We start from the raw sequence: 123,337 nt of genomic DNA on the forward strand, positions 1-123,337 counted from the left end.
CTGTAAGATCGGAATACGCGCTAGAGGGGAGGGTGAATAGCGCGTATGACCTTTTCGAATTCGTTTATTTTTCTGTCAAAATACTAAGCAGCGGATATTAAAACCAAAACACAAGGACACGCAGATTTTACTTGGTTCCTAACCCCCCAGGGTTAGTACGTCCAAGGCCTAATCACGAGAGGCGTCCGTCCACTAGTGATCTCCTTTCCGAACGGTGTTCGGAGGCAGAGGAACTCGTCTTACAGTCCGTAAATAAACAAAAATTAAAGACTGTATGTAAATACAATTAATAAATAACATCAAACACTTTTTTGCCGATCTGGAAGTCCTGAGCGCCGCGCACTCCTTCTGGATCTTCCCTGGTTGCAAGCGTCTGATCTCTTTTACGTTCCAAAGCTCTACAGAATGATTAGGGAGGTTTCTGGCTTGAATCATCTCATTTCTGGGCGTTCACCTCCTTTTATACTGCCCCTGAGTCGACTCCAGCAAGCCCTGAGTCGACTCCAGCTTATGTGGTGAGATAAATCTTCATTCTGGACGTTATCCCTTGCCTGGGTCGACTCAAATGGCTTCTGGGTCGACTCCAGCCCCTTGGAGTCGACTCCAGCCTGAATCTAGGTCGACTCAAAAACCTTTTTTTGTAGATCTCTGAAAGAGCTTTCCAACGCATCCGACCGTGCCTCGTTTCGAGTCCCGAGTCAAAAGTTATGACCGTTTGAAGTTGACCCTGCATTATGGTTCCTACAAAACAAGCATTAATACAACCAAGCCAATCTAGTTTTACCTTGTGGGTCTAACTTCGGATTTCTACCGAAATCCTGGGTTAGTCTGACGCCTCCTGTCCCACTCCAGAAATGCGCCCTTATCCACTCCACTCAGGAGAATTTTATGTCAACCAAGTCCTCCAGACTTGTTGAATTTGTGCTCGGCTCTGTCTTTGCCCCCAGGACTTGGAATGCAACTGATCCTCCTGATCAGTCCATTCTTCTGCTGCAACTTGGTCCTCCTGACCAAGTCCAGCCTTCTGCAACTTGGTCCTCCTAACCAAGATGTTATGATGTCATTTGAATGTTCACTATGAATGAAAGGAAAATGTTATGGAACATTCATACTATGATGGAAAAAGGAAAGTATAAAAAGTATTTTACTTTGAATGAATGGCTTGTACCGGAACCCGAAAGGGATTCCACTGATGGGCTCCAAAAGTTGCCCCTAGGTCGAAGGACATCTGAGAAGACCTAGTAAACCGTGTAGTCGGGATTAGCTACCTCGTACTACTTGGTATGTGCGCGCAAAAGAAATGAATGGGTACAAGCCAGGGATCCCCAAAGATGTTGATGATTATGTTTAAATGTTTTCAAAAAGGAAATGAATTTCATGTTCATGATATGATGTGATTAACCAATGATTGAAGATGCATGTTTAGGAAATATGCTTTTATGCTTTAATGTTATGTTGTTATGTAACGATGGATTTTGTGAGTAGGAAAGGAACTTACTAAGCTTTATGCTTATAGATGCTTTCCTTATATTGCAGATCCAGTTAACAGGTACTGAGCAAATGGGAGGCAGCAGGACAGGGCTGTGGAGATGTGTGTGGTGGTGACGTGATTATGCCTTGGCCATGAAATCAATGTTTATTTCATGTTGAACGATGTTTTAATATTAGGTGTTAATTATCCTGTTTAGAACTGTATAACCTAGTATTTGCCATGCAACCTAGGTTAGTTATTTATTTCTTATCTAGTTGGTATTGTTTATTATTACACTGCTATCATATATGAATCTGTTTTATATTAGTAGTATGTTCCGCTGCATGTTTACTCTAGTTTAGTTTTTGTATATGATGGTAGTTGTAAGAAAGAATGAATGTAAAGTAAGAACTGTAGCGTCCGTCAAGGGCCCACGTAAGGGCGGACTTCCCTTGCGTGCCTAGCCTAACCGATCTTGGACGAGTGGGTGGAGGCTACAAGGTCATTGTCAGGTATTGCTTTACCATTTTTTTCTTTCTTTCCTGCTATTGATCATTGCAATGTGTCCATAAAGCTTTTTCTTTTTGAATATATGTGCTGAGGTATTTAGTAGTCAATGCAATCTTCATATTTCTCAGGCATTTTGTTTACCTCAATGCAATTACAAGGGTTGCAATCTTGTGCAAAATGCAATTAAATGAATGAATGAATGAATCATAACTTCCATTATATTATTTAATGCTACTAAGGTTGTGCTTGTTAAATTATGCATAAATGCACCAAAAATATTGGTTGTGTTATAGAATAACTTGGATGACAGGTTTTGTACTGATTCATTAATTGTGGCTTAGGGAAGCTAAAGATCTTATCTAAATACTAGCAACAAGTTCATGGCTGCACATGAAAACTCTCAAATTGCTTATTGTGCCATCAGTTGCATTGTAGTGGAGTGATACAAACTAAGCTAACTGTATCCATGGGAATGATTTATGTCGTGAAAAAAATTCACATCATTTGTCATCTTAACAGAAGCAATAGGCGATTATTTCTAATTTGCATATCTCATATTTGCAAATCTGTATAGGAATCGGGCATATCCAAGGCCTGCTGCACTTGTAGCAGCTCAAATTTTGATGTTGCTTGGCCATCTCTACTTCATGACCAATTGGCCAGGTGCAATGCACATTGGAACTCTGCTGATTGGGCTCGGATATGGTGCTCATTGGTCTATCATACCAGCTGCTGCCTCTGAACTATTTGGCTTGAAGAACTTTGGAGCATTGTACAATTTTTTCATCGTAGCAAATCCAACAGGTTCATTAATCTTCTCTGGTATTATCGCATGCAGTATGTACTACTATGAAGTGGAAAAACAAGCTCACATGCACATTAACTCACCTTCCTTATTTGGCACAATTCTGGGTGTTGCAAATTTGAGTGAAGAGAAAGCACTCAAGTGTGAGGGAACTATATGCTTCTTCCTGTCTTCCTTGTTGATGTTAGGGTTCTATGTCGTCGCGACTATCTTGAGCTTGCTTCTCCTCTACAGGACTAAGGTCGTATATGCCAACGTCTATGGGAATCGGGTATGAAGAAGTTTAACGAGAAGCAATTGTAATGCCAAAAATGTGTTATGCTTTCATTGGTTATAGTATGTAGGTTTGTTTAGACCAGAAATGTACTACTGCAGTGTCCAATGCTTGAAATTGAGAGGAAGATAAGCAGTTATGCTGAGGAGGATGGACGGAGGAGGATGGATAGAGGAGCCGGAGGAAGATAAGCAGTTATTTCTGTTTTAAATACATGATTGATATTTATGTTGTGCTCATGTTGTGCATAGCTTGAAACTCAATAATCCTTTGAGCCATTTGACTACCAATTTATGCATTTATACCAATTTCTTTTGTATTAGACTAACAATAACTAATTTGTTTATCAAATTAGGTTACTAGTGGTGGCATTGGTAGCAGTATTGGAAATTATATCTCTAGCGATAGCAATGTTGTAGCTCAGGTAACTATCTTAACACAATATTATACTTTTGTTTATTATTTATAGCATGCTCTATTATAAATTTATTTAATCATTAATTACTTTTTATTGTTATATAGTCAAAACTAAAGAAGGTGAGTGCTGGAGATATCAGTGTTAATACTAAATGTAAGCTGCTTCATTAGTCTGTTGATGGAGCTGTTCCAGAAGGTCGAATTGCATCCATGGATCTAAAAGCAAAAATACATCATGTTCCTCTTGGTGGATTTTATTAGAAAGTTTAGATTGATAGAGTTTTCGTGGAGAAGGTGGAGCTAATTCGACCAAACGAAGAGATGCTTTTTCTTGAGGATGCAATAGGAAGCACAGTCGCTTGGGCATCAATGTTTATAGTTTTGTCTGATTGATATAGATTTGACCATATACTTTTTATAATAACGATGAATTTTTGTTTGGATTGTTTTATCTAACTAAATATAGATTGTTATCTTTGATGTGATTTTATTTAATATTTGTATGTAGTATTTGTATATTGGATTATAAATATTACAGCTTTGAGTAGGTTATAATTATTTATATTTGTATTATATATTTGTGTATATAGGTCTATTGTATCTTAAGAATATAATTATCCGCAGCACGCGGGTTGCGCGCTGCGAAAAATTACATCCGCAGCGCGTGACCTGTGTGCTGTAGATGTAATTTTCCGCAGCGCGCACCCCGCGTGCTGCGGATGCCCTTTTTCGCAGCGCGCGCCTCGAGCGCTGCGAATGTATTATAACTTTCAACAGCTTAGGGTTATGCAGCATACAATGTGCGCTGCAGATAGCTTAATTGCGGGCTGTGGAAAGTCAAATTTGTTGTAGTGACTATTTGCATGAAGAAAGATCATCCGGATTGCTGTCGTCACACCAAGGAGCTACATCAAAGTCTACGCATTCACTCTGTCGGTATAACATATGCTTTACATTTTTGTTCTTAATTTCTAAATCGATATCCGTGTTATTATTAGTAGTAACGCTAAAGCTAATTGTGATGATTGACTAGGAACTTTTGTATCATATTCTATTATTAATAAAGATAAAGTTTGATTATTATATTTACTTCATGTTTGTGCCAAATGACTAAATATAATAATGTCCTTGAGTAGTAGGTTCTAATCTACATCATATCAATTAATTGAATTGATAGTGAGATGATGTAGAGAATACTACTTTTAACTATTCCTAATCAAGTATTAATATTCAAGGATAATATTAATGTATTGAGACTAGCATGCAAGTCAATTGAGAACTTTATCTCACAAGTCATGGATATGTGATATCATGTTGACATATAGGTATATATTAAAGAATATATACTGAATTGATCCACCATGAGAAAGTTTCATGATTCGTTATATGAGTGTCATAAATTTTCTCATGTGACTATTAGTATAAATAGTCCTTAGACCTGAAGTCACTACGATTCCCTACATAAGGAGTTGTGTACTTTAGTATCGTCAAATTTCACCCGTAACAGAATAGATTATAAAGGCGATCACTGGGTATACAATGAATTATGCGGAGGGATGTGAGTGATGTAGATGAAATCTATCCCTCCCATATGATGGGAATGATATATGTGGGTCCCTTGATTGAGTAGGACTACTAAATACATGACCATGCTCAAATGAGACAATATGATATATTGAGCTCATTTACTTGAGTGAGTTTATTCAAGGATCAAGAAACATAAAGATTGATATCGAGGATGATATGGTCCATGCCTCATTGATCAATCTAGATATCGAACAAAGAAGAGTGTGACTAAGGCATGGGTGCCTAAGTCTTTCATTGTTGATGCATTGGGTCCCAAGGTTTGGGTACCTAAATCATCCATCTTTCGTGTTGTGTAGGCTTTGGTTGAGGGGGAGCATCTATCAACATGGTTTGTTGATAGTGGTTGCTCCAAACACATGACCGGGGACAATTTGCTATTCACAACCCTACAAAAGAAAAGTAGAGGTAATGTTTCTTTTGGTAATAATGGAAGTCTCAAAGTTATAGGGATAGGTGACATTCAAATATTTGAGTGTCTTAGGATCAAGAATGTCCTTCTAGTCAAGGGGATGACCTTTAATCTCCTAAGTGTCAGTCAATTGTGTGATGCGGGTTACACAATTGAGTTTCATCCAAGTCAGTGTCTAGTTAGACACAATGACACACTTGACACAGTACTAGTAGGCACAAGAGTAGATAACATTTATCAAGTATCATTTAAAAGTGCTACTAATGGTTCTGTTAAGTGTTTCATGTCACGAGAAGAAGAGTCACAACTTTGGCGTAGGAGATTGGCCCATGTGAACATGAAGAACATTCAAAAATTGGCCATAAAGGGACTTGTACGAGGCTTACCAAACATCAAGTATGAAAAGGAAAGACTTTGTGATGCATGTCAAATGGGTAAGCAAACAAAAGTGGTTCATAAAGGTATATCATCACAACGAAAAATCCAGAGCAGCTACCTGCCCGGATACCAAAATTGGTATCAGATAGACTAAAAAATACGACAAATCCGAAAGTATCTAACCTGCTCTGATACCAAAAATTGTCACGACCCAGAAGATAGCTGTCTGAAAATTTTGGCAGCACCTCTCCAGTATCACTGACAATTCCCTGTATACAAACACACATAATAATGGCCAACACGGCCTATCCATACTACAAAATATGGAATAGATGCTATATAAAAGTAAAAGGTGACCCACACATCCTACACAATACTAACGAGAAAACTCGTCAAAACGCAAACCACGAAATCATAGAAACGGTGACACAAGTCAAATAAAGTCCAGTACAATGGAAATGAAATCATAAAGTCTGATAAGACAGAAAATGACCAACGATATAGATATATCATCACAAGCCACAAATACATCCAAACACACAAAGTGTCGTAGTCGTGAGATGGCGTAGCTGGCAGATCTCTGGTATCCTCTGTAAGCCACTGATATCTGGGAAGACAGAAAAATCCCAGGGTCTAAAAGGTGTGAGTACAGATACTCAGTGGGTAAATAAAGAAAGATAGTGCATGAAAGTAAAGAAGTAGCAAAAGAATAGGTACATACCAATGTCATCAAAGTATCAATAAGGTAGCTGCATGTAATAAACATCTAACATGGATCTCATGTAATGCAACATATGAATGACATGTCAAACATAGTGCAACAATCCAGAGTCAAACAGGTAGACAATCAAAATACAGTATCAGTGCGGTCCAATACATATATATCATGCACATGATGCACATATGCATGATGCAACTGCCCCACTCACTACAGCACTCGTGCAAGCATCTGAGGCTGGGATGGCCGACATCGGGGATCAGTACTCCGCGCCCTACAATCAAGTAGTCCGGTGATCCAAATCAGAGATCAGAGTCCCGCGTCCGGGTGATCTCGTAGCTATGATAAGCTACAAATCCTATGGCCGATATCTGTACTCTAGTACTCGTCACGGACTGCGTACTGCCATACAGTCTATGAGTACTCGGCTGCGTACTGCCATACAACCGTTGAGGTAGATCATCGACTCGGCTGCGTACTGCCTATACAGCCGTCGACTGCGTACTGCCATACAGTCGCCATCATCAAGATGGAAAATAGGGTATGATAACCACCTATGTAGATATTAGCATATAAAGTAGCATGGCATAACATATCAAATAGCATAAAAGCAATAAGGCAATAAATATGAAAAATAAATTTTTAACTATTATGGCCTCTTCAATTATCTACCGTTCTTCAATATGTCGTCCACTGATGATGTAGTTGAGTCTATCATGCTTCCTTCTCTGCTGCGCCTCTGGTTAACACCACGCGTAGCAAGGATACAAACCGCAACAATATAAAATATAATTTACATCCATCGATCTTATACTCCACGAAGGAGTTTATATGTAATCTAGATCGAATAGTAAATAAAGTAATTTACATCTATCGATCCTATACTTCACGAAGGAGTTTTGTTGGTAACTTGGAATTCCGTTCCGTTCAATTCTTGCCAGATAAAAATTTTTCGGAGACAGATTCTTTTCAAGCAACCCTCATATTCAATCAACCATGTGCTTGATCGATGCATAAGATCATTGGGCTCTTGTGTTGGTATTCAAGGATCCATACAAAAGAAAACAATAACAACTATGCAGTGGAATGAAATAGTTGTACCTTTCTTCTTTGTAGGTTGTGTAGATGATTGTACATACCCGAAGACCTCTTGATCTTCTGCTGTATTCCTCTCCTCTTCTTGGACGTTGTGTGGGCAACGATCTACCAAGATGACTCCACCCAATTCCTTCTAATCCTTTCTTCCAATCCGATGGCAACAAGAGAAGGGAGAACCTATGGTAGAGGCACCACCTTCTCCTCTTCTTCTCTTCTTCTCTTCTCTCTTCCTCTCTTCTCCAAGCCGCCACCTTCCTTTCCTTTTCTTCCTTCTTTGGGCGTCGGCCCTAGGGAGAACCAAGGGGCACCAGCCCTAAGGAAGAATCAAGGAGAAACCATGAAGGGGCGCCGGCTCTAAGAAGGAAAGAGGAAGAAACCTTGGCCACCTAGCTTTCCTCTTTTCCTCTCCTTTTTCCTCTTCTTTGGGCGCCGGCCCTAAGGGATATGAAGAGGGAAGAAAAGCCATGGGAGCCGGCCTTAACAAGGAGGAGAAAGAGGTTTGGCCGGCCCTTGGAAGAGGGAAGCTCTAGAGGAGCTGGCCCTAGCATATCAAGGAGGAAATAGATGAGAAGGGGTGCCGGCCACAACAAGATAAATTATGTTATGTGTTGTCTCTAAGCCTCCCCTTCTCCTCTCCTTATATAGCTTTGCCATCATAGAAAATTTAGAAAGAATCTAACAAACTTTCTTAATTCAGATTTAGTTAGAAAAAATCTAATAAAATCTCTTGATAAGATTTTGTTAGTTTCTTAATAAATTTTCTTAACTAAATTTTGTTATTATCTTAACAAAATCTCTTAATTAAATTTCATTAATTTCTTAACAAAATTTCTTAATTAAGTTTTGTTATTTTATTAACAAAATTTCTATGAAAAAATCATAACAAAATTTTATTTAGGGAAGAAATAGAATTCTTAACAGAATTTCATAACGGAAATTCTTAACAGAATTTCTTTAACAGAATTTTCTTCACAGAAAAAATTCTTAACAGAATTTCAGAAATTCTTAACAGAATTCTCTCAGGTGGATATGAGACTTTATCCAGAGGCTACAACAGGGACCTAGAGGAGGAATTGGTTTGGCCTCCTGATGGGCTTGGGCTTCCTGTGTTCTCCCTGAACACCCAACTCAAGTCCATCAATAATAACTCATACCACTAAAATGTTATTATTGAACTACTGCACCAATCCCATATTACAATATAGGCTCCTTCTTATCATGAGTGTATTAATCAAGATAAACTAATACCAATTACACTACAACCACTCTAATGGTTTGTCCCTATCCATCTTGGTTGTGAGCTACTATTTATAATTTATAAGGAACTGATAAGTTGATCTTCTGTGTGCGACACCACACACCATGTTATCTACAATATAAATTAAGTGGACAACTGCATTATATAAAATGCAGACATTTGACCAATGTGATTCTCATTTCAAAATATTACAAAATAGATGTTCATACAAAAGCTAGACTTATAGTATACATCCCAACACCTATAAAGGGTAACTGTTAGCTAAAGACTTCAAAAAAATTCATGGTATTGACTATGATTATGAGATTTGGCAGATGGATGTCAAAACTATATTTCTGAATGAAAACCTACTCGAGGATGTGTACATGACACAACCTGAGGGTTTTGTAGATCCAAAGAATGCTGAAAAGGTATGTAAGTTGCAAATGTCCATTTATGGGCAAAAGCAAGCTTCTCAAAGCTGGAATCTTTGATTAGATGATGCGATCAAAGAGTTTGGTTTCATCAAGAATCAAGATGAATCTTGTGTTTACAAAAGGGTTAGTGGAAGCACAGTTATTTTCTTGATCTTGTATGCAGATGTCATACTCCTCATTGGAGATGATATCCCTTCACTACAGTCTATGAAGACATGGTTGAGAAATTATTTCTTAATAAACAACTTAGGTAAAACAACCTACATTCTAGGCATTAAGATCTGGATATGTAGAGTACCGACAGATGTTAACATCGCAGATCCTTTGACTAAGGCCTTAGCACAGAGGAAGCATAATGGTCACACTAGGTCACTGGTATTAGATATTATAGTGATTGATACTAGTGCTAGTAGGAGATTATTAGTAGTAGCTTTAGAGCCAATTATGTGATAATTTGTAGGATCTGTGTGGCACGCAAGAGGGGGGAGGTGAATAGCGCGTTCGTCTCATTTTTTGTTCGTTCATTCTATCAAAAATACTTGTAGCAGAATTAGTAAAATATGTAGGGATACGTAGATTTACTTGGTTCCTAACCTCCAGAGTTAGTACGTCCAAGGCCTATGTATGGGAGGTGTCCGTCCACTAGTGGTCTCCTTTCTGAACCTTGTTCGGAGATGGAGAAGCTCGTCTTACAGTCCAGAACAAATATATAAATGAAGTGCAGAAAGTAAGACTAGAAAGAAAACCAAACAATTGTGTCGAAGCCGATCCGAAAGTTCTGAGTGTCGCGCAGTCCTCTTGGAACTTCTCCGGTTGCATGAGCTTGGCCCCGTTCATGTCCAGCAGTAGCACTAGAGGATGAGGATGGCGTAGAGAAGTTGTGTTCTTATGGTGCACACTTAGCCTCCTTATGTTGGTGCAATAGTTGCCCCAAGTGCATTGAGTTTCAATGTTTGGCTAAACCATGTTTAAAGTTAGGCAATTCTTATTGATCTAACATGTGTGATGCGAGTTTGCAGGAAAGTCCAAGCGTAGTCTTGGCATATCTATAATTGTATTTATTAAATTATCACAAATATTATTCTCAAAATGTATTACATCGAGATTATGATGAATCAAATGACTCTTCTAATATGGTAAATCTCAAAATATACTTTGTTTAGTCCATTTATACGTACTTTCATATTTATATATTGTACCATATGACTCTTTAATAATAGATGAAAAGTTAAGTATTCTATATCAAATTTGTTCATCTGTTAATCTCAATGGCGGAGGTGTTTTTTCAATTCTATTCTTAGTGAATTCTTATTTATTCTTTATCGATTTATGATTTAGTGGTAAAAATTATTTATGACAATCAAAATAACTTGTCTTTTTTCTATGTTTCAATCTGATTGAATTTGATCTCTTCATACATATTGGGCATCCTAAAATCCGAACAGTACTTCATCCTGATAACATACTATAAGTCGAAAAGTCATTTATGATCCAAAGAAGAACAACTTTTATTGTAAATATCTGATTAGTATGAACATCATATGTAGGAAAATATTCATCTCATAGTTATTTCAGCTCTACAATAAGTGGTTGAATATAAATATCTATTAACATTTTGGATTTTACGGGTCAAACACGACCAATGTTAAAAATATATATGGTGTTTTTATGCACATACTAGATGAAAGATTATACAAAGTTAAGATAACTTGACAACAAAAATAAGATCTTCCTGATTTACCAAATGAAGCAAATCCATCAACACAGAAACCTAATCTAATGTTTTGACTCTCTTTCACAAACACACGATGTATTCTATGAAAATATTTCTACGCCTTTGCATCTAATGGATAACACATTAATCCCTCTTTTGTTTCATGATTTGTATGTCAAGTCATGTGTTCAGTAGAGGTCTTTGATGCATAAAGTCTTTGTAACCTAAGTGTTAAAGGCTAATAAAATAGTTGGTTGTATGATTGTCATCGTTGATTATGACTCGACCTCTTGATACTCTTGTATCTACATTGATTATAGAATTTACAAACATCTGTATCTATATCATCTCTCCAATATAGCATACAACCATCTTTGCAAACATCAATTATTTTCACTGGAAGATGTAATTCTTTCACAAGTTTTTTTATATTATTTAATCATTCGGCATTATGTGATCATGCGACAATACCTCTCTAATAACTTAAATAAAATTATTAAAATAATCTTCAGACATATTATGCTCTGTCTTTCATTCAACAATCTTGCAGTTAAATATAATTTAGCATGACGGTCGCAACCAACCCACACATGTTCATCTGTAGCACTCAATACATCCTAAAACCTAAAATATTATTCATTTTTGCATTTATATCAACACCTGGTGGCATTATCTCCTCTAACGATGATGTATAACTAGTAAACATTTGTTCACACATTTAAGGAAAACTAGAATTTGCATTGCTCAGTTCGGGAATAAAATTCTGATCCGCTATATTAATTATCATTCTCTGATATGGATTTAATTGATCATAATAACTCTGACTTGTATGATAACTCAATTATCATCCTCATTAACTAAGACTTGTATGTTCTGTCCATACTCCTCGTTAGATATAAATGATTTACCATAACGTTTCCAATTATAGTAATTTAGAATAAAATTAAATCTACAAAGATGTTCTCGAACTGTATCACACCGAAAAAATTTTCCATTATGACACTTTTTGCATGAACATTTTAACTTATTTTCATCCATAAACTCAACATTACTAGAAGCAAAATCTAAAAATTATTTTAACCCAATAATAAACTTATTAGTTAAATCCCAACGTTCAGGTAAGTCCTTTTTATACATTCAACTTCTTTTTTCTATATTTTTTCTATTTCTAAATTTAAACTTTTTAAAATATTAACTTTAATCTCCTACAAATAAAAGATAGTTAAACTCTGACGTTCAAGTAAGTTCTTTTCATGCATCCAACTTTTTTCTTTCTACATTTTTTCTATTTTTAAATTTAAAAATTATAAAATATTAACTTTGATCTACTACAAATAAAAGCTAATATATACCTCATCAACAACAGAAACATAATTAATTACTACTAAATTGATATAATAATAATGAATATTAAAGTAACCACTATTGTAAATAAATAACATACATTAGGAGTTAAATAATTAATATTGTAGATATATACCAAAAGTAGATGAACAAAGATGAGTGTCTTCAACTACTTTAAATCAACGCTAAATATAGACTTGCACAAACAACACTACGAAATCAATACTCAAATATAATGGTGTACAAACAAATATTTGACATAAATATAAGATATGGCAAAGACAATGGAATTTATCTTATCAATACAAGCACACTACATTTTATAAAATAATGCTCTCTCATTTGTCATATTGTAATAACCATTGACATACTTGTCATTGACATCATCTTGCAAAATCGAGCATGAAACAAAAAAAATAGAGCTCACGGCCAGCCAAGCTTGCAGCTGGGACTGAGCTTACGCTTGGCTGAGTTCGCGGTTGGGGTTGAGCTCATGGTCGGATGAGCTTGCGATGGGGGTTGAGATTGCAGTCGAGCAAGCTCACGGCCATAGTTAAGCATGCGGCCAACCTCGCTTGTAGGCTATGGCGGCGCTCGCGACTCACGACTCTCGACTCGCGGTCGGCTATGATAGGTGCTCTGTTAGATTTGAGAGGTGTCCTAAGGCAATCGCCTTAAGGTTATACTATTTATTGGATAAATAACAATTCACTATTTGAGTGCACATTCCATATATATTTGATTGGATCTTAAACTCAAATATTGAATGCCCACAATATGATTCATAGTATGAGAGAATTTGTGATTGGATCACAACTCATGAGCATCTCTACATGTGCAATTATGAATGTATTGAAATTATCCCTAGTCAAAGAATTAATGAGCACAGACGTCTCGATTCTGTCGAGACCAGCACATTTAGACTCCTTGGTTAGCCAAGCAGCTGATCTCACTACTAGAGACATTAGATGTTGAGAGTTAAACATGGATGCTAGTTAAAGGTAACCAGTTCATTGGAGTGACCTACTTGAGACTTTATACAGTTCGATATAAATGTCAATGAAGATCTCAGTGCAGCTTAAGTGCGAGTTTTCTTTGACTTGCAGTATTCAAGTCACCTTAGTCACAAAGGCTTATACTTTGACATCTTAAGTAAGCATCTCCGAGGAGGTGTGGACCTGAGATGATTGGGTATAAGTCAAAGAGTCTGAAGGTGTTTGAATATCCCATAGAGGATTCACCGCTCCTTAGAAAAGGAGACATATACCCTGCGATCGCTTGTGAGGATTATTACTAAAAGTCTTTGGCCAAAGCATTACATGTTAAGAGTACGATACTCTTGAATACATGTATAAGTAACTTGAATCCACAGGACAAGAAAGCAGCTTGGGCTAGGTATGACGTAGTCAGCCTAGTGGGGACTGACACATAGACCATGTCCTGAACCAAGCGGGTATAAGATGGTGAAAGAAACGAGACGTTTAATTGGAGATGCTGAAGGGTTTAGAATTGTTCTGGAATCAATCGTTGATTTTTCGATCAATTGAAGATCATGATGTACTACTAGGTATCACTCATGATCGTTCTGTAATTAATGGTTAATTACGGACGACCAACATAATCGGAAACCTATTGGGTCCCATGCACTATAAGTTCTCCGAATGATTTAAAATGAGTTTAAAAATTGAATTCTCAAAATGAAAGAGATAAAGCCTGGTTAGACCAGACAAAGGATAATATGATGGAATTCGTCTTATGAAGACGAAATGAACGAAATTGATTTCATTCAAATAAGAGGTCGTTTGGTTACTGAACTAAATGATTATGTTTTAAATCAAAATTGAACCAACTTGGTTTGGTTCATGATGGAAGAGATTTTGATAGAATGGATGAGATGAGAAGTTTCATCTTGTGAAGACAAAGTGAACAAAATTGGTTTGAATCAAATCAGAGGTGGTTTGGTTGTTGAACCAAGCAAACCAAACTCAAATTGATTCACTACAGTAGTGGTTCGGTTCAAACTGGTTTAGGTTTAGGGTTTTGGTTTTTCTTTTCTGTTTTTCTTGTGGCTGCCGCGAAAAACAAAAGAGGTAAAAAACCCAACAAAAACTCTAATCACCATCTAAAGTACTGTAGCTTTCACCTTAAAGAAGGAATCGCAAGCATACGCCTTTGTTCTTCCTCTTTACTTCTTCTAACTCCTCTCGCCGCCCGCTCGCCGAGTGTCGCCGCCCGTGCGAGTGTCATCGCTCGCTGTGCCGCGAGCTCCTCCTCCGTGAGATCTTCTCCCCGCGTCTCCTTTCTCCCCTTGTCACGCTGCCACTCTTGTCTGCGCGAAGATGTCGTCATACCAGAGAGCAACGCCGGCGATCCCGATCGCGATGCTAGGGCTACAGGTTGTGCTCCCCTGCTCTGTCGCAGTTCCGTCGACCGCACGTGTGGGAGAGGCTGCCGGAGCTTCTTCTTACTTGCGGCGCAACACTACTCTTCGTTGGTCGTGTCTGTCGGCTGGCTGTTCGTTGGAGATGCGACTGAAGGCTGAGTTTCCCATCCGCGAGACGGTCGAAGGAGACTGCCACCGTCGCCATCCTCTTTCACGATCGGAGCCTTGCCGCTGTAGCCGGCGTAGGACGCCGCCGTTGCCTACTCCTTCGCGATCTCATCCTCGCGCTACCAACCAACAGAGGCTTCTCTGTTTTCCCGATTGCCATCGATTGGAGCCGGAGCTGTGTTTACCCGGATGTGTGGGAGAATAGGAGAAATCCTTATTTTAGCTGTGTAGAAGAGGAGGAGGATATGTTGTTCATGTTTGGTTGTGTGGAAAAGAGGGACAAGGTTGTCTGTTTGTATTAGGGTTTTGATGTCGAAATTCGTTGTCCGATCGTTGGAAATTGTTTTCAGTCATCGGATAGGTTTTTCGACAGTTGCCGATCAAATCCTGGTCGTCAGACGACTGTTTGTTAATTTTGCGAAAGCTTACGAAGCTTTCAAAGATTTTTCCATCAACGTTGGAAAGGTTCCGACCAATTTATCCTAAATTAGCGGTCAATAGTTAACCACCTAAAACTACATCAGGAATACAATTTCTGATGATAGTTAGAAAGCTCCGGAACGATCGCGACAAACGTTGTTGCGTGATTTCTGGAATAAGGCTTCTCTCGATTCGATCGTCATCGATCATCGGCTAGTATCGAAGACAATGACACGACTCATGGCTTCTGAAGCCGTCTAGAGGAGAGCTTGGCGTGGATCACCAATAGAGGCGGGACTTCAACGAACACCGCTCGATTGATACCAACACCGCTCAACGTCATCGCAAGGTACGCGTTTAGAATAATTTATTATTTTATAAAATTTTAATTTCCTGTCATGCCTTGTACGTTGCTAATTCTTGTTTATGCATGCGTGTGTGATGATAATTAGTCTTAATTATTTGTTTATTTTCGCTACGCACGTTTTCGAAATGTGAGAACACACGCGTTGCACCGGGACGATCCCAACAGCGGTATCAGAGCCTGATAATGCAAGGTCTACGCGTAAAATAGTTTTATGTATAGTAGTTAGTCGTAAATTTAATTTAAATTTTTTTTGAGATTTTAATTTTGAATTTCTAATTATAGAAATTTCCTAATTGGTTAGAAAATTTCATATTAGGAAATTTGTTTCCTAATTAATTAGATTTTCTTAATTAAAATTTTATTTCCTAAAATAGAGGAATTTTATAATTTAATTCAAAATTTCTAATTATAGAAAATTTTTAATTGGTTAGGAAATTTCATATTAGGAAATTTATTTCCTAATTAATTAGATTTTCATAATTAAAAATTTTATTCCTAAAAAGAAAATTTTGAGATTAATTTAAAATGTCTAATTGTAGAATTTTCTAATTTGTTAGAAAATTTAGATTAGAAAATTTGTTTCCTAATTAATTACATTTTCTTAATTAAAGATTGTATTTTCTAAAAATAAAATATATGATTATATACGGAGATTTATTTCCTAATCTAATTAAAGAATCTTGATTTGTGAAATCAGATTATTTATCATATTTTATTAAATTAGATTTACGACAACTATGGGGCTGAAAATAATCCTAATTAGTTGCATTAATTATGCCATGTCATATAATTTGCCATGATTAGTTGCATTAATTATGTCATGTCATTTATTGTCATGTCATGTAGATAATTTGTTATTTGCATGAAAAGAGGATGAGACTTGAAAATCTCTTATAAATAATTAAAACTAACACCTTCCGCTAATATGGTTAGAACCGGAGTTTAATTTCTTATTTGGGTTGTTGGACTCTCTCTAAGCCCAGCCTGAACTTAAACATGTTAGAACCATCGAGATATGATCTCACGATTATCGAGCTGGTTTTAACTTGAAGTGTTGATTTGTTGAACTCTCTCCAAGGTCAATGCGGATAGAGGTGAAGTTGGGTGTTATACATATGATGTATATGTGTTAATGTGTTAACAACCCGATGTTTATGCGAACATTCAATTAGTTGATAGCATAATGTGATAGTTATGTATACGTGATACATAATCGGTATATGATACCTACCGTTGTAGCTAAGAATGGCTTGTTGGACTCTCTCCATGGTTATTCTTATCTATATATGGATATCAACCCATTTGGAGAATACCTACAATCTTTAGAATTCAAAGTAAGGGCTTTTGAATTCGTAAAATAAATGAGATTAATTAATGTATGTAAATACATTGCAAATCATCTCTCTTATTTACTTTATTATATTTCTAGATTTAATTGATTACGCATGTTGTCTTTTATTGCATATAATTTAGGAAACCAACAATTTGACTGACCCTTAACCTTTAGGAATGGTATCAGAATTTAAGAATTATTCTTGAAATTCAAAATTACAAATTTGATCTAGAGTCCATAAAAATAAAGTAGGCATGTGATGTCTCTTCCGCTTGAGGTAGTTTCGTAATTGAATGTTATACTGTTTCCTTGTCCACTCGGGTATTGGATACTGAGTGTGGCTTTTATATGTGTGATAATATAGAGCCTAAGGAACAGTAAAAGACTTATTTGGAAATTATTACTATGTTTGATTTTAATAAAGAATATTCTTTCTATTTCTTGTTTAAATGGAAAAAGGTCCTATTTGATTTTAGGCAACAATTGTTGTTACCTAATTTTGAATGGAGTTCTTTATGAGACCGGAATATTAAGTAATAGTATCTACGTGTTAGATATTTTCAACAAGGCATTCAATATCGAAACAAACAACAAGTGTGCTCGAAAAGATAATAAATTAACTTCCTATTCGCTGTATTATTGTCTTGACCATATAAGCAAGAAACGTATCACCGAACTCCAAATAGTTGGTAGTTTGGAATCATTTGAATTACATTCATTTGATACATGCGAATCATGCTTTAATGGCATGATAATTAAGTTACCTTTTACCGGAAAGGGGAACTAGTGGGAGAGTTACTTGGCCTTACACATACCGATGTGTCTGGTCCAATGTCAACTCAAACATGAGGAGGTTATAACTATTTTATTACCCTTTATCAATGATCGTTCATGATTCGGGTATATGTATTTATTGAAATACAAATATAAGAACTTTGAATGGTTCAAAGAATTCATAATTGAAGTAGAGAAACAATTTGACAAGAGTATTAAAACACTTCGATGCGATCGAAGTGGTGAATGCTTAAGTCAAAAGTTTCAGATTATCTAAGAGACAATAGAATATTGTTTCAATAGACTCCGCCGTATACACCCGTGCGTAACGGGGCATTGAGAGGCGAAACCGAACCTTGTTGGACATGATAAGGTTAAAGATAAATCATGTAATTCTTCAAAGAACATTTTAGGCAACGCACTTGAGACAATTGTTTACTTGTTAAACAGAGTCTCGACCAAGGCAGTCTCTGCTATTCCATACGAGATATGGAATAGTAAAACCTAACTTATCTTACTTGAAGATATGATGTTGTCCACTTACGTGAAGAGGACTGTATCAGATTAGCTGGAAACTAAATCTGATAAATGTCTATTGGATACCCTAAGGAAACGAGGGGTTACCAATTTTATTCTTCCGTGAAACAAAAGCATTTATTTCACGTCATACCGTATTTCTGGAAGAGCTTCTCTTGCAGGAAACAGTGGGAGCAGAGTTAGAACTTCGTAAAGTTTAAGAGACTCAAATAGACATTAACGAGATACCTAGTCAAGAACCACAATCGATTACTCATAGTGATGAGCCATCGGCTGAACCTTTAGAGACACAACCTCTTTGTAGATCCAATAAGACACGTAATATTCCAGAGAAATATAGAGTTCTTGTAAGTGAATCAGATGACGTGTTACTCAACAAGGACGAGTAAACTATTGATCATGAAGAAGTTCTTAAAAGTTCAGAAAGGGATAAATGGTTAACAACCATGAAGTCAGAAATGGATTTCATTAAAGATAAATTTGAAACTTGGTGGAATATCCGTTTTAATGAGGCAATCAAAGAGTTTGATTTCTCACAAAATCTGACGAATCCTTTGTGTATAAAGAGGTTAGTGGGAGTACGATCGAATTCCTGACATTATATGTTGGTAATATATTAATGATAGAAAATTATTTGTCTATTCTGCAGTTAGTCAAATTACGGTTAGTCAAATGTTCTCCATGAAAGACATGAGAGAAGCGACCTAAATCCGTAAGATTAAGATCTACAGAGATAGATCAAAGAGGTTGCTTGGTATTTCGTAGTCTACACATATAGATAAGGTGCTAAAGCGGTTTAACATGCTTGAGTCCAAGAAAGGTTACACCGTTCGAAGTCTACGAGTCCACGGACAAAAGACAAGAGGATTTACATGAGTTAGATTCCTTATGCTTTAGTAATAGGACGGAAGTGATATCTTAAGGCTTCTTGATAGAGTAGGACCACGAAATGCATGATCATGCTCAAATGAGTCAATATGAGATATTGAGTTCATTTGCTTAAGTGAGTCTACTTGGGATCAAGAAATATAAAGATTGATAAGAATGACACGGTCTATGCTTCATTGGTCAATCTAGATATCGAGGATAGAAGGACATAGTTATACATTATCATAGTCACGAAGATTATGTCGGATCTCGACATTCTTGTCAATTTGGTAGCAATGATACATTGCTAGATGTCGCTCATTTCTTATATTTCTAAAATGAGTTTTAGAAACATTGCCAACGTTATAAGAACCTATTGGGTCACACACAAATAACACTCTATTTAGAGATGAGTTCATTTTCGTTTGATTAAAGGAACAACTAAGCTCATTGGATGGTCTAGACTTGAGTTAGATTTAAGTTGGTTGAATTTGAGTTAGACTCAAATTAAACCAAGTTGGATTTTGTTTCATCATGCATGATTAATGTGGATTAATCATGCAATGAAGAAGAGGAAGTTACATGCATGGAAGTTATCATGCATGGAAGTTATCATGCATGATTAATAAGATTAATCATGCATTGATGAAAGAATACCAAAAGCCTAAAAACCTTTGGTATTCATGGCATGAGTATAAAAGAATTTTTCTTGCAAAAACTCTTAGGTGGTTCATTTTCTTCCTTCTTCCTTCTCTTGGCCGAAATCCACAAAGGTTGCTAGCACAACCACCTTTCTCTAAAAGTGAGTGTTCGTGTGGATAGGTATAGAGGCACGGGCACTTAAACGTGCTAGAGATTCGACAACCTTTAGACGAGCAGGCTAAGCGAAAGCATGCATCAAAGGTGAATTTTATTAGATAGGATTTTGTAGTTTTAACTTGTACGAGTTTTTTGCATGGAACAAGAAAGGGATCCTACTTTCTGCTGTAAAATTTTTTTATTTTATCGCATAGGATTTCCAACAGCCTCGTAGTCACCACTCGCGAGCGGCTCTCGTAGGTGGCCTTACAGCCGGCTTCGCCTTAAAATTGAGGGAAAGGAGACAACGCTAATGGTCGATTGTCGCACCTGGCGCTCGTAAGTTGCCTTGCGGTTGCCGCTCACAAGCGGCCTCGCGGTCACCACTCACAGGTGACCTTAGGTCACGGCTCACGATGACTCTCGTAGTCACCGCTCGTGAGCGGCTCTCATAGATGGCCTTGCGGCCAGCTTCACCTTAAAGTTGAGGGAAAGGAGTAGGAGAAAAATCAAAGATTAACGGTGGCCGATCACGTGGTTTGTGAATTGGAGAAAATCATGGGGGCGACGTGCGTGAAAGAGAGGTACAACGACCGAACACAATTTAGGGTTGGTAATCCCTAAATCATGATTTTAGCTATGAATGGCTATTCATTGCTAAATATGTCGCTAATAAGCGACGAAACGTTGATTCGTCGCTAAATCAGCAATTCATTGTTGATTCATCGATGAATCATCGATTTAGCTACCAATCCTAGGTTTTGTTGCAGAATCAGCGACTAATTTGTAATTCATCATTGATTTAGCGACGAACTCAAGATTCTTCACTAATTTACAATGAATTTTTGACAATAATTGTAAAATACCAGAAATTTAGGGGTTTATTTGCAAATAAATTACCCTAATTAGTGGAGTTTAAAGGAGGATTAGGGAAGTCATTTAAGAGGGTAATTAAATTAACCCTAAAAGTTAATTTGGTTTAATTAAATCCTAATTCATTTATTAGGGTTAAAGGGGTATTGGATTAATAGCTTATTAGATGAGGTTATTAGTTAATGGCTTAAAGGGATTATTGGGTTAATAGTTTGTTGGATCCGAACCCGTTAAGGAGGTAAAATCGGTTATTATTAAACCCTCGATCGTGAGTTTCTTCTTTCTCCCTGTTTCGGTCGATCGCGTGTCTTCCTCCTTCGCCCGATCTCGCGCTCCGGCTACAGCCAAAGAGGAAAGGACGAAGGGGGGTTGCCGGCGACTAGGAACTTCGGCCATCGGGTGTGGGTTTCGCCGGGAGTGGCTGAGGATTGTCGGGTGGCGGCGGCGATTGGCGCGAAGCAACGCGAGAACGGAGGGGAAACAATCGGTAAGTAGATGTTGAGATTGAATTCATGGTTGTGTGTGTGGTTTCTAGTGGTGGATTTCATTGAAATTTCTTTGGATTTCATCCAATTTGTAATCGATCTAATCTGATCAGATCGGTGGAGGCGGCAGGATGGATCGGTGAGTTGCGACCGCGAGGGAAGAGGAACCGAAGCATGTCCTAGGGCATATCTGATCTATCTGAGGTGAGATTTTCTTTCTTGGCTTGGTTAGATTCTGAATTTGCTAGGGATCAGTTTGGATGTTGAATTCTTGTAAACCATCAGGATTTTCGGTTATGTTCTGTCCGGGATTTCTTGGAGCTGTTTAATAAGGTTCTATTGATTGGGTTCAGGGTGAGATTTTTAGATGTTTGATTGGTTGTTGTTTGATTAGGTTACCTGTTGATTAACTATTTTAGATCTTGATTAGCCACCGATTAATGTTGAAGTTGGTTACTGTTGATGGAGTTATGGAACCTGTTATTGAATTAACCGGATGAGTAGTGAGGTTAAGGTTGCCTAGTTTACCTTGATTGATGGTTTGGTGGATCGAATTTGCCTTATGGGAAGGGGCGGGTGTGCTATATTAGATACCAAGAATTTATTCAATTATTGATTTGTTTTTAGGGTGATTGTGGAATTTATATGTTGGTTGTTGGGTGGATAGTTGTTTAACTACTATTGGATTAGTTAATGAGGTTGTTTGTTGTTAGGATTGTTAGAGTTAGGTTTGAGCTATTTTAGGGTTTCGGTTGATTTTGGTGGTGTTGAATCCGGTTGTAAACTAAGGGAATTAGTTGGATTAAAGTAGAGAATTTAATTATTGTGATTTGATACAGTATCATCGTAGTAAGTGTTGTGTTGTTGTTTATTGCAGGACCTTGATTTGATTGATCCAATTACACTCGGAGTGTTACATTTTTGGGGGTTTTATTGTCGACGATCGTCTGATTCAGATGGGTACCTTGTACTTGGTCACTATAGGTGTTCTTTCAGTGCATGATTTATTATTGGTATTATCTACTCTGTTGATACTCTTGTTACTTGTACCATTCATCTAGTTGATACTTTATGATATTCGTTGGTTGATACCTTCTAGTTGACCTTTGATACTATCCTGTTGTTACACCTGTTACTCAGGTTATTTATCTAGTTGATATCTTATGATATTCATGGGTTGATATCTTCTAGTTGACTTTGGATATGATTTGATATTATCCTGTTGATACTCTTGTTACCTCTGTGTGTTATCTCGTTGATACTTATGATACTCGTTGATTGATATATGCTTGTTGGCCTTGATTGACCTATCTATTGATAGTACAGTCTTCAGTTGATATCATTGATCTATGATGGCCCCTCTTGATTCATGTTGATTTTACTGATTAGTGGTAACCATTACATGATGAGATGATTATCATAATTGGGGCAATTTTGCCCCAAGTGATTTGGATTTAGCATGTTTGGCTGAATCAGTTTAAGTTAGGCAATGATTGGTGATTTAATGTTTGGCTGAATTGAGTTCAAGGTTAGGCAATGTTGGTGATCTAACGTGTGTGAATTGAGTTCACAGGAAAGTCCCGGAATGAAGTCTTGGCAAAAGGTGAAGTCCCGGAGGCGAGGCCTCTTGGCAAAGGATGAAGTCCCGGAGGCGCGGCCTCTTGGCAAAGGAAGACTTAGCACGACGAAGCTGAGGGAAACGTCTCAAGCTAGTGCAAGGAAGGGCACGAGGCTTGTGGAAGGCGTTTGAAGGCTTGTGTCAAGGCTAAGGGCTGAAGAAGAAGCTGAAAAGGGAGTTTCAGCTTTATCAGTCGACTGACCAATTTCACCAGTCGACTGTCGACTGACATTTCATCAGTCGACTGACTGACCAGTCGACTGACATTTCACCAGTCGACTGATGATTGATCAGAAGCACACCGAAGTGGACAGAAAGATCAGTCGAGTGAGCAGTTGATTGGGCAGTCGACTGGTCGAGTGAGCAGTCGACTGATACTGACCGTTGGAGTGACAACTGACAATTAAATGCAGATTAAATAGCCGTTGAAGCCCATCAGTCGACTGGCCCTTGGAGCAGTCGACTGATGCACAAAAACTTATAAAAATGCAGTTTGACGATTGGAGAAGTAGCAATTCATTCTTCTATATTCTTGCACGAACTCCAATCACTGTAAACCTGATTCCTCTTCCTCTAAACTTCACTTCCAATCTTGTACAAGGAAGAGATCGATTTGTAAAGGTTTCTCCGCCTTCAAAGTGCTCTTTGAAAAGGAGAAGTTTCATAGTGGAAAGGTGCTCGTGTGTGTGGATCCTTGGATTAGTCACCTCGTTGAGGTGGATACCAAGTAAATCGAACCGGGTTAGCGTTTGTTCTTTTCTTTTATTATTATTATTTTGCTTCCGCTAACTATCTTGCAGAGAAAGATCGAAAATCGCTATTCACCCCCCTCTAGCGAACGCCTCGATCCCAACAAGTGGTATCAGAGCCAGGTCCCTTTCGCGCGAAGTAACATTCAACCGAAAGAATTTAATGGCGTTTCAAGAGGGATACAGCACCGCACGACCACCCTACTTCGACGGCAACGATTTCGCATATTGGAAAGGTAGGATGGAATACTATCTAATGAACGATATTGAAAATTGGTTTAGTGTTGTAGTTGGCTTCGAAAAGCCCAAGGATACAACCGGAGCGCCTCTACCTATCGAAGATTGGTCGAAGGGGATATGTAAGAAAGCACAAGTAAATGCGAAAGCCACAACTATTCTGCAATGTGGACTTTCCAAAGAACAATTGAGCAAGGTCGGTCCATTCAACTCGGCCAAGGAATTGTGGGAGAAACTCATTGAACTCAACGAGGGTTCAAGCGAATCAAGGCGAGCCAAGAGAGATCTCTTGGTGGGTCAACTACAATCCTTCGCCATGAAGCTTAACGAAAATGTGAGCCAAATGCATGGACGATTCAAGGAAATTGTGAATGGGCTCCACGTCATAGGTGAGAAAATCGACAACCGCGATTTAGTGAGGTATGTACTTCAAGCATTTCCCCGAACTACTTTATGGGCATCAATGGTAGATGCTTATAAAGTATCTAGGGATCTTTCAGTCATTAAACTAGATGAACTATTTTGTGAATTTGAACTACATGAACAAGCTAATGGGTCTTCCAAAGAGAAAGGTATAGCGTTGGTTGCAGAAAAGAAGAAGAAGAGGGAAAAGAAGGAGAAGTCCTCATCCGAGTCTGATCAGGAGTCTTCGGATAGCGACGAGGAGATGTCGGCCAAAGAAATAGGTCACTATGTCAAAAGGATGATGGGGAAGTCAAGGAGGTTCACAAGAAGAAATGTCAAGAAAGATGTTCACACCACCTCAAGGTAAATCTCAAAGTTTCAACTATAACCCTAACGTAACTTGTTATGAATGCAATAAGAAGGGGCACGTCAAGACAAACTGTCCGGAGTGGAAGAAGAAAGAAGAGAAGGAAAGGAAAAAGAAGGAGAAAAAGAAGAAGGAAGTCATGGTGGCCCAAGCCACATGGGATACATCGAGTAGCGACTCATCGGATGATGAAGAGCTATGCCACATCACTAGACACATGGCACTGATGGGATATGTAAGTGACCAAGAGACCTCAAGTGAGGAGGAAGAATCAAGTAGAAGATGAATCTTCCTCAAGTGAGGATGAGGTAATGGATAGTGCTAAACAAAAGCTTATCTTTCGTACAATGGCTTATCTTAGGAATGCTTTAGTTAAATCAAAATCTAAGGTTAAGGCATTAAAGGAAGAACTTAGAACTATTAGGAACAATGCATGTGAATCTAGTGACTCTAGTGAAATTATGTGAGGAAAATGCTAAATTGAAGGGTGAAGTCATTGATTTAAGAAAATGCTTAGAAAAATTTTCAAATGGATCAAAAACCCTTGATATGATCTTAAATAGTCAAAGAGCGGTTTACAACAAGGCCGGAATAGGATACAAGCCTAAAGAGTTTGCATATATTTCTCTAGTAGAAAGACAAGGGTCACTTAGTAAACAAATCACTAAGGGTAAGGTAAGACAAGCATGGGTTCCTAAGAAGTACCTAGAAAATGTTAGTGAATCTAGTTTTTGGGTACCAAAGAGTGATGTGTTTCATGTAGTTTAGGTAAGAACTCATGTTTACCAAACCAAATATGTTAAAGAAATTATCAAGAAAGTTGGTTTGGAAAATACTAAGGTAGCTTCAAATACTATTGGACAAATGTGAACTTAGACAATGATGTGGAGGGAATTTGATATGTATTTTGAAAGATTATGAACTTAGCATTGCATGATCCCATAGCAAAATGTTATTTCACAAGACCCTAGGAAGGATTGCTATGTATATGAACTTAATAATTATATGATATGTCTTTCTCTCTTATCCACTTTATTTTAATATATGTGTTGCATTCTTGTTTGTTTTAATTAAGGATGGTGTATGGATTTAGGGGGAGTTCTTGTAGTTTAACATATCATTTTGAAACATACTTCAATCATGACCCAAATCTACAATTTAGACACATTTCATAAACCCATATGAAAGCTTTAGTGATGTCTACCTATAGACAATCTTAACCATCAAGAATGTTGATACAAAGCTTTTGTGCCATTAAGAGTTTCACAATTTTTGAAACTTGGTATCAAACTTATAAAATACAATCATTTTTCATAAATTTATATTTTTCCTTGATAATATATGTGAAAACAAACTTGCTCGCAAAATTTCAGATTTTTCTGAATTTTATAGAATTTTTAAGGATTTTCTGAAGTTCGCTACATAGAGCTATTTTCAGAGTATCAGTCGACTGGTGCAGAATCCAGTCGACTGGAGCAGTCGACTGCGGCCAGAATTCACTCGACCAATAAATCTGTGAGTTTTTAAATTGATATCAGTCGACTGGACCACCCATCAGTCGACTGATGTGACTGAAATTTTCTATTTTTGACCCGATTCTTGACATTTGACCATCCTTAGACCTCTAACTTTTGGGTTATACTCTAGGATAATATTTTTGATCAATTATACTGTCTAAAACCTAAAACTATGATAGTATGGTACTTATGATGATCATGGATTCTAGAAGCTTCACTACTTGTTTTATGATGATATATCATGTGATTGTTTATGCTTTTGCTTTTGTATTGTTTAATCATACTTGTGTTAGGTAATCTCTAAGAGAATGTGATGAAAGGAGTATTTAAACTGAAAATGAAACTCTTGCATGGGTAAAGGGGGAGTTTTAGATTGAAAATGAAAATTTGAAAAACTTACATGTTTTAGGGGGAGTTTGTGTCAAAAGTGGATCATTTTGAAAAGCTAGGCTTCCTCTTGAATTCTTATTTCGTATGTTCTATAGTTCCCATGTTTTTGATGATTGAAAGGGAGAGAATGAATTGAATGAACTAGGTAAAGTTAGGTGTTATTGCTATTCATGACATTTCTTGTTGGTTATTATACATTCTAGCTCTATCATATTGGTAGAAAGATTTATTCATCCTCACTGATGATACATTGCTCATAATAAATTTGGAGTTTCAAATTTTTGATATATAGCATCAAAACAGCATTTTAGTGATGCAAACTTTATGAAATTATTTTCACTAATGACAAATGGGTTAAGAAATTACAATGTCAAATTTTATAATTTTACGACGAAAATTGAATTAGTTGTAAATTTCTGAAGTTGGGCTGAAAAATCATGCTTTACAGTCATCAGTCGACTGATGCAGATACCAGTCGACTGATGTCTCTGTGTTACTGTGTTTTTGACCTGTTTCTTGAAAATTGACCATTCTTTGACATCAAACTCTTGATGTATGCCCTAGAATTACATTCCTGGTCAATTGGACTGGTCTAAACATAACACTTCAATGCCCAAAACACTTTAATATTGATACATTGTTTTAAAATTTAAATTTATTGGTACATGGTATCAAAATGGTATTTTAATATTGAAAATTACCTTGAAACTATTTTTCCCAAAATGCTTATGGGTCAATAAATCATAGTGTCAAATTTCATATTTTTTCGAATTAAACTGAATTAGTTATGGATTTTTTCAAAGTTGGCACTGAAAATCAGATTATCAGACATCAGTCGACTGATGCAGATAGCAGTCGACTGATGCCCCTGTTTTCAGATTCATGTTGAATTTTCAATGGATTTTGATTCCATCTTGCCACTTATTAGTAGATATTTACTCTGTTCTTTGTTCAACAATATGCTCAAACTTATAATCTTTATTGTTGGTGCTTGAACAAAGGAGAAGTAAGGGTTAAGGGGGAGAAAGTAACAACACTTATCATGATAATTGTTCCCTTCTTGAAAATTTGTTTACTTACTCATATTTACTCTGTTAATTTTTACTGCTTTTTGATGTATGTCAAAAAGGGGGAGAATGAAATGGTAAAGTTAGGCTTTCATGATTATTCATGGTTATTCATTCATGCTTAGCATTTATGTTGCTCATTAATGCTTGATTAACTCTGATTAGAGCATGATTATTGAAGGTATCTATTGTGATATTATACATGTTGTATTAAAGACCTAACTTAAATGATTTTTGCCAAACATCAAAAAGGGGGAGATTGTTGGGGCAATTTTACCCCAAGTGATTTGGATTTTGATGTTTGGCTGAATCAGTTTAAGTTAGGCAATGTTGGTGATCTAACGTGTGTGAATTGAGTTCACAGGAAAGTCCAGGAATGAAGTCTTGGCAAAAGGTGAAGTCCCGGAGGCGGAAGGCCTCTTGGCAAAGGATGAAGTCCCGGAGGCGCGGCCTCTTGGCAAAGGAAGACTTAGCACGACGAAGCTGAGGGAAACGTCTCAAGCTAGTGCAAGGAAGGGCACGAGGCTTGTGGAAGGCGTTTGAAGGCTTGTGTCAAGGCTAAGGGTTGAAGAAGAAGCTGAAAAGGGAGTTTCAGCTTTATCAGTCGACTGACCAGTTCACCAGTCGACTGACTGATCAGTCGGCTGACATTTCACAGTCGACTGACTGACATTTCACCAGTCGACTGATGATTGATCAGAAGCACACCGAAGTGGACAGAAAGATCAGTCGAGTGAGCAGTCGACTGGGCAGTCGACTGGTCGAGTGGGCAGTCGACTGATACTTGACCGTTGGAGTGACAACTGGACTGATTAAATGCAGATTACATAGCCGTTGAAGCCCATCAGTCGACTGGCCCTTGGAGCAGTCGACTGATGTCCAAAACTTATAAAAACGCAGTTTGACGATTGGAGAAGTAGCAATTCATTCTTCTATATTCTTGCACGAACTCCAATCACTGTAAACCTGATTCCTCTTCCTCTAAACTTCACTTCCAATCTTGTACAAGGAAGAGATCGATTTGTAAAGGTTTCTCCGCCTTCAAAGTGCTCTTTGAAAAGGAGAAGTTTCATAGTGGAAAGGTGCTCGTGGTGTGTGGATCCTTGGATTAGTCACCTCGTTGAGGTGGATACCAAGTAAATCGAACCGGGTTAGCGTTTGTTCTTTGTTTTTATTATTATTATTTTGCTTCCGCTAACAATCTTCGCAGAGAAAGAGGTTGTTCGAAAAACTGCTATTCACCCCCCTCTAGCGAACGCCTCGATCCCAACAAATACGATATCTTAAATACAGGGTGATAAATGCACTCATGATAAGAAGGAGCCCATATTATAATATGAGATTGGTGTGGATAATTCAATAATAACCCTTTAGTGGTATGAGTTATTATTGATGGACTTGAGTTGGGTGTTCAGGGAGAACACAAGAAGCCCAAGCCCATCAGGAGGTCAAAATCAATTCCACCTCTAGGTTCCTATTGTAGCCTCTGGATTATGCCTTGTATTCACCCATGAGATTCTGTTAGAATTATGTTAGAATTCTATTAAGAATTCTGTTAGAAATTCAGTTGGAATTTGGTTAGAATTCGCTTAGAATTCTGTAGAATTCCATTAAGAATTCCGTTAAGAATTCAGTTAATAGAATTTGGATTAATTCTAAATAGAATTATGTTAATTTTATTATCCAACAAAATTATATAAATTTTGTTATGCAACATAATTTTATTAAGTTTTGTTATCCAACAAAATTTAGTAAAGAAATTTTGTTATCCAACAAAATTATATAAATTTTGTTATACAACAAAATTATATTAATTCGGTTATTTTTTTCCTAAAAATTCTATGATGACAAAGCTATAAAAGGGGAGGATAGGGAGAGGGAAAATAACACAATTCTCTTCTCCTTGAATTGCTAGGGCTGGTGGCAACACATAGGATCTCCTTTTGTTTTGCTAGGGTCGGTGCCCCTTTCCCCCTCTTCCTTCCTCCTTTGTTTGCCCAAGCCTTCCCTTCCTTTCCTTGCTAGGACCGGCACACAAGGGGCTTCCCTCCTTGCTGGGCCGGCGGCCAAGAGAGGAAAACGAAGAAGAGAAAGAAGGAGAAGAAAAGGTAGAAGAAGAAGCCTTGCTTCCATATTCTTGCCATCGGATTAAAAGAGAGAAAAAGAAGGAATTTGGGTGGAGTTATCTTAGAAGATCATTGGCCACACAACGTCCAAGAAGAGGAGAGGAATATAGCAGAAGATCAAGAGGGGTAAAAAACATCTCTTGATGTGCGTAGGATGTATATCTGTTTTCATGCTTTATTTGCACATCTTTTTGAGCTCATTGCTTCATTCTTATGTATATCGCATCCCATATTCATGCATTTAGGCATATATTTTACATTTCCTAGTTCGGAGATCTGCTCGTGTTTTTACATGTTTCAGGATGGAAAATGGAGCAAAAACGGCGCAACGGAGAATTATTGAAGATCAGGCAAGACAGGGCCGTGCCTCAAAGGCACGGCCATGTCTATTCAAGCTTCTGGCCGTGTGACAAAGGGCACGGGCGTGTGCCAAATCCCCTCAACATCAGCCAGAGGCCGTGCCTCAAAAGCACACCCGTGCTTCAAAACAGAACCAAGCCAGTTCATGGCCGTGCCTCACAAGCACGGCCGTGTCTTCATCCTGGAGCAAGCCTCAGCTGAAGGCCGTGCCTCACAGGCACGGCCGTGTGCAAGAACAGAAGCGCCCAAGCAGCTGGCCGTGCCTCAGAAGCACGGCCGTGTCCAGCAACTCAACTTCAGCCAGTGCATGGCCGTGCCTCCCAGGCACGGCCGTGTGTGCAAACAGACGAGGGACAAGACTGGACCGTGCCTAAGAGGCACGGCCGTGCGCCAGACCAGAGGCTTCACAGTATCAGGCCGTGCCCCAAAGGCACGGCCGTGCCTTACCTTGTGACAGAAGCCAACACAAGGCCGTGCCTTCCAGGCACGGCCGTGTGCACGGAGGCGAGCTGCTACCGAACCCTGCACTATAAATAGGCCTCTTTAGAGACCTAGCAAAGGGGGGGAGCCTTTAGGAGAGCCACCGGAGTTGTTCTTGAGCCGCCGACGCCTATTTCGGAGGAGATTCGACGATCCATCACCGATCCGACTGCTCCAGACCATTTCCATCTCATCTACGCAGAGATTGTACTCCGAGGAAGAAGATAAGTCTAGATTCCTGCACTTATTTGTTTATCTTTGGAAGCAAGATGTATTTCTTCATTCCTTTGGCTTGTACTCTCCTCGATATGGAGTAGATTTCCCTAGATTCTAGGATGTAGGATAAATCAGATGTAATGGATGGTTGTACTTGGATTTGATAATCTACCGTTTTCTATGATGTAAATGTGCATTGTTTTGTGGATTTGTGCTTGTGCATTGATGATAACTTGTGTATGTGTGAATCCATGAGGGTAGGAATTTGCTATGTATTGGGGAATCATTAGGCCGTATACCGGGGCGCTCTGTAATGGGGAATGCCTTGAACCGGGCGAGATTCCGAGGGGTTTCCTACTGCGTAGTGAATTCTTATGAGGAATAGTTAGCGGTCATTCATTATTTCCAGTGACAGTGGATAAGGTTCTTTTAGTATTTCCGGGGCGCCTGAGTGACACGGGAATGCCTTGAACCGGGCTTCTAGAACCGTTTCAAACCAATAGTGAGTGACGTAAGAAACCTAATGATTTAATTCGAGGATACCTGACGAGGTTGAATTGGATAATTTGGTTGACATTCCTACAATTGAACATTTATTGAGGAAAGGTAGAGGATCCAAGTCGATTAATCCATTCTCTGAGGAGTCCGAAATCCTAGGATCGCTTCACCCATAAGTGTCACAGTCGATCCCCTTCTCTGCTTTTAGGATTAAGCACTCTAGAACACTCCGATCTCCCCCACTCAACTCATGAACAGTTTTCTCTCCACCTTTTTGTGCTAGGTATAGTAAGTAATTCCACGGTCCCTGTGGATTCGATCTTTTTATTACTTATTATTTTATTTTAATTTTAAAATATGAATAAAAATACACTTCAAATAAAAAAAATATTATATGACTAATTTTGATATATACCATTTTGAATTTATAACTTTTAAAATAATTTTTTATTTTTAAATTTATGTTGCATATTTTAAAATTCATATCATAATTTATATGTTTTACTTTCTTTATTTTTTAAAAAAATTATATATATATATATATATTTAAAAAAATATTTATAACTCAGGAAATAGTTTTTTTTTAAAAATATATTTTGAATTTGATTAAGTGCCTACATGAGATTAAGTGATTAGTTATTTTTTAAAAATATTTATTAAATGAGTAGTATAATTTTAAAAGTATAAATTTAATAAAAAACTATTAATATAACCTTTTAATGAGATTATAAAAAAGAATATCTTAAATAATTTAAAAAAGTATTAAAATGTTGTTGTATTATATTTTTTTTCATTTTTTTTTAAATTCTAAAATAAACTTGGAATATCTTCGGTTCTCATAACACCGTCCAACTTAATAGTATAAAATATTAATTTCTATTTATCATATTTGAAGTTAAAAAATAATTTTAATTGGAGTTCATTTCAAAATATTAATTTCTATATATCATATTTGAAGTTAAAAAAATAATTTTAATTGGAGTTCATTTCAAAATAAAATTTAAGCTTCCCTTCATTTGAGAATTAAATTATAACTCAAAATAATTAAAAGCATTGTTATATTAGATTGTTATTTAAATATATTTAAAATTAAAAAGCATATTTTATCATAAAATAAAATAAATATAGAAAAATATTAAATAAAAAAATAATGAACTTATTCTTAAATAAATTAAATAAAATATTATAAACTTAAATTCGATTGAATATAAAGTTCGGACCGTTAAATGAATGAAGCAAGTTCGGACCGTTAGCTTCCTCGCCGCATCAATCGCCATTTGGTTCCGCCCTCCGGCCTTTTTCATCCTCCGCATTAGCAAAATATCCCCGCTTCTCCCCATTTCTTCTCCTGTGAAAGCTTCGGGGCGAAGGAAGCAGTTGCCTTCTCCTACTCAGATCCCGTCCCCTTCTCGCTACCAGATCTGTTTCTTTGTAAGGCTCGTCGCTCTGCTGCACTGAACATCCCCTATCATTCTCAGCAGCAAAATCTCCTTTTCTAGGGTTTTTCCAAACATTCGTAATCTTCCTTCAAGATCCCTCGCTCCCCCCTTTTCCGCGTAAGATTCTTTTTTTTTCTTCTTCTGTAGAGTTTGTTTCTTTCGTGGTTCTTCTTTTGCGTAGCATTCTTACCCTTATATGTTGTCATTCTAGGTTCGCCAGGGAAATGAGGACGCCGGAGACCAAATGGGGGAGGCTGGTCAGGGAAGCGTTGTGCTGGGAGCGGTTGGGCGTAGTCGTTAGCGAGCAGCAGCCCGTCAGTGGCGGTACAGGAAATGTCCCGTCCTCCCTGACAAACAACACCAATATCGACTAGTGGACGAGAGGAAGACGAGATTGATGATGAGGACCATAACATTGCGAGAATTTGTAAGTTCGATCTTTTTGATCTTGGTGTTTGTGAGTGTGCGGTTTCCTTACTGCTGCTTAGTACTTTAGTTGCAAGGCCCAACAGTTTATTTGGAATCCTTTACCTGTTTATACTTCCCATTTCACATTTGATTCTCTAATTTATTGAAGTTTCTTGAACTCATTCTGAGATCCTTTAAAATTATTTTCATTGTTGCTGTCATTACTGCTCAATGTTATACACTTTTCCTGTGACAGTAGTCTGATCTAGCAAACATAATCAATACTTTGTTGAAAATATTTGATGATGTTAAATGATTTTTATGCAATTATGACTTGGTTGAGCTATTGATATGTTCATGATGAATTCTATGGGTATCCTCTTCCCTTCTTTAGAACAACTCCCTTAGCCTTCTTGATTGTTTTTTCATCTACTAATATTTCTTTGACTAAATATCCTCTGTATATCAACTTGTTCAAGCCCTACTTTTTTCTGAGGTGTTATACCCCAACCATTACTAAGTAATCTTGACATTCTGGACTGTTAACCCAGTACCAAATCATACTGACACACGATATTGGCATCACCAGTTCTGGTCATCATTTAACCCATCTCCCCTTCCCCTGCCTTGCCTTTCTTCTATTCTCCAATATTTCAGATTGATTAACTAATGAAGATGCATGTTCCAATGGTGAAATATATGCTGATCAATCATCCATTTCGCTAATTCATATCTTACTCAAATGGTTGTAACCTTTTGTAATAAACTTTTGAACAATATAGTATTTTCATTGTTTAGGAATTGAAAAAGTTTATCATAGAGATTTTTTTTACTTGTTCGTATCTTAGTAACATGACAGAGATAACATTGCCTATTTGACTTTGGTGTGCGTCTGCTGTAGTATGTGAGCATGCATATTCCTTGGCACAAAACTTGGATCCTAACAGTGAGGGTAGAGATGTGCTACAGTTCAAATTGGCTTGATGTTAGTCATAAAGGTACAACTTTTAACATGCTATTTTTTCTGCAACTCGTTAGAATTTCCTCACAATAGGTTTGACCTACCTTGTAGTACATCTAGACCAGCTATCACTTGTTGGAGTGGGCAGGGCTTTTTCATACGTTTATTAGAGAAACTTCAGACTAAACTGAAAATTTTCAAACTGAACTTTATATATACATGCTTGTATAAATTATGTATTTATATATACATGTATGCATAAATATCTAGATTTGTATATCTAATTTATTTATGAATATACATACATATCCTTTATATTTGCTTTGATCGTATCAGTCTACCATCACTCCGAACTGAAATCGAAATATTTCATAGTTTCCAAACTAGACTTGAATATAATAAATTGATAAATTGAGTTTTTTCAGTTTGGTTTCAATTGGCCTGTGCTTTTCTTTTTTAGTTTTCAATTTTGGATGCTTAGCCAATTTCATCTTCACTTCCCCATGTCCAATTGTCATGTTGTTGTGACTCCGAAATTGACTTCTTGTACTAGTTATTGTATGTTGATTGTCTACTTGCGAACAATTAGATATTTGATTCCCTTTAACATATTTTGGTCTAAAATTTTACAACAAAAACTTGCCTAGAGGGATGGTCGAACAATAGATCATAGCTAAGACATTGTTCGTTTGCAGGAATTCTATAAACATTACAGGGAGAAGAACAAAGTTGATGAATTGTGTGAAGATGAGATGAAGAGGAGGGAGTCAGGTGTTTTTAGTGGCAATCTTGGAGAGTATGTGTTTTCTGTTAGTTGTATGTCAATGGTTCTTACAATTAGACACATTTTATTTATTTATTTTTAGTTTTGTCATTAACGGTTGATATTCATATCTATGCATGGAGACATTTGAACTTGATATTGATTTATGTTGTAAGATAAAAAAATTGCCTTAAATCTTTCCTTAATACACTTCTCTCTACATTTCATCATCCTTTAGCCTAAGCGTCCCTTGTCTGTAATACAAATCAACAATGCAAAAAAGTCTCTAAAATAATTCTCTTTCACGTGAAAAATATCTAAAATGTCTATATTCACATAATCCTTTTGGTTTACTAGCTGGATGGACAAGGCTAATATGTTAACAAAAAAATGATATCTTATGTGCTCAAGGTATGCTGAATCATATAACATTAGTTGTTTACTTGATTCTTGTGTTCTTGCCTGTTTGAACATTAAGATTTCTCATGTATGCATGATTGTCAGATGTCAAACACATGTTGACTTTTGCAACTTCATTCAGTGAATTAGAGAAATAGGAGGAAAGTTGGTTTTCAACTGAATATATAAGCAGAAAGGCAACTCAATTTGTTCATATTTGGAGACATGGAACTAAGAACCTCACAAAGAGACGGATGTTAGGCAATTTGTTAAAGGCTCTTGAAAAGAGTGGATTATCAAGCATAGACACATATCTAATGAGGTAACCTTTATGCCTTGTCTTTCCATGCTTTTGACAAGTTAGCTGAACTTATATTTGGTGAAAATATATGCACGAACTATTCCTTGAAAGAACGCTTTGCGATCTTTACTTTTCTTGTTTAACCAAATAAGTGTGCTTGCTTATTATTGATCTTTTTGCATACGTTCAGCTTGGGATTAGCATGTACTCTCATCCTTCCTACAATGTGCTGCATTTACTCTTGCTTGGGGACTTGCATAAATCTTCTAGAAATGTCAGCACCAGTAACCAGATTCAGTCTGACAATCGGGGAGATGATATTTTTGGTTTTATGTGGAAGTCTACAAACATCACTTCTCAGGACAATAAAGGAGATGACATAATTGGTTCGAAGTGGAAGTTTGCAAACTAACTTTACTTTAAAAACTAGCTATTATGAATTAGCTTCAAGAAGTTTGTCTTAATTTTAGCAAGGATTTCAGTAAGGAGCAAGTAAGTCAAAGGATCAATTCCAAACTTCTATTGATTTTTGTATTGTAATGTTTTGCTTTTTTCGCAGTCTCCTTTTGCAGGTTGATCAAACAAACTCTTTTCTTTGTCATCTAGTTTTCATCCAGCAAGACCAGAGAGATGTTATGTATAGTGTAAATGAGCAACTGAAGAAACTACAACTGAAATTTCAGTGGATGAATGGAGGAGGTAAGATGTTGTTGGATGCTTGATTTTGCACTATATATGCCTATTACCTAATCTAACTTTGGATTCTTATAGAACAAAGTGAAGATCTCACTATAGTTATGAACCAATCTGCTCTCCTTATGTTAATGTGGAAGTGAAAGGTAAATATTTTCTTTCCCTTTGCTGTGACTTGAATGATTTCTACTCCTTAATAATGGAATGTTAATTTGATCATGTTTGTGTAGAATGTATTTGACAACTTACTTGCCATGTCAAGAGAGACAAATATGTTGCTTGGATCTTTCAAAAGTTGTCACATGGATACCTACAAGGTTATCAAGGATGAACTTGATAGAATTTATTCTATGATCGGTATGTTCATTCCTAGATTTTCAAAATCAAAGGTAAAAGAAATAAGTTTTGGAGACCTTATTGTTTATGATTAAAAACTGCACATGCTGACTTAGACTAGCACTTGTTACAGGAATCACTGGATATGTACCTACTCTGCAATGATAATATTGTTTCAGCAGCTATTGAGCTCCCCTTCCTTGTTACCAAGAAAATGGAGGACCTGGTGATATCCAATTCTGAAATAATTGATGCTTTTGAAGAATCTATTCTTTGTTTTTAGTTTTGATCAGGCTTTCCCAAGGTCCATTGGAGGCACCTTGCCGAGTCGCTTTGAAGAGATCATTAATAAGGTACTCATATGGTTTCAAATATCCTTTTCTCTTTATTACGTAAATTGGTTTTCAAAATTTAGTATATTTGCACATTTTTTACTCTTAATGTCTTTATCACAATTATCTAATGTTCTCAGCTCATTCTCATTTTTTGAACTGTTGCTTAATTGTCTCTTTGTACCAGTATAGTCTTTGTACCTTCTATTTTGTATAGTGAGTAATTTACATTTTATTTTAATTTTTTGCTTTTGGTATTAGCCCTATTGCTCAGATATGATTGCTTGAATTATGAGTGACTTGGCAAAAAGTTACAAACTATGAAGATATGGCATTGTGGATGAGCCTTTATTTTTAGTATTTGTAATTTTTTTTGCGAATGAAGTCAGATTTTTTGGTATTTTGGGGATTGGAATCTGCTTCAGATGTTGCTGAATTCTTGTTGAAGACTTGATAAGCTGTTGAAATTATGAAGCTGCCTTGGTTCTTGTCTGGGCCTCAATATGGTTTTCTTCATTATAGTCATCAAATAGAGATACTTGATTTCTAATTACTAAACTTTTCACTTTCTATTTTTGTAAATATACTTTTATAGTATTTTTGTTTTGCGATATGGCGAAAGATATCTTGATACCGATTACATATCCTCACGATCGAGGGATCGCTCTTCTCACCGGTCGGGGCGAGATTTGTCCCATCAAACTCATATCTTGGCCGCGAGATCGAACTACTCTCTGGTTCAAACGAAATAGATATTCTGGTATTCTTTTTATTATTCATGGCCGTGAGATTGAGCTCTTCTCTCCGATCGGATTATAATGAATATTCAGGTATTTCGGGCATTCTTATGTTTATTATCTTCATGGCTGTGGGATTGACCTCCTCTTCCCGATCGGATTATAATCAGTATTTAGGTATTCCGAACATTTTTATTCTTAGCCATGGGATCGAGGTTCTTTCTCTGGCCAGATTATAGCTCATACTTAGACATTCTGGACATTCTTCTTATTATCTTTATGGTCGTGGGGTCGAACTACTCTCTCCGATCGGATTATAATCTATATTTAAGTATTCTAGGCATTTTTATGCTTCTTATCTTCATGGCCGTGGGATTGAGTTCTTTCTCTTCGGTCGGATTACAATTGTTATTTATGTATTATGAGCATTCTTATTCTTGGCCGTGGGATCGAGCTACTCTCTTTGGTCGGATTATAATCGGTATTTAGGTATTTCGGACATTCTTATATTTATTATCTTCATGGCCGTGAGATCGAACTCTTATTCCCGATCGGATTATAATTTATATTCAGGTATTCTAGACATTCTTATTCTTAACCGTAAGATCAAGCTTCTCGACACTCAGACATTCATGACATTCTTCTTCTTATTATCTTCATAGTCGTGAGATTGAGCTTCTGTTCTTGGCCGGGTTATAATAGGTATTCTGGGCTAGGGGTATCAATTCGGGCGGGTCGGATGGGTTCGAGTCAGGTTGAAACAAAAATATTATTAAAAAATCTCAACTCGAAACCGACTTAAACCCGAAATCAACTTAAAATCCGAAACCTGAACCCATATAATCCGCCTAACTTGAAAAAATATTTTTTTGGTATTTTCCCCAATAATTCTTCACTTTTATCTCAATTTTTTTATCATTGTCATACTAATATTACATAAAACATCTTAATTTTCAAAATAAAATTTGATTTAACCCTTAAAAAATCCCCTAAACCCTAAATCTGAATCAACCCGGGTCGACTCGAACTCGATCTTAATTTAAACCAATCCAAAATCCCCAACCCGAACTCGAAAAGTCTTAATCCTAACTTGTTTTTTTTCGGATTGGGTCGGGTTGGCGGGTCGGGTCAATTTTTGACACCCTTGTTCTAGGCATTCTTATGCATTATATCTTCATAGCTGTGGGATCGAGCTCCTCTTCCTGATCGGATTATAATCGATATTCAAGTATTTCGGGCATTCTTATGCTTAGCTGTGGGATCGAGCTATAATTATGAAACTACATTGGTTCTCATTTGTGCATCAAAATGATTTTCTTCATCAGAGTCATGAAATAGAGATACATGCTTTTTTATTACTATACTTTCCCTTTAAAGTTTCTAGTGTCTAATTATTTTAAATAATTTCCACCATGCTTAAAATAATTGGAACCCTTTTTATTTAGTGCCTTACGAACTGAAGCCCTCTTCATCGCGCGAGGGACTCTTCTTCCCCGATCCCTGATCGCGACCTGATCCAGAGCACGCGCAACAATCTCTACCTCCAGGAGGGTGAGCACGCCCTCCCCTTCTTCTCCTTCCTCGGCTTCTGCTCAACAGGAGCCATCACCGAGGCCTTCTCTGAAGCAGATCGATGCAGAGGAAGTTTCGGCACCTCCAGTTTCAGCATCAAACAGAGTTGAACTATTTCTCCGGAACAGATCTTCATCCGGATCCTCTTCCTCTTCGACCTCCTGATCTGAAGAGATCAAGCCAATCATCTGCGCGAGGCGTGTTTGTGGGCGAGTAGGAACAGAGTGTACAGTGCACCTCCTCCTCTCTTCACATCTAACAGCAACAACATCATTCCAAGTTACAGCCGTCGGCAGCCGTAAGAGTGCTCAACAACAGCAACAGCAGCAGTACCTTTCCGAAAGCAGGTGCTGATGGAAAGAAGATTGATTATGTCACCTCCTCTCAATCCACCACCTTTTACATAAGAGGTCTATTTATATACAAACTAGGAATCTTTCTAAGGAAAGAATCCAACTAAGGAAACCATAATTAGACAAATTGACAACTACCTAATTAAAAATATATTATAACTAATATAACCAGATAATATATTAACTAATATAACCAGATAATATAGATGAACTTATGCCTACAATACGTACAACTCTATGCGATAGGTTTGATTTTCTGTTTTCTATTTGCACATTTTTTTGTATGATGTTGAAAATTTGTTCAAGTTGTATGATCACTCTTCAACTTGTTCCAGCATGCAAGAGGTTCGTGAATCAGCTAGCTTGGTAGCACTCTTTACACTATATATTCTATTTGATGTTCTTTAATTGCCAATTGTATACAAGCTGCTTATAACGAGAATGTCATGTTGCAGATTGTTGGAATGCAAGCAATTAATGAAATTGTTCCCACACTCCTTTATGCATTAGAGGATGATGAAACTTCTGATAGCACTTGATGGACTCAAACAAATATTGAGGTTATTTAATTATTTGGTGTCTTATACTTCTTAAGTGAAGGCAAACAAGCTTGTTTAATTACCCTTGAATCCTCATTTCTTGCCTATTTCAGTGTCAGGATTGTGACCGTTGTGCCTCACATCTTGCCTAAATTAGTCCAACTTTCTCTTTCATGAGTGAACCTTTATGCAGTCTCTCTCACTCGATATTATTAGAGATTGACATGGTAGTTCTTACTTAACCTGTTCATCTTATCTAGTGCCTTCAATGCTCATGCTTTGGCTGAAGTTGCTGCCACTTGTCTTAATTCACATATTGGAATGATCCTTCCACCATTAATTATGGCAATGAGTGATGATGTTGTGGTAAAACAATTTATGACTTATTAGAAGTTTTGTATTATTTTTCTTAAATATGACCATTTGACTCTCACAATAGGTGATCAACCTTTTTCCTCTTAAAACTTTTTTATATGACTTTTAGTGAACAATTATTGTTGGATAAAGTTCAAATTCAATAATTATCTGTTTGGCTTAGGACACTGCCAACATTATTTTTTGAATTCCTATTGCATATTTCTGCATGGATTTCTTAAATTGAATTTATCTTTGCTCTTTCAAATATCATAATATTTCATCTTAGTATAGTAATGATTAAGGATTGAAATTTCGTGCCGTATTGGACGATACGGGTGAAAAATTTCATTCCGCCGCGGCGCCGGCACAGGAATTCCGATCGAGGAACGCCTCTCGAGGCGTCGCCCGAGCTCGGCGACGCCTCCGGAGGCGTCGCGCGGCTTCGGCGACGCCTCCACAGGCGTCGCTCGAGCCCGGCGTTAATTAGGTTTTAATAATCAATTCCTAACTGTTCAAAGTTATAATTCAGGATAATTTAAATAGGCTTTATTAAAACCTATAAAATTATCAAAAAATTTTATTTTTTATTTTAAAATATTTATATTAAAATTTTTATTTTAATTAATATATTTTATATTTTAAAAATACCAAAACTATACCGGCACGATACGATACGGTACCGAAACTGTATCGTTCTGGTCTGGAACTGAAACTCCGATACGGCTCAATATTTTAAACTTTGGTAATGATAACCATTATTCATTAATTGATGAAAAAAGCAGGATATGTTTTTCAGATTAACAAGTGAGGAACACCAAATGCTTGTATATCTTTTCTAACAATGAATTTTCAAACAATGAAGCATTCCTTTTCTTCTCTTGATTCCTTTGCATGAGTTTTTTCTCAGCAGACATATTAGTCATGCACTAATTAATCCATTAAATGTATTTGGAAAAGCTATTAGAGTCTCTTTTTAAAAGCATTTGCTTTTTTATTTTAACTTATAAAATGTTTTTAGGGCAATATTCTCTGTTGCATGACTTACGTAAGCAAATCTGCTTCCTTTATTATCCGAGTATTTGTAATCACTTTTTAGTTGATTTATGGATAACTAAGGGGGCGTTTGGTTTGGAAAATTTTTTCTATTTTTCGTTTTTCATTTTCTATTTCTGTTTTTCTATTTTCTGATCTAATTTTTAGAAAATAGAAAATGTGTTTAGTATGATATACTGTTTTCTATTTTCTAGAAAAGAAAATTGAAAAATATGTTTGGTTTGTTAATATAAAAAATTATAAATAAAATAATTTTTTTAATAAAAGATATTTTTAAAATAGTTTGGAACGTTCAATATAATTAGATTAATTAACCACATCTATACGAGTACGACCGAACTAATTTATTATTTAGTTGGTCTAATTAAATTATTAAAACAATCGATTATGTTATAGGAAGGAATATGAAATAGATAAATAAAGTTAGTTTCGAAATAGATTAATAAATAATTATTTCGTTTTGAATTTAAAATAATTATTTCATATGAATAGATATTTCATGATAAATTTTTCTATCAAATAATTAGATATAAAGTAATAAAGTTCAGAGTTGCCTGAAGTGTTTGATCAAGATCGAGCCTTCGGGTGCAAGATCCAATTTTTGCGAAGATGGGGCTTTTTCTTCCTGGATTTCTCTCTAACCAGACAAATGAGATCTTTCTTGGAAGTTTTGTTTCTGAAAGAGAACTTTTTCCTGGGCAAAAGCTCGGAGTTGGCGGCATCCAAGGTCTCCTTTAGAAGGGAGATCGCCTTCAAGGAGGAGCGAACCTCGTAGGATGGCGAGAAGTAGGAATTCTCAGCGACGAGGTCTGCGATGGATGTAGCTACCTTCTCGAGGCCGGGCTTCAGGGATGCCGTCGAGGTCGGGTCGGCAGAAAGGGCGCTGCAACGATGGATTTGGACGTCAACGACGCGTCTAGATTCGTCGAAACGGGTGAGGAAGGCGGTGAAGGCAGGTGAGGCGGCGGAAGCGACGCTCCGGGCAGCGGACTGTTGGAGGCGGGACTGGTGGAGGTTAGAGAGGCGGTTGTGCCTTCGGCTGGGCCTCCTAATTAAAGCTCAATTTCGTTGCGTCGTTCCGAATACTCGTGGATTGACAAGGAATCCATCATTCGTCCTCCCGACGACCAGCGAGACATCAGTGACAATTTCCGGATCTTCATTAGTCGGCGGCGCCATGAGCCGTGGTCCTCTGCCTGGTCAGCAATGATGCCAGTAAGCAAGGACCTGCCTTCCTCTCGCTAAGGTGTGGCGGCGCATCGGTTAACTTGAATTCAGTAGCCTTGAGGATGTGCTTCGTGACGACGGAGAAGGGGGAAAATGCCGCGTTTTTATATTTTCCTGTAGTTTTTATTTTCCACGGAAAATGATATTTTATCATTTTCTGTTTTCTTAGAGAATGTCTTCTCATTTTCCAGAGAATGAAATTGGAAAACACAAAGCAAACAATAATTTCTAAAAAATAAAAAAATGAAAATAGAAAATGATCAAACCAAATGCCCCCTAAGCTTCTTACATTGTGAAGTATTACTCATTTATGTCGATCAATTTTAGAGATTTTTTTCGCCTTCCTTGCAAAGTTAATATGATAAATTTTGTTGACTGAATTAATTGTCAAATGCTTAGGATGTTCAGACTTCTGCAAAGAAGGCTGCAGAAACAGTGGTTCTAGTCATTGATGAGAAAGACATTGACTCCTTGATATTAGAGCTTCTTAAAGGAGTGGTTGATAACCAGGTTTTGTTACGACAGCTTATTTTAACTTATATTGATTGTTTACCTCCTTCAATGATCCTCTGTGCAGGCTTTGATGAGAAGAAGTTCTTCATACTTGATAGGCTATTTTTTCAAAAATAGCAAGTTATATTTGGAGGATGAAGCATTCAATATTATATACACACTTGTTGCTTTGCTAAGTGATTTTGATTCAGCTACTGTTATGGTAAATCGGGGGAAAGAATATTACATTTGTGGTTACTGTAATTCTTAATGTCATATACTCATGCTCTATCTGACAGGCTGCTTGGGAAGCTTTAGAAAGGGTTGTCGGATCACTCCAAAAGAATGTCCTTTCTTCATTCATTAAAGCTGTCCCAGATGCTCTCTCTACTGCTCTAGATAAAGAGTGAAGAAAAAGAAAGGTATCTCTTTTTTCGTACGAAGGAGACCAGAGTGGTGGTATTTTGTCTGAGTCTTGTATGGTAACACTATCATACAATTGTGATTCTGTTGCAGGGAGGACCAATTCTTATTCTTGGACTTCGCACTCCTAAAGCACTTCACCCTCTGTTGCCTATATTCCTTCAGGTGCCTTCTTCTGTTGTCAGACTTTCCACATTGGGATATGTTGATAATTAAATTATGTAATTGAATTCTTATACAGTAATTCTAAAGTGTATGGATGTCTGTTGTAGTTAAGTTTGATTTTCTTTGAGATTTTTAGCCTCTTGTGATTCAAAATCACCCAACTATGGTTCTGTATGACTTTCAGGGGCTAATTAATGGATCAGTTGAAATGCGAGAACAAGCTACTTTGGGGTTAGACGAGTTAATTGCTCTCACAAGGGAGCAGACACTGAAGGAGTTCGTTGTTCCTGTAATTGGGTATGCATTATTAACAAAAAATATATATATTTCAAAGTGAGTTTGTAAAACAAAATTCATGGCTTTAAATACCCGAGTATAAATTTCAAACCCTGACCATATGCCCATAATCTATCTAAAATAACTTGCCTAAGTAGTTTAGAACCAATTTGCCTAAACGATTCTATAATTGTTTATGGTGGACTTATTAAATTGAATTTCCATCCATACTATTATTTTTTTGCTATTTTTCTTCTACCATATACTTGTTTGGAAGGATCCCAATTAAACTGGAAAAGGCTTTCTTGTCCCCATGTTTTACTTTTGATTCTTTTGATCATTGTTTCGTGTTCACTTATGTTGGGCCTGAAATTTTGTTGGTCTTCCTATATGAAGCACATGCTCAAGTCCTGTTATCATATTGGAAGAAATGAAATAGTCAATAATTGTACATTGCACGGACAGTCGATCTATGAATTGGTATTCATCGGACCTGCAAAATCATAATATAAATAATTGTTAGCTATTGATAACAAAGCACATGATAAATGAATCATATAGCTCTAGTAGGTGCACTTAACATAATACAACTTCTAGTGAAGCAACTTGATCATTGCACTTGAGGCAAGAGCAATGAATGAGAGTGAACTTGTTCCCACACACTCCTATCATCAGTGAAAGACTGATGAGCGCAACTGGGTAGCTGAAATGATGCCACATGTATGTAATCATGAACACCTATTAGCTATTATGCATTACAACTAACATAATGCCAATGTTTTAACATTGTCTAATTTATTAACATATCATCAATAAGCATCACACGTATCAAAAAATATATATGTGAAAACTAAACATGATGATAGCAACCATGTTTCTTGTGCAATAACAAAAAAGATTCAGAAAGAGAAATGGATCAAGTGTACCGAGGAACAATAAGATATCTGCATATTGGTCCTAGGCATTTGCAAATTCTGAGTAATTTGTGGCCTATTCACTACCCATGACAACATTGCTTAGTCAACTATCTTAACAATTGATCAACAAACTCCAATAATCAACCTCCAACCAAACTAATTTCATCATAAATCATTTTCTATTTTCGCCATACAATAATTGTAGAAAGGAAAAACAAATTTAAGAGCACATAACTGTGAATCAACCATAAGAACCATTACTCCATACAAAGAGTGATAATCTGTCAAAATTTCCAATGGTGATATTACTCCAACCCTTGATCTACCAACATGTTTCCTCATCAAGCAGATCCTTGATCCAACCAACCAATGCACAAAATCAACAAACTGATTGACAACCTCTCCCTATGCCTGAGTTGGTGTTTGGACTTGATCCTTACATAAAGAAACAACGATATGTTTTTGTCAACTACCTAAATTGTAAAATTAACTTTTCCGTTATTGCGATAGTGAAACTAGACCCTTGAACTTGGTATATCATTGAATAGATGTAAGATTAATAACAACTAGACTAAGAAGATACAAAAATTTGCTTTGGGTTTTAGGGTTTTCGATAAATTTATAAATTCTAATTTACAACCCTACTCGTGACACATAGCAATCTAGGGTTGTCAAATTTTTACGCCGTTGCCGGGGAATAACATGTAGAAATTGTTTGATTTGATGCTTATGAATAATCTCTTTTATTGTTGCTTTGATCATTGTTGGTTTCTAAAATATATGGAAATTCATTTTATCAACAACCATCTTTTCAACAATTTGAACAGCAGAATTTTTATTTGCAGGAATCATATCAAGGCTTTCAGCAACATTTTCAAGGTGGACAACCTCAACATCAATTCAACAGCCTTATCATGGTTTTCAACAAGTTGATCCACAATTTCAACCCCAATTTCAGAATTTTCAGCACCCTTATCAACCCCCACAACAATTTCAACATCAAAACCAGAATTTTCAGCAATTTTCAGCAGCCCCAAAATCAGAGTTTTCAAGGAAATAATTTTCAGCAACATTCATGGAATTTTCAAGGGAATTTTCAGCTTCAAAACCAACCATTTCAATCCCCAAATCAATTCAAACAACAACCATTTCAAAGTGGATAGATTTCAAGCAATTTTCTGCAGCCCACCTATTTTCAAGATCAACAAAATTCGTATGCAAACCAAGAAAGCTATAGGAGTTCTAGTGGGCTAATTCAACAACTACAAAAGCTTGAGGAGAGATTGCAACAAAGCTCACAACAACAAGAAACAAATCAAAAATTGCAATAAAATTTTGAAAGACAGATGAGTCACATGACTACTATTATCAGTCAGCTTCAATTCCAAGGGTCCAATCAGCCACCATCGCCACCATCTCAGTCATTTCTGAATCCATTAGAGGATGAGAGCGTTATGGTATTCCGACGTGATAAAACTATTCCAGGACCGAGACTTCAGACACCTATCTCAGTTTCTGATCAAGACATGGAGCATAAACCACAAAAAGAATCAAATCCTTCAGAGCCAGTGTCAGTCTTCATTGCTGAGAACCTGGAGGAAGCTGATATGGAGCCTGATCAAATGAGTGTAGGGAATTGCACTGAGCCCCAGGGATCACCATTATTGACTGAGGTATCAGAGGATTTAGAGGACAAATGTATGAGTGTATGGGATTGCATGGAGGCAATACCCCAAGAATCACTTCCTGTTGGTATACATTCACTTGAGTTAGAGCAGGAAACCTCATCTGAGGAGGATAAAGTTTTGGAGCCACAAAGTCAGCAATTAGGGCTTATTTGTGATCACTCCAGTATTTGTCATGCTTCAGGTACCTCCTATTCATCCATGGATATTTTTCATGCCCATCAGTCAGAAAATGACATAGAGGTACCGGTATTTTGATTTTGTTGGATGTGAGTCATTTCTTTATGCATGCCCTAAACATTTTGATATTGTTATTTCTGCTCTTTCTTACTCCACATGCGTGTGGAAGATGAGTTCTATCTTTGGCCTTGCAGATTTATTTGAAAAATCAGATTGTGTACTTCCACGGTTGATAAAGTCTCCCTTAATGCCGAACAAGGACCCAACATTTCAAGCAACAGTCGAGCTACCAATGTGGGTGCTCCATCTGAATCTTCTCCGACCACCAGAAAGAATATTTGAAGAGATTATATCAGAAGGAGTTCTATTTTCATCACCCACTACAGTTCCACCTCCATGGTGGAAGATGTTACTAAGTCGACTCCGACCACCTGAGATACCATCCAAGGAGGTGAAGAATTTTAAGGAAGTAACTCAGCACATTCATTGCCATATTATGAAGATGCTTACCTCTCCCCGATCCATTCCATTACCGGCATGGATTTTATTGCTGAATCTTCTACAACCGCCAGGATTCAGGGGAGTTTGTTCCAACTTTGCACTTTCTTTTCATTGTTAATACCATTTCCTATTTTTCTTTTTAATTCTCAGTTTTAGATCAGTAGCAATGTTCCATTTTCATGAGCATTTTGGTTTAAAATAAACTCTTGAAGTTCACTTCATGTATGGTAGGGTAGGGAATAAGTGTATCCCCCTAGGACTTCTTCACATCTTGTTAGAAACTCTTGAAAGAGAGTTAAATTTGATTGATTATTCTAGAAATTTAAATCCATGGATGTACACTTTTTAACGCTTAAATGACCCTTAGTAATGGAACCTAGAATGATGAAATTGAGAAAATGTGATTTTTATACCTAGTGAGGTTAGCCATTTTGTGTGATGCACTTAGGTGATTGCCACACTAGAACTTGTTTGTTTTCTTTCAAGGCTACAATATCTATGATGGGTCACATTTATCTAGGTTTTTTAAAATTTTCCCCATAAACCATAAAATTTCATGTTTCACCATTTTTCTTTAACACTTTTCATCCCCATTTTTGGCTTAATTTTTATGCTCTCTTGGACATGGGTATTTTTTAATGTGGTTAATGTTCCTTTGCCCGAGACGGACAAAGATTTAAGTGTGGGGGAGGAGGTGTTCTTTATCATGAAAAATTTTGAAAATTTTTAAAATTGGAGCAAAATTGGAGCTAGTTTTGGATTTAATGCTACAAGATTTTGGATCTTCAAATTTTTGGTGATTGAACCTACTACTGGGACTGAAATTGAAATGTGAAGATTTCATTTGATATTGTTGATAAGGAAATGAAAAACAAAGAAAGAAGAAAAGAAAGAAAACCAATGTGTCAAACTAGAGTTCTTTGTGCCAATTTTGAAAAGCAAGGAGTTAATGAGAATTCCAAAGAAAGCACTTAGTATATTCATCATTATTTGATGCTATGATGAAGTGGTGATGTGTGATGAGGTTGATGTTTGGAAACTAGTTGAAAATCAAGCATGCCCATATTGTGCCAAAAGGGGATGGTTTGTACCAATTTTGATCTTGGAAACTTCTTATGGATCGGTTTCAAGGGAAATTGATTGAGCTAAATTTGTAGAAATGCATTGAGTTGAGAAAGCAAAGAATTCAGCAGCTAATAGTCGGATTGAATTCAAACAAATCAGAAAAAAAAACAGTGAAGGAAAGAAATGAGAAAAAGAAAATGATTTTGCTTGGATTTCCTTCAACAAATCAATTGCAAAGCAATCAAAGAAGTATGATTGGAATACAAGATACCATGGATCAAATGGCATCAGAACAGATTAAATCAGAAAGATCAGAGAGAAAAAAAAACAAATCAGAAAACAGAAAAAGCAGAAAAAAAATAAATGTATCAAGTTGAGTTTCAAAAATCTGATCAGTGATTGGGCCACAGCAAAAACCTACTTCATTTCAGTAACTTTATAAACAACAAATTCAGATGTCAAGTTGTCCAAAGTAGAGCTGCAACAGAGAAAGAATCAAAATCAAAACAGAGAAGAAAAAAAAATCAGAAAAAGCAGAAAATTGCAGCTTTATTTTTCAGCAGTGTTCTACAATTTTTATGGGACTGGTCTGAGCTCGAATTGCACAGAACATTGCATGGTTATTAGCATTATCAATCAAGCTTCATTATGGAAAAAGAATGGAGGAAAAACAGCAAGAAACAAGAGAGAACAAGCCAATTTTCAGATTCAATTTCAGTAATTTTCAGAATTAAACGTGCCAATGATACATTGAATTTTCGGATTCGTGTTAACTGAATTTTGATTTCTAATGATTGGATGCTATTTGTTAGCTCTTGTGAAATCTAAATGTGAAAGGATTGAGCTTGATTCCAAAGGAAATCAAAAGATGGCAAATATATGGCAACATTTGAAGCAAAATGAAGGAGGAAGAAAACCATGTATCAAGGGAGTTTCAAGAATTTGATCAGTTGATGAACCACGGTAGAACCTACCCCATTTCAATTGCTTTATAAACAACAAATTCAGATTCTAAACCTTCAAGATTGTTGCTGCAACAGAAAAGAAAAATCAGAAACAAAATAGAAAAAAACAGGAAATCAGAAATTGCAGTTTTGTTTTTCAGCCAGTTTTGCTACAATTTTTGAGGGGCTGATACGAAATGAAATTGCACAGAACTTTGCATGGTCATTAGCATTATCAATCAAGCTTCATGATGCAAAAAGAATGGAGGCAAAACAGTGAGAAAATAGAGAGAAAAAGGAAAGTTTCACTTTGATTTTGAATTATTTTTGGAATTCAATGTGCCAATGATACATTGAAATTGTGGTTTCATGTGAAGTGAATTTTAGGTTCTGATGATTGGATGCTATTTCTTATCTCTTGTGAAACCTAAATGTGAAGAAAAGTTTAAATTTCAAAGGAAAAACAAAAATGGCACATGTGGTGAATCTTGAAGCAAAAGGGAGAAAAGAAAAGGAGTTTGTATCAATAAGGAACTTCATGGGTTTGACTTATCCTTGGTTCATGAATCTGAAAAACACATTGAAACAAATGGAATACAAGAGAAAGAAATCAGAAAAAGGGCAAGGGTTCATTGATTGGCATTTAACTATACCCATGTTTACCACTTGCATTTATTCTCTTTTCTTGAATTCTTTTCTCTTGAATTTTCATTTCTAAATTCTTATTTCATTTGTCTAAGTTCATAATCTCTTTATGTCTTCAATAAGCCTAGTATATGTGGATTCCAAATCAAGAATGGTAGTGGAGAGTAGAAAACAAGCAAGCCTATGGTAATGCATGAACTTGGGTTGCTTGAGTGAGCTCCATTTCACTTTGATCTTGAATTAGAATGTAGGATGAGAGCCACTGATTTTATTCACTGAAAAAAACCTCGTGAGATTTAGTGTGATGCATTTATCTCAATTAATCATGAAGAGTGAAACTTGCTATGTGGTTAACCAAATACAAGGACTAGTCCATGGATTTAAGCTTTTGAGACTCTACAACTTAGATAATTCCCTTTTAATTGTTTCTAATCATGATTAAGAATGACCTAGGTGGGGGTACGATCTTAGTTTATTTTGTTGGCTTGAGCGAGACGCTCAAGGGTAAGTGTGGGGGAATTTGATGAGCTAGGGTTTCTTGCATTTTAATTGATTCAATTTTTGAGTTTTTGCATGAAAATAATTATTTATTGAATCGATTTGATCATAATTGTCTATATTGCATAATCTGAAGCTTGATTATAATTTTCATGATTTAATGGCAATTTTTGTATTAATTGAGCTTTAATTAATTTTAGGGTTCAAATCGGATCAAATTCGAGCTCAATCGTGGTCAAATCGAGCCAATTTGCCTAAATTGATCAAGCCAACTTGGAGGACATGACCTAGCCCAAGCCCGATCAAGATCCATGAATTTTTCATAAACCCTAGGCTGCCCTAAACCCCAGATCAGAGCTGCATCGTCAGATCAAGATTGGACGGCTGAGATTCTTCAATTAATCGGCGGTATAAATCAAAAGCTTTAATCGGGTGAACAGTGGTTGCGCCACTGTTCACCTTCGTCCCCGACGCCACACCCCTGTTCACCGACGTACGTGCACGGCCAGCCCCATCCTCCCAAACTTCGTCAATTGCATTCCTTGATTTGTGAATAGTCCAACGTCGGCCGATTGGGTATAATCCGGCGATCGGACGGCACGCGATGACGAGGGTTTCGCCACCGTCGTTCACCCCTGTTTTCTCATTTTTCGGCGTTCTGCTGCACAATCCGAGCTCGCGCTTCGTGGAGGGGTTCTCCTAGGATCGTGGAGTTTCCTTGTATCAACAGCAGCATCATCAGAGCAGAGAGGAAGCAAGGAATCCAGTTTGCCATCTGAAAAGTCACTGCACAACCTGATTTTAATGGCGGAGAGGGTTTTTTCGGCGTTTTTCTGGGTTTGGGCAGCTAGAAAACACACAAGAGACCGACGTGAAGACTCCTAATTGATCAATGAAGCTGGTTTGACACCCAGCTGAGGAGAACAATCGGAGAAGGGAGAAGAGGATGATTTATCAGTTTCTGCACAATTCGAATACTGCATTTTCTGTTTTCATTACTGATAGTTTCTGATTTCTTGCTTTAGGGTTGTTTGAATTTAAATGGTTTGATTAATTCATTAGTTTGTGTAATCTAATTTCCTTAGCTTTAGTTTCTTGTTTGATTTCAGTCTAATAACCCCGTGCCAAGTTACTGTTCCGTGCCATATTCCCTCTCGCGTGCCAAATTGTTCTTGAATGCATCAACTTAGGATAGCTTAGTTTAAACTCTTTCATTCCATTTAAAGAACTGGTTTGTTGATTTCAGTAACTTGCAATTGGTTCTGTCTATTTCATAGAGTCACTGTTCCGTGTCATTTGAGTGCTGAGTATCGGTTTGCTAGGTTGTTTCTGATGAAGTTCTTTAGTTTTTAGATTGATCTATGATTTCCTACCATTTGAGAAAGCTGAACTTTGAATTTAATAAATGCTTTAGAGCACAATTAGAATAGATTTCATTGTTTAGATTTGAATTGAACTGTATCTTTAGGTTTGTCTGATACCTTGGTTCATTAGTTTCAGCTTTAGGTTAGGGAATTGCATTTTTCATTAATTTTTAATTTTGTATTACATTGCATTCCAAAACACCAAACCGCATTTATATTGAAAACCCCAAAAAGAACGACTCGAAAGCTCAATTCACGCAACTTTCTACTAGCCTTGGAAAAACACGACTCGAGACCCCTATACTTGATTTGTTTGAATTAATTGTGGGTTTTCGATAAATTTATAAATTCTAATTTACAACCCTACTCGTGACACATTGCAATCTAGGGTTGTCAAGGTACCTGTGGCTTCTGGAAGTGTTGCCCAGGTACACCGCGCTTCTTTAAAGATACAATATCCTGGACAATGGGCAAAATGCCTAGATGTTACTGTAAAGGTTAGACATCCTGGTGTTGGAGAGTCCATTAAGAGGGATTTTATGATAATTAAATTAGTTGCCAGAATTTCCAACTTCATTCCTACTCTGAAGTGGTTGCGCTTGGATGAAAGTGTACAACAGTTTGCTATTTTTATGATGTCTCAAGTAGATCTTGCAAGGGAGGCGGCACATTTAAGCCGCTTTATATATAATTTCCGTAGGTGGAAGGATGTATCTTTTCCAAAACCTGTTTACCCTCTTGTCCATCCTGCTGTTTTAGTGGAGACTTATGAGCATGGAGAAAGTGTCTCTCGCTATGTTGATGAGCTTGAAGGACATGATCGACTCAAAAGTGCTCTTGCCCATATTGGTACTAATGCACTCTTGAAGATGATCTCTATTTGTCTCTGAGTTTATTTAATTATCATGATCATGCATCCCAAATAAGTTGCCTAAGTCTGATGTTGGCAAACTTATTATCCTATAGCTATTTCCTAATATATGCAATTTTTGTTGTGTTGTACAAGTGGTCATTTTTTTTAAGAAAGCTTATTTATGTTTAATCTTTTGCCTTTCTACTAGTAAATTTAGGAAAAGGGTGAGCTGAAACAATGGTAAGTTGCCCCATTGCTATTGGGATAAGAAGGTTTTCAAATAGAAAAACCTATATGGAAAGCGTGTCTTATAAGCCTGCATGTATCTAGCCATCTCAAATCTTGTATTAAAATAAAATCCATGATTTCTTCCACATTTATTATCAATTACTTTTTTGATTGTTACATTTATTATCTCGAGGAAATTCATAATTCCTGGATATGCCATTATAACTTTTTTGTGATGCAGTTTATTTTCTTTACTATGATTTTAATTTTAGTTCCTGGAAATTCATAATTCCTGGATATGCCACCAAATGTTGTTAATTAGAGTTGCATCGCAATCCCTTATTTGCTTTAAAAACAATTGGTAGTTCCTTTGTCCACGGAAGTGTGACCATGTTTCTAAGCTGAGTTGACTTGCTTGCTCCAAAAGTTCATTGAAAATTGCCCCTTTAGTTGCAAATACTTGTCCTATTTTTGTTAAGCCAACCTAATGCACATATAACATTGCAGGAAGTTGATAAATTCCTTCACTTTCTGGGGCTCTCGGGAAGGTGATGCTGTCCATCCAGCTGAATGTATGCATCAATTACTAGATCAAGTACGCCGTCACAAAGTCAACATTGATGGAAATGTTTGCACTGCGATGGTGACAACTTTAGTTCTGGAGGTAAATTTATTTGGCAAGTTGCCTATCTTATGCATCAAAACTGGTGTTCCTTGTGCATGTCTCGTATGTTTTCATCACAAATACAAAGTTTCCTTGTGCCTTATCGCATGTGAATACTTCAGAATTTTCAAACTTTAATCATTTCATCCCAGCCCCCAATCATGTATACTATTACACTTCATGTAAAAGTGTTACTGTACACGTGGCATTTCTGATGCATCATTAATTAATTCGTTAGATGCATTAATGGTTCTGATGACAAGAGAGTTTAAAGACTTAGATATTTTGATGATTTTGAAACTCTGCATATAGAAAATGGTCACCCTTGGAGTAACAAAATCATCAAAATAGCTCTCAGACTTTTCGAGCTTGTCACTTCACTCCTTTCTTAACCAATAATAGTGTTACTTTATTTTGTGAAAATGACTCGGCGCACACGTAGTACACCCACCATGCCATTATTTCATCAGATGAAATTAATCATGTTAATGGTTAGGCTGTAAAATGATAAAAGTTTAGATACTTCAAAGGATATTGACGATTTTGAGAATCCGGAGGACATATTGTAAAAGGGACTCCTAAAGTTTCAAAATCATCAAAATAATACCTCCTAGACTTTTCAAGCTCTTATCATTTCACTGCTTAATAGTTATGGGTCAAATGACATGAGTTAATTTCGATGAGTGCCTTGATGATTCTGAAACTCTGGGAAGGCATATTGAAAAAAATGATAATTTTCCTTAAATATTATTACATCAATTATTTACTAAATAACTTCTAAAATTTTCATTTATTTCTTTGTAGGGTTGGCAGCGTAAACTGGATCCAGATTATGATATCATGAAGACACTACAGAAATTATTGTTCAGATCTGACTGGTCTCAGTCACTCCAATATACAATCGAAGGGATCATGGTCGCTTGGCCGAAGGCCATCCTTTACATTTTTAATTCTTTGAAAGAGAGAGAAAAAGGTTTTGACAGCTTTAAACTTGGAATGCAAATCCCAATGTGAGGACTCTTTCAGCCATTTTCGATTTGGTCAAAATGGTATCAAATTCGCTGAAAGGGGCGACTCCATTAAATTTGTATTCGAAAATTTGACATTAATTCACGGCTAGTGTTGTCTGCTGTCACTTCAATTTTGTAGTTACCATCTACAAAATGTTTTGTTGCAGAGTTGTGATCTGCATTTTCATTAATGGTAAGGGAAGTGAACCCTGTCAAATTGTTTTGTTGCAGATTTACCATCTGTGTTTTTTGTTAAGGTGGAAATGAGGCTTACTGATTACATGGGAAGTAAAATGGAAATAAACAAAATGTTCTTTGTTTCATGTTTCAATGCGCTGATATGTTCTTTTGATTTGTCCGTTCTTTTGATTTGTCCGTTTAGATCAAAGGCTTAGGAAACAGATTCATTACGCTACTATCTTCTATGTTATATTGATGACTATTATGGCTCCCTTCCTTTTCAGTAAAGTTATAGAAAAAATTAAAACGATTTCCTATGAATTAGTTAAATACATAAACAATTTGAAATGTTTTCTTTTAAAAAATTGGTTTAAAATTTTTAATGAGAATAATTCGGTAAAATAGTTAGAATGACCTCCTTTTCTCAAGGATCATGGTCATGATCTCTAATAAGTTTTTCTTTCCTCATATACTTATAAAATTCTCAGGTATGAATACAGCTAACATGTTCAAAATCTCTTCTTAGTTCATATAATATTTTTTTTTACCCTTTGCTCTTGCTGCCCCCTCAAACTCACCATCAAGGAGCTTTGCTAGAAATAACTCCAGCATCCTATGACACATGCCTTCGTATGTGCAAGTCAAATTTAGTCTCCACCATGGCACGTGACCCATTGGCACTTGACCCATTGCCATATCTCTCCGGGCAGAAAGAAGCGACGTGACCATTTCATCTATGAAATTATTTCTCTTCAAAGACGTAAAGAATGATAACGTACATCTTAGAATATGTGGATAACGGAAGTGCATATTCTAGAACACGTAGATAACGAAAGCGCATATTTTAGAACATGTGAGTAATGAAAATATATATTTTGAAATATGTGATAAACAGATGCATATGTCTTGGGAAATAAGGGCATTTATAACTCTTTAAAAAGATTGTCCACTCCCGCAAGCGTACTTATGTGCGCTCAAAAAGCCCTAATTTTTCATAAGCAATTCTCTTTTTCCATAAAAATTCTAATTTGACATTCGGAGTGACTTATCGAGAACCGTCTCTGGTACCATTCTAACCTTCTTGAGGAGTACTTTTCGGATTTGTTTATCCTCCTTGGTAACGATCTCCGAAGAATGTGCACATCAACCCATTCATTGGTTAGTAGCTTGACCATTCATGATATTTCGGCGAAATAGTTAGGCTAGTGGGGGGAAAATAACAATGTTAATAAGCTAGGTCTTTACGTGGTTTAGACCTCCCATCCTATATTTCATGATTTAATGATCCATTTAGTAAATCAAATCCGAAATACTCTCTAATAAAAGTCTCATTTAGAGGTGGAAAAACCTCGGATAATATTAATATATTCTCTATAAAGATTTACATGAGAGGTAAAGAGAGAAGAGTATCATATTCTATAGAAATGGCCTTTTAGTAATCCTTGGTCACATTTCTCTTGGCTTAATTTAGCAACAAGATGTCTAGACATTGTGCATGGTTGTCAAGAATGAATCAATGGTGATGCTTATATAGATGAGCCTCACTTTTTAAAATACTTTAGTGGATAGAAATCGACTTGAGTGACTGTGTCAACTAACTTTGATTGACTGTGTCATCCAATGTTAGGCCTACACTCTAGGACTTCTAATGTTTAAATGCTCAGTCTTTGGGAATTTATCCATTGCCTTAAATAGTTGAAAGTTTAGTTGGTTTCAAAGGCCTTGTATAATACATCTATGTTGGTGCGAAAAGTATCAGATGATCGACTTTAATTTTGATAATTGCACGAGGTTTAAGTTAAATATGTTGTTGGACTAATAAGTTGATCTAGTGTGCAGGGAGCACAGGTAAAATCCTAGTTGACTAGGTAAAAAACAAAAGTCCTAGTTGTAGGCTAGATAAGGACAAGTCCTGGTCTGGAGGATCAGGCAGAAGACTTGGCAGGTCAGGTGCACCAGGTGCAAGTTCATGCAGTGTCAGAGGACCGGGAAGCATGATCAAAGTCCAAACGGGTACGATCAGGAGGACCAGAGGTTTGGTGAAGTCTAGGTGGTCAGGAGGACCGAGTTCTAACAGAAAAGTTCTGAGGGCCAAGGACCACAACTGAGCAGAAAGTCCAACAAGTCTGGAGGACTTGGTTGACAAATAAGGTAATTTCTTCCGAGAGGAGTGGGTCAGGATACGTTGCCAAAGTGGAACTATAGGCGTCGGTCTAACCCAAGATTTCACTGGAAATCTGAAGTTAAGACCAAGAAACAATTTGTAGAACTTATAATGCAGATTGGAGAGGTGAAGTCTTTGACTTCGGACGACTTTATCCGAAGTTCAAGTCGACCGGAAGTTCCTGTCGATCGGAATGTGTATTCCAGGCGACTTAAAATTGGATTAACGTAGCGGAAGTCAAAGTCTATCAAGACCTTCCATGTCAGCACAAAGTTGACCAGAATGGAAGTTTCAGTTGATCGAAAAGCTGAGTCAGCTGCGAGAATAGTGGATCAGTGGTCTACGTGGAGTCAACCAGAACAAGGTTCTAGTCGATCGAATGTCTAATAAAAGCACTTCAAACAGAGGCTTCTCGACAGCAATTACACAATAATTCAAGATCAAGTCATGTCGAGCCGACGACATTCTGAGCGAGCAACCACATTAGCATTTTAGTGTCTTATATTTAGAACTATTTTATGTTCTATGCATGGTAAGAACCAATTGGTCTCTTATATTTAGTCATATATGTTATATGCCAAGTAGAATTTGGATTAATTTTGGTTTCAGTTAAGGATGTTGATTTTGAAATTCTTATGCCAATCTCCTATTTGTTTATTTTAGTTTTAAATGTTTCTTATCTAGGAAGAGATATAATCTTATTTTAGGTGAGCTTTGCTAGCTTATCTACACTCATTACTAGGCCTAACTATGAGTTTGTAATATTCCAAATCATTCATTATTATATTGAGATATTAGATAAATAATTTTTTTGCATAAGTTTGTTCGTGTTTATATTACATTGTAAACATAAAAGATATGTTCACAATAAATTTTTAAACTTTATGCATCCTTTGTTTATTATCTGTGCTCCATTTAGAATTTATATTTTTATAAGCTATACTTAACTATGTAGATGAATCATCTCTTTACTTCTTGTTTATATTGGATACAAGGTTTCGTTGTTGCTCATTCCATATTATTAGTGGGGGTACTACCTATGTAATTATTAAAGTAAAAAAAATTCTTGATTAAATTTTTATAATTAGTATATTAGAATATGCATATCTGCTTGTGTTATTTGGATGTGAAAGTGACTTGCAAAATGGTGATATATAAATTGTTCCACTTCCAATAGCCTAGTTTTATAAAACTTTACCTCCATGACAAATTGCTTTTCATTTTCATGCATTCCTCTATGGCTACTATGACTCTAGTAGGTTTCTCATCACCTAGCCTTTTGTATTGAATACTTATTATATGATAATTCTAATTAAACTTTTCTTGTTCAATGATGATTACTTTTGAATTTTGGCGAGTATCAGCTACTTGTATTATTCATTTAAATGATAAAGAAAAAGATAACAACACCTATTGTACTAGTGTTTGATGGTGGGGCAATGGTGACAATGTTTTGAAAGGTTCTTCCTTGGTATATTGGTCCTTTTGTACAGGAAGATTGATCAAGACCGCCTCCTCCTCCTCATATTAATTCTTTTGTTTTATAGGGTCTCTTTCAATCTATCTAGCAGACAAGTGATTGAGAAGAAGATAATTATAGGGAAAACAAGCTGCATGCCAATATGTATTCTTTACTACATAATTTCTTACTGTTAGTGCTCTTGTTGTTTGTTGTTAGATTCTTGTGCTTGTAGTCGGAGTTTTGCAGTGAACTAACAGAATACCTTGCCCACTAACTTTTAGTTTTTTTTCTTTTGTTAAGAGAAAGGACCATATATCTTACCTTATTCTATGAATTTACATAGTTTATATACAATATGCACATAATTTATTGGTTAGTATTGATTGTTGTCAATTCTCAACTCAATTAGTAGACAACCATGTTAATTGCTCATCTCATCATTAGAGTGATTAAACCAACTACGTATTTGCTTAACTCAGTGTCAAAGTGATTAAATATTGATCAATTAAAGTACTTAAGCTTTTGTTCTTATCATATGCTTGCTTTTTTATTCCATATATATAATTTTCATTGAGATTTGAACTTTACGTATGCTTTGTTGTTTAAACAAACTACCTCTCAACCATAACTAAATCTTTTAAAATGTTCTTTTTGTTTGCTTTGCATTTTTTTTTTTTTGGATTTTTAGTTCCATATCTTCTTGTTGAGCTTGCCCTTCCACTTTGTGTTTTCTCAACCATAACTAAATCTTTTAAAGTGTTCTTTTTGTTTGCTTTGCATTTTTTTTGGATTTTTAGTTCCATAACTTCTTGCATCTTCTTGTTGAGCTTGCCATTCTACTTTATGTTTTCTTCATGGAATAGGGTTTATGCTTGGTTAAATCAATGAAATGTGTTGAGATAATAAGATATTAAAAATGGATGCTCAATAAAGAACTAAAATTTTTATCCACTAAATTTTAATGATTCATTTTGGAATCATTTTTTTTATTCTTAGTCTAGAGCATGGAGACAGCTCCAAGAGATTAAAAATTAGGCTAATGAATTGATAAGTCGAAGAGTCAAATTTGAGAGTTTAATCTTCATGTTGATTGAGATGGCTTAAGTCATCTAATCGATTTCTTTCCTACAGTCCTTCCCTTTAGGCAGTCTTTGCTTCCTTGCTACAGTACTATTGTGTGTGTCATATTGTGTTAACTTCCTTCCTGTTGGCATCTTCTGATCTGGTCCATAGCTACCTATTTATCATGGACTTGCTCATGCAAGCCTTGATGCCAATCTAAAGCAGCGAGTGCAGGAACAACAGTCAGTGTTGGTCTAGATTTTTGTATAATCTGTGTATTAGTGTGTTCCCTGTCTGAATTACTAGAATTGACGACAACTACTGGTGGCTTTCTCCGAGAAGCTCTTGATCTTGTTTGGACCGTCCATGGCTCTCATTCCCCATCCAACCTCCCATCTAGAACTGCAGGAACATCTATATTGAGAGCAATAGAGGCAGTTGATGCTGAACTTGAAATCAGACATTGTTGTTACCTATTCTATTTAGGCAGGTACTGAGTCAAAGTATAGTATTGTGCTCCTGCTCTATAATGGGAGATTTGATGTTGATAGCAGTTGGCGTTGGTGTTATATTTGAAAGGTGTCCTAAGATAATCACCTTAGATATTATATTATTTATTGGATAAATAAAATCACTATTTGAGTATACATTCTCTATGTATTTGATTTGATCTTAAACTCAATTACTGATGTCCATGATACAATGCATATTGCATGAGAGAAATTGTGATTGTCACGACCCGACAGATAGTCGTCCGAAAAATTTCAGCAGCACCTCCCTAGTATCACTGACAATTCCCTGAATATAGACATATATAAGGCCCACACGACCTATCCATACTACAAAATATGAATTTAGACAAGTAATAAAAGTAAAAGTGACCCACACGACCACGTACACATCCTACACAATGCATAAGAATGAAATTCTAATTCTACACAACGATTAAGGAATAAATTCGTAAAGTAACGAAAAGTCCAAAGTTTCGTAAGTGGAAACGTAACAAGTACAAGTATAAAATCAAAAATAGAAAACATGCTATAGTTTCAAAAACACCGAAACGAAATCAGAAAGTCCGATACGGTAGAAAGTAAACCAACGATACGAGTATACCACCACATGCTACAAGCACATCCCACACACACACAAAGTCCTCGTCGTGAGATCGCTAGCAGACCTCTGGCATACTCTGTAAGCTCCTACCTGATATATGGAAAGACAGAAAATTCCCAGAATCCAAAAATGTGAGTACAAATACTCAATGGGTAATACAGAAAGACAGTGCATGTATGAAACAAAGAGCAAGAGTATAAATATATACAAGAGGTCAACAAGGTGTCAACAATATCTCTGCAGATAAATAGAAACTAACATGGATCTCATGTAATGCACCATATGAATGACATGTCAAACATAGTGCAACAATCAAGAATCAAACACGTAGACAATCAAAATACAGTATCAGTGCGATCCAATACATATATATATCATGCACATGATGCGCATATGCATGATGTAATTGCCACACTCACTACAGAACTCGTGCAAGCATCTGAGTTTGGGAATGTCCGACATCGGGGGATCAGTACTCCGCGCCCTACAATAAAGTAGTCCGGTGATCCAAATCGGAGGATCAGTGCTCCGCGCCCTACAATCAAGTAGTCCGGTGATCCAGTAGCTATGATAAGCTACGTATCCTATGACCGATATCTGTCCTCTAATACTCATCCCTGACGTACCAACCATGTACTCTCCGAGTACCACCCCTACCCGGTGTCGAGGCAAATCATCGACTCGGCTGCGTACTACCATACAGCCACCATCACCGCGATGGAAATAGGGTATGATAACCACCTATATCAATATATCACTACAAGCCATCTACAATCATGATAGACCCACAAGGGATTTACAATCGTTCATCATGCATCATGATGAGATGCTCAAATCATAGCAATCAGCACTTACCATACTAATCAATAAGAGTAGGTATAAGTCATAATGATCTCAGGTATCATAAGGAAAGAACCATATCAATAAGGATCACAGATGTCATATCAATGATAGAAACAACAGTCAAGAATAATAATCCAAGATCAACAGACATAAGGTCAAGCATGATATGAGCATGAATAACATAAGCAGTATACAAATAACAGGCAAGAATAATATCAAGGTATCAAACTACAAGAATTGTCAAAGAATTATGCATTGGAAATGGAAAGAACTGTATTGACCAAATACAGTAAATTACCCAACTAATAAATTGCAGGTCAAATAATAGAACCCTCAAAAATAGATCCTCCTGTAGTATCAAAGTCCTATAAATGCTCAAGGTCCTGTAAAAAAATAATACATCTCTAAATGTCATGATATAACCAAGAAGCCCTAATCAAACTTAAGGTTAGTTTAACCCTATTTAACTATCCCAACCTTGGTTAGACTAATCTGATTTATGGGTTGTTATAAACATGAGTCAACTACTTCATTAATCATTCGTATTAACCCATTAACAGAATTAATCTTAGATTTAATCAAACCTAAGCTAACCAACCAATCTAATCAATAAATCAGTTACCGTAGGCCAACTCATACTAACAGCATACATCACAACATAAACCAATTTCTCCACTCGTTGCTAATCAACAGAAAGCTATTAAGGAAACATTTACCTCCAAAAGAATCAATCCCTTATCCTCAAATCTTCTGACTCCTTTGATTCCCACATCCGAACCCTCTGGTCCGACTCAAGACCTTTACCCTAGATGCACTTGGTTTCGAAACCCTAGCTCAACCAACAAAGCTGCCGGCTAAAACCAATTCAAGCTTCCGATTCAAGAACTCCTTGATTGACCTGCTCAAACCAAAATCACAATCGAATTCCAAACTCAATCCAACGAAATCAAGATCCAATTACTTACCTCAGATCTACGATCAACCCTAGAAAGGATCTCTAATCTCTCTCTTCCTTGCAGCCAAAATCATCGAAAATCCCACCGTCACAGATTCAATCAGGTTCGGCAAATCAAGCTGTGAAGGGAAATCCATAGTAAATCAGAGTGGATTCAAGACAATCCTATGAAATCCGCCCAAAACCTCATCTCTTACCACTCGTAATCACTTTGATCGCCTCCTCCACCGACGCCGATCTTCGCCTCTACCCGCAAGATCACACCACATCCGGCAAGAAGTGAGCTCGATGATCCTAGCTTTCCGATCTTCGGCAGCTCCGGTCGTCCACATCGGCAGCAAACCTCCTGTGTTCATGTGATCGGAAACAAAAGCGGGAGAACATAGGAAGGGGGAAGGCGGCGCGTCGCGGAGGGAAGGCGGTAGAGGCAACTGCGATCGGGAGGAGATGGAGGCGGTGTTGGGCAGCGAGGCGGAGTGGAGAGGAAGAAGAAGAAGGCGCGGCTAGAGAGGGCTTCGGCGCGTATGGGAGGAGGAAGAAGAGTTCGGTGACGAAGGAAAAGAAGAGGCGGCGAGTTTGCATTTTAAAGAGGAACGCACAGTAACCTAAACCGATTAAACCCAAATCGGCGCCATTAAACCAAGTTTACTGGGCTAAACTCAATTAAAACCTAGGGTTTATTAAGACGATTGAATCGGTTACTGTAGCGAACCAGGTTCAACTTTGGTTCGCTTGATTCACTAATCAAACAACTTCCGATTTGATCCAAACCAGTTTTGTTGGATTCGTCTTCGCAAGATGAATCTTTTCATCCATTTTATCCTATCAAAACCTCTTCCCGCACGAACCAAATCAAGTTAGTTCCGTTTGGTTCAATCTTGATTCGTTTGGTTCACTAACCAAACGATCTTTGATTTAACCTAACCCAGGTTTGTTTGATTTGTCTTAGCGAGACGAATCTTCTCATCCCCTTTATTTTATCCCAATCTCTTTAATCACAAATCAAACCAAGTTGGTTCAATTTGGTTCAACCCGAATCGTTTGGTTCACTAATCAAACAATTTCAGATTGGACCCAACTTGGTTTCGTATGAGTTCCCTTCTCCAATTTCACGAAATTTTCGGTATCTTACAGTGATTGGTGAGTATTTTTACATGTGCAATTATGTACGTATTGAAATATTCTCTAATCGATGAATTAATAAGATAATATTGAGGATTCAAGGACAATAACTAAAGCTCCTAGTTTAGTAAACTTTTTTAGGTTTACATGGGAAGGGGCCACTTGACATGGGAAATTACCTTTAGGTGTCTAACTGCTTGAGATAACAAGTTGGTGGCCTCATCATTTGGTAAATTGAATGAATTCAAAGCAGGTAAAACTAAGTATTTTTATAACCTAGTAATTACCGAATTACAATCTGACCTTAGCTTATCATATGGTTAATAGAGCTTGAGATAAAGATTAAGTAGACTCGTATAGTTAGGGCACAACTTGTGTGGAGTTGAATTATATAGATAATAATCTTATTTGATGCTTGGTTGATGAGAGAACCAAAAATTGGAAAATTTAATCATTTTTTCTTCCTCATTAACTATTGCTTTCATATATTTTTAGTTTCTAAACTCTAAATAAAACAATTCATATAAAATATGTTTTCATTTAGTTTTCTTAATGCCAAAACATAATGTACCATTTCCTAGGCAATATTTCCATTTAAATCCTATTCTTGCATTTGGGGGTAGTTGTTCTTAGCACTAGCAAGATACCTAGATGACATAATAAAAGACTTGACTAGGTAAATTTTTTGGAAAAGTGTGTAAAATAATACAGAAAATCTTGTTTTATTACAAGAAACAAGGCCCTATTTATACACCAATTTAGGGACCTATTCTAGGAGAATTATTTTATAAAAAAAATATTTTTTATAGGCTAATATCCCTAAATATTCTAAAACTCCCCTTTCAAGTTGGAGAATATAAATCATATGTACCCAGCTTGTTACATATGTAGTCAATTCGAGGACCTCTCAGTGATTTAGTGAATATATCTGCTAGTTGATTATGTGAGTTAACAAAACTAGTAGATATTTCACTAGATATGACTTTCTCTCTGATAAAGTGACAATCGACTTCAATATGTTTTGTCCTCTCAATAAAAACTGAATTCGAGGCGATATGCATAGCGGTTTGGTTGTCACATATAAGTGACATTTGTGTAACCTCTCCAAATCTTAGCTCTTAAAGCAATTGTTTGAGCCATATAAGCTCTTGACTAGCTATGACCATAACTCGATATTCTGCCTTTGTACTGGATCTTGCCACAACATTTTGCTTTTTGCTTTTCCAAGAAATAAGGTTATCTCTGATAAATATACCAAATCCAGAAGTAAATCTCCTATCAATGGGAGATCCTGCTCAATCTGCATCAGAATACCCTATGACTCGAGTATGTTCTTTGTCTTCACACAAAAGACCCTTTCCTGGAGCGCCTCTGATATATCGGATAATGCGTGTCACAACATCCCAATGTTCCTTGCATGGAGAGTTGAGAAACTGACTTACTACACTTACTGCAAATGAGATATCCAGACGAGTAACAGTAAGGTAGCTTAGTCTCCCTACTAATCACCTGTATCGTTCAAGATCTGGAAGAGGCTCCCCCTGATGTGACATGAGCTTGACATTAGGATCCATGGGGTTATCAACTGTTTTTGAGTTTAACATGCTTGTTTCTTTTAGAATATCTATTGCATACTTCCTTTGGGATATGATAATTCCATCTTTGGATTGTGCTACTTCTATCCCTAAAAACTATTTGAGTTTGCCGAGATCTTTTGTCTGAAAATATTTGAAAAGATATTTCACCTGTAAAATTTCGAGATGATCACTACCTGTGATAACAATATCATCAACATAAACTACTAAGTGGATGCAACTAGTAGATGAGTGACAATAAAAGACAGAATGGTTAGCCTCACACCGAGTTATGCCAAACTGTTGAATTACAATACTAAATCTACCGAACTATGCTCTAGGAGACTGCTTGAGGCCATATAAAGGTTTCTACAGGCGACATATAAAACCAAAAGACTCCCCCTGAGCAACAAAACACGGAGGTTGTTCCATGTAGACTTCTTCGAGTAGGTCGCCATGTAAGAAGCATTTTTGATGTCCAACTGATAAAAAGGCCAATGTTGAAGCGCACCAATGGACAACAATATATGCACGGAGGACATCTTGGCAACAGGAGAAAAAGTGTCTTCATAATCCAATTCAAAGATCTGAGTATAGCCTTTAGCAACGAGGCGAGCTTTAAGCATGGCAACCTTTCCATCTAAACCAACTTTCACTATATATACCTATCGACAACCAACAACTGACTTTCTTGGTGGTAGAGGAACGAGATCCCAAGTCCCACTGCTTTGTAAGACACATTTCATCGAGCATAGCCTATTTCCATCCTGGATGGGTAAAGACATCACCTGCAGTCTTCGGAAGAGAAATAGATAACAAGGAGGAAAGACGAAAAATAAGAAAGAGAAATACGATGATAACTTAAAGAAACATAATGAGGAGAAGGATTATGAGTGGAATATATACTTTTCCGAAGTGTAATGGGAATATCAGACTCAGGAAATTGGATCGGAGGACAAGGCGAAAGACTTGGCTCCAAAGATGTGTCTAATAGGTTCCTGCAAGAGTACAGTTGTTGTCAAGTAATAAAGTTATTAAATCCACAGGGACCGTGAAATTAATCACTAGACTAGTACAAAAAGAGTTGCGAACGAAATAGTTTTTGTGTTGGGTTGAGAAAGAAGAACAAGAGGGACCTAATCCTCGAATAAAAGGGAATCAACTATATGGTATGTATGGGAAATGATCCTAGGATTTCAGAGTCCTTGAGAGTTATGACTGAAAGTATCATGGATGTTTTGCTATTCCTCAATGTTTATATCAATGTAGGGATTCTAACCAAGCTATCTAATTAGAGCTTTTTAGGCTTCATCGGGATTATATCATGAATCTCTAATGTTATGATTACTAGTTCAAGATGACACCTAGATAGTCCGTTTTATAGCTCTCCCGCTGTCATCGGGCAATCCAGCAATACTATTAGTGTCTTACCCTCTGTCACCAAGTACCCAATTAAGGACCTCTCCCTGTAAACAATAACCGTTAGTTATTCCTCATGGGAATTCATTACGGCTTAAGAATCTCTTCGTAAAGTCCGGTTAAAAAGGTTCACATCCTATCACAAGGCACTCCGGTCATACGATCCTAAAATTTTGTGTAAACCGTAATTCACTCTCCTCCATATGAAATCAAGTCTTTAAAAAAAATCAAATATGCACGAGATATAATTCCAAATAACAAAGCATAAACATGTCATAGAAGATAGCAAGTACGAATCCATCGAGCAAAATCATCCGTTACATCTCAATTCTCCTACATCCTAGAATCAAAGAGATCTACTCTATGACGGAGGAAATACAACTCAAGAAGGAGGAAGAAGAATTCATCCTAGTCCCAAAATCTAAGAAAGAAAAGGAAAAATGACTTATCAATATGTGCAGCTTTCCTTGGATTGTGATCTCGTCGGCAGTGGATGGAAGCGGCGGAGTAGTCTCTGGAGGATGGATATGGCATTGAATTCCCTCTTGGAACGTGGTTACAGCTCCTCTGTGTCGTCCTCTGATGGCTCACTTCAAAAGAGTTTCAAAAAGACGTTTAAATAGGCATCCAAGGGAGACATGGTCGTGCTTCTTGGCATGATCGAGAAATTCGGAGTGACATGGTCGTGTCCCACAGTGCGGCCAAGAAGATTGGAACGAAATTTCTATAGACACAGCCGTGTTTCATGGAATGACATGACCATGTTTTGTAGAACAGTTGGAAAACTTCGGGCTAACTCCCCGCTGGCACGGTCGTGCCAGGTCGGCATGGCTAGAGAAGGCAGGTGCTCTGGAAAGGAGGCACGACTGTGCCTTGTAGGCATAGCCACACCAAGTAGGGCCTCTATTTCTGGGGCACGGCCGTGCCTGGTAGGCACGGCCTGAGGCTGGTGGTCTGCTATTTCTGGGGCACGACCGTGCCTGGTGGCACGACCTAGAGAAGGAAAGGCGTTGGTGGAGGGCACGACCATGCTTGATAGGCACGACCCCTTCTTTGCTTGTGTTGTTCTTCCTTCATTCCATTTTGTTTCGCACCCATTTCCATCTTGCAAATGCAAAAGTACGAGAGCATACCTTCAAACTAGGAAATAGAAAAAATATGTCTAATGCATGAATGAAGGATGCGATAAACATAGAGTATCAATATGAAAATGTGTAAAGATGTCTAATAAAAGCAGTAAAAATATATGCATACCCTACATCAGTGTTCATGGCAGCGTCAGTGGTGGGCGACGACAAAGCAGGATGAGGACGACGCTGATAAACCTGCAATGGAGGAGATGTCTCCGGAGGTGACAGAGACTCCTCCGGAGGATAAAAGATAGCCATCAGTGTAGGTGTAGAAGGGGAAAACTCAGACGGAGATCCATTAAGCCCAAAAAATAGAATCGAATCAAAGAACATGACATCAGCAAAGATGAAGTACCGACAGAGTAGGGGATTAACACTTGTACCCTTTTTGAGACCGTGGATACCCAAAGAAGACACATTTATGAGATCAGAGAGAGTGAAAAATGATTGTATTTTTATGGTTTGATATAAACTTTTCAGTTTGGCACAAACTTGTATATTTTGTATCAATTTCAAGTTTTGTTATTCATCCATTCCAACTTCCTTTATCTTTCACCATTAGATACTTGTTGAAATGGTTTTAGATTATTTAGAATGTTCAACTATGATCGATGGGCAAGATGTCCATTAATTAAACATTTACTTTTTCCCATAGTTGATCTAAGATAAATTTATTGATACAATTCATGCCTCAACAAGATGCTAAAAAGCATAAGTGAGATATAAGTATCATCCTAGCATCTCACACATAATTTAAATGTTCCAATACACAACCAAAGTCCTCCTAAAGTTTTGTGAGATGAAAATGTAGGGTATAGGCTCATGCAAAGCTAAAATCCTTTATTCTACAAAACACATACCCAACCCTCTTCTAATATTAGTGAATTCAGCTTCGGGTAATGGTTTGGTGAATATATCGGCAAGATTTGACTTTGATTCAATGTAGCTTAGCTCAATGTCTCCTCTTGCCACATGATCTCTAATAAAGTGATGTTTTATTTCAATGTGCTTTGTTCTTGAGTGATGTACCAGATTTTTCGTTAGGTTAATGGTACTCATATTATCACATAATATTTGAACCTTGGAATAGTGAAGCTCATAATCTTTGAGTGTATGCATCATCCATAGTAGTTGAGCTACACATCCTCCTAAGGCTACATACTCGGCTTCGGTAGTAGACAAAGCTACACATGGTTGCTTCCTACTACTCCAACTAACTAGGGAGGATCCAAGAAATTGACATCCACCACTAGTACTCTTCCTATCCAACTTGCAACCCGCATAATCCGAATCGGTATACCCAATTAGATCAAAATTTTAGTTTCGTGGGTACCAAAGACCTACATTTAGGGTTCCCTTAATGTATCTTAGGATCCTTTTTACTACGGCAAGGTGTGATTCTTTTGCACACGATTGATACCTTGCACACATACCTACCGCAAATAGTATATCTGGTCTACTAGCGGTTAGATAGAGCAAACTACCAATCATACTCCTATATTGTTTAGAGTCTACCGATTTACCCTCAACATCATTATCCAGTTTTACATTGGTTCCTATAGGAGTTGAGATTGTTTTAGCATTTTCCATTCCAAATTTCTTGATCATTTCTTTTGCATATTTTGTTTGAAAAACATGAGTTCCTTCATTCGTTTGTTTTACTTGTAAGCCCAAAAAGAAGGTTAGTTCCCCAACTAAGCTCATTTCAAACTCATTTTCCATATGTTTGATAAATTCATGTAAGAAGTCATCGTTTGTTGACCCAAAAATGATGTCATCAACATATACTTGGGCAACAAAGATATCACTCCCATTTGATTTTATAAATAATGTTGGGTCAATGGTTCCTCTCCTAAAGCCCTTAGAAATTAGAAAAGTTGAAAGTCTTTCATACCAAGCTCTAGGAGCTTGCTTCAAACCATATAATGCCTTTTTGAGCTTGTACACATGGTTTGGATAGTCAACATTCTCAAATCCAGGAGGTTGTTCTACATACACTTCTTCCTTAATAAAACCATTTAGGAATGCCGATTTAACATCCATTTGGTGAAGTTTAAACCCCATGTATGCGGCATATCCTAATAGGATCCGAATAGACTCTAACCTAGCTACTGGTGCATAAGTCTCATCATAATCTAGTCCTTCAACTTGGTTAAATCCCCTAGCCACCAGTCTAGCTTTATTCCTAGTCACTTTCCCTTGGTCATCTAGCTTGTTCCTGAAGACCCATTTAGTTGTTACAATAGTGTTGTCACTAGGCCTTGGAACTAGCTCCCACACATCACTTCTCTCAAATTGATTTAGCTCTTCTTGCATTGCTAGGATCCAATCGGTATCAATTAAGGCTTCATCAATCGTTTTTGGTTCAAATTGGGAAATTAGGGCTATTTGACTTGTTTGATTCCTAAAATGAGATCTTGTTCTTACCCCTTGTTCAACATCCCCTACTACTTGGTCAATAGGGTGATCTTGATGATGCCTAAGGGTTCTAGGTCTTGTGGGCTCTTCACACTTGTTGTTGGCACGTTTAAGCTCATCATCCGAGTCACCTCTTCCTCCCCCTAGATTGTTACTTTCAAGTTGTAAGTTCTTGAGCTCATTTGTTATATCTTGTGTTCTTGCATTGATATCTTCATCAATTGGTGATTTTCTAGGGTAGGTATTGTTTGACTCATCAAACTCAACATTTGATGATTCTTCAATTGTTTGAGTTCGTTTGTTATAGACCCTATAGCCTTTGCTAGATGATGAGTACCCAACAAGGATCCCTTCATCCGCCTTGGCTTCAAATTTCCTTAAATCATCCTTGGTGTTTAGAATGTAGACCTTACATCCAAACACTCTAAAGTAGTTTACTTTAGGGATCTTTCCACTCCATAGTTCAAATGGTATTTTTCCTAAAAATCTATGAATTACCACCCTATTTTGGATGTAGCAAGCAGTGTTAACTGCTTCTGCCCATAAATAGGTGGGTAATGAGTATGCATTTAGCATTGTTCTAGCGGCTTCTTGCAGTGCCCTATTTTTCCTCTCAACAACCCATTTTGTTGAGGCGTCCTTGGGCATGAGAACTCATGCTTGTACCCATTTTCTAAGCAAAATTTGGAGAAGTTTGAGTTTTCAAACTCTCCACCATGGTCACTCCTAATCCTATTGATTTTTAGAGTTCTTTCATTTTCTACCCTTTTGCTAAACCCAATAAAGATAGCTAAGGTATCATCCTTATTTTTCATAAAATACACCCAAGAAAATCTAGAATAATCATCTACAATTACCAAGCAATATTTGTTTCCATTTAAAGAGGGAGTGCTATGACAATCAAATAAATCTAAATGCAATAGCTCTAATGGTAAAGTAGTGCTAGTTAAGGTTTTACCTTTGTGTGATGACTTAGGTTGCTTACCCTCTTGGCATGCATCACACATTTTGTCCTTGATGTACTTGAGCTTTGGTAGTCCTTTCACCAACTCCTTGTTAGCCACTTTAGCTATGGTCTTCATGTTGATGTGTCCAAGTCTCCTATGCCATAGCCATCCTTCCTCTTCTTTTGACATGAGACACTCAATAGTAGGGTTAGAAGCAAGAGACAAATTTATATAATAAAGATTTTGGCTCCTATGTCCTTCTAAGATTACATTTTTCAAACCTACTTGTCTAACCAAACATTTGTTGGCATGAAACTCAACTTGATAGCCCGAGTCACATAATTGACTCACACTAAGCAAGTTAAATTCCATGTCCTTGACTAAAAGGACCTTGTGAATTGTGATTGTAGGTGAAACCTCAATGGTACCTCTACCTATTATTTTGAGTTTGCCACTATTCCCAAATGATACCTTTCCTTTCTTCATGTATTTTAGTCTTGTGAACTTACTTATATCTCCGGTCATGTGGCTTGAACATCCGCTATCCATAATCCACATATCGGTATCCTTCTTCTCTCTCACCTATACAACATAAAATACATCACTTTTGGGTACCCAAAAACTTGACTCACTAACATTTTGTAAATACTTCTTAGGGACCCAAGCTTGTCTAACTTTATCCTTAGGTGATTTGTTCAAGGACCCATGTCTACCTACTAGTGATATATATGAAACCTCTCCTTAGGTCTATACCCAATTCCAGCTTTGTTATATACTGCCCTTTGACTGTTCAATACCATATCAAGGTTTCTAGACCCAAGTGTGAATTTTTCTAGGCACCTTCTTTAACTCAACAATTTCCATTTTTAATTTTTCATTTTCATCACATAAATCAACATGGTCAACATCGGTATTTCTAGTAGTCCTAAGTTCTTCTTTCAAGGCTTTAACTTTAGATTTAGATTTAACTAGTGCATTTTTGAGAAAAGCAACTGTACGATAAAGAAATTTTACTTTAGCACTATCTATTACCTCATCCTCGCTTGAGGAGGATTCGTCGTCGCTTGATTCTTCTTCACTTGAGGTGTCATGGTCACTCTCTCGTGCCATGAGCGCCATGTGCCGGGTGATATGGCACAACTCCTCCTCATCATCCGAAGAGTCACTACTTGAGTTGTCCCACGTGGCTTGAGCTACCATCACCTCCTTCTTCTTGTCCTTCTTCTTCCTTTCTTTTGTGTCTTCTTTCTTCTTCAGATTCGGACAGTTTGGCTTGATGTGTCCCTTCTTGTTGCATTCATAGCAAGTCACGTTAGGGTTATATTTGAACTTTGAAATTTACCTTGGGGTGGTGTGAACATCTTCTTGACATCTCTCCTGGTGAACCTTCTCGACTTCCCCATCATTCTTTTAACATAGTGTGCCACCTCTCTAGCCGACATCTCTTCATCACTATCTGAGGATTCCTGCTCGGACTTGGATGATGCTTCTTCTTCTTCTTCTTCTTGTCCTTCTTTTCTACAAACAAAGCTATACCTTTCTCTTTTGTTGACAAGTTAGCTTGCTCATGTAATTCAAATTCACAAAATAGTTCATCTAGCTTAACAACAGATAAATCCCTTGACACTTTATAAGCATCAACCATTGATGCCCATAAAGTGGTTCGGGGGAAAGCTTGTAAGAACATACCTTACCAGATCACGGTTGTCGATCTTCTCACCTATGACATGGAGACCATTCACAATCTCCTTGAATCGTCCATGCATCTGGCTCACCATTTCATTAAGCTTCATTGTGAAGGATTGTAGTTGACCCACCAAGAGATCCCTCTTGGCTCGTCTTGATTCGCTTGAACCTTCATTGAGTTCAATGAGTTTCTCCCAAATTCCTTGGCCGAATTGAATGGACCGACTTTGCTTAGTTGCTCCTTTGAAAGTCCACATTGTAATGTAGTTGTGGCTTTTGCATTTGCTTGTGCTTTCTTACATATGTCCTTGGACCAATCTTTGTAGGGAGAGGCGCTCCAGATGCATCCTTGGGTTTTTCGAAGCCATCTACAACACTAAACCAATTTTCAATATCATTCATTAAGTAGTACTCCATCCTACCTTTCCAATAGGCAAAATCATTGCCGTCGAAGTAGGGCGGTCGTGCGGTGCTGTATCCCTCTTGAAACGCCATTTGATTCTTTCGGTTGAATGTTAGTTCGCGCGAAAACAACCTCGCTCTGATACCACTTGTTGGGATCGATGCGTTCGCTAGAGGGGGTGAATAGCGATTCTTCGAATTTCTCTGCGAAAATGTTAGCGGAAGCAAAATAAATATGAAAAATGAAGAACAATCGCTAACCCGGTTGTTTACTTGGTATCCACCTCTTACGAGGTGACTAATCCAAGGATCCACACACACAGACGACCTTTTCACTATGAAAACCCTCCTTTTCGAAGCACGCTTCGAAGGTGGAGAAAACCCTCACAAACTGATCTCTTCCTTTCACAAGATTGATTAGTGAAGTAAGGAGGAAGAGGAAAGCTTTACAAAGTCAGAGAATTGCCAGAGAAAAATGAGAAAAAGAATTGTTATTTTCTTCGGCGTCGTTTGCTATTTTTATATTTTTTCGTACATCAGTCGACTGCTCCAAGGGCCAGTCGACTGATGGGCTTCAACGGCTCTTTAATCTGCATTTAATCAGCCAGCTGTTGCCTCAACGGTCACCTAGCAGTCGACTGCACCATGAGCAGTCGACTGTCGACTGCTCCACTCGACTGATCTTTCTGTGAACTCTGTGTGTGCTTCTGATCAACCACCAGTCGACTGCACCAACAGTGTCAGTCGACTGATCAAGCTGAAACTCCCCTTTCAGCTTCTTTTTCAGCCCTTAGCCTTGACGCAAACCTTCAAACGTCTTCCACAAGCCTCGTGCCCTTCCTTGCACTAGCTTGAGACGTTTCCCTCAGCTTCGTCGTGCTAAGTCTTCCTTTGCCAAGAGGACGCGCCTCCGGGACTTCATCCTTTGCCAAGAGGTCTCGCCTCCGGGACTTCATCCTTTGCCAAGTCTTCCAACCTGGACTTTCCTGTGGACTCAAACCACACAAGTTAGATCACCAACATTGCCTAACTTAAACTCATTTTAGCCAAACATTAAAATCCAAATCACTTGGGGCAAGATTGCACCAACATAGATTTCCAGTGAAGTCATAGGTCAAATCGACGCTTACTGTTCCCCTTCCCGAGAACACGTCCTCACTGACTTCACTCGGGGGAATTCACCTTTCGCCAACTCGATCCTCCAGACATGTTGGACTTTTGCTTAATCTTGATCCTCGACCCTCAGGACTCCACTACTAGATGTCCAGTCCTCCAAACCCGTCTAGACTTTGTTGGGATTGTCCTAGTGCAATGCGCGTGTTTACACGTTTCGCAAACATGCACAGTGAAAATAAATAAATAAATAAACTAATTATTATCACAACACACACATGCATAATAGGAAATAGCAGCGTACAAGGCATGACAGAAAATTAAAATTTACATAATAGTAAATTATTCTAAACGCGTACCTGCAGATGACAACGTTAAGCCATGTTGACATCAATCGAGCGGTCCTCGTCGAAGTCCCGCCTCTACTGGTGATCCATGCCAAATTCTCGTCTGGACGACTTCGAAAGTCATGAGTCGCGTCATTATCTTTAGTACTAGCCGATGATCGATGACAATCGAATCGAGAGAAGCCTTATTTCGAAAATCACGCAACAATGTTTGTCGTGATCGTTCTGGGGTTTTCTAATTATCACCAAGAATCGTATTCTAGATGTAGTTTTGGTGATCAACAATTGACAGCCAATTCGGGATAAATTATCAAAACTTTTTTGACAAGGATGGAATAATCTCCGGAAGCTTCGTAAGCTCCCAGAAATTGGTGATCTTACGTCTGACAACCAAAGATGATCGAGGTTGTTTGTCAACGACTAAATAACGGTATGGTTTTCTTCTCCGACAGTTGAACACGGTGAACACTTCACTGGTGTTCAACAACAAACCATGAACCCCAAAACTAATCCCTAATTTGCAAAAGGGAAAAGCCAAATCGTGATTGGGAATAACCAACGGTTTGGGAGAGGAAGTCCTACACTGAGTCACATCCAGCTTGTTCTTCTCCTTCACGCGGCTAGACCAGGTCCAGCAGCATTGATCTCAGCTTCCCTTTTCTTCGGCTAGCGACAAGAGCAAGTCGGCGATGCTAGAAGATGGTCTATGAGAAGAGGAATCCGATGGCCTAGCAGATGAGAGGGATCGCATCTCACGCGATTGCTAGGTCTCGGCGGCGCGACCAAGACGACGAAGCTTCGGTTCTATCTTCACATGAAGGAAGATCTACTTCTGACGACACCTACGCACAGAGGAAGAAGAATAACAGGGAACACCACGATCCTCCACTCGAAGAAGACGATGGCGGCAGTGCTTCCACGGGAAGCAGAAGCTTGGCGCATTGTACTGCCGGGAAGAAGATGAACAAGCCCTTTTCTCTTATTCCCGTCACTTCTCCGGTGGTCGACTAGTAGACCAGCAACGCTGCGGCAATTGACGAGTCACGATCCTCTGGTTTCAGCCGCTCACGGCCGACGCATCTTCGGGCAAAGCTCTGGCAACGCGGGAGAAGATGATGAAGACTCACCGCTCGGGAAGAAGGCAGAAACCGCCGACCACCGCTCAGGGAGAAGGGAGAAGCCGGCACTTTACGCATTGTTTGGGAGGAGGTGAGAAGGGGAAGGAAGGGTAAATAAGGAGAAGAGAACTTTGAACCTTGTTTGGAAAGGAGTGAGGGAAGGGTAGGGAAGGGTAAGTTTTACCCTTCCTTACCCATTAAAAGGAAGATTTTCTTACACTCCAATTTGGGGTGTAAGAAAAGGGAAGGTAACTCTAAATATTGTTTGTTCCAACTTTATCTTTGTTTTAAAATATTAATTCTCAAAAAACTTATTTAATTTATTTAACCTAAATTTTTTAAATTTCTCTCACTGAGTACGATCTTTTTTACTCTTTTCTTCCATCAATAAATTTTTATAGAAATATATATATAAATACTAATTTATCCTTTGTCGTATCAAAGTGTATAGATTTTATATTTCGTATGCTTATTGTATGTCTACTTATTAATCTTTTAAATTTATTTATTTATTTAAGTCGTAAATATTAATTTTAGTCGATCTCACAAGATGATTTTGACAAGAAAAATCTTGCATTCATAGGTTTAATAAGTTATACATATTTTTTCACATGAAGATTTGTTTTAAGAAGTAAGGATATTTTTATAATTTTATATATTTAACATTCATTCCCTTTCTTTTCCCTCCAAACAAAATAGCACATGTTACGTTAATGAACCTTCCCTTCCTCCCAAACAAGAAGAATATATAAATACTTCTCTTCCCCTTCCTTTCCCTCCCTTCCCCTTCCTTCCCCTTCCGTTAATAAACCTTCTCTGACTCCATCCAAACAGAGCGTTAGGATTTCGGGTAGCGTCAACGCGAGGAAGATGAACATGGCCAAACCTCTATTTTTCTCGCACCCTCCTAGAACCAAAATCGTGATTGCTTCTTTAACGAGGAGCTACAATAAATCGGGATTTAGGTTTTGGTTAAACCGGATTAAGCGGCAACGACGATTAGGGTTTGGTTGAATCAGACCAGCTAAAACCCTAACACTGTAGCGAACCGATACTATAGTGAACCGGTTCACTTTTGGTTCACTTGGTTCAATAACCAAACGACCTCTGATTTGTTCCAAACCAGTTTTGTTCAATTCGTCTTCTCAAGACGAAGCTTCTCATCGCATCCATTCTACCAAAATCTCTTCCATCATGAACCAAACCAAGTTGGATCAACTTTGGTTCAAAATCAAATCGTTTGGTTTACTAACCAAACGACCTCTGATTTGAACGAAATCAGTTTCGTTCATTTCGTCTTTGTAAAACGAATTCCATCATATTATCCTTTGTCTGATCCAACCAGACTTTATTTCTCTCATTCTGAGAATCTAATTCTCAAACTTATTTTAAGTCCTTCGGAGAACTTGTAGTGTGTATGACCCAATAGGTTCTCAGTTATGTTGGTTGTCCGTAATTAATCATTAATTACAGAACGATCATGAGTGGCACCTATTAGTACATGATCCCCAATTGATAAAAAAAATCAACGATTGATTTCAGAATATCTTCTAAACCTTTCAGCAGCTACACTGAATCGTGTCTCGTTCCTTTCACCGTCTTATACCCGCTTAGTTCAAGACATGGTCTATGTGTCGGTCTCCACTAGGCTGACTACGTCACACCTAGCCCAAGCTGCTTTCTTATCCTGTGGATTCAAGTTACTTGTACATGTGTCCAAGAGTATCGTGCTCTTGACATGGAATGCTTTGGCCAAAGACTTTTAGTAACAATCCTGACAAACGATAGCAGGGTATACATCTCCTTTTCCAAGAAGCGGTGAATCCTTTGTGGTCTATTCAAACACCTTCGGGCACTTTGACTTATACCTAATCATCTCGGATCCACACCTCCTCGGAGATGCTTGCTTAAGATGTCAAAGTATAAGCATCCACGACCAAGGTGACTTGAATACTGCAAGTCAATGGAAACTCGTACTTAAACTGCACTAAGATCTTCATTGACATATATATAAAACCATATGAAATCTCAAGGTAGGTCACTCCAATGAACTAGTTACCTTTAATTAGCATTCACATTTAACTCTCAACATCGAATGTCTCCAACAGTGAGATCGACTGCTTGGCTAACTAAGAAGTTTAAACGTGCTAGTCTCAACAAAATTGATGACATCCATGCTCATCAATTCCTCGACTAGTGATAATTTCAATACATTCATAATTGCACATGTAGAGATGCTCACGAGTTGTGATCCAATCACAAATTCTCTCATGCTATAAATTGTATTGCGGGTATTCAGTATTTGAGTTTAAGATCCAATCAAACACATATGGAATGTGCACTCAAACAGTGAATTGCTATTTATCCAATAAATAGTATAACCGTAAGGCGATTACCTTAGGACAACCCTCAAATCTAATAGACTTTCCCACCTAGTGCTCTAATCTGTCAAGTCTTTTTACCTAGTCCTCCTAATCAATACTTCCTTGCCCAGCCCCCCTGGTTAGGACTTCCTTGCCTAGTCTTCCTAACCAGGACTTCCTTTGCCAGGTCGTAACAAGGACTTTTCTATGCTACATGTACACTTAGTTCAGCTAATTAATCCACTTTATAGACTTAACTTGAACCTTTTACCATTATCAAAACTCTGGTTCAATCATCTGGTGTTCCCTGCACCAACATATACCACTTAAATTTCTTAACAAGTTGATTCCATCTTAGATAATTCTCGAACATTCTAAATCATTCATAAAAATACATTCCATCCTTCTCTTCTAATAAGCAAAATTATTATCATCAAAAAGAAGACGGGTTGTGATGAATCCTCTTCCTGCAAAGCCATTGAGATAGAAAATCTCCAAGATTTTGACAAATCTTGGGTAAGTAAAAGAAATATAGCAAGCAAGTGTTTAAATTTGATTTGGTCTAGGTCAAAGTAGAGGTTTGGTTTAGGTTTGGCTTGGTTGTGATAGTTCACCTCTTTGAATTTCTTGGCAAGTTAACTCTATCTTAGATAATTCTCCAACATGCTAAATCATTCATAAGAATGCATTCCATCCTTCTCTTCCAACAGACAAAATTATTGTCATCGAAAAGAGGAGGACGGATTGTACTAAATCCTTTTGCAAAGCCATTAAGATAGAAAATCTCCAAGATTTTGACAATCTTGGGTAAGGAAAAGATATATAGCAAGTGTTTAAATTTAATTAGGTCTAGGTCAAGGTAGAGGTTTGGGTTTGGCTTGGTCTTAATTATTAGTGTTCAAATTTGGCTCGAGCTAGGCTTAGATTAAAATTATTATAAATTTTAATTTGTGTTTAATCCGACTCAAAATACAAATCCAATCCTAAGTTAGATTCAAGTTTTATTTTGAGTAAGTTATATAAGAGTTTCTTGAAATAGCTTCTAGGTCATAGCGAGACATAGGGGCCTACTTTGGATAGTTACTTCCTAAGACAAACCTAATAGAAGAATCAACAAACTTACATAAATTTAATACAACCTCTTGGCCTAACTGATTTAGAATAAGGTAAATTAGCTTCAGCTAGTTCTACTTAACTAAATGCACCATATAGGATACGTCTTATCCAAACTAGACATGCACTTAACTAAATTTTTTTAGCGTATTATCAGCTCAATTTGTATGATCTGATACCAATGTATAAGATCTGATAGTACGCTAGAGGAGGTGAATAGCATTTATGATTTTTAAGAGTTGATAGATAAATACAAAACTTCTAAACCAATACACCGAGTATGCAGTAAAAATAAAATAAATACTAGAAAGTAAAGACTAACTTGATTAATCAAAGAAACAATTAACCAAACTAAGATTAACATACAAGATCTAATTGAATTCTTGACAAAATTAGCATGCAAGATCTAATAAAATTCTTAGAAAAATTAGTATGGAAAAATTAGGTTAAATAAAAATAGGATTCTTATTAAATATCTCCTTTCCAAAAAGATTGTGGAGGCGAAGCCTTTAAACAACAAAGTTAAGCACAATAATGAAAATGTAAGGCAACTAAAAGAGAAAGAGTTACAAGCCTAAGTTGTCTTTTGAACTTTGGAAGCATGAGTGCAAAGCGTCAGCACAAAATTAAGAGCACTTGAGAAGAGAGAAAAATAGAGTTTTGACGTGTGTATATATCTCTAAAACAAGAGCCTCAAGTCTCTATTTATAAAACCCAAGTCGAACGTTAACCTGATATTATTATGGTCGATTAAAACTTTTTTGATCACCTGTAGCTTACTGACGTTGTTACAAACTTTATCTCCATCGATATCAATAATGTTTCCACGGACTCCGATCGCCTGGACTCCCTTTAAGTGCCTGTAGTATGGTCAAACTCCAATCTTGACTGCCTCCTCAGATCACTAGAGCACTTCATCTCTGATCGCTTGGAAGCCTTTTCTGATTGCTCAGAAGTCGAGGTCGGCCCACTCCTCACTCTGACTGCCTTAAAGCTCTAGACCTCGTCAGTCAATACTTATCCCCAACCAATGGCCCAGATTCACATCAGATCACCTAGAACCATCCAAACACTTCTTTACAAGATAAACTTAATAAGAAAGAGTAGTAATAAAGATAAACTTGCTTACCTTTTCTAGATGTTTAGCTCCTAGCTGAGCCCTCTAAATTTATTGTTAAAATTTCAGCTCCCAACTAACTTGCTTTAACTTGCTTCACCTAGTTCCCAACTAGTCTTTCTTGTTTAGTTCCCAATCGAAACTTCCTTGTCTAGTCCCAATCAGATTTTCCTTACCTAGTCCTACTAGGCTTTCTGTTGCTTAGTTCCCAACTAGGACTTCCGTTGCCTAATCCTGCTGGATTTTTCGCTATCTGGTTCCCTACCAAGACTTCATCTTTATCCAGTCTCACTAGGTCTTTGTCATTCCTGATTCCCAACTAAGATTTTGTCTCTTATCAAGTTATTTGCACCTGCAAACTTAACAAAATCATTAAATCACAAATAATCTAATTTTAAATTTAATCATACATCAAAATATAAATCCAATATAAAGTTGAAACATTCAAGAAGAGTCAATTGACTCAAGAGTCAACTAAATACAAAATACGAAGGTTTGGACAATAAAATATTTTTGTTTGAAAATCCAATCAATTGAATATATTTTTCAATCAACTACCTAAAGAATCATCCTACTCAGGGCTATATTGGCCCAATCATTTGACTAAAGTAGTTTTACAGACAATTAGCAATGAGTAAAATAGAAATGTTGGAACATGTTCTATATAAGCATTGGAAACTATTTGGCTTGGTGTGGGTGCCACATAATTGTTTGGGGTTCTTTGCTATGATATATTTTTCAATCGACTACCTAGAAAATCATCCTACTCAAGGCTATATTGGCCCGAGCAAGTGACTAAAGTAGTTTTTCGGACAATTAGCAATGAGTAAAATAAAATTATTGAAATATATTATGTATAAACATTAGAAACTATTTGGCTTGGTGCGGGTGCACATAAATTGTTTGGGATTTTTTGCTATGATCAAGTGCTCTAGTTGGGCTTGCGATTACAAAGTGGACTTTTCTCTATAGGCTCTTAATAATCCTTCGCTTATATATTTATTTGATTGTTTGGTTTCAAAGAGAAGAAATATGAGGCATACTTCGTCTCTAATAAAGGGACATTCATAGTGAATTTGTAGTTATAATTCACTTAACGAATTATTAGACCGTAAATTAAGAGTAGCAGAACTTTCAACCATACACAATCATGTTAGTATTGTCTTTATTGTCATTCTTTTATCAAATATTTTTACAAGGCAATCACTTGATACAGCCAACTAATGTCACACAAGAGCACTCAATATGACTAACAATTGACTCGTTTGTTTGTGCTATTGTAAGAGAGGAAAAAATTACTCCCAGGTCATCAATTACTCATCCGCCTCCAATCAGTCCAAGCTTATCCTACATTAATAATATTTATTTTTATTTATTTTCCTACGGTACTTTCATGTTCCTCATTGTTTTATAGTTAAATTAGCAATTCGATATCTGAAATTATCCTTCAATTTCACCTTCGCGCTTGAAATTTGAATTCTTTCAACTCATCCCGTCGCAACAAATATCCAAAAGAAACAAAATTCAGTAAATCAGTTGAAGCCTACCTTTCTTAAGATAAATGCCTGTTCAATATTGCAGTATTCTAATGCAATTATCTGAACCACGTGCAAAACCAAAAATTAGGCCTGGCTAGTCAGTTCTAACCATTACTGATAGAAATGAGACACATGTCTCGTTTCTTAAATATTATTGCCTATTTGAAATATTGACTGGGATGACCAAAATACCTACTGATGTTGAAAGGCACTTCCTGCATCTGGAGGGAAAAGGTAAGGAAAGAAAGCACAAAAAAAGCCACCTACTGAAATTGAAATACTAAATCATCCGCTACTAATTTGGACTCACATCTACTCTATGCACCAAGAAGGTTGCAATACAATGAGATCAAGTGAACAAGGTTCATGCATCAAGACCGTGCCTGCAACTTAACAGTATAAGAGACATGAGTCCTATCGGCAATGTGCATATGCCATGCTACTATGTAAGATCAAAATGAATAGCATTGGCTAAAAACTCCATTGCTGTCACATTATGCTCATTAGTAGCATTATCAGCACTAGATAATATAAACAAAGTAAGTGTTTGGTTGATCATTGTTAAACATCAAAGCAGTATCTAAGCAGAGGAAAAGTATATCTGGATAAGTTTGACAAAAGCGTTTGAAAAAAAAAGTAAAGCACTGAGACAGTTTTAACTGGTCATGTGCTGAACTTTCATCTCTCTCAAATTTTCATATAGCCTTCAACATGCCTAGCTGCTGCCTAATTGGACTGAGAGGGTTGGTAGATAAACTGGCTTATGATTCTTGAACATTTCAGCATGCATAATCCAGTCATATAAGTATCAAGATGCATATAGTTCTCAAAAGTTCGCTCCAAGGTATACTGCAACCGAATAAAGAAATTCATGTAATGAGCTGCTCATGTACCGTACAAATTCACAATTAAATGAGTTATTATCCTCGGAAACCAAAAATATGACAGGCCAAGTATTTGTCATCTGTGATTACATATTTACACACAAAAAATGTCTGAAACAAGGTCAAATAAAGTCTATGCACCGAAGCACATGGGCATCTGCGTCAAAATAAATTGTATTTATCATATCACTCTAAAACAATCTAAGTGACAACTTTAATCCTTGTTGTTGAATGCCTTCAAAAAATTTATGGGAGAAAAAAAAAGAGCAATATAACAACAGTTGAGAGCAATTGAAGTTTCAATCTCTTTCCTCCACCTCTTTAGAATTGTCCCTTAAATTTGTCAACATTAGTCTCATCTCATTAATACTTCCAGAAGAAATGATGATGTAAAAAATAAGGAAGATGATGAATCGATGAGTTTTCAATATTCTCTCAATTACTTGCAGATTGTTATAAGTAATTGAGAGAATATTGAAAACTCATCAATTCATCATCTTCCTTCTTTTTTACATCATCAATTACTTGCATATTGTTATAAGCCGACCCCACTTAGTGGGATAAGGCTTGGTTGTTGTTGTTGTACTTGCAAATTGTTATACTGACCAGATTATATGGAAAGATAAAAAAAATGCGATATAGATTTGTGAATTATTTAAAAAAATTTAAACAAGTCAAAAAGGCATTGACAAATACGTTTTTCTTTTCTTTTCGTTTTTTTATTTTCTTTTTCCTGAAACAAAGAAAAAAAGTTTTTTTCAACTAAGCAAATGCAACCTTAGATTGTTAAACATGAGTCAAGTATCATTGAGTGGCAACGAGAGCAATGATAATCAAATTTCTCATCTAATTCGAACCCAACATATTGTTCATCTCCAAAAACCTAATTGCTAGTTGGAGATGCCTGTGAAACTCCAAACATACCCTAGTAAAGAAAATGCTCAACATATTAACATTTATCAATAGCTTTAAGAGAAACAGGACGAGTTGAAGTATAGCATGTGTTTGTCATATTGGGAAGACGTAAAAAAGTAGTAGATGTATAACTACTTTAACCTCATAAACCTAATACATCATTAACTGTAACCGAATTGCCAAGTCTCCTGCATGCAGCTTCGATTCTTTTGTTGTGTGGTTCACACCTTTATGATCACATTTCACATTAATGTGAGGTGTATGTCATGCTGTGCGTGTCAATATTAACCTAAATGACAAGGAATTGAACAGTGTTATTGTTTTTTTATTGGTTATAACATTATGTTTATTAGAAAAAGTCTCCTAGAATAGGTCAAAATCCCTATATAAATAGGGACCTGTATCTTATAATAAAGATAAGAATTCTAGATTATTTTTATTAACATGGTATCAGAGCTGGTAAAATTAGGGTTTATTTTCGGCGCCGCCTTTGTTTCGGGATTTCCTTCTTCGCGAGTTTATTCCTAGGCGCGCGAGAGAGACAGAGTAGGCGAGAGAAACAGAGGAGCCTCGCGACCTTTGCCTCTATCCTTCGGCCGAGGCTCTCTTCCACGCGCTCAGCCATTGGGACTTCGTCTGCGACCTACGCGTCCCAGACATCGCCGCCGAATCGAGCACGTCCGCTCCAACCTGCTCATCGCTAGCATTGGAAATTAGGTTTTCTTTTCCCTCGCGCCGAATCAATCTGACGCAATCCGGCGGAGGCGGAGGCGGTACATCGCGAGCAGAGCAGAAGGTTTGCTCCTGTGCATCCGCGACACCGATCTCCTTTGCGAGCTCCTGTTCATCAGCGACGCCAATCTTCACGCTTGCACGCCAGCGTTGAAGGTCCCCACCAACTGCTATCCCGGCGCCCCGTCCAGTTGTGATCGCGCATCCACGCCGGCTGCCTCTGCTCCATCCTTCCTCAGCCGGCAGTTCACCTCCCGTAGCAGGTCGGCCTTGGACTGCGCCTCCCTCTTCTCCTTTTCCCGCCGCGCCATCGCCTCGAGGCACACCCGGTGATCCTCCGGCAGCTTCACCACCACCTCGGCGAGATCCGCTGCCCGCCGCCGATTGTAACCCAGCTCAGCTGCAACGGCCCTCAAGAACCCTAAGCAAGAGAACGAGAAATTTTCCGCGAATGCAGCCAGGAACCTCAAACCGATTTTTTTTTCTTGAAGCCCGAGTTGGTTGGGTGTGACAATTTTTTTCTTGAAGCCCGAGTTGGTTGGGCGTAGCTGGTGTCTGTTCCCTGGTTCCGATTAACTCAGACCTGCAGCTTGGTCAATACAATCTGCAGGCACTTCTTGAGCCATCACAGGTTGGGCCTATACAAAAGTATACGAATGTATTCATGCTGTCAGTTCCTTTTCTCTCACAGCAGTAGGCTTCAGTACAAAAATCAACAAAAACATTGAGCTCATATTGTATCTAAAAATGTTACTTTTGATAAACCAATGCTTGTCTCTGCAGAAGAATTTGTCAAGTTCTCTCAATATCAGGAATCATTTAAGTCTTCATCTTCCTCTATCACTGCTATTGCTGATTCAGGTAACCACAATGCATACCTTGTTTCCTCATCCTCTAAATAGGTCATTGATTCTGGTGCCACAGATCATATGACAGGTAATTCTAATCTCTTTTCTACTTTCATATACAAATCCAGCACTCCTATTGTTACCTTAGCTGATGGGTCATCATCTTGCGTTCGTGGGTCTGCCACTGTCAATCTCACTTCTTTGCTTTCCTTATCCTCTGTCTTACATTTACCAAATTTATCCTTTAATTTGCTCTCTGTTAGTCAATTAACTCGAAATCTTAACTGTTGCATCTCATTCTTTCCTGATCATTGTTTATTTCAGGATCTTTTGACAAAGAAGATTATTGGTAAAGGACATGAAAATGGAAGTCTCTACATTCTTGATTCACCTATCCCAAGATCTCTCGTTTGTTCAGGTGTGAATTCTCCTTTTAACGCCCATTGTAGGTTAGGACATCCATCTCTTTCATTGCTCAAGAAACTCTGTCCACAATATAATAGCGTGTCTTCATTAAATTGTGAGTCATGTCAGTTTGCAAAACATCACCGTCTTAGTTCAAGTCCAAGGATAAATAAACGTGCTATTAGTCCTTTTGAGTTAGTTCATTCTGATATTTGGGGTCCTTGTCCTATTCTATCTAAACCTGGTTTTAGATATTTTGTCACTTTTGTGGATGATTATTCTCGTGTAACTTGGTTATATTTAATGAAAAATCGTTCTGAGTTATTTTCTCTATTTAGTGCTTTTTGTGCGAAAATTAAAACTCAGTTCGATATGTCCATCCGTACTCTACGAAGTGACAATGCCAAAGAATATACGTCCAGTCTATTTCAATCTTATATGAGTCAGAATGGTATACTTCATGAAACTTCTTGTGTTGATACTCCATCCCAAAATGGTGTAGCTGAACGTAAGAATAGACATCTTCTTGAAACAGCACGAGCTCTTTTATTCCAAATGAATGTTCCCAAGTCTTTTTGGGCAGACGCGGTTTCTACTGCATGTTTTCTCATTAACCGTATGTCATCCTCTGTTCTTCATGATGAAATTCCCGTAGTATCACTACCAGTAATCACAATATCATCCACATACACAACTAACAGAATAATATCAGCTTCTGATTGCTTGTAGAACACAGAATGATTAGAAACTGGTATTATTCTGTTAGTTGTGTATGTGAATGATATTGTGATTACTGATAGTGATACTACGGGAATTTCATCTCTCCAACCATGATGAGATAAGGCCTCACGGACAGTTTTAGGAATAGAAATAGAGTCAAGTGAGGCAATAAAAGAACAGGAAGAAGACGACAAGTCATTATTAGAAACAAACGAAGTAATAGGATAAGTACACTGACATTTACCTTTTCGTAATGCAATAGGAAGATCATCATTCGGAATTGGATCTGATGACAAAGTAATAGGTGCAGGACATGAATCAGGAGGTCGATGCCTGGAGTATATTTCAATAATAGGAGGCTTGATAAGAGTCGATTCTGAGATAGGTGTACAGGATGTAATAGAATATACCAATAAATCATCATCTTCCTTTTGAGAAGTCGGGATATGTGAGGATGAAAAATAAGGTGTGTCTTCCATGAAAGTAACATCGATTGAAACAAGATATTTATTAATACTAGGACAATAACACCTATCTCAAAATCACAGTAGCTGGTGTCTGTTCCCTAGTTCCGGTTAACTCAGACCTGCAGCTTGGTCAATACAATCTGCAGGCACTTCTTGAGCCATCACAGGTTGGGCCTATACAAAAGTATACGAATGTATTCATGCTGTCAGTTGTCAGACTAAAAGCTCGTCTTGTTGCTAAGGGTTATGGTCAAACATATGGTATAGATTATTCTGATACTTTTTCTCCTGTTACAAAGTTGACATCTGTTCGTTTATTTATTTCTCTTGCTGCTACTCATCATTGGCCTTTACATCAACTTGATATCAAGAATGCTTTTCTTCATGGTAATCTTCAAGAGGAGGTGTATATGGAGCAACCTCCTGGTTTCATTGCTCAGGGGGAGATGGGGCGAGTTTGTCGTCTTCGAAAGACTTTATATGGTTTGAAACAAAGTCCTCGTGCTTGGTTTGGAAAATTTAATCAGGTTATTGAAAAGTTTGGTATGAAGAAAAGCAAGTCTGATCATTCTGTGTTCTACAAGCAATCAGAAGTTGGTATTATTCTGTTAGTTGTGTATGTGGATGATATTGTGATTACTGGTAGTGATACTACGGGAATTTCATCTCTCAAATCTTTCATTCTCACTCAGTTTCATACAAAAGATTTAGGGATGCTAAAGTATTTCTTAGGTGTTGAAGTAATGAGTAAAAATGGTATATTTCTATCTCAAAGGAAATATGTTCTCGACTTATTAACTGAGACGAAAAAGTTAAGGGCAAAACCTTATAGTACTCCAATAACTCAGAATGTGGATCTTACAGCAAATGGGAAATTATTTGAACATCCAGAGAGATATCGAAGATTGGTTGGAAAGTTGAATTATCTTACCTTAACTCGTCCAGATATTGCATATTCGGTTAGTGTTGTTAGTCAGTATATGTCATCTCCAACGGTTCATCATTGGGTCGCATTAGAGCAAATTTTGTGTTACTTGAAGGGCGCACCCGGACGAGGAATTGTATATAAAAATCATGGGCACACTCGTATTGAATGTTTTTCAGATGCAGATTGGGCAGGTTCTAAAATGGATAGGAAGTCTACTTCAGATTATTGTATCTTTGTTGGAGGAAATTTAGTGTCATGGAAGAGTAAAAAGCAAAAGGTTGTGTCGCGATCCAGTGCAGAATCAGAATACAGGGCTATGACACAGTCTGTATGTGAAATAATGTGGATATATCAACTGTTGACTGAAGTAGGACTCAAAATTTCAATGCCAGCAAAACTATGGTGTGATAATCAAGCTGCTATTCACATTGCATCAAATCCCGTGTTCCATGAGCACATTGAAATTGATTGTCATTTTATTCGTGAGAAAATTCAACAAGGCTTGATCACTACAGGATATGTAAAAACTGGTGAACAATTGGGGGACATCTTCACAAAAGCTTTAAATGGGAATCGAGTTGATTATCTTTGTAACAAGTTTGGGCATGATCAATATCTATGCTCCAACTTGAGGGGGAGTATTGGTTATAACATTATGTTTATTAGAAAAAGTCTCTTAGAATAGGTCTATAAAATCCCTATATAAATAGGGACCTGTATCTTATAATGAAGATAAAAATTCTAGATTATTTTTATTAACATTTTTGTTTGATAAATAATCTATTTGTTTGTTTAACTTGAGAATCATAGCTGGCGTTATAGTCAATAGATTCACTTTTGGGTGAGCTTGAGTATTATAAAAAGTGGTCCAGTGACTGCATATGCAACCACCTAGGTGTTTCAGGTAAGGGACAGCATCACATATGTTATATGTCGTCCCATTAGGCAGTTTGAGTGTCTATGCAAAATGGAAAGAAAATATAAATTTGATTCAGTTGATTTAATGACTTAAAACTTAATGACTTTTTTAATTATATTTCTCCACTATAAAAAATTATTTTTGTGATATTAAACAATAATTATGTTTTTGATGCGGCAACTCGTAATTTGTCATTTAAATATGTTTCCAACTTATAACCACTTAATAATTATATCCATATTATTAGTAAATATAACTTAATCTGTTGCTATATTATGTGTTTTTTACTGAATGATTAGTATTTTTTTCTAAGTAGAATCCACATAATTTTAATTGGCCATTGCCCATAAAAGACTTCTATCATCTTAATATGATTGGGGAGAGGAAGTCAAATGTTGACCTTGTGATACTGAGTACAATGTGGTATTAAACAATCTGTTGCATTTATGTCACATAATAGGCCTTTAAACCAATCTATAGAGTGAGAACAATTTATCAATAAGTTCACTTATGTTCATTGCATAATAGGCTCTTTTAGCAGGAGTGCCAGTGTAAACAAGGTGCTCCAACTTGAGTTATAGCCCTTGTCATAATCATCTTATCATATATACAATTTGTTGTCAAGTAAACATTTTAAGATTACAGCTCTATGATTTATGTATTCTATTCACACTAACAGAAAGAAATTACATTTAACATATAATATTACTCGAAAATATTATCTTCTATTATAATTCCAAAAGTGATGATTCTTTTCTATAGTGATAAATGATTTAATGCGGTGGTTTGTTACTGCTTTCATATGGTGAGAGCAGCTGCCATTCACTGGGGCTTCAAGTGTTGACTCCTATATAATCAAGCCACCAACTTCCTTGACCTTCTGGCATATGTAAGTGAGTCTAATAACTGTTTAGTATATAGCAAAGGGGGCCTCCAATAACAAGAGAAAGGATATGGAGTTCGACTTTTCTTATATTCTTCCTCAAGTATTGGCACAACACACTTATGTCAGAATGATAATAATATGTAGGCTGGAACAAAGGTGTCAGAATAATAATATGTTTCTGATATAGTTCCCTAGCTTTGTGATTAGAAAACATAGGAAGATAGTCCAATAAAGTTTTTCCTAGCGACTTGCCTTTTTAAGATCTCCTAACTCAGCAACAAAGAAGATGTGAGGGCAAACTTAGGTTAGTGATGGCACACTTTCATTTCAAATGCTTGTTTTGCCTCTAGAGTTAGGTCATACTTGATTCACTCTTGGTTTGGTGAACCTAATTGTGATGAATTAAAACACATAGACACTTGCACATTTAGATGCATACACTAAGTTACACAGATTATTTTGGGAGGAAAGTACTTTCCACATGTTGATGGGGTACCTACTTGTTATATCTTAATATATTCAAACACTTGCTTCGCTATAGTGAATAATTAAAATACATAGACGATAGATAGGAAAGAAAGAAACTAATCACAAAAAAATAGCTTTCAAAGGTTAATGAAAAATTTAATGGCAAACAAGTCTTTGGCAGGTCTCTTTGTACGTGTTATCCGAAAAGAGCACTTAATGATTATTAATTTGCCCAAATCAGAATTTAAAATTGTACATGAGGATCCTATAAAAACATCTTAAATTCAAAGAATGGTCTCTAGACAATAGCTAAAGGCCCAATACTACCACTTGGGTCTAGAACCAACATCTTGATGCTCATGATTTAGATAGTAATGCTAGTGATTTAGAGATCTCCCAAAAAGCATTTAATGCTCATGTTGTGCCATTCTCCATTCTCTTTTTCTAGTTGAATGGCATGTACTTCCATGTTGCCCATTTTTCAATTACAGAAAATAACTAAGGGTGATGCCCTCACATTGCATTTAGCCAAGGCAGTTTAGCAAATAGTAGGTCATAAAATAGTAAATCGCGACATGGATAGGGGCTTTTCCTAAGTATTGCTGATAGTACAACAACATGAAAGACACTAATCTCTACGGTAAGCACAACATGTGTGGAAGTGTGAAATAGTTTAAGCTTAATACACAAGGGAGAAGCAGAATCCCAACATCATTTTGGAGAGCCTTCTTTTCCAAATTTCTGAATTACCCAATCATGATGTGTACAGTCGTACACATTGACATGCATAGCAGTCTTTTGCACTTTAGTTTTTTATGAATCCTTATTCCTTTAGTTCTTGTTAATTTGTAAACGATCTATCAACCTCTTTGAATTAAAAATAATGGTTTAGCTAACAATGTAAGAGCTTTATAAATAATCCATCACTTTCTACATAAGCTGCAGAAAGACAAACATTGTAATTTCTAACAAAGCTTTTTATTCAACTGCAAAATAATTGCGGCACCTATTTAAGTTGCAAATGTCTTACTGGATAAGACAAATGATTGCAGAACTAAACATCCAACTCCATGGCCTAAAAAGCTTCGCTCTCTATAGTTTTCCAATCCAACATGCTTTCAAGGAAATTTAACTCAATGCAACAAAAGAAGTTATCAGCAATGTTTACGAACGGTATGGAATAACTCCTGCCCAAAGATATCAGGATACCAGATATTATTTTGTTAGATGTTTAATATAAAGTTGAATATGGATCAATGAATGGCTAGGAATCTGAATCAGTTCTACAATAAGCTTTCAATGCTAAAATCTGGTAGCAATCTTAATTAAAGGTCATATACAATAATACCAAAGCAAATGTTTGCAGTGACCTCTAAGCAAATATAAGATGATCTATACATATAGCGAGTTCAAATCAAAAGATTTTACAATAAAAATAGCAACAGTTCCCAAGTATAAAAGATGCAAGTTTAAGGCAAGATGTATTATAGCTAGTGCTACAGATCAAGAGGAGAGATCAAAAAAAAAGAATTTCAAAAACTCAAAATGCTGAGAGTGCTAATTTACAAAAGAATAATAAAAAAATAGTGTATTGTGTTATCTATTTGCCAGTAAACACAACATCTTGGTTTTCTTTTATTTTTCCTTTTTCAAGATTCAAATTCCATTAAAAGACATATCTCTTTCGATTTCATCTTCCAGGGACAAGAAACATGTTTTAAACTTAGACATCATCATATCCAAAAAACCTTGCATCAATACAAATTCAGTTGTTATACAAGGTTCTCATACACTATTGATTAGGCTAAGTTATCTTAAATTTATCAAGTTATACTTGTAAAGTGTTACAAAAATGAAAGAAGATGCAGAAAGTGTACCTTCTCAAATCTATGATTGATCAACACTTTTTGATTGTTGTTGAATCTGTTGAAGAAGTGTTGCAGCAAGCTGCAGAGTTGCCTGCAGACGCTTCTGAGGATCTGCTTCTGTGTCTGCTTGCTGGTTTTGCAGACCAGAGTTAACTAAGGTTTGCACTGCAGGAATATTTGATTGTTGCTTCTGGTTCTGTGGCACCTGATTAAGTTGTGCACCTAAAGAACTAGAAGGGAAAGAATGGGTATGTGTCGCAGAATTTTGATCTGAAGCTTGGGCATTCAGTGCTGGAGCCAAAGCATGTGAATTGGCAATTTGCAACAAGTTTGACTGTTTCTTCTGACCTTCAATTGAAAAGGCAGGTTCTTTACCTAACTGTTTATGTTGCCCCAGAAGAATTGCCAGTTGAGCAAGTTGCTCTGGCTCTAGGGGGGATGGAACATTTGAAGATGCTTGAGGCTCTGCATGTACTTGTGTAGTAAACTTGCCTGTGTGCAAGGGAATGGATGAAGTTTCAGCTGCATAATTGCTTGAAGCATATCCTTGGGAAACCTTAAGATTTCCCAGTGGGTGTGGCTCTGCATTAGAACTACTAGTTATTTGTGAACCAGTGCTTGGAAGAAGAGCAAAAGTTCCACGATCAGAAGTTGGAATGTGCATTTGATTAGACCAACTTGGTGACTTTGCTGAATTTAGAGGCTGGAGTTGGTCATGTCTGCTTGTCAAATGATAGTCCGGAAATTTTTCCATTGGTTGAATGGAACCAGAGTAAGGAAGATTTTCTTTCAGTTTTTGCAGTGGCGAATAAGGAGCTGGAGGAGGTAAAAATCCAGAAGATGGGTTGAAATAGCTCTGACTCTTAGAAATAGCCCTTAAATCAGGGGATATACTCTTTGCTAATGATGCATTTTCATGAATACTAACAAGATCACTTGATGGAGGCACAAGGGTTGGCAGTTTTACTTCAGCGACTTCAATAGGTTGGTGGAGGGAACTGAAGTTGGAATCAGGTTGTTGAAACTTTAAAATGACACCAGAGATGCTCATCTTCCCGGGAACTTTTAGAACTTGTTCAGAAAAGTCTGATGGTGGCACTAGAAATAAGGTAACCTTCTCACCAAGCTTAGCAACAGCTATGCGCTGTTTCTCTCCCAGATAATGCATGAATTCATTGTAAAAAACAAAATCAGTGTCATTTTCAGGAACAAAGAACACCACCCACGAACTGGTTGCCTGATAATAATGTTTAGCAAGCATGTCGAGGCCTGTTCTAGCTGTGCAATTTAAGAACTCTGGTCTGCAATGTGATAGTGAGAATTTTGAAATTGATAACATGTAAAAATTCCACATGAATAAATCAGAAATTATTCGTGCAACGAAATTTACTTTAAAAAAAACTGTCATTTAAACTAGCAACATAATGATAAGTGAAAAAGAATCAAACTAAAAGTAGAGTAGCAAATATAACCGATCCAATAAGTACAGGCCATCTGAAAGTGCAGGACAATTGGATGAATGAGTAAATAAATAAAAAGAAGGTTCCAAATACAGATTATTTTCATTTGCACAGGAAGTTTCGTTGTCTAAATATCTGCTTTCTATATTTAGATATAAAACCAACTAAATTTCAAAGAACAATAAATTAGCATATTAAATAACTTACAACATAAAGTCAAGGACTTTTCCAACAGGAAAGCAACGTGCCCGACAAACAGGAGTGCCACCCTTTGCAATTGTTCCCTCCCATTTCCAGTCCAGTATCTGTAGGGGTGGACGTTCAGGACTTGCTCTTGGCGACTTGGCTATATCTGAACCAAGACCTGCATGAAAATAATTTAAATCTCTCCATGATTCATCCCGGTCAGTGAAAGGACCATTTACAGTCCTCAAACTTTGAGGAGCCAAAGGAGCAGATTCAAAATCTTTATTGAAAATGCTATTGTAAGGCAAATTGGGAGAGAACTTCATCCGTCCAAAGTCATGCTTTCTTTGTTCTAAGTCAGAGAATGGATATTCTGGAAGTTCTTTTTCAGAAAATGGATCTAGTTTTGCCTTTTTAGCTGATGGAAAAGAACTATCCTCTATTCCCCATGAATCATCAAGGGGTGGAGTTCTCCGCTCTCTTTCGAAAGGAACATCATGCCACCGTCCAGCTCTCTCTACTGTGGGACTATTTCTGTAGCGATCATAAAGTTCTTCTGACATCCTTCTGTCTGAATTCAACTCTGGCATCCTGTTATGTTCAACATTGACACCAAAAATGGATCCTGGAATTGCAGCAGGACGTACATAACTGTTTTCCCCATAGTCAATGAAACTTGCTTCATTAGACCGCAAAAGTCTTGCATCACGAGGAGAAGATGGGAAATTTTCAATATGACTATCATAACCCCTATCCCACCGAGAAGGTTCAGCATTTTTTGGACCAGATCTGAAATTAGATTTAAGGTGTGAAGCAAACGGGGCATTGCTAAGGTTCCTCCCTGAGTCAGTAAAGTCACTTTTGGCAAAACATATCTGCACACGGGGGTTGTTAAATAATTTTCCTTGAAGAGCTTCTTTAGCCCTGCAAGCTGCAACTATACTTCGATATCTTACAAAGGCATAACTACGAAATGTAGAGATGTTGTCAATTTCACCAAAAGGAGAAAAAGCTCTCCTTAGATCATCTTTTTCAACATTGAGAAATGCTGGGAAACCTATCCACAGCTCTTCACAAGGTTCCATGCTATCATTTCCCTTCTCCTTTTCATGTGACCTTTCAGGACTATGGTCATGACTTCTAAAATCTCTTCTAACCAATGTCTCTCCACGTTCAGTAGAATATCTTCCATCGTTAGGATGTGAATATTCATCACCCAATGGTGATAATGAAACCCTGTCCTGTAAGTCAATTTTCTAAAGTAAATGAATACTAGAAACTTAAATTTAGACTACTTGGACACTCACTGCTAGATGTTGAGGACAGTTGGTCCCAAGCAATTAAATAAATAAACTACATGGCACTGAAGCAGCTAGAACATCATGAGTGTCATATATACACAACAATTGGTATGATGAGGCTCAAGATGCACAATCTTAGAGAAAAAAATAGGTTTTGACCCTGGAAAATTACAAAATCAGCAAATGTTGGCCGAGATTCTATCAACTTTGGGAAAGTGAACTTGAAATCAAATTCTTCTATATAAGAATATGAAAATAAATAGTTCTTAAGTTTGACATGAGTTAAGAACACTAATTTGCAATTGGTGCTACTGGCAAGCAATGATAAACATCCATGATCAAGAAGCAAGATAAAAAATATGCAATGAAAAAGGCTGAAAGTTCCAGCTGTGTGGTCCATAAATTTGGTAGTACAAAAGGAGATTTAGATCACAGAGAGTAGTGGTCATTGAGCTGTTACCTTAAACTTTGTTTTAAGGCTAACTCATTGCAATAGTTACAGAGCTTTGGAATTTGGAGCATACCCATAAAACAAATTAACACCTTGATGATGTCTTGTATTCGAGGAATATCATAAAAGGAGCATCCAAATACGAATGCTGTTCAAGGTGCATAATTAGGTTGACTATGCTCACACTGCTTCCTTAGTTGTTCACAGCAAAAGTGCACCTATTGTATTTTCTGCCCTAGTACAAGATAAGCAACCAAGTGGCAAGCCAACTTAGCACCTAATCATATCTTACGTATAAATGAGCGAGGTAGGTATAAATAGGGCTGCAAACAGCCAGCTGAACCAAACTTCGTTATGTTCAAGATTGTTTGGTATGTTAACCGAGCCAAGGCAAACTGATCCTAAGATTAACCAAGCTATTGAAATCGTTGTTCAAGTCTAGTTTAGATTCTTTTTTTAAGCTAGAACTTGGTTCAAGCTTGACATGAGGGTTTGTTTAAATGTTATCCTCTTAATTTGAGCTTATTTGATTGAGATTATTTGATTGTTTGAAGTTTTTACATTTTTAAAGTTATTTGGTTGGTTAGTGAGCTTGATATTTCAAGCTTCTTTGTTTGTTTTGTGAATTTCTTTGTTTATTTACAGTTTTATTTATAAGCTTGATAAAGGCTTTGTTAATAAGTACGGGCCCCAACCTTTGTTCGTGAACATCATTTATGATCATTGGTCACAATCTCTATTCAGGAATATTAACAAGCTGATTACACATATTTTCAAGCTTGTTCATTTAGTTTAATGAATTGTTCAAGTTATTCATTTAATTAACTTTGTGCACGTTGAACGAGCATAAATAAACACTTATTAAGTCAAACATCAATGTTGCTCACGAACATTTGATTCGTTTAAACCCTAAGCAAAGATAGTGCCTTCTGGATTCTATAAGTACTTTGCAAGAAACAAGTATATTATTCTATTACTTTGCAAGCAATTTGCATCCTATAGAATTTTTTATAGTTTTCACCACTAAAATCTTGTTTAAAAGAATGAAATAACTAAGAAAATACAGAGGATAAAGTAAAAAAAACTCACCAAAAAGGTTGCACATGAAAGTGAGTTTTCCATTTAAATTGTAAGAAAACAATATAAAAGAAAACTAGAACTGAAATTTCTAAATTTTTTTCCTTCCAGTTTTATGCAAATGAAAACTAAAGAAAAATACAGCTGTGAAATCTTTTTATTACCTTATTTTCTTTCCTCATACTAAGCAGACTTAAGTATTTGAGATACCTTGATTCCCCTACATGATGCATTTCTACACAGACCTACTCTGTATTCAGGAGAGGATGGGGACAGTGCACAGTGCTATCATGATCAATTAAGGAGCTGGAATACCACGTGCTCATATCAGAGAGACTTTAGAAGCTAAGGAGCAGTGTCTATATGAACCTAGTTTTTATTGCTCTTTTCTTTGAAGGGGAAATATGAATATCTACATGAACCTTGTTTCTACTTCTTCCCTTTGAAGGACAAATAAAGTAGCTGAACAATGACATTAATAGATCCAAATTTTACAACAGTATTAGTCCAAATACATTGCCAGATAATAATATGGAATTGAAATAACCGTAACCACTTCTTAGTCTTCAGAAGCATATCATTGGTCTTACCATCACACCTGAAGTTAGCATTTAATTTGATCTCTAATAACCAGGTAGTAAACATTTGGTGTCACTTTTAATGATTAATCAAGAAAAAACAAGTCTGAGGTATATAGCCCTAGAACAGAAGGGACATAGATGATAGATGAAACATCAACAAAAGCAATGAGTGTAATACTGTCAAGTTATAGAAATATTTCTTCAAAAACTTTGATTATTTACATTTCATTACTCTTCTTGTTAATGTTCCTAAAGCAATTCATGAAAAGAAGATAATTTACCTGCAATGGGGGAGAGAGAGAGAAGTCAAGTGAAATAGAAAATGAGCAATCCCTACTGTCTTCATATATACAAAATATAGGGGCAGTTCATATAAATACCATTATTTTACATTTTTTTCTCTTATTGTTTACAAACAAACTTGAAGTCGGTTTTATCTCTTCCCTAAAACATCTCCATAAGAAAATGCATCCCCATTAATCATGTTCTATCAAAGAATTGAGATTACTGCACTTCATCCAATCTAAAAGGGCATCAAACCGCTTTCATTGAAACAGCTAAATTTTTTACACACTTCTAAGCATATGGCACTCACAACAGAATACTGAATTTGTAGCTACAATTTACACACTTCATTGTCCAACTTGAAACATCAGTAATCCAAGTTCAGTACTGTTTTTACATGTCAAACAAATCTTAAACTCATTATTAAATTTTCCATTGGCTAGGATGCAACAAGGAACTCCTTTCTTTTGCACATTAATTAGTCAGCAAATCCAAGAATTAGCTTTCACTCGCTACTCAGATAAACTGACAACTGAGTAATCAGAACTTTCAATATTTTAAATGGAAACAAATTGCTTTATATATGACTAAAATAACTGTTATTTCCCAAATGAACTTTGTTCAATGTAGAACCATTTAACGAAGTTTATGTGATGCATGATTTAGTATGTATTAACTAATCCCTACTCACATATAGGTGACGCGCATAGTTGGACCCAAGAATTTAGGACATACAGTTAGCTGTTAGTACTAAGTGCGTAGATATTGTTTCTTAACTAAGCCAAAATTATCTGGTTCTCGTCATAGTTTTAGGAAGTATGTAATTCCATCACATATGCTGTTTTGCCACAGGCATATGTTATATGCACATATGTGTATGCAATCACTTATTGCTTCAATATTCAAGTAAATTGCCTAGACCAAGCTAGTTTATTAATTTATCAAGACATTATTTATGGAAATCGGAAAACCTCACATTCAAATTAGAGAAGAAAAATGATCAATTTAGTTTATGTTATCTTAATCCAAATATAATTTTTCTCTATTTTATTAATATTATTTTAGTGTCAAACACCTAAGCACCTGTCTACTATCTTGGCATTATGTCTATGTCTGAAACTATATTTTAAACAGGAATTCAATAGATTCTGAGTGAACAATTAATGTTCATAAAAACAAGAATGCTTAATAAAGATGTCTTTAATCTTCATAATTGGGATTTATTCAGTTCTCAACCTAAGTTCCAGGGGTTTGAAACTTTTTTCAGAAGAACTAAATCTAAAAGATAATATGTTTATGTGTGTTAAATATAGGACAAAGAATTTGAAGTAGTTAGGATAAGTAACTGGGACAAGTAAAATGGGTGAGAAAACAAAGCAAAGTCATGTATAATCTATAAGATAATGGTTATCAGAACCATTTTATGGATTTATTCACTTGAATGCTAACAGTGACTTAAGAAAGGAATTAAGAATTCCCGGTCCATCCATCAAAGAGTGTATGAATAAATAGTCTTGCATTGATATGTTGGAGGCTTATACATGTATAGTTATTCATTTTTTTTCTAATTAATTCAATTGGATTTTTTTTCTCCATTTGATATCTTTGTAGAGTTTTTTCATCCTCTTCCACCCCTGTTGCCCATTTTTCTTTGGCATGAAGTAGCTATTGCTTTCATAGATCGAGGTTGTTTGCAATTAAATTACTTGAATAACATATTTTTGCAAATTGCTTCATATTATTTTTTAGTTAAATTCAACATTGCAGAAGCTATACTAACTTCTTAAAGGAAAATGTGGAAGCTGCTTAGAATATACAAACATGAAGGGAGATCAACTATAAGTGTTCATGTGGTGAACCAATGCAGTTTTCGTTAATGGCAAATTAACTTAGTTGTCAAACAAAAGGCTAATAGTGACAATATGCAGTCTACAGGAAATAAATGCATACAATATTAAGTATTTGATTATCTGGGAACAAAAGAGTGAAAGGGATCATTCTAAAGAGGATAAGCAATGTGTGATTATAAGGTATCTTTGTAAGCATGATACATGAGAAATCATGATGCAAATCAATATATTGTATTCGTTTATTGACTTGTTTAAACAGCTCAACTGGCGTAATGAGAATCTGAGATTATCCTCTTCTTTACCGCAACCATATTTAATCAAATGTTTCCCTACACTAAACATTATATATGGAGTCAGATTAAAAAACGTACCAAATGAGTAAAAAGATTGTGTAGATTATCTTGCTTCAACGATGAGGTTCATATTATTGTAGTGAAAATTGTGCAGACTAATTTGCTTCACCAATGACTCATATTCTTGTAGTAAAAATTGTGAATATTAACTTGCTTCAGCAATGAGGTTCATATTGTTGTAATAGAAAGTTCAATCTACTAAATCCTCAATTTCTGATTACTTTTCTCTTGAATTTGAGTTATTTACCAAAACAGGCCATAAACAGCCAATGCATTTCTGTGCCAGGAACACGCAGCACGGAAGATAACTAGACTATATGTGAGCAATAGTTACTTTGACTGCCGTTCTTTAATATTTGCAGGGATACAGTTAGAATGGAATTACTTTCCTGTCATAGAGACAGAAAAGTGTCAACAGACATTTTTCCTGGTACCATTCCTTTTCATGCCCTCAAGAGACAATCATGAATATTGTATATACTGGATTAGCTGGCATTCATCTTAAATATTTCACAGATTAAATACAATAGTTTAGGTCAACAAGAAGATACTACATGTCATCTACTTAAGGGGAAAATATAATATATTAAAAAGATGCTCCTCAACAATGTGTTAATCACCACCAAAAGATCAGTGTGCAACAACGAGGAAGCCAAGTTTCTTCCATGTCACAACAGGGAACAAACAATAGATTTAGAATGTAAGAAACAGACTTACTATGTTTTCACATTTTGTATATTCTCCTTAGATAGTGGCATAAGATATATGCAGACAGCTCAATTGAAAAGTTGGAACTCATGGATTCTTATTTTGGGTGTTATATTGTTCTTTTCTCAACACCCTAATTGGCAATTAAATAATAATCTAAGAAATTATCATGCTAAGAGAAATAATTCAACAGATGAGTTTAGGGACTATAACTGGTTGAAGTTTAAAGGTTCCATGAAAAATCAGCTGTTTAAGATTGAATCATCTATCATTCAGATAGCCTTTACATGGGTTTTTGTAATATCTTATTTCTCCTTTTCTTGTTGAAGGTTATGTCCCTCTTTGTTCATTTGATCTTACCCACTTAGATCATTAGTCTTGCTAAGTAGGTAAATTTCTAAATAAAATCAATTGCAGATAATGAAAAGCTATCAGTATTATCTGAAGGAACAGCATATTGTTGAGAAAATTGATTGAATGTAACACTTCTTCTAAGGTTACATGAGTAAAAAGATACAAGCTTGAGGTCACCTATTGAGTTCATGTATGATAATAATCCTACAAGATTAGATGGAGTGTTGGTACCTGACCTAGGTCAATTTTAAATGTTATGCATCTCTAGGCACTTTCATGATAGAATTGAATGGTGTGATGGTTAATAAATTTTAATGGAACTTTTCTTTGTTAATTTTGTGATGTAAAGTGCACAAAGCAATACATGACTTGCAAATACATGGGTACAACAAAACCGTAAGGAAAAGAATATTGTGTGCAAACAAGGATTTTCATCACTAACCCCCTTTGCAAACTCGACTCTAAGAGGATTCCCGGCAACAATGAACCCCTGGAGACCTCTCAAAGCGATGACTGCATCTTCCTCTTTCTTAAAGTTCACAAACGCATAGCTCCGGCCAGGTGTGTAAGCTATGTTCTCAATGTCCCCAAACTTGAGGAAATGCTCGTACAGACTGTTCTGGGAGACATGAGGACTCAAATTTCCAACCCACAAGTGCCTTGAGGAAGGAGCAACGCCCCATCCACTCCGCCGATCCTTCTCTTCCAACCTCGGCATGTAGTCACTGCTTATCCTGTCCCTTCCTCCACTTCTTCCCATCTAAAGTTATAGTAAAAAGGCAATCGGAACATAACGCCGAGAGGAGAAATCACAACAATACAAATAAATGCGGAAAAGAAAATAATAATGATGATTATGATAAAGATTCCTATTTTCGTAATTAAAAGGTGAACCTGGACGAAGTCGAAAACCCTAACAAAAGGTAAGCTTCAAATCAACGAATAGCCCTACAAGGAGCGACTTTTCCACCGAGAAAAATCCGACAAAAGCACGAACCGGAGCCCAAGCGGTAGCTGAAATGAGGCGAAAAAAAGATCGTGGAACTAATCTGAAGGAAGATATAAGGGTGAAAACAGACAAATCCTAAGGAACTACAATCGATCAGATCAACAAATCCTGAACTAACCATTCCCGCCTGGGAGCGAGAGGGTTTCGGTGTCGGCAACGGAGATTTGGGTTTGGAAAGAAGATACGAGGTAGGGTAAGAAGACGGAGCTCCCCTGCTGCGCCCTCTCTCGTCTCTATTTTTAATTCGACAGAAAGGAAGAGGAATTTGGGATTTTGGCAGCGAATTAACCAGATGACATTTATAGGCGTTTAAAAAGAGGAGAATAGAACGAAACGGTTTCAGAAGAAGCCAGCCCGTCCGATCTACGGAATGGTCTTATCCAACGGTCATTTCAGGCATGGAGAGCACAAATAGAAGGAAATTAAACTGAATCTGGTTGATGGGGTGACGATTAGCCAAAGGGGAGAGGGAATAACGGATCTACTAATGCATAGGTATCGAAAGAGAGGAGGAACCATACGATTCTTAGTTAAAGTAAGTCACTATGGGAGGTTGCTTGAGTTCTGACTGGGTCGACAAAGAAGACATGTCTATGGGAATACTAGAGTTAAGATATTGAGAATGGTAAACATGAAAAGAAATTATTCGAAAGACTCAAAATCATCTAGCAATGGCGACGATAATCTTTCGTCAATCCTCTGAAGATGATGGCAAGGCCCATCACGTTGTGGCAGCTTGCTCAATTTATCACAACCACAACCGTGGAGGCCTTCCGATAACACGTAGCTCTTATTTCCACTAAGCTCCATGTTGATTCACTAGCACCACAAGCGTAGAGCTCCCTTGAGTACATGCCCCCGAGCATTGGGAGGGCCCTGTACAACCCAGCTCACAGAGATATTTAGAGGATTAATTGAAAGGAAAGAAAACAGTCAGGTTGTGTGAGTTACTGTGGAGTGCGGTCACATTGCAGAGAGGGACACAACTAGGTTATGTTCCCTATTGTGGTGTGCTCTGAGTTCTAGTTGATACTCTCTTTTGCTTCCCTATAAGTTAATATTCATATTTTAAAAAATAATATCATAAGTGTACAGAAATTGTAATGAAGTTCAAAATATACTCTTGCTTATAAAATACGATATGAATAAGAATTGAAACATATTAGAGGATAAAAATATCAAATATAAGAGTCAAAATAATTTATCAAAATATCAGTTATCAGTGGCTTCAACTATTGGCCATGAATTTATCTAATGGATATGTACCAAGGATACAATCAAATTTCCTTGGTCAAGACAAACTAAAATAAGGTTAGTTTCATTAACTTTGATGATATCTTTTATTGTGTGATTATTCATTCATGCTGAAGAATGCAAGAGTCATCTAATTAACAATGATTGATTAACAAGATATTTTAGTCCTCGTGACATGATCTCCCCCAAGAATTTACAGGAGGTTCAACGGCTGATTACCTGAGTCATACAATCAAATTATCTTGGTCAAGACAAACCAAGATATGATTAATTTCATCAACTCTGATGATATCTTCTATTGTGTAGTCATCCATTCATATTGAAGAATGCAGGAGTAATAATGATTGATGGACAAGATATTTTAGCCCTCATGATATGATCTCCCCCAGAATTTACAGGAGGTTTAATGGCTAGTTGCCTGAGTCACGACGCTCTATAGATTTATCTCTATCCGCCGACTGAAGTTTGTGGTTCTTTAAATTTCTAAGGAAGGTTCCTTGCTTCAATGGGATGGCGAATTTAAATAGGCCTTCACTAAAATGAAGAGGTACTTGGTTGACCTCCCAATCCTCTTTAAAAATGTTGCATGTGAACAATTGTGGGCATACTTGGGGTAGCCACAAAGGGGATTGTTAGCACAATTCTCATCGGATAGGAGGGGCCGATTCAAAAGCATATATACACTATACTAGTCAACTAATAAAAGGAACAAAGCTTAAATATACCAATCTAGAGAAGTTGACCATGGCGCTATCCTTTACTGCCAAAAGGCTCCAACTCTACACCCTACTTCTTATCGAACTTGATCACAATGTCAACTAATAGCTCAATGGGGATCGCCTCATCCATCTCGATGTTTCGAGATGATTAATTATGTGGACCACCAACCAAAGAGAATATGCCCTCTAATATGAGCGTCAAGTGACAATCAAAGCCCAACCCTTGACTAATTTCTTAATTGAAATCACTTGTAGAAAGAAAGAAGAGCCATGTAAGGTCTTTATTAATGGGTCATCTACTAACCAAGGTAGTGGAGTTGTGGTGGTGTTGGTCTTATTGGTGAAAGCATGCACCAAGTAATTGAACCTGTGTGTTTTGATGTATGACAAAAAAAACTTAATGTTAGTTGGTGTGTGTTCAAATATACATATTAAGTATGCCTAGACAAAAAACTTAAGTACATTACAAGAGCAATGAGAAAACTCAATAGGAGTTGCTAGGAGAAAAGATCAAATAGGACAAGTGGACTAGACATTTGACAGACAAAAGTAATGATCAAGGACAAGTGGACTAGACATTTGGCAAGTCAAAGTGATGTCTAAATGGGTCAAGGTGGGTCGGACATTTGACAACAAATAAGAAGTATTGGTAGGTAAAGAATGACATATCAGACATGTAAAAAGTCCTAGTAGGTTAAAAAAGATGATCATATATACTAGACACATATAAAATATCTAAGAGAAGACCTTCTAGAAAAGAAGTTTATGAGGGAGCTCTATTTTTGGAATGAGGGAAACTTTCTTGCAACCTAAGTGCATGACATAATCAAGAATCAATAGATGTTTTGAAGTCAAAGTCAATAGATAATTGATTGAGGACAACTCCACTCAACTAAGCGGTAAAAAGTTGCTCCATCATATTTGGCTTATTAAATCATAACCTTGGTTGATCAAATGCTTCATATTTTGTATTTATTCATATTTTTGTGTTATTTAATTTTTTTTGAATTTATTGATTAATATTCATAAAATAAAAAATTAATCAACCAAATGGTAAACTCAAAATTAATTCAAGTTGGTTGACTAAATGTTAATAGTTTGTCCACCAAATGTGCCTAGCCAATAGAAAAAAAATCAGAAGTGGTCGACCAAAAGTGTTATTTATTTAGTTGACCAAAGTCACAATCAATCGAATTAATCTGCCAAGAGATTATATTGCTATGAATAAAATTCAAGATTAGTCAACCAAAGTGATAAGGTGATTGATGTGTGTGTTATATGTTTTTGGTATTATTTAGCATGCATTTATTCCATTAGATTTCAAAAATAAAAAAGCATAAAATTCATTCGACTCACTCGAGCACATGTTAAAAGTTTATTGACGAAAATGTGCCTAGCCAATAGTGGTCCACCAAAAGTGTTATTTAGTTGACCAAAGTCACAATCAACCAAATTAATCTACCAAGAGATAATATTGCTATGAATAAAATTCAAGATTAATCAACCAAAGTGACAAGATGATTGATGCATGTGTTTTATGCTTATATTTTCGGTATTATTTAGTATGTATTTATTCTATTACATAAGCATATTTGACATATTTTCATAGCTTTTATATTATTTTTATTTTTTTAATTTTGAGAACTGCTCTTTGTGTGTTTTCATTGACAAGACGTGAATTTAGAACTTAATTGGAGATGAAAAACCTTGGAAGTATGCATTCCAGTATTATGCACGGTCTGACCATGTCTCCTATGTAGGATCAAACTCAATGCTAGAGGGAGGGGTGAATAACATTACAAATTTTATGAGCTAATATTAAAATTAAATCTAGATAAAGAATAATGCAGCGAAATAAAATTTAACTTAACTAAGCAAGATTGAACAATTTACTTGTAATATTTCTAAGCATGCAATGGTTGATACTTAGAGAGATTTAGCAACTCAAGCATGCAAAAGCAATCAAAATGTTGAATATGTAATGACTACTAAAATGCAAAGCAAAACAAACATTCAAGCAAAGATCGACATGTACAAATTAACAAAAATTGTTTCTTATTTTAAATCTCCTTTCCGAAAAATCTTTCAAGGTGGAGAAACCTTAAAAAAAGAATCTAAAAAATTGATGTGCAAGAACAAAAATGTACATCAACAAAATAATGAAAATTTATATGTAAAGACTATCGATCAAAGTTGAAGCATGGGGTTGCAATACGTTGTTGCAACTAAGTATTATGCACGGTCTGACCATGTCTCCTATGTAGGATCAAACTCAATGCTAGAAGGAAGGGTGAATAACGTTACAAATTTTATGAGCTAATATTAAAATTAAACCTAGATAAAGAATAATGCAGCGAAATAAAATTTAACTTAACTAAGCAAGATTGAACAATTTACTTGTAATATTTCTAAGCATGCAATGGTTGATACTTAGAGAGATTTAGCAACTCAAGCATGCAAAAGCAATCAAAATGTTGAATATGTAATGACTACTAAAATGCAAAGCAAAACAAACATTCAAGCAAAGATCGACATGTACAGATTAACAAAAATTGATTCTTATTTTAAATCTCCTTTCCGAAAAATCTTTCGAGGTGGAGAAACCTTTAAAAAAAATCTAAAAAATTGATGTGCAAGAACAAAAATGTACATCAACAAAATAATGAAAGTTTATATGTAAAGACTATCGATCAGAGTTGAAGCATGGGGTTGCAATACGTTGTTGCAACAAAGCAACAAGATCACAAGAGCACGTAGAGAGTAGTCGAGAAGGAAAGAATTTTGTTGATCAAAACCTCTGACTCGAGCTCCCTTTTATAAAACTCTTGTCGATGCTGACGTGGTAAAGCTCCGGTCGATTGGAACCTCTCCAATCGCTTAGACAATGCTGACGTAGCTGCAAACTCTATCTGATAAATAATGTCATCCACGGCCTTAGGTCGACTGAACTCCTTTTGGTCCCTTGGAGCTAGGTCAAATTTAATCTTGACCAACTCTTTCGGATCGCTAGTTCTCGTCACTGCCAATCACTTGGAAGCCATCTGTGGTGGCTCGGATGTTGTGGTCACCTACTTCTCTATCCGATTGCCCCACTCCTCCCTCTAGTCGCTTGAAAAATTCCAACTCTGTCAGTCAAGATTTATTCCCAATCAATCATTCGGACACCCTTCTGGTCTCTTGGTGATGTGTGTGTTTCATGCATATATTGTTGATACTATTTTGCATGCATTTATTTAATTGCATGAGCATATTTGACATAAATTCATTACCTTTATATTATTTTCATCCTTTTTATTTGGAGATCTACTATTTGCACATTTTATTGATAGGACATAAATTCGAAGCTAAAATGGAGATAAGAAACCTTTTCAACATGGTGCTTAATATTAGTGCAGGGAGCACCAAATGATTGAACCTTAGTTTTGATAATAACAAAGGGTTCAAGTTAAATCTGTGAAGTGGTTTAATGAGCTGAACTAAGTGTCCAAGTAGCACAGGAAAGTCCTAGTTGCGACTGAGTAAGGAAGTCATAGTCAGAAGACTAGGCAAGGAATACCTGATTTGGAGGATTGGGCAAGGAAGACCTAGTTTGGAGGATTGGATAAGAAAGACATGGTTTAGAGGACTGACAATGAAGTCCTAGTCAGGAGGATTGGGCAGGAAGTCTTCCCAAAACTCTCATTTGATTTCATTGCGAAGGATTGTAGTTGACTCACAAGAAGATCCTTCTTGGCTCGTCTCGATTCAGTAGATCCTTCATTTAGTTCTATCAATTTCTCCCATAACTCCTTTGCCGAATCAAAAGGTCCGACTTTGCTCAACTGCTCTTTTGATAGTCCGCATTGCAAAGTCGTTGTAGCTTTGGCGTTGGCTTGCGCTTTCTTGCACATATCCTTCGTCCAATCTTTCGTAGGGATGACTTTTCCCTCGGTATCTTTGGGTATCTCGAACCCATCTACAATACTAAACCAGTTTTCAATATCATTCATTAGATAATATTCCATTCTACCTTTCCAGTAGGCGAAATCATTCCCGTCAAAGTATGGTGGTCGCGCGGTGCTGTAACCCTCTTGAAATGCCATTAGTTGCTCCGGTTGATGGTTAGATCCTCCGAAACGGAACCGGCTCTGATACCACTTGTTAGGATCGGTTGAATAGCTAGAGGGGGGGTGAATAGCGTTTCTCGATTTTTCTTGATCTTTCTCTGCACAGAGATTAGCGGAAGCAAAAATATAAAAGAGAAAGACAGAGATCAACGCTAACCCGGTTTATTTTACTTGGTATCCACCTCCGCAGAGGTGACTAATCCAAGGATCCACACGCACGCACACACCCGATGCACTATGAATCTTCTCCTTCTCGAAAACTCGAAGGCGGAGAAACCTTTACACCTTTCTGATCTCCTCAAAAATGATATGAAATATTGTCTAGGAGGAGAGGAATAAAGCAGAGAACAGAGCACAAAAACGCTCACAAAAGAAGCACGAAAGAATGAAAGAATGGCGAAGAAGATGAGTTGTTCTCGTGCAGGCTTCTTTTATAATCTCTGCAACATCAGTCGACTGCTGGCAGGGCCAGTCGACTGATGCCTTCAATCGGCAACAAAATCTTGCATTAAATGCCATTAAATGCTTGCCAATTTTCTGCAACGTTCAAATCACAGTCGACTGTTCAAGACCAGTCGACTGGCAACAGTCGACTATCCATAACCCCAGTCGACTGTCCAGTCGACTCCTGTCTTCCTCTGGCTCGACTGATCTTTCTGTGTGCGTCTGATTTATGAGCAGTCGACTGCTGGCAGGGCCAGTCGACTGGTGAAGCTGAAAAATCCCATTTCAGCTTCTCTTGACCTAGACCTCGGCCTTCAAACACCTCCCATAGCCTCATGCCTCCCTGCACTAGCCTGAGATGCTTCCATCAGCTTCGTCATGTCAAGTCCTTGCCAAGACCACCCTTGGACTTCTCCTTGCCAAGACTACCCACTTGGACTTTTGCTTGCCAAGACTTCCCACTTGGACTTTTGCTTGCCAAGACTTCCCACTTGGACTTTTGCTTGCCAAGACTTCCCACTTGGACTTTTCTTTGCCAAGACTACCCACTTGGACTTTTCTTTGCCAAGACTTCCCACTTGGACTTTTCCTTTGCCAAGACTACCCACTTGGACTTTGGTTTGGACTTGGACTTTTCCTTTGCCAAGACTACCCACTTGGACTTTTCTTTTGCCAAGACTACACTTGGACTTTCCTGCAAACTTGCATCACACATGTTAGATCAATAAGAATTGCCTAACTTTAAACATGGTTTAGCCAAACATTGAAACTCAATGCACTTGGGGCAACTATTGCACCAACAGTCTCAGTGGATGATATTTTATTATTTTAACAATATCTGTGCACTTACAGATTTTGCATTCATCAAGTTTTTGGTGTTGTTGTTGGGGACTTTTTCAAATTGATATTAATTCAATTGTAATTTGGTTAATCTAGATTTTTTTTCTTATTTGTTATTTTTCCTTTTTCTCTTTTCCTATTTTTTTAGGCAATCAGAGTTTCCTTTTATACTAAGGTCTGACAAATCAAAAGATCTTCCTATAGATTTCGAAATTGACATGACTTTTCATAAAAGGCAAACTCTATAAAAGCAACTAGAGGCAGAGCAAGCACAAACAACAACAACCAGGATGACAACAAACCATTAAAGGGCTATGCCACTCCTAGCATTAAAGGATTGAGGTCTATCATCATGAGACATTCGATCGATGCTAACAACTTTGAGTTAAAGACCGCATTGATACACATGGTTGAGCAATATCAGTTTGGAGGCGCACCCACGGATGATCCTAATCTACACTTGGAGGTATTTTTAAAAATTTACAATGCCCTAAAGTATAATGGTGCCACTGGAGGTTGCGCCTATTCCCCTTCTTGTTGAGGGATAAGGTGAGAGTGTGGCTTCTTTCACTTCTGATGGATAGCATCACTATGTGGGATCAATGCGAGCAGTGGTTCTTCGACAAATACTTCTCTCCAAGCAAGACGATGACCTTAAGACACCTCATCACAAGTTTTGCAAAAAAGATAGAGAATCTTTATTCAAGGCGTGGGACCGATTCAGAGAATCTTTATTCAAGGCGTGGGACCGATTCAAAGGACTCTTGTAATAATGGCCATATCACATACTTGAGAAGTGGTTAATTATCTATACTTTCTACAAATGGTATCTCTTACACGATACAAGTATCCTTAGATTCCATAGTAGGTGGAGTACTAATGAGTAAGAGGCTGGATGAAGCCGAGGAGATCATAGAAAGTGTAGTGCTAAATCATCACCAATGGTCAACCGAACAAGGTAATCCCACGAAGATCGCAGGGAAGTATGATTTAAACATCCTTGATCTAATTGTGACAAGATCACAAAAAGGTTAACTATTTCAATGTAAATGTGGTGAACGAAACTAAGGTTTCTTGTGAGATTTATGGTGTTACAAGGCATGCAACAGATAATTATTAATTTGGAATCACTCCCTCACAAGGAGTCCAAGTAGAGCAAGTAGACACCATCAACAACTTCAACCAGAGGCAGAACAATCCTTATTCGAATACATTCAACCCCAATTGGACGAACCACCTAAATTTCTCCTATAAGAACAATCAAGATCAAGGAGGACAAAACAACTTTGGACAATTATCGAGATTTCAACAAACACCATCGAATTCCAGATTAGAGAAAATGATAGAAGGCTTCATTGAAATGCAAACCCAATAGAATAAGGAGTTCAAGTGACAACAATGACTGAAGAGACTATCAAACAACTCAATGGTAAAGTTGACAATCTTGTAAATCACATTAAAATGCTTTAGACTCAAGTTGTACATATCACTAGCTAGTCGTCATGAACTCCAGGGAGATTTTTGGAGTAACTCAAGATGAACCCCATTGAACATTACAATGCTATAACTTTAAGGAGTCGTAGAGCTTTGGCGAAACCACACATATACAAAGAGGATGAGGATGGTGGTTTAAACCACAAGGATAGAGCGACTCGAATTTCACTTAATGAAGATGACACCCCTAAATATTCTGAGTACAAGAATGAAGAACCTAACTCCAAAGCTCTAGTGAGGACCTACATACCACTGATATCCTTCCCTCAGAGATTAGCCAAAGCAAAGAATGATGAAAAATTTAGAAAATATTTGGAGATGCTCAAGACGCTTTGCATGAATGTACCCCTACTTGATGCTTTACAACAAATGCCGACATTTGCAAAGTCCATGAAGGACATTCTTTCACATCGGAGGAAGGTAGAGACTTCGAGACGATTGCTCTAACGGAGGAGTGCAGTGCTTTGATTTAGATAGAATAAACTATCTCCAAAGCTCAAGGATCCAGGGAGTTTTTTAATCCCATGCACGATTGGTAAGTGTTACTTCCCAAGAGACGTTTGTCCGAAAAATTCGGATAACATCTCCCTTGTAACAATTCAACTTTTTTGAATATATTTTTAAGATAAAGGTCTACACGGCCGCTCTACAATCCAACATATATATATAACTGCTAAAACTACAAGATAAAGGACCCACACGGCCACATACTACATATCCAACACATATCAACTACGTAACAATGAAAATCTCCAAGCATATCAATAGTGCTCACAACAACATCAAACAACAAACTTCGCCACAAAGCTAAAATATAAACATCACAAGACTAAAATAACAAAAACTGCACAAGCGAAATTTTGTCAACATCTAAGTCCCTAGCTACGACCACAAATCTAAACCACAAATACGCACTAAAACTCCATAAACTACACATCGAAAATAATCCGAAAACCACATAAGGAAAGTCAGTGACTCCTCTTGCTGTGAGATGAGGGCAGTCCGATAGAACTCCAAGCTTGACAACATCCCTATCTGCTATTTGAGGAGAAAGAAAGGAAATCTCAGGATCTGGGTGGTAAGTATAAAATACCCAGTAGGTATTAGATAGAAGTGCACAACATAAAAATATAAATATGAATCTCAAAGGGTATACAGTCTCTTCAAAGGATACTTAATGAACAAGGTCAATAACATATAACAGATACCATGCATATACAACCAATGCAAGTAATGTCACACAATATAACAAGCATATATCATACAAATGCAACAACCACATACAAAGATGCATTAAATAAATAATCAACAAATACAGTAGGATAAACTACCAACATATACATGCACATATGCAACACACATCACAAATAACATGCATAGTCACTGTCTACATTCGTCACCCTCAGACACTTACACAGGCAGTGAACTGAGGCACCAAACAGGACAACTGCATACACTCCACAACATACCACTACACGTGAGTGGGGAGCGAGAAAAATATCTCAGGGGAGCTATCTAGCTGCTTGGTCACTGTTCGCATTCAACATCCCCAGACATCTACATAGTGCAGTGAACTGGGGCGCACAACAAGAATCATCCGCTCCAACAACAGACCAACTACACATGAGGTGGAGGGGCAGTATTCTAGGAGAGATATCAAGCTAGTCCTGGTTGCACCCACACAGGCAGTGCGATAATGCTCTCACTATACCACTATCAATAATGGTCTTAGTGAGGGCCAACAACAACAACATGTTATGATGCTATGATACTCCGTTCAATAAGTAACTACTACATCTACCAAGATATGCTCAACATTAATCAACCAAGTCATCACAGATCAACATTAAATAAAGACATTGTATTGATAGCAACAAGATCATATTAAGGTTAACCGTTATGTATCAAACAATGAGTGTAATAAGGATAACAACAAGGTAATTAATAACAGATTTATAATAAGTCATGCACTATGAACAAGACCTGTATTGACCAAGTACAGGAATACCCACCTGATATGATGCACGTCGCAACAAGAACCCCCAAATACAAATTCGTATATATAGCAGGATCAACAATCAAGGTCTTACAATTTATAAAAAAAATACAACACTCACTACTACAATAATATGTTAAATTTTCCTTTCAACAAAGTAAATCCCCAACTTAACTTCCTACTCCACCCTTAACCTCAACTGAATCCAAACTAACCCAACCAATTCAATTAACACAGCTAACCTCAGCCATAAACCCGCTCTAAAACTAACCTAACCTAAATCCAATCAAATCCATGCCACACCTAATCTAATTAACACAATTTAATTGCGACATCTACAACTAAAACAACATCCTATTAGAACCATAATCCATAATAAATTAAACCAATCTTCATCGAAACAACAGACCCTTAACTAATCTAAGACAAACATTAAACAACATAAATTACCTGATCTCAACTGGTGGAATCCAATGGTGAAGCCTTGAACAACTGGAGCAGATCAACTCCAATCGATCCTAGCTCCATCGAATCCCAATAACAACAATCCTAACCAAACTCAACAACCATGAACAGTCCCGAGCAGATCAGATCCACAGAACCAACTGCCATAAACAGAACAATCCCTATTGAAACAGACCTAGCTCATTCAATCGAAACCAACAGATCCAACCAACCTAATCCATAAAATCCCTCAACAACTTGAAATAAACTCCTAATCAACCGATCAATCCAATCTGACCGATTCAACATACAAGACAGATTGGAACTGATCATCCCAATAGATCAATCTCAATTCCATCAAACCCAATAACAATCAACATCCTAACAAACTCGAAATCTCACAGGAACGTCACCTCCGATCAATTCACAGAACTAATCCAACAAAAAAAATCCAAATCAAAATCCTAGCTCCAACTGAAACCTCACAGATCCAAATCCTAAACTAATCCATCAACAACCGGACAAACCCAATAGCATTGATAAAAAACCTAATAGAATTCAAAACAACTCACCTCATAATCAAGCAGCGAACGGAGCAACTTCGATCGGTGGCAGAATAGAGTTTCTCCTCTCTTCCTTTCTGGCAAATGGCGCTCGAGCTCCCTTTCTTCTTCGGCTGAAGCAGAGGACACTACGCAATGGAGAAGCGGCGTTGGGGCACGACTATTGTGCTCGAGTCGCAGAGACTGAAGGCCGGCGTCGACGGCCTCTTGATTCGATCGTTTGTGAGGCTTCAACCGTCGGTGTTGGGAGAGATGAGGAAATCATGAGAAACGCCGATCGGGATAGCTCGGCGGAAGAAAATAGGATCACGACAAGACAAGGAAGGCAGCGACGCTGGTCTTCTCCATGTGGCGGGCGGCGAAGGGCGCAGCGGAGCGAGGAGCACGCAGGCGGCGGTCGTGCAGAGGGGCAATCACGGGGGAAGACGCAGGCAGGAAACCGAACAAGGGTCGCGATTCTCGTTTTAAAGAGGAGCTACAGTGATTTTTGGGTTTGGTTGAACGGGTCAAGTGGCGATTAGGGTTGGGTTGAACCGGCTCAAAGCCTAGGGTTTACTATAGCAATCGAACTGATTACTGTAGCAAATTAGGTTTAATCTTAGTTCGCTTAGTTCACTACCCAAATGATATTTGATTTGACTCAAACTAATTTTGTTCAATTCGTCTTCCCAAGATGAAGCTTCTCATTGCATCCGTTTTGTCAAAACCTCTTCCATCACGAACCAAACCAAGTTGGTTCAATTTGGTTCAAAACTGAATCGTTTGGTTCACTAACCAAACAATCTCTGATTTGACCCAAATCAGTTTCGTTCATTTCATCTTCACAAGATAAATTCCATTCTCCCCCACTAATAAACTTTTCTCGTATCTTATAGTAAGACCAAAATAAGTAAGACTTTCTGTGACCTTGATGGAAGTGTAAGTCTCATGTCTTTCTCAATTTGTAAGAAATTAAGATTAGGGGATTTAAAGCTAATGACTATGATATTGCAACTCGTTGATTACTCCCCTAGATACTCATTTGGTATTTTAGAGGACATGCTAGTAAAAATAAGGAGTTTCCTAGTCCCTACTCATTTTATTGTGTTAGACATGGATGAGGACCCTAAGATCTCTATCATATTAGGGATGCCTTTCTTAGCTACCCTGGAGTAGTGATTGACATAAAAAATCATAAACTTTCCTTGGCAATAAGAGAGGATAAACTTGAATTTAACCTATCCAAGGCCACTAACCTCTTGCATGTCGAGAGTATTTGTTATAGATTTGATAGCATGTAGAAGGAGAAGAAGGGAGCACCTTGCAAACATCCTTTGGAGGAACCATCAAGACCAAGCAACCATGAAAAGGAACAAAAAGAAAGAGTTGGAAAGTACATCATCCGGTGTGAGTGAGAGTGAAACTTGGACTTTCAGATGGAGATCTCCATAAAGAAGGGGCACATGCATTCCTTAAGCTGAAAGCTCCAAATTACAACTAATAGGGGTCTATCTAATGACCTAAATCAAGAACTGCTTGGGAGGCAACCCAAGTTCTTTTTCATTACTTGTTTGAATTTTTCTTTTATTCCCGCAACTTAATTTCTTGTTTGATTTATTTTAGGGCCAAGAGCATTCACAAGCTATCCGTGGCATCACCATAGGTGTGGAAGGAGTTTCAGAATGAAACAAGACCGAACTATGTGGATAAACATGGCCATGCCCCATAACAACCATGGCAAGAGCTTCAGCAAAGGACATGCCCAAGTCATGTGGCTAAACACGATCGTGCCCCACAATGGTTGCAGAAAAATCTCTCCCTAATAGAACACAGCCAAGTCGTGTCTTTTAGCATGACCGTGTCTCCGCCAAAACACGCTTGCTCTATTTTCCCAAATGAAACATAGTCAGGTCGTGCTTTTTGGCATTGCTGTGTTGCATTTTAGAGAAGGATTTTAAACTGTTACTCTGCCTGTGTTTTTCCATCATAACCTAGCCGTGCTTGCCTCCTCTCCCTCAAAGTTCTCCCCTCTTCTTCCCAACCAAGATCAAGAGCTTCCAAGCCTTCTCAAAGCCCTTGATTGCTTCTTCTTCCTCTCTCTTAAAGCAAGTTCTCTCTCAAGAGAAGATCTCCCTTCTTCTCTTCTTCTCCCTAGAGTTTTTCCACTCCTCCACAGAAGCACTCTTCATCACCTTAACCCCAAGAGAAGAACCTTTCTTCTCATCCACCTCTCTCCCTTCACCACTCAACCCCTAACCCTTTTTGTTTGAATTTTGGCTTGTCTAAATTTTATGAAGGATTATACAATGTGGAAGCGAAAAAAACTTGGAGAAGGATTGAGTGCCGATGACAAAGGAAAGAGAAGGTAGTGGCAAAAAGCAAGGGCAAAAAACACACGATGAGGGTAACAATAAAGCTTATGATATTATGTTTCGTAATGATGATCATAATGCTAGATATGAGATTCTTGATATATGTAATGTTGTAAACACCCGGTATATAGATGATCATGCTTTGGTGAAGTTAGAAATTAGGAATGATATTGATTAGATGATTAATAAAATAGGGTGGGATGACTTGATGAGTATGAAATATCCCACCTACCTTAGAGTCACCATTGAGAGAGTCACTCTTGAGTTTTTGAGTTCTGTGGAAGTTAACATTTTGTAGGGTGAGAGGAGTCTTGACGGAAAGACAACTTTTTGAATGTTCAATAGAGAATAACAGTGGACTTTGGAGGAATTCAACTTATTTATTCTACAAGGTGGAATCTGCCACTCTAGCGGCCTACACGGTCGGCCCCATGACTATCTGTGAGGAGGTAAATTGAGAAATTACAGTTGGTCACGACGGAAGAGGGTATTGCTTGGCTTCGTCAAGATTCGAACTCTTGCCCTCTTCTGCAAGTTTGCTCCGTCGTAATCAACTCAGCTATGTCCCGTGGGCGAATTCAACTTATCTATGATTTTCCATGTGTGGAGAGAAAAAGTTACTAAGAAATTTTCGTGGAACTGTCTTTTGGGAAGATATCGCATTTATAGTAGGAATGTATCATAAAGTCAAAGTCGTAGTCATCCAAAATCCTATTTTCACTATCTCCACCAGGTTATATATAGCTCACACTGTTTTAACAGCAAAGATATGATGGTGTAGTGAGACAGAGTGAGTTGTTGTTTCTTTGCATTGTCATGATCCTAGAGTGTGATTTGCATGAACTCAAGGAAGCAAAAGGTAATCGGATAATTGATCTAGAAGCTTGTTTGGCAATGAAGATGATTGTCAAGGAAGGTAATTTGTTATTGTCTAGTCCTAAGAGACTAGCTAGCCCTTCCACTACCTGATCTCGAACGTACCATTGTCTAAATCCAGGCCAATTGCTCATGACCACTATCGCATCGCCCCTCGAGCCCATTGATATGGAGCATCTCGCTTAACCCTCCACAAAACTTGATCTTGCTCAACATTCTTTTACTTTTACTGGTTCTTTTGCAGGGACCTCTAAATATGATTTTTGAGATTTTTACACATTCTTTGATGCCATCAGAGCAGAGCAGGTTGATCAGAGACGCATCTCGATTGAGATCTAAGCCAAGTAAGACAAGTAGAGGGGTATCTCAGATAAGCAGTTCTGCATTGTGGACCATCTCTTTCAGAGGGCAGACGATTTTTATAGTCATGTAGGTGAGTATTTCTGTGTCGAGGCAGCACATCGACACAGCGAGTGGGAGCATCGGTGTTATGAGGAGGAACACTTCTACTAGATGGAGCGTTTCTAGCAGCAGATTGATGATATATACACATGACATATTTCACTTGGTAACCTTCCTCACTACCCTCTTTTTCCATCTCCTTCACAGTAAATTTATCATTAAGGTCAATGTTGAATTCAAGGCTTGGGGTTTTAGTTAGTCTAGTTAGGTTTTCCTAGTTTTGATTAATTTTTATCTTAGTTTTGTTTAATTTACCATGTGTTTAGCTTTTTTCTTTCATGTCATCATGTCATCATGTTTGTCATGCCATCATGTATTGTATTGTTTGTTCCTTATAGTACAACATTAATATGATGACTCATTTTCATGAAAAGCATGCTCATATCTTTAGCGATTTAATTTTTTCCTATTTTTGGTAGCATGACATGGGCATTGTTGAGTCAAATAATTTTGATGTTGGCCTATTTGCTAGTATCTTTATCTTAATTTTACTAATATTTGATCTTGATAGTTGATATGTCGGAAAATAGTTATGAATCATATAATTGGACTAATACCTTGGTTTCCTAAGTGACCCCCACTACATTTGGTTATTGAAAAAAATGCTAGGGTCATGAATCTCATTGAAAAAAAGAGAAATGTGCTTTTGAGAGTGTGACGTAAAAGAAAAAAATGTAGATGAAAAGACTTGTGTTTGTTCTTGAGTGGAAATGACATCGTACCACTTGAGACACAGTGATTTGGAAAAAACCAAGTTAGGTGACCCTTTAAGATCCCGAGATTCGACATCTAGAGAGAATGCTAAGCATTTTAGGGGAGACGTGTTATCAGTGCGTTTCTTTCATCGAGCACAATTTTTACAAGGTTTGAACAAAAATTGTCTTCCGTCGTGACCAACTATAGTTTTTTGATTTACCTTCTCACAGATGGTCGTGGGGCCGACCGTGTGAGGCCGCTAGGGTGAGAATTCCACCTTTTGCAGAAGAATCCAGAAATTACAAATGTAGTGGAGTTGCAACATTATGTGGAGCTTGAAGATATGGTGCATATGTCTATGAAAGTTGAAAGACAATTCAAAAGGAAGGGTTCAATCAAGCATGGGCAAAGTGAAATTAGGTTGAGCCCAGTAGTTCTCCATTGGTCAAAGGTAAAGAACCTATCTAATCTTCAAGAAACAGAGATATTAAATGCTTTAAGTGTTTCGAGCATCATAATATCCACAATTTAAAACTGAGAGTGAGTTTGAAAATGATAGTGCCTTACACCATTATTGAAAAGTGATGTAGAAGAGTATCCCGTTAAAGGTGAAGGCCTAACTAGGCGTGCTCTAAATGTGCAAATGAAGAAAGAAGTTTACCCGTTGCCACATCAAAGAGAAGGTATGTAGTATGATTATAGATGGGAAAAGTTGCACTAATGTAGCTATGCTTACCTACCACTAAACATCCTAGACCCCAAAATCATGATAAGGTTCTTTATGATGTAGTGCCAATGCATACAAGTCATTTGCTTTTAGGTAGACCATGACACTTTGATAGGAAGGTCATGCATGATGTATTCTTTAATGATGCATGGTAAACTTGCAACTCTTGTACCATTAACTCCTAAGCAAGTATATAAAGATTAATTGAGAATAAAAAATGAGAGTGAAAAAGGAGCAAAAGAATAAAAAAGTGAGCTTTTATGTACTTTTGTACAAGGAGGCTTATTTCAACACTAACAATCTTAACTTTTCTTTGCCTAATGCTGTTAAATCTCTTTTGTAGGAGTTTGATAATGTATTTCTTGATGAGGTTCCTGATGGACCAACTAAAAGCAATGAAGAGTTGATTTTGATTTACCTTCTCACAGATGGTCGTGGGGTAAAGTATCATCATCCTATTCCCGACATGGTTCTTGCATTTTCTCTAAAATTGATTTGAAGTTTGGTTATCATCCGAATGCGTAGGGTGAAAACTACTTTTAAGACTAGGTATGGTTTATCCACCTTTTAGCAGATTAATGAATCATATTTTGTGTGCTTTTATTGGGAACTTTGTTGTAGTATATATTGATGACATCTTGATTTATAACAAAAATTTAGATGAGCATTTAAACTACAAAAAGGTAGTGCATTTTCCTAGTAAAATTGATTTTCTGATTCGTGAATGGCCAACACCAAAAACCATAACTAAGGTAGTGCCATCTGATCCGATTTGTCATTAAGTTAAGTATTCGTATTATATCTGATCCGATTTGTCATTTTCCATCTGTTTTGTAGTGCATTTTTGTAGTGCATCTAGATCATGGATAGTGAGTCTCACTCTATGGCAATGTAAGAGAATAGACGATGCTATCTCTTAACTTCATAAAGGCTAAAATGAGTGTTATTGTGTAGGCTATCATGCGCTACAACAACGGATACTAAGGGAGATAGTCTATTAATAGTTTCTTTCTCAGCCCTTTCTTTCTTTATCGAAAAGGCGCTTAAATAGCCTTTTTTGTTGCTCACATGTGGATAGTTCATTCCTGGCTTTGCCAATAAAATGAACTAATAGTAATGGGTTCGACTCCCATTCCAGGTGTCAGCCCTTACCTTTAAATAGCTTTCATGGGTTGGCTAGTTTCTATAGGAGGTTTGTTAAAAATTTCATACTTTAGTTGCACCCTTGACTCAAGTTGTTAAAAATAATGTTAGTTTTCATTGGGATAGTGAACAAAATTCAGCTTTCAACTTACTTAAGGAGAAGGTAACTTCTGTACTATTATTTGCATTACCTAACTTTGCTAAAACTTTTGAAATTAAGTATGATGCATCAAGAATAGGTATTAGAGCTGTGTTAATACAAGAAGGTCAACCCCTTGCTTATTTTAGTGAGAAACTCAACAGAGCAACTTTGAACTATCCAACTTACGACAAGGAGATGTATGCATTGGTGAGGGCTTTAGAGATTTGCCAGCATTACTTGTGGCCAAAGAGTTTGTCATTCACACTGATCATGAATCGTTGAAGCATTTGAAGAGCCAAAGTAAGTTGAATAGACGTCATGTAAAATGGGTGGAGTTCATTGAGTTATTTTCTTATGTGATCAAGTATAAACGAGGTATGAAAAATATTGTTGTAGATGCTTTGTCTCGAAGGTATACCTTGATCTCTACTTTAAACACTAAATTGTTAGGTTTTGAATACATTAAAGATCATACTCTAATGATTATGACTTTGGAAATGTATTTGAAATTTGTGAACATGCTACATTTAGGAAGTTTTATAGGCAGGGTTTCTTTTTAGGGTCAATAGGTTGCGTGTGCCTAATTGTTCATTGAGGGAATTATTAATTCAAGAGGCTCATGGTGGGGGACTAATGGGATATTTTGGTATAAGAAAAGCTCTAAAAATTTTAGTTGAGCATTTCTTTTGGCCTCACATGAAATGAGATGTAGTCAAGTTTTGTGAGATGTAGGCAAGCAAAATCTAGATCTTTACCTCATGGATTGGATACACATTTACTAATTCCTAGTGAACCTTGGATTGATATTCCCATGGACATTGTTGTAGGATTACCTAGATCAAAATGAGGTATGAATTCTATTTTTATTGTTGTGGACAGATTTTCAAAAATAGCTTATTTTATTCCTTGTAGGAAAACAGATGATGCTAACTATATTGCTAATATATTCTTTAGGAAGGTCGTGCGACTTCATGGAATGCCGAGAAGTATAGTGTCAGATCATGATATAAGTTCCTATGCTACTTTTGAAAAATCTTATGTTGAAAGTTGGGGACAAAGCTTTGTTTTCTACAACATGTCATCCATAAACAGATGGACAAACGAAGGTGATCAACATTCGAGGATGAATCCTTTTTGAGAGGAGGGGGAATGATGGAGTCAAACAAAGTATATAAGTTGCCCAATAAGCTAATATGGATCATGCTCAACCCACTCTAGATGTTATTGATGATCCATTATGCATCAATGGAGGCTCAATTACAAGGGCTAAGGCTAAGAAGATGAAGGAAGCACTTAATGTGCTAATTGAAGATGAGAAGGCCAAAGTTACAATTGAAGAAGGTTTGACCAAGAGCAAGTCATGCGGCTTAGTCAACCTAATAATTCAAGCCATGGATGGGATTAAATAGCCACTTAAGTCTTATGTTTATGTAATAGGGATATGTAGACTTAATTTAGACTCAATTTCTAGGTTTATTTGTGTTGTAATGATGCCATGAGTTTAAAATACCTACGTAGTCTACATAGGCCTTACTAAATGAGTTTTCTTTTGGCCTTTTAGATTTTTAGGTCATACTATAGCTAAAATAAAAGGGGTGACGACCACACATGTATCTTTGACATATTTTCAATCTAAAGCAAGATGAGGCTCTCACTTGTTGGTTCTTCATTGAACTAGAAATTATCAAGGCATCTCCTTGTGGCGTTCAAAGGCTTATCAACATCCATCCCAAGGTTGTGGTGTCTTTCTTTTTCCTCTATACCAAGGTTCGACTTTCTTAAGTATCGGGTTGTGGGTTCTTGAGATTTTTCTCTCACGGGTTCACATTAGTTGATATCAGAGCTTTGGCTTTTCTAAATCGATTTGGTTATCCTTTTCTTTTGTGCTTGAAACTTTATCTATTTTATTCATCATTTGATACTTATTGTTTTCAGATTTTTCAATCCTTGTAAGTCTTATTTGCTTGTTGCTGTTAAAAAAAAGAGAAAAAAAATTTCAGCATTAAAATGAAAAAAATATTATTTTCAACCAAAAAAAAGGAAAGAAAGGGAGGTTGAAATTTTGAAAACACAAAAAGACAAAAAAAAGTAAAAAAATAGTGTAACAAAAGGTGGGTGTAGAGACCTTGTTATTTCTATACTTGTATTTTTTTACTGCCCTTTATCTTTCAATTCTGCATTTCTTTCAAGTTTTACTTGATTTAATTCTGGCACTTACCTAGAAGATTAAGTTCTGGCAAATTTTCTTTTAGTACTTATTTCAAGTATCCTTCAATTCCGCATTTCTTTCAAGTTTTATCTAGATTTAATTCTGGCACCTGCCTAGATTAAGTTTTGTTAAATTTCTTTTCAGTTTTTATTTCAAGTATCTTTATCTTTCAATTCCACATTTCTTTCAAGTTTTGTCTAGATTTAATTCTGACACTTGCCTAGATTAAGTTTTGGCAAATTTTCTTTTATTAGTTATTTTAAGTATTCTTCAATTCAACATTCTTATAAGTTTTGTCTAGATTAAATTCTGACAATTTTCCTTTCAATTTTTATTTTCAGCATCTTTATCTTTCAATTCCGCATTCTAATAAGTTTTTGCCTAGATTCAATTATGACAAATTTCCTTTCAACATTTAATTCAAGTTTTCAATTTTGCAATTTGTATTCTTCTTCAATTCCTATCTTTTATCCCTAATTTCCTTGGAAATTTTCAATTAGTCAAATAACGTTTATAGGGAATTACCTTAATTCTAAATTCTTTAAAGAGCTAACATTAGTGAGTTGAGTGATTCAGTGACAACAACTTACCTTAATGATGACAAGTGGAGAAGAAGCAAGATCTTGAGAAACCCTTGAATAACGTGCCTTGAAATAACATTTGGGGTGTATGGAAATCAGATTCAGTCAAATCCTCAATAGATTAGAGAGGCATGATGCTATAAGTACTAGATTACAAAATAGTCAAATTGGTAGAATTCCTACACGAAGTGCAAGGCAATATAACCGTGATGATGATGATGACATTTCTAAAGACATTGGTGATAGAGCTTCTAGTAGTAGATCTGGTCATGTTAAATTGGTGGTAGAAGAGGAAGGACAAATGATTATGTTGATAGAAACTTGAGCAATATCAAGATGAAGATTCCTTAATTTCAAGGCAAAAGTGATCCAAACATATATTTAGAGTGAGAAAAGAAAGTGAAATTAGTGTTTAATTGTCACAACTACTCTGAAGAAAAGAAGATAAAACTTGCTGCTATTAAGTTTATTGATTATGCTATTATTTGGTGGGATCAAATTATTCTAAGCAAGAAAAGAAACAAAGAGAGACCCATTGACACATGGGAGGAGATGAAATCTATAATAGAAAGAGGTTCATTCCCTCACATTACTATCGAGATTTGTACCAACGATTACAAAGTCTAACACAAGGT

The 123,337-nt window shown here is 37.0% G+C and overlaps 4 protein-coding genes and 2 long non-coding RNA genes across 10 annotated transcripts in view; 4 read left to right on the forward strand and 2 right to left on the reverse strand.

Moving 5' to 3' along the window:
- The window catches only part of LOC141833159 (uncharacterized), a 3,705-nt gene extending 454 nt beyond the window's left edge, over nucleotides 1-3,251 (forward strand). The window contains exons 2-4 of the mRNA XM_074720545.1: nucleotides 1,900-1,983; nucleotides 2,556-3,057; nucleotides 3,162-3,251. Of these exons, the coding sequence (XP_074576646.1) occupies nucleotides 1,900-1,983; nucleotides 2,556-3,057; nucleotides 3,162-3,251 (676 nt within the window). The remainder of the gene's footprint in view (nucleotides 1-1,899; nucleotides 1,984-2,555; nucleotides 3,058-3,161) is intronic.
- Nucleotides 3,252-33,098: 29,847 nt separating this feature from the next.
- LOC141834153 (uncharacterized) lies at nucleotides 33,099-37,083 on the forward strand. Of its 4 annotated transcripts, none has more exons than XR_012602259.1 (8): nucleotides 33,099-33,300; nucleotides 34,938-35,038; nucleotides 35,547-35,726; nucleotides 35,896-36,197; nucleotides 36,265-36,404; nucleotides 36,477-36,544; nucleotides 36,629-36,787; nucleotides 36,868-37,083. It is a non-coding gene; the product is annotated as an uncharacterized LOC141834153 (long non-coding RNA). The 4 variants fall into 4 exon arrangements; XR_012602262.1 differs by having other exon boundaries at nucleotides 36,312-36,404; XR_012602260.1 differs by lacking the exon at nucleotides 33,099-33,300 and adding an exon at nucleotides 34,202-34,279.
- A 3,194-nt stretch (nucleotides 37,084-40,277) lies between these two features.
- Nucleotides 40,278-44,280, forward strand: LOC141833759 (uncharacterized). The gene is made up of 6 exons (XR_012602242.1): nucleotides 40,278-40,288; nucleotides 43,313-43,414; nucleotides 43,482-43,619; nucleotides 43,696-43,818; nucleotides 43,913-43,984; nucleotides 44,169-44,280. It is a non-coding gene; the product is annotated as an uncharacterized LOC141833759 (long non-coding RNA).
- Nucleotides 44,281-46,532: 2,252 nt separating this feature from the next.
- Nucleotides 46,533-55,109, forward strand: LOC141833160 (uncharacterized). The gene is made up of 6 exons (XM_074720546.1): nucleotides 46,533-46,850; nucleotides 47,212-47,259; nucleotides 52,458-52,941; nucleotides 53,121-53,136; nucleotides 53,648-53,804; nucleotides 54,609-55,109. Exons 1-6 carry the CDS (start codon nucleotides 46,533-46,535, stop codon nucleotides 54,816-54,818), a joined length of 1,233 nt encoding a protein of 410 aa, XP_074576647.1. The 3' UTR covers nucleotides 54,819-55,109.
- Nucleotides 55,110-62,472: 7,363 nt separating this feature from the next.
- On the reverse strand, nucleotides 62,473-72,403 carry LOC141833162 (uncharacterized). Its single transcript, XM_074720547.1, has 3 exons — nucleotides 72,236-72,403; nucleotides 69,733-70,664; nucleotides 62,473-62,536 (listed from the first exon to the last, which is right to left on the reverse strand). Exons 1-3 carry the CDS (start codon nucleotides 72,401-72,403, stop codon nucleotides 62,473-62,475), a joined length of 1,164 nt encoding a protein of 387 aa, XP_074576648.1.
- Nucleotides 72,404-82,533: 10,130 nt separating this feature from the next.
- Nucleotides 82,534-101,908, reverse strand: LOC141833251 (uncharacterized). Of its 2 annotated transcripts, none has more exons than XM_074720649.1 (6): nucleotides 101,774-101,908; nucleotides 101,541-101,660; nucleotides 101,089-101,406; nucleotides 93,708-94,927; nucleotides 92,050-93,341; nucleotides 82,534-82,849 (listed from the first exon to the last, which is right to left on the reverse strand). In XM_074720649.1, the coding sequence occupies exons 3-5, from the start codon at nucleotides 101,404-101,406 to the stop codon at nucleotides 92,060-92,062; spliced, it is 2,820 nt and encodes a 939-aa protein (XP_074576750.1). In that variant the 5' UTR covers nucleotides 101,541-101,660; nucleotides 101,774-101,908; the 3' UTR covers nucleotides 82,534-82,849; nucleotides 92,050-92,059. The 2 variants fall into 2 exon arrangements, with proteins under 2 accessions (XP_074576750.1, XP_074576751.1); XM_074720650.1 differs by having other exon boundaries at nucleotides 101,541-101,695.
- Nucleotides 101,909-123,337: the final 21,429 nt, after the last annotated feature.

The sequence above is a fragment of the Curcuma longa genome, chromosome 8 (assembly GCF_044706935.1).
Source record: "Curcuma longa cultivar G26 ecotype Majalengka, Jawa Barat chromosome 8, ITB_CL_G26_1.1, whole genome shotgun sequence".
NCBI lineage: Eukaryota > Viridiplantae > Streptophyta > Magnoliopsida > Zingiberales > Zingiberaceae > Curcuma > Curcuma longa.

Bases quoted from the DNA above. Each gene is read 5' to 3' on its own strand.
- LOC141833160 (XM_074720546.1), top strand. From the start codon at position 46,533: ATGACTACTATTATCAGTCAGCTTCAATTCCAAGGGTCCAATCAGCCA. The intron at 46,851-47,211 runs GTATCAGAGGAT...TGCGTGTGGAAG, and splicing joins GATCACCATTATTGACTGAG to ATGAGTTCTATCTTTGGCCT. The intron at 47,260-52,457 runs GTACTTCCACGG...AGGGTTGTCAAG, and splicing joins TATTTGAAAAATCAGATTGT to GTACCTGTGGCTTCTGGAAG.
- LOC141833162 (XM_074720547.1), bottom strand. From the start codon at position 72,403: ATGGTAGCTCAAGCCACGTGGGACAACTCAAGTAGTGACTCTTCGGAT. The intron at 70,665-72,235 runs GTAATAGATAGT...TTTGGATGTAAG, and splicing joins CCTCCTCAAGCGAGGATGAG to GTCTACATTCTAAACACCAA. The intron at 62,537-69,732 runs GTATGAAAGACT...TGGTTTGAGCAG, and splicing joins AAGCAAGCTCCTAGAGCTTG to GTCAATCAAGGAGTTCTTGA.
- LOC141833251 (XM_074720649.1), bottom strand. From the start codon at position 101,406: ATGGGAAGAAGTGGAGGAAGGGACAGGATAAGCAGTGACTACATGCCG. The intron at 94,928-101,088 runs GTTAGTGATGAA...ATTGACTTACAG, and splicing joins GAGTCGAGTTTGCAAAGGGG to GACAGGGTTTCATTATCACC. The intron at 93,342-93,707 runs GTAAGTTATTTA...ATCACATTGCAG, and splicing joins AAAGTCCTTGACTTTATGTT to ACCAGAGTTCTTAAATTGCA.